Genomic DNA, 132,954 nt, shown 5'->3' with positions numbered 1-132,954 from the left:
TGAAAGGAGAAGCGTGCGTATGCGTGTGCTTTGCTTTAACCACTTTAACCACAATCAGCTGCTCGCTGATTGTATTAACGGAACGGTACGAACCCAAATTCTCTCATCCAGAGATATTTCTCGTAGTCAGGGCCCTTAGGGATATTTTGGTTCAAATTCTTCCAAAAGCATCAAATTTGGCGCAGATGTTGCCCATGCCATACTCTTTCGATTTTTGACGGGCGCCAAGGGCGGTATGATCCGGGGACCATACCGGTCCATCCCGTCATGTCACCTGACCTATGACGTCATAATTAGGATATGCATCCAATCACATGGCGTACTATAAGTGGTCAAAGTTCAAAATGAATCGATTGAAAAATGAAGGCAGGGATCCATTTTAAAGGTTTTCATAAAATCCAATATGGCCGCCAGGTCACATGACCTATGACGTCATATTTATGACATGTATACATGAACCCGGATCATGATCGCACAAAAATTAAACACAAGGATATGGCATACAGTTCATAAAACATCAAAATCCGTACCTTTGTAATTCGACTGATGAACTGCATATGCCTGAAAATTAGGAAATAGACATGTAAATATTTCCTCTAATTGTCAAAAATAAGGTCAGAGTTCGATTACCCAACCCAGAAACATAAAATGGTGAACCTCGCGTAAATCTTGACAAAAAAACTCAAAAACCGACATGTTTGACTCAAAAATGACCTTTAAGATGACCTTGAGGATTGACCTTGACCTCGAATCATCAAAATAACATCATAATTGGATTCCTCGACCTCAAACACCTGAAAAGTGGTATCATACATGATTCCAACCCTTTTGGTTATTTAACTGATTTTCCTCTAATCCGGGTGGCGGCCATTTAGTATTTCGCCAATATGGGGCCCCCGGGGGGTGGGGGGAGGGGGGGCGCCCGTCAAAAATCGAAAGAGTATGGCATGGGCAACATCTGGGCCAAATTTGGTGCTTTTGGAAGAATTTGAACCAAACGGCCCCAAAATATCCCTAAGGGCCCTGACTATCGTATGTTCTCTATTTGCATTAAAGAACAGAACAATTGTGATTAAACATTTTGAAATTTCCACTTTCGTTTAAATGTTGAAAATGTTGTTTAAAAGACGATTTGAATCACAGATTTTTGCACTTGCAATTGCAGGTTAAAAGTGCCCGCTGAGCACGGTGTGGTTAATGGTGAAATATTATGTACAGTCCAGCAAGAATTGTTGCCAGACGTGCAATAATTACATGGGCCTATATATAAATAAAAAACACAGTGGAGCTTCGGTCAACCCATGTGTGTACGTATATACGTCTATTAATTACATACCGTACAAATGTGAGTACCGTGGTACTGTACTTCTACCAACCTTTTAATTACGTGGTATTGGATCGTGAGTACCGTGAGACAATTTATTTTATTTTTTTTATTTTATTTTTTACTCTGTCTGGTAGTCAAACAAAATTGATAATCATTCCAAACAGGAAACGTACTGTTTTAAGGAGGCCATGAAGGACACAAACAGCCACGAAGAATTCATGCAACTTGTTTAATATGGTGTGAAAGATGCTGCGTCAACAGCGGTGAACTTCCGATGTATTTTTCTACAACTTCTAAAATCTTTATTTTATTTCAATTGAACAGAAATCACCTCATTCGCACTTTCAAACCCCTTCCGTTTAACAGTAATGTACTGAGAAAAAATCTTACATCATCCCGACCAATCAAATTTGCTCCTCGCAAACCCCACCCATGTCCTTTTTTCTCTGAAGACTGTGTTCTGTGAACTCTGGTAAAAAGTTTTTATTACTTGTTGCAATAGCGATGAAGGGAGGGCTAATTTGCCATGTATGTTTTTCCTAATGAGGCTCTCCATTTATTCTGCACTTCATAAATTACTCTGTACTAGTGAGGTACCCTTGCTACGCATGAGTGGGAGGCCAGAAGCAAACGGACAATGCAGAAACGGCGAATGCCAAAGCATGAAACCAATAAATTCCACATTCCTGTAGCACCTTCAGTCGCACGTCAGACATGGACAGCAGGTTCGTGAAGGACTTCCATGAAAAACGTTTGTTCCATACCCAGTCAATGGCGATTCCAATCATGAATTGATACTTTAACAAAATACTGTTTTAAATGACGGTTGTATTGGGATATTGTCAAACCAGCTCATGGCCGTAATTTGTCCGCTTCCGCATTCGTGGCAGGTTCATAATTCTCATAAAAATCTAAACAGTATCTTGAGAATTTCAATAAAAGCCACATCACTGTTCATATCAGTAAATATTATTCCATCGTGTTTGGAAAAACTGGAAAATTGGAAAACTTGGAAAATTGGAAAAACAATATAGCCTATTTTACTCCAGGGGGTCCCAGGATTACCCACCCAAAATATTGTTGTGATCGGTTCAGCCATTTTTGCGGTACCTGGGAACAGATGGACAGATGGACATTTGGTGAATTATAGTAAGACAAGTGAGGTACCCATGTTACGCACGGGTGGGAGGCCAGAAGCAAACAGACAATGCAGAAATGGCGAATGCTAAAGCATGAAACCAATAAATTCCACATTCCTGTAGCACCTTCAGTCGCACGTCAGACATGGACAGCAAGTTCGTGAAGGACTTCCATGAAAAACGTACCCATTGGCAAACAAACTGGTACGTTTGTTCCATACCCAGTCGATGGCGAAGCTGCATATGGCGATCCGTGAATTCACATTTAGAAAGTAGAAACCGTAACGGCATTTCGTCATTCACTTGAACTCGATATCTCTTTTTTCATTCCAAACAGCATGACTCCAATCACAAATGAAATAACATTAATATTAAAAATAAACTTTTAACAACATTCGTGACATAAACAAATATTTAAATCCTGATGTGAAGTTCCGTATGGTTGGGTGAATACAATTACGAATTCAAAATCGTAATTGTATTCACTCAATTCCAATCATCAATTGATACTTTAACAAAATGATTAACACAATTAACGTTTAACGATTTAACATTACGATTGAATGACGGTTGTATTTGGATATTATCAAACCCGCGCATTGCCGTCATCTGTCCACTTCCGCATTCGCGGCAGTTTCATAATTGTCATCAAAATCTAAACAGTATTTGTAGAATTTCAATAAAAGCCACATCACTGCTCATATCGGTAAATATTATTCCATCGTGTTTGGAAAAACTGGAAAAATTGGAAAAACAATATAGTGAAGCACGCGGTACTACGCGCTTGACTTGCTACCAAGGAGGAAGCGGACAACACGGTGAGTTTATAGTTCTTTATTCCAAAGAGGTCACTGTAGCACTGGCGCGCTCCGGGCTGCGCGCCCGGTGTATATCCTGAGGCCACGCCTACCCCTCGGGCGTGGCCGCCGCCCACTTTGTGCGCGGAACGATGTCACCACGCCAGTGGGCTTTCGTGTCCGCCACACGCGCCCCCCCAGAATTCCCGCGCACCTGGAGGGCCAGTTTGCGGGGCAAACGGATGACCCGGCCGAAGCGCCCTCTGGCAGCGTCCGGGGTGCAGGGATGCCAGGTGGGATGCCCCCGGCTGTACCCGGGATGGGTGCCGGACCGGGGGGCGGGGTGCCTGCGGGGCTGGGCGGTGCCGAGGGTCCGCCCGCAGGGGGGCGGCCCCGACGCGGGGGCCGAGCCACCGGCGGTGGGTGGTCCACGTCGAGGTGGGCCGGCTTGAGGCGGTCTATGGAGACCCGGTCAGGAGTGCCGCCGATGTCCAGGGTGAAATGTTTCACCCCGGTCTCCAGCACGCAGAAAGGCCCGTCGTACGGGGGGCCGCAGTGGTGTCCGGTGGGCGTCGTGCCGGACGAAGACGTACTCCACCCAGGAGCTCCGGGGCGACGTGTGTAGGAGGGTGCCCGTGGTGCGCCGTCGGCACCGGGGCGAACCTCCGGGCGGTCTCCTGCAGCGCAGAACGCTCCTGCGCCGCGGACCAAGGTGCAGTGGGGTCGGGGAGGAACTCGCCCGGCACCCGCAGCGGTTGTCCAAAGACAAACTCCGCCGCGGATGCGCGCAGGTCCTCCTTGGGCGCCGTCCGGAGGCCCAGCAGGACCCAGGGGAGCCTGTCGACCCAGCCGCCGTCGCGGAGGGCGGCCCGGAGCGCGGCCTTCAACGAGCGGTGGAATCGCTCGCACAGGCCGTTGGCCTGGGGGTGGTAGGCCGTGGTTCTGTGTAGCTGGACCCTGAGCCCCCGCGTGACCGCGGCCCAGAGCTCCGAGGTTAACTGGGGGCCGCGGTCGTACGAGATGTCCGAGGGGGCGCCGAACCGGGCGACCCAGGTGGCGATGAACACCTGCGCGACGTCTGCCGCCGCCGTCGTCGCCGCCAAAGGCACGGCCTCCGGCCACCGGGTGGTGCGGTCCACCATGGTGAGGACATGGGTGAAACCCCGCGAGGGGGCAGAGGTCCCACCAGGTCCACGTGAACGTGGTCGAACCAACGTTCCGGCACCGTAAACGGGGCCAAGGGGGCCTGGGTGTGTCGGTGCACCTTTGTGCGCTGGCACGCGAGGAACGTCCTGGCCCAGCCGCGGACGGCCTTCCGGAGGCCATGCCAGACAAACTTGTCGGCGACCAACCGCTGGCAGGCCCTCGTGCCCGGGTGGGACAGGCCGTGGATGGCGTCAAAAACCTGGCACTGCCAGCCTGCGGGCACGATGGGGCAAGGCCGCCCGAGGGAGACGTCGCAAACGAGGGCCGTGCCCGCGCCGTCGAAGGGCACCTCGGTGACGCGGAGGCCCGTGACGGCGGTCCGCAGGGCCTGGACCCTGGGGTCGGCGGCCTGGTCCGCTGCCATCCGGGCATAGTCGATGCCAAGGTGGACTGCGTGGGCGACGGCCCGGGAAAGGCAATCGGCCACCGGGTTGTCCTTTCCCGCGACGTGCCGGATGTCCGTCGTGTACTCGGACACGGCCGCGAGGTGACGCTGTTGCTGGGCCGACCACGGCTCGGCGACCTTGCCCATCGCGAAAACCAGCGGCTTGTGGTCGACGAAGGCCGTGAACGCACGGCCCTCGAGCAGATGGCGGAAGTGCCTGACCGCCAGGTGAAGCCCAAGCAACTCGCGGTCGAAGGTGCTGTAACGGCGTTCGGGCGGGCGAAGCTGCCGGCTGAAGAACGCCAGCGGTTGCCAAGCTCCATGCACCCATTGCTCGTACACCGCGCCCACCGCGTAGTCCGAAGCGTCGGAGGTGAGGGCGATCGGTGCATCGAGCGCCGGGTGCGCGAGCATGGTGGCGTTGGCCAAGGCGAGCTTCGCGCCCGAGAACGCCGCGTCCATCTGCTCGGTCCAGGTAACGTCACCTTTGCCCGGCTTCCCTCGAAGGGCCTCGTGTAAGGGGCGCAGGAGCTGGGCGATGCGGGGCAGGAACCGATGGTAAAAGTTTACCATGCCCAGGAACTCCTGGAGCCCCTTGATCGTGCGGGGGCGCGGAAACCCCTTCACCGCCTCCACCATGGCCGGTAGGGGGACGGCCCCGTGCCTGGTGACGCGGTGCCCCAAAAAGTCGATTTCAGCAACACCGAACCGGCACTTGGCGGGGTTCACGATCAGGCCGTGCTGGCCCAGATGTTCGAAGAGCGTGCGGAGATGGTGTAGGTGCTCTTCGCGGGACGCGCTGGCGACGAGGATGTCGTCCAGGTAGACGTACAAAAAATCCAAGTCGCGCAAGACGCTGTCCATGAGGCGCTGGAACGCCTGAGCCGCATTTTTCAAACCGAAGGGCATCCGAAGAAATTCGAAAAGCCTGAATGGCGTGATGACAGCCGTCTTCGGGATGTCCTCCGGCCTGACAGGGACCTGATGGTAGCCGCGTACGAGGTCCACCTTTGAAAAGAAGGACATATTCGCCAAGCGGGCGGAAAAGTCCTGAATGTGGGGGACGGGGTAGCGGTCGGGGGTGGTGGCGTCGTTTAGGCGCCGGTAGTCCCCGCACGGTCGCCATCCCCCGCCGGGCTTGGGCACGATGTGGAGCGGGGACGCCCACGCGCTCTCGGAGCGCCGCACGATGCCGAGCCGCTCCAGCGTAGCGAACTCCGCTTTAGCTACGGCGAGCTTCGTCGGCTCGAGGCGGCGTGCCCGGGCGTAGACCGGTGGCCCGGCGGTGGGGATGTGGTGTTCCACCCCGTGCTTGACGGTCCCCGCCGAGAAGGTCGGCCGCGTGAGGGCCGGAAAACCCGCGAGGAGGCGGGCGAATTCGTCCGCTGCCGGAAGCGTACAGATGAACCTGGCCGGAACGGAACCGCTCAGCAAGCCGCTCGATGAGCCGCTCTGTGAGCTGCTCAACGAGCCGGGCAGCGCACACGCGAGCGAGCTGAACGTCTCAGCCTGGACAAGCCTTCTGCGCTTTACATCGACCAGTAATCCATTAGCACATAAGAAGTCCGCGCCGAGCAGTGCCATAGGCACGTCGGCCGTAACGAACGACCAAAGGAAAACCTGACCTCCGAACCGCAGGGAGAGACAGCGTTTTCCGTACGTGCGTATAAACGTACCATTGGCCGCAAGCAGCGCGGGGCCCCGGCCCGCGGTGTGCTTGACGGACGTACCGGCAGGAACGACACTCACCTGCGCTCCCGTATCGCACAGGTAACGGCGCTCGGACAAGGTGTCCGTTATGTACAGCAGGCTGTTGGAATTGCCGACGCTCACCGTCGCCACCGAGCGCCGGCTCGCCCGTTTCCTGACCTGCCGAATGAGCACGGCGGGCGACACTGCCAAGCCTCGTGGCCGAACTTGGTGTGGAAGGAACACCAGGCGGGCAGCTGCGGCGTCGGAGGCCGCGGTTTTCTTCGCGGCGGCGGCGGTGGTGGTGGTGGTGGTGGTGGGTGGGGCGTGGCGGCGGACACGAGGTGCGGTGCATCGGAGAAAGTTTCGGGAGCCTCGGGAGTGGCAACCGCGCCAAGACTCGCATGCGTGTCCAAAACCGCGTAGTATTTGTCGGCCTCAGCAGCGAGCGCACAGGGTTCCGTTAACGCGGAACCAGCCAAAGCGAGGCGGACTTGTGCTGGCAGCTGGCGTCAAAACAACGCCCGGAATAGAGCGTTCGGGGTTTCGTCGCCCATGAGCGCCAGCATATGGTCCATACGGACCGACGGTCGCTTGTCCCCGATCTCGGGGAGGTCCAAGAGGCGATCGGCTCGTGCGTCCACCGTAAGGCCGAACGTGGCGAGGAGGAGACGCTTGACCGCCTCGTACTTGCCGTCGGCAGGTGGATTCCTTAGGACCGATACGACGCGGGTGGCCGTGCCGGGCCCGAGGGCGGAGACCACGTGGCAGTACATCGTCTCGTCCACCGTGATGCCTCGAAGTCGGAACTGGGCTTCCGCCTGCAGGAACCAAACTTCGGCTTGTGATTCCCAGAATACGGGGAGCTTGATGGAGACTGCGTTGGTAGCCATTATTGCGGCAGTTTTGGGGAGTCAGCAACGGCTGACTCGAATGTCGGAGGTCACCAATGAAGCACGCGGTACTACGGGCGTGACTTGCTACCAAGGAGGAAGCGGACAACGCGGTGAGTTTATCGTTCTTTATTCCAAAGAGGTCACTGTAGCACTGGCGCGCTCCGGGCTGCGCGCCCGGTGTATATCCTGAGGCCACGCCTACCCCTCGGGCGTGGCCGCCGCCCACTTGGTGCGCGGAATGATGTCACCACACCAGTGGGCTTTCGTGTCCGCCACAATAGCCTATTTTACTCCCAGGGGTCCCAAGAATACCCACCCAAAATATGGTTGCGATCGGTTGAGCCGTTTTTGTGGTACCTTCGAACGGACAGACGGACAGACGGACAACAACATGCATTTTAAGGCCATTTTCCCTGCTAGAGCGGGGGTTAGCCTTGCGGTCCCCATGATGATCTTCTCCATTTTGCCCTATTTTCTGCATCTCTCCTTGTTAACCCCCTTGCCCGCATTTCTTCTTCCACCATCTTTAGCCAAGTCTTTCTCGGTCTTCCCCGTCCTCTACTTCCTTCTACATTCATTTCCATCACTCTTCTCAACCAGTCACTTTCATCCTTCAACACATGACCAAACCATCTCAACCTGTTTCTCTTCACAGCATCCATCACAGGCTCTATTCCCATCATCTTTCGCAATTCATCATTTGTCTTCCTCTCTCTCAACGATAGCCTTGCGGTCCCCATGACGATCTTCTCCATTTTGCCCTATTTTCTGCATCTCTCCTTGTTAACCCCCTTGCCCGCATTTCTTCTTCCACCATCTTTAGCCAAGTCTTTCTCGGTCTTCCCCGTCCTCTACTTCCTTCTACATTCATTTCCATCACTCTTCTCAACCAGTCACTTTCATCCTTCAACACATGACCAAACCATCTCAACCTGTTTCTCTTCACAGCATCCATCACAGGCTCTATTCCCATCATCTTTCGCAATTCATCATTTGTCTTCCTCTCTCTCAACGATACTCCACACATCGACCGAACCATTCGCATTTCCACCCTTTCCAGCCTTCATTACCCATGGCTCGCTCCCATAAATCATAACACTTCTCACACATGCAGCATACACCTTTCCCTTCAGCTTCAACGACACTCCCCTCCTCATCAGCACGCCACTCAGTTCCCGAAACTTCTTCCATGCACATCTCACTCTAGCAACCGTTGCGGAGTCTGATCCACCTTCTCCATTCAGCATGTCTCCGAGGTAGCAAAATGTTTTCACACCTTCCGGCTTCACTCCGTCTCCAAGATCCAACTCAACATTTCCTCCATCTGCAGCTCCCTCTGTGCACACCTTACATTTGAATGTAGCTGCCACACTGGTTAATGACCCTCTCAGACCACTACATTTTTGGTGAACCCACTCAGCGCACATTGTACATTGAATGGAGTTCACTCCGACACCCTTCCTGCACACAGACACAGCACATGGCCACTTCCCAGTTCTTTCCACCTCACCACATGCTTTACCACTTGCCATCACCTTCGTCTTTCCGATATTCCCCTTCAGACCTTTTGTCTTCACATGTTCCTTCTACTTGTTCATCTTCTCCTTAAGTCCATCCGTACTTTCCGCAATCAACACCAGATCATCTGCATACAACAACTCCCACAGTAAACCCTCCTTTACGTTCTGAGCCAGCACCTCCATCACGGCTACAAATAGTAGTGGACTTAGTTCCGACCCCTGATGCACTCCCACCTTCACCTCAAACTCACCACTGTTCCCGTCCTTCGTCCTTACAGCTGTGCGCGCTCTTTTGTACATTGCCATCACTACTCTGATCAACCATTCCTCCACTCCTAACTTCCTCAATGCCCACTTCCTGAATGCCCAATGGACAGATGGACATTTGGTGAATTATAGTAAGATGAGAGTGTAGTGATTAAATCACAAAAGTTGCGATAGATGATGCAAGTCTGCCCTTGTGAGGAATTTTTGTCGGATCGAGGCAATACCAAAATACCCGTGTATGGTGTAGATTGTGTGATTCGTTTTCCGCAACAATATTTGTGTGCAGAGACTGAACATCTGAGACGCTCCGTCTCGAACTGTTCCGATAGCACTTGGTCTGCAGACATAAATAACGAAGTGGAGAACATCCCCCCTCAAACTGATGACATTCCTGAAACCTTGTGTGATGCTTTCCTCATGCGGAACTTCGATACGCTTACTGATGCAGTATCTGGAGGTTTGTTGGCATTCGTTCTACCTTTCTGCTTTGGATTGCTTCTCTTGCCCATAATGGCTGTGTACCTAAGTAACCCTCTGCTCGTTCATCTCGCCATTGCTGTCCTCCACTGCAGAAAACTTCAATCAAAGTCTTCAAGAGTTGCAGCCCAATGCGAATGTCTTGCTGAACCCTCGTCTTAGCATCTCCGCACGCTTTCTTGGGAAGGCGAGGTGAGGTTTCTTTGTGCTACCGTATACCTTTTTGTACAGGGTGGCTTATTAAATGATTATTTACTTTCTTTCCAGGCTAATAAACAACGATCGTTTGCACCATATATTGCATTGGACTGTATATTGAGAGAATCTTGGGGACAAATCGGTCGGTGCATTTTTGGACATGGTGGCTAAAAATCATATTTGTTAAAAGGATCTTTTTGGTTCATTTGGATTTGGATTTTGATTTGGATCTATCTGGAAAGGATCTATCCCAACCCCCTCCCCCCCCCTTCCCATGCCTCCTCCCCCCCAAGCCCTCTCCCTCCCACAGATCTCCCGATGTCCCTGCTGTCCATCTTGTCTCCCGCTCCCTTTTTAATGTTTTTTGTGTCAGTTTGTCTTTTTGTGATCAATGTTAGCTCTTGCACGAGCCTCGATCTTGTATACAAAAAAAAAAAAAAAAAAAGCGTGTTTTTTTTTTTTTTTTTTTTGTTTGTATACAAGATCGAGGCTCGTGAAAGAGCGAACATTAATCACACAGAAAGACAAACAGACACATAAAACAAATAACATCGGGAGCGGTAGACAAGATGGGGAGAGATGGGGAAGGACACAAACAACATTTGAGAGCAGGGAGAATCGAGAGATCTGAGAGAGGGCGAGGGCTTTGGGGGGGGGGGCATGGGAAGGGGGGGGTGGGAGAGGTATAAAACATATTGACACTGCCAGGACTTCTGGGAAAGAAGTTGGAATTTCAAACAAGGTGGATCTGGGGTGGATTAGTGGGGGTAGAAAAGATCAAGGTTTTGGATGGGGGAAGATAAGAGATGGTGGTGAACAGCTGTTTTAAAGACCTGGAGGGAGGAGTGTGATTGAAGTGAGTGTGGGAGTTTGTTCCAGAGGCGGGAGAAAAGAGGAATGAAAGAGTGAAGGTGAGCAGAGAGCCGAGATTTCGGCAGTTTAACCATCAGAGGGTGGCTGGCAGATCTTGTGTGACCTGTAGGAATATTTGGGGGACAGAGCACAGAGAGAGCTGGGGGAGCAAGGCCAGAGAGGAGTCGGTAGAAGACAGAAAGACCACCTACCTGCCTGTGGTGAGTGAGTGAAAGGCCCTCAGAGATAGCTTCATCGCGGGAGATTCCAATGATTCTGAAAGCTTTGGATTCAACAGCGTGAAGCCGAGCCAGGTGTGAGGCAGGAGCACCGGCTGGTGCTCCTGCCTCACACCGGCTGGCACCGGCTGGAGCATAGGGGAGAACAGTATTCCATTGAGCTGCGGATGAAAGCCTTGTATGTGGTGAGGAGCTCAGGTGTGCCTAGGAAGGACTTCGCACGATGGAGGATGCCCAGTCGGCGACTGGCTTTGGAGGCCAGCTTGGAAATGTGGTTTTCCCAAGAAAGATCATGGCAGATAGTGAGACCCAAAAGCTTGAGCGACAGAACTTCTTGGAGAGCATTGTTGAGAAAGTAGATGGGAGGGTTGTCCAGTCGATCTTTTCGGAGAGACATAGTAAGAGTGTGAGATTTGTCAGGATTGAAAGACATGTTCCATTTGTTTGACCAGTCTGTGATTTTGTCCAGGTCTTCAGAGAGTGAGGAGGCTGCAGACTGCCGATCTGAGGGAAGAGGAATGGAGCGGCAGAGAGTGGAGTCATCAGCAAAGAGATAGAGAGGATTTTCCAGAGAGTCAGAGAGATCATTGATAAAGACCAGAAAAAGCACAGGGCCCAGCACACTGCCTTGGGGAACTCCAGCCTGAACAGGAAGGGGAGATGAGAGAAATCCATTCAGGGCCACACGTTGACTACGACCAGAGAGGAAGTCCGCAAGCCATGCATGGAGATTTCCATGGATACCAAAGGAGGAGAGTTTGGTGAGCAGAGCTGGGTGCCAGACCGTATCGAAGGCACGTGATATGTCAAGGGAGACAGCTCTGATTTCCTGTTTGGCATTGAGGACCTCCATCCATTGTTGAGACAGCAGAAGCAGCATGTCCAGAGTAGAGTGACCTGGTCTGAAACCAAATTGATGATCAGAGATCAAGCCATTGGAGAAGAGGAAAGATTTCATATCTGAAGCAATGATGGATTCCATGACTTTGCTGATCATTGGGAGCAGGCTGATTGGTCTGTAGTTGCAAGGATCTGTTTTTGCACCTTTTTTGTGTAAAGCGGTAATGTTTGCTGATTTCCAGGATGCTGGCAGATGACCTTGAGCAAAAGATAGGGTGAAAAGAACAGAGAGAGGGTGAGATAGAGCGGCAGAGCAGGATTTTAGGACCCGTGGGCTGATGCCGTCTGGTCCAGTTGCAGAATCAGAGTCGAGGTTTGACAAAGGTTCTTGCCATGCTTCTAAACATTTTTAAAATTCCTTTCCTGGAATAAGGGCTTAGACTTAGTACATGGATGGGGTCGACTTTCATGGTCACCTTGTCCTTCACTGTGCTCCACGAGTTATCCTCTTTCTTTGTCCATGTTAACTTTTCAAGATTGCCGAGTTTACAAAACACCAAGGTGGAATGGAAATGCCCTCATTGTGATTTATTCGCCTTGATTGCTTTATGCAGGGACATTGGGTCGAGTCTTTGTACAACAACATGCATTTTAAAGGCCATTTTCCCTGCTAGAGCGGGGGTTAGCCTTGTACTTTGTACTTGTTAGCCTTGTACTTGTACTTTGTGTGTAAATGTAAAAGTGAAAATATAAATGTTAACAATCAACTCAGAATCATGAAAAACCCTTATTTGACCCCTCATAAGTTACTTAAGGGCCGGTCTTTGAGCCCTTAAGTGCTCGCAATCTTAACTAATCATCTTAATTAATTAATCTTAATTAATCTTAATCTTAATCTTAATTAATCTTAATGTAATTAATCTTAATTAAGTGCTTGTCTTAACTCGGGGGTCGAGTCTTTGTACAAAGGCCACAAACCGTGCGCAGTAGAATTGTTGCAGCGTGGTGATTTTTTTTCCTCCCTTGGTTTGAGGAAGTGCGTGACAAATACAACAGAATATTGTTCATATTTGATCAATACTTGTTGAAACTTTTCAATTGCAATTATGAATGTACCATTAGTTATTCATTCAACCACCCTGGAGGTGTTATTTATTTATTTATTTAGTTATTTTTTTCAAACATAGTCAAGGCTCGAAGAGCTAGTACTGGTAAACTGAACAGATCAGGATGCAACAGGTCAAAAGGAACAGCAGAGGGCGGAGGGGTGGGGGGGGGGGGGTGGGGGGTAATCGCCAACAAAAGAGCCGGAGGCCAAGATGGAGGGAGACTTGGACAAACAATGTGTGTGGGGAGGAATGGGGGCAGGAGAAGATGCATCGGATGGACAAGGTGGATACAGAAGGAAACTTTTAGGAGAGAAAAGTGGAAATTTGGAAGCAGGAATGATTGGGGAGAGGGTAGGGTCGGGATTAACGGGGGTAGACATTATCATGATTTTGGATTGGAGACGATCTGAGATGGTGGTGAACAGCTGTATTGAAGACTTTGAGGGAAGAATGAGATTGAAGAGGATGTGGAAGGTGGTTGCACAGGTGGGAAAGAAAAGAGGAATAAATGAGTGGAGGTGAGCAGTCATCCTGGATTTAAGTCGTTTCACCAGAAGGTAGATGGGAGATTAGTCCTGAAGACAGATGGCTGTTTGCAGTCCTTGCTAGTTGAACTGCCAGACTTAGTTGAATCTGCTTTAGAGTGAACTATCAGACTCGCCAGCATTGAGGCAGCTCTCAGAGAATAGCCCGAGAGATTTTGACTTTCACCAGCACGTGATCAGATGAACCAATTGGAACACAGAAAGAGCACGAGATATTTGCAGAGAAATTGGTCTTCACGAAGCCCAGAATTCAGGATTTGCCTTTGGGAAACATTCAGGTTGGAAAGTTCACTGATTAAGTCAGTCCAATGGAGTCACAGAAGTTCTTTGCTGAAGTGTCATGGCTGGTGAGAGGGACCAACACCCAGCCAAGTTGGAACCGCCTTTCGAGGTCATTTTTTCCACACAGAGCAGGGGTTGGCCTTTTTGGGCACCATGGTCCCCTTTTTGAAGCAATGTTTTACGGCTGGATGCCCTTCCTGCCGCCAACCCTATCAGTCGCCTCTTTGCGACACAGGGAATTACCAGTGAACTGGTACTCAATTTGCTGACCTCAGAAGGATGACAGGCTGAGTCAACCCCCCATGGTGTTCAGCGATTGACCGGGATTTGAACCCAGGATCCTCGGATCCCAAGCTGGCACCCTAACCGCTAAGCCAACACCAGGCAACACTCAGCCACGTTGCATGGTGACAAATGAAATCGCCACATATGAGAGAGTTGGGATGAACAGTTAAAAGCTGGGATGAACAAACCTTCCCCCTCACCCTATTTGGTCGGAGTGGGGTGAAGGGGAAGGTTTGGGTGTGCATATGGGGGGGGGGGGGGGGGGGGGTGTGGAGGAAGGTTTTAGAGGGTGGGGTGAGAGGGAAGCATTGAGAGGGTAGGGTGAGGAGGAAGCAGAAAGGGGGACGTGAAGCTCCCCGGCACAATAGGAGATTTTCCTTCCCGACAAAATTAGTGAGTTTTCAAATTTGAGAAATGCCAAGATGCAACTTTTGATAAATAACAACAATGAACCTTCCGACTTTGGTTTTGTGCAAAAATAAGTCATGTGACCAATAATGTTGTCTAATAGACCAGCCTTGTGATTGGTGTTCCCTGTGACATTATACATTGTATGAATGCACTCAGTTTTAATCTAATTGTGTTTATCTCACCAATAATTGGTTCCAGATTTGCCTCTAAAATGTTGTTGGGAAGTGCTGGCCCTCACTGATTAAAAAGCTTGCATTATGTAAGACCCAGAACAAATGTGCAATCCACACTGTGCTTCAGAGCGGCTCGACGTCTGCCTTCCTTGATGGTCAACCAGCAAATTTTGCCCAACTCTTGTGGTCCAGCAATCCGGAAAACCAAGGTTCTGCAGGACCGGTCTTGCAGCAGGAAGAGTTTGATACTGGTGAGCTTGGAAGTTGTTTGATGTTTAACAAGCTGTACAAATGTAAAGTGATCAGAAATGCCACTGCTGAAAACGTTCCTATAACATAAATTAATATGGAAGGTGTGGAGGAAACATGGTGGGGAGGGGAGTGTGGGATGGAGAGGTGGGTGCACGTTTGAGAGAGAGGGCGAGGGGAAGAGGGCAGGAAGAGGGGGAACCACACGAGGTGGGAGATATTGCCGTGTTCAGGGGGCTTGAAAAATCCCACACCTGACTCCAAGTGTCGTGTTCAGGAGTGATTAACACCGCCTCTAAATGGATGGACCGAACAGGACTTAACTCCCTCAAAGTTTGTTCAATTTATAGCGATATATGCTCACGTGGACCTGAGGAGAATCACGAGAACCTTAAAGCTTTTAAAACCAAACAGGTTTATTTCCCAAACATCAAAATAAATGGAGAAGATCGATTTCAACAATAACTATATACAATGAGGTAAAATAAATCTAAAGCAATTGAAGGTGCCTCACACTGGACACAAGCACACTACTTGCTCCTCCCTCATCTCCCTGGGCAACACTCTGTCCCCCCCCCACCCCCCCCCCCCTTTTCCTTCTCAGAACTCCATGATGACTCGCATGTCACAAGCTCTTCACACTTTTCCTCAGAACTGCCGCAGTCCTATTGCGACTTTTATCAGTTTCTCCTTTGGCTCCCTTGACAACCCTCCACCCCTTGAGGCGTTGGGCTCCACCCTCTAAGGAGATGATCACAGCTCCGCCCCGCTCTCTCGTTGCCTGACAGTCCCATAGCTATCTGCCCAAGAACCTATCTGCCTAAGTTCTGCTCTAAGGACTCTGTCACTCGGTGCACCTGGTAGATGTTTACAGGGAGGTTTGTACGCACATTTACTTCTCTTTACCCCTCGCTATCTATTACAAAGCACCACCCTCTGCATGGTGCACATTCAAACAAACAATCCTTAAGCTGACGTGTCCCTACTTCTTACATTGAGATTGGCTTCCTGCTCACACATGGACCATACTACTCTATGCAGTTACAGGTGTGGCCAAAAACATTGGCACCCTTGCACTTTTTTCAAATAACTCACAATTTTCTCTAAAAATAAGTTGAAATTGACAAAAGTATTTGGTCTCCACAATTCTTTATTTCACTGTTAATATTACAGAACCTTTGTTTTTGATTCAGAACTTAATATATCCTTTTAAATCAGAAAATAAAAAGAAATGGCATGGACAAAATTATTGACACCCTCGACTTAATATTTGGTAGCACAGCCTTTGGACAAAATAACTGCAGTCAAGCGCTTCCTATAGCCACGAATGAGCTTCCTCCACCTCTCTACTGGAAGTTTGGCCCACTCTTCTTGTGCAAGTTGAAACTGTCGTACCTTGTGTCTGAAGGTCAACTTGAATCTGTTTGGCATTTGATCGAGGTGCTTTCTCCACCATTCGAACAATCCTTCGCTGCAATCTTCGATCAAGTTTTCTCTTGCGGCCACGTTCAGGGAGGTTGTCTACAGTGCCATGGGCCTTAACCTTCCTGATAACATTGCGTACGGTGAACACAGGAACATCAAGTTCTCTGGAGATGGACTTGTAACCTTGAGATTGTCCATGCTTGGCTACAACTTCTCTGACCTCATCAGACAATTCTCTGGTTTTCTTTCTTTTCTCCATGCGCATTGCAGTACACACAGTGACACAAAACAGCAGCATGACTCCTTTTCACCATTCAAACTGGTTGAATGAGTGATTTTTATATTGCAAGCACCTGCAACTCACCACAGGAGTTCAATTCCAAGGTAAAGGAGAATCACCTGCTTGAAATGTAATTATTTCTAACAACTTCTAAAAGGTGCCAATAATATTGTTCGGGCCATTTTAGAATTTCTGTGTGGAATAAGCTAAGATTTCGTAGTTTTTTTCAGCTTTTTTTGTTTTGTTCCACTGCAAACCAAAGAAATACATTTGTGGATACCAAAATATATTTTTAATTGCAACAATTTTCTGTAAGAAATGGTGCATTATTTAAAAATAGGGCAAGGGTGCCAATACTTTTGGCCATGACTATATATCTGTTCTAAGGTAATCCCTAACTCACCTATAAATGTAACTACGTTTTGCTTTCAAATTTTTTTCTTCATAGTAACTGTATCATAATAGTTGGCATTGATAATGGCAACTATTTCAGTTGATGATGTCCAATGATAATGCATTTGTTGGCAATTTCTATTACTGCCTGCAGACAAACAATCTTGTACAAGCGAAGCAAAGAAAGACAGAGCCGAACACCTTTCTCCCATTCGGTCAACACAATGGTTTTGAAGGTCAGACTGAAACTAGCAAGTTGAAGTCTCGGTCACTTATTCTTCGAAAGTCTTCATCAGTGGGGGATATTCCATCAAAGGGTAAGTATAAAACATTTATTAGCACAACACTTCCTGTGCACTATGACTTTACTCCCCTCAATCCCCCTCTTTTTAATTTTTCTAAAGCTATTGTCTTGCACAGGCACTTCAACCTCAGGTGTGCAACTTGCAAAGTGCTTTTCCTTGAGTCCTCCACTTTACCAGCCTACCATCAAGCCATCCCAACACTCATTTCCTGCTTGGGGGAGTAGCAGTGTTACTGGTGCTGGAAAAACACTTGAAGTGAGGAGCGAAAAAGGACTCGACTCTTCCACACACTGCCTTTCCCAGGCAGACTTGATACCCAGTTCTACCACTGATATCACGACGACAGTGCTGTTGCCAGAAAAGCATTTCATCGTTTCGCCTTCGCCCCGTGCGACGGTGCTGAAATTCTCTCGTAGGAGACACTCCTCCCCGATGCCATGTTGGATTGCCTCCTCAGAATTTTCAGTTGAAGAAGGAAACAGCAAAGACTTGGACAGTTGGCTCATTCCCAACTGTTCCCCTCAGGATGGACATTTGGAAAAAGAATGTACTGCAGAACTTTCTGTGGAAACGGACACTACTGAGAGTGAGTTTGGGAGGTCCTCCGTTGGGAGCGAAGTGATGGAGCCATGCCACAATGGCTCAAATGAATTGGTTGTTCAGATGGTTGGTCCTCAGGTTGAAAGAGAAGGGGAAACATTTTCCTCTAACCCTGTGTCCAACTCTTCTATACAGTGGGTTAGTGCAGTCGAGGATTTAGAGGTTGGCAACTCTCATGTTGGTGCTCAGGCCAGACCCACGTGTGAAGAGGCAAAGGAGCAGAGCACTGAAGTGAGACGATCCCCTGTTGAGGTCGTGGAAGTGCACATTCATGCTGTTCCTAAGAATGTGGACAAGTCCAAGTGCCAGGAAGTTGCTGCTGACTTGCAACGGGCTTTTGAACAAGCCATCTCCACATACCTGCAGGTGTGTTTTTACTGTTCGATTTATTTAAGTTTTGGGATCGTTCGTACACCAACAAAGTAAGATCGAAGAAAACAGTTGGAAAGTGATTAAATAAGGGTTGGGAGATAAAATGGATAGAATAAGCAGCTCAACATGGACGTCAGGTCACAGAGGCAGGGGTAGGAATTTTCTGTCTGGGAGCTGGAAATGTGTCCTGGAAAACTTTCCAGAATGGGACGAGGACAAAAAATAAAATTGAGGGCCTCTGATTCGGCTTGAGGTTTTAAAATCTGAACTTGCAGTTTCAGGTCTCGACACCTGATGTGTCTTAAGTGCAGTGTAGACTTCACCATGATGTAGTACTCGCATGCCAGAAACAGGTTGGATGAAAATGAAAGATTGTGGTGGGGTGCAGGAAGGTGAATAGCTTGTGTAGTTTATTGGTTTCACTGGCGGTTTATTCGGTTGTCACGTCCACGTTGCTGATCAACATCTGGACGAGGCAGCCAAATAATCTGGGTTTTTCAACATGCGAGTCGAGATACTTGGAAGAATGTCATCCTCCAAATGTTTTCGAACACTCGTCGGTGCTGAAATAAAGGACCAGGTGCCACGGGGAATTTATATCATGTACGATAGGAAACTTGCTAACCCTGGTTGTACTGGTCATGTGCTTGTACTACAGGTGGTAATGGTACAAGGTGAATCCTGCACTGCATTGCAGGAGGTCTTTTCTACCATCGAAGAAAAGCTAAGAGGCCTCTCCCACGTGTCGTCTAAACAACAATGCCACGATTCACTTCCTGATGGGCTATTGCAGGGCTTGCTCGAGCAGTACTCGGATAAACTCCTGCTGCTCGTGTCGACAAAGCTCAAAGCATCGGCACCTAATTGAAGTACCGTTCATCCATTCTGAACTTTCACCTCCTCATCCTTTCTCGAGCACCTGCTTTCCGTTTCTGATGTATATTTTGCACACCAACTACCCGCACACTTGCATCTATTCAAACTGTTTGACATCTGTGGTCTTGTGTTCTTATTGTATTTCTTTGTTTAGTTATTTTAAATTGTTGAAATAAAGTGTTTTTACTTTTCCAAAACAAACAAAAAAAATCCCCAGTGAATTTTGTTTTTGTTCGAGCTCTGTTATGGTAGAGAACGATTATTTTGACTCAAGGCGAAGCTCTCTTCCCATTCACACAAGTCTCATTACAGTATTATGGTTTCGATTTCTTGGGATGTTTGCATTTGTAGGTAGAATTGTTCCTATTATTGGGTTGTAACCTGCAACTGCTGTTCGGCACATGAGGCCAAAATTTTTAAAAGGAAATTTACATTTAAATGGTGTTACGTGCTCCTCCCAAAACCCCGGTCACGGTGTACCTCCGAGCCCCGAAAGGAGTCACGGCAGAAAGGTGTGTTATTCTGTCAAAGATCAATGGTGAAACCACACCAATTGTTACCAACAAACAAGTATTGTATTAAGGTCACACAAGAATAACACAAAAACAATAGTAATCAATTGTACAACCAATATATCATTCCTATGATGGTGCCATCAGTTTCGTACAATATAACTCACTGTGCTCCAAGTGAGTGAAAAGAACATTCCCAATGTCTCTGTCCCTGCTTCAAGCCAAAGTCGATCCACGCTCCAGTGATCGTCAGAACGATGTCGTATCGAGACCAGAATCCCGTTCGGTTGACAGTCACACTGCCAAAGATGGGCAAAGGTGGCCTCAAGAGGCGACTGGGAAATCGCACCTTCGGGTATGGACGTTCAACGGCTCCCAAATGGCGAACCGCAAATTCCCACTCAAAATCCACATTACACACACAAACCAGGTTAACGTCTGGATGCGGTGAAATGGTTGAAGCGAGGTGAAGAGCTTGAGCGACGCGAAATCGGGCGCGAGGCAAAATGGCCAACGGGGCCCGTACTCGAGGCGTAACGGCACTCCAATGATTCTCTTCGGAATCTACCACAAAACCTGACACGCAGGTTTATCTGTCACAGCGATAACAACTCTGTCACAGGAATCCCTTTCCCAGGAAACCCAAAGTTCACTCGTCACCCCCGTTCACCAGCGTTTGCTCAAGACCTCGAAGCAGCTTGGCTTCTCCGCCACCTCACTTGCTCCGCCTTTTTTTTTTTTTTTTGTGTATACAGAGTCGAGGCTCGTGAACGAGCTAACATTTATCAAACAAACAAATCAAACAAACAAGCAAACAAAGTATATAAAAAGGGGAGCGGTCGACAAGATGGGGAGAGAAGGGGAGGAAGCACACAAACAACATTTGAGAGCAGGGACATCGGGAGATGTGTGGGAGGGAGAGGGCCTGGGGGGAGGCAGGATAGGTATAAAACGCAAGGACACCAAGGACCTCCAGGAAAGAAGACAAAAGTCACCTCAAAATAGTGGATTTGGGGTGAAATTAGTGGGGGTAGAAAAGATCAAGGTTTTGGATTGGGGAAGATAAGAGATGGTGGTGAACAGCCGTTTTAAAGACCTGGAGGGAGGAGTGGGATTGAAGAGAGTGAGGGAGTTTGTTCCAGAGGCGGGAGAAAAGAGGAATGAAGGAGTGAAGGTGAGCAGAGAGTCTTGATTTTGGCAGTTTAACCATAAGAGGGTTGCAGGCAGATCTTGTGCGACCTGCAGGAATATTTGGGGGACAGAGCCCAGAGAGAGCTGGGGGAGCAAGGCCGGAGAGGAGTCGGTAGAAGACGGAAAGACCACCAACCTGCCTGCGGTGAGTAAGTGAAAGGCCCTCGGAGATAGCGTCATCGCGGGAGATTCCAATGATTCTGAACGCTTTGGTTTCAACAGCGTGAAGACGAGCTAGGTGTGAGGCAGGAGCACCAGCCCAGAGGGGAGAGCAGTATTCCATTGAGCTGCGGATGAAAGCCTTGTATGTGGTGAGGAGCTCAGGTGTGCCAAGGAAGGACCGCACGACGGAGGATGCCCAGTCGGCGACTGGCTTTGGAGGCCAGCTTGGAAATGTGGTTTTCCCAGGAAAGATCATGGCAGATAGTGAGACCCAAAAGCTTGAGTGACAGAACTTCTTGGAGAGGATTATTCAGAAAGTAGATGGGAGGGTTGTCCAGTCGATCTTTTCGGAGAGACATCGTAAGAGTGTGAGATTTGTCAGGATTGAAAGACATGTTCCACTTGTTTGCCCAGTCAGTGATTTTGTCCAGGTCTGCAGAGAGTGAGGAGGCTGCAGACTGTCGATCTGAGGGATGAGGAATGGAGCGGCAGAGAGTGGAGTCATCAGCCAAGAGATAGAGAGGATTTTCAAGAGAGTTAGAGAGATCATTGATGAAGACCAGAATAAGCACAGGGCCCAGAACACTGCCTTGGGGAACTCCAGCCTGAACAGGAAGAGGAGATGAGAGAAACCCATTCAGGGCCACACGTTGACTACGACGAGAGAGGAAGTCCGCCAGCCATGCGTGGAGATTTCCATGGATACCAAAGGAGGAGAGTTTGGTGAGCAGAGCGGGGTGCCATACCGTATCGAAGGCACGTGATATGTCGAGGGGGACAGCTCTAATTTCCTGTTTGGCATTGAGGACCTCCATCCATTGTTGTGACAGCAGAAGCAGCATGTCCAGAGTAGAGTGACCTGGTCTGAAACCAAATTGATGAACAGAGATCAAGCCATTGGAGAAGAGGAAAGATTTCATATCCGAAGCAATGATGGATTCCATGACTTTGCTGATAATTGGGAGAAGGCTGATTGGTCTGTAGTTGCTAGGATCTGTTTTTGCACCTTTTTTGTGCAAAGCGGTGATGTTGGCTGATTTCCAAGCAGATGGCAGTTGACCTTGAGCAAAAGAGAGGGTGAAAAGAACAGAGAGGGAGTGAAAGAGCGGAAGAACAGGATTTTAGGACCCGTGGGCTGATGCCGTCAGGTCCAGTTGCAGAATCAGAGTCGAGGGTTGACAGAAACTTTTCCACCTTGTCAGGAGGAAAGGACACGGAGTCCAGGAGCAGCTGGGTACGACTGGGTACGGTGGGTACAGAGAGGGATGGGTTTGGGACACAAGATTTAGAGGCAAACACAGAGTTGAGGCATTCAGCTTTTTCATGTGCAGAGTCAGCTGTGTAGCCGTTTGAGGTAAGGGAGGGGATGGAGGGGGAACAAACACCAGAAACAGATTTGACCAGACGCCACCAGGATTTGGAAGAGGGAGACAGATAAGAGAGTTCGGTCTTGAGAACGGAGAGATATTGTTTCCTGGCTTTCCTGAGGGTGGACACACACTTGTTTCGGGCTTTGTGAAAGGAAATGAGATTTCCTTCCGTTGGATTTGCTTTCCAGGAGACGAAGGCAAGTTGTTTCTGGGCAACAGCCTCACCACAAGATTCCGTGTACCATGGACGGGAGGAAGGGTATGACAACTGAAGACGAGATGGGATAAATCTGTGCATGAGTGAGAGCAATTTACTTTGGGAGAATTCCCAGGATGAGTTGATGTCAGAGGTGGTAGAGATGGGAGACCAGTCCAGATGATTGATGGCTGCTTGAAGACCGTGCCAGTTGGCCTGAGTGAAATGCCAGACTCGTCGACGCTGAGCAGGCTCCCTGAGAATGGTCAGAGATGTCCACTTTAACAAGCACATGATCAGATCAGCCGATTGGAGCAGAAGAAGAGCAGCAGACATTTTCAGGGAAGTTAGTCATAACGTCCAGAAGAGAAGATGCTCCATTGACTGAGATCCGGGTCGGGAAATTGACAGATTGTGTCAGTCCCAGTGAGTCGCAGAAGTCCTTTGCTGAGGAGCCATGGCTGGTGAGAGACGTACCCACACCCAGCCAACTGACATGGTGACAATTGAAATCACCACATATGAGGAAGAGAGTTCGGATGAGTAGACAGAAGTTGGTCCATATTATCAGACAGCGAGATGTAGATGGAGTCATCACTGTTTGGTGGACGGTACAACACATATGAACAAGAGGTGGGAGCGAAGTGAAGCCGTAGCCAGAGGTATTCCTGGGGGTGAGGTGGATAGAGTGCAGTGCAGGGCGAGTGAGGAAGAGTTTTTGATAAAGATAGCAACCCCACCTCCAGGACGAGGCTCAGGTCTATCATACCGGAGGAGGGAGTAACCCGGGAGAGATACTAAGGAATCGGAGACATCATGAAGGAGGAAAGTTTCTGTTAAGCAGATCACGTCTGGTTTGTCAGAAGCAACCTGTATGAAGAGATCAGTTGAGTTTGAACGAAGGCCCCGGATGTTTGAGGTCCATACCGTTAATGAAGAGGAAGGGGGAGCATCGGATACAGAACAGGGGGGAGGAGGGGTAGGGTAAGATGTGGAAGAGGTAGGGAGAGCTGTTGAAGGTGTCAGAGATTTCAGAATAACTCAGAGAAAGGGAAGGATGGGGCGGACAAAAGGTTTGATGGTGATTGGGTGAGGCACAATGAGGTGTTATTTGAGGAGGGGGAAGAGCGAGCCAGAAGGTTGGGGGAGATGGAGGTGAGAGTTGGAAGGGGGAAGAAGCAGGGAGGACGCTTTGAGGAGGGGGAGCGAGAGGGGGGAAATTGAGAAGAAATGAGTGGGGAGATTTGAAGGGGAGGGGCGAGGTGGGAGTTTAGGAGGGAAGGGACAAGGGGAGGGATTTGAAAGGGATGGGATATGGGGGAGATTTGGATGGGAGGGGTGAGGGGGGAGTCTAGGAGGGGAGGGGCGAGGGGGAGTCTTGGAGGGGAAGGGTGTGGGGGGAGTTTAGGAGAGAAGGGGCAAGGGGGGAGATTTGAAAGGGATGGGTGATGGGGAAGATTTGGATGGGAGGGGTTATGGGGAAGATTTGGAGGGGAGGGGTGAGATTGGATTTTTTTAGAATGTACGATGAATGGGAAACGAACATTTATTGCAAAATGAGTTTCTTGTGACCTTCGAGTCAAAAATACGTTTAAGGACGCTGGAGGGAGGATGGAGTGCAGGAGAGTTTAGGGAATGTAGAAAAGAGGCACTGAAAGAGATGGAATTTTTTTGGGGGATGAATAGATTTGGTGAGCAAGTCGAAAGCAGCCTTTTAAAGAAGAAGAAGAAAAAGGTGTTATAATATACGACAGAATACAGAATTTGAGTTGAATGTGTAAACATTTTAAGGTTAATAACAGTGAACAGTAATAACAGTAATAACTTATTACAGTAACAGTAATAACAGTGAACGTCGTTCGAAGAACGAATAAACGAATGAGAACAAAGAACAGAGAAGGAAATGTTTTTTTTGTTTGTTTTTTTTTGGAGTTGATTTTAAGCTATGGGGTGAAAAGACTGGGAAAAGCAGAGAACGAAAGTTATTGGAGCACAAATGACGGACCGTTGAGAGGAAAACAAAGCCTCAAGGTTGGACACTGTACAAGGCCTCAAAACAAAAGACACGACACTAATTAACACGATTTTCTATACAGGTATGAAAGATTTGCACCGAAAATCTTCCTCGTGACACAATATACATACACACACCATAAAATAAATAGTTATAACGAAAATACAAATGGGAACAATTACTTAACTTCGATTTCGATGGAGAGCGTAGACAGCTGCACTTCCTCTTCCTCTTCCTCTTCGTCCGGTTCCCTCGATCCGGCTTCCGGTTTCTTTTATAACATGAATTTTTTACCTTTTGCAATGAGTTATCTCCATTTCATTTAAACGATAACAATAATAGTACATTGAACCAAAAATGTTTACAGTGGATGAGAACCACAACAACGGAAGTGACGAATCCGTAACAATGGGAATTTAATTTGGTACAGCCTTGGAGGGAATTGGTTTCCTGGGCTGCGGAATTCTGACCAGGAGAGGTCATTGGGGTCGGCCTCATGTAAAATTTGCCCCTTTCAAAATTGGTTTATGCCAGCCAGCTGGGGAGCTGTGCTGGCGAGATTTGGATGTGGGGTCCGACCATCATGGGTGTCGCGGTACGGCCTGGGCCCCACGGGGGGTCTGATGGAGTGTGGCATCCCTTGACCATCGGGGTGCCGCCCGAGCAAGTGTCTCGGGCTGGCAGGGTCACCGGACCCTGGTGGGGGGTTAAGACCTGGGGTCCGAGGTGGTTTCTCGCAGGTACCTGATATGGTGTATCATGAGGACCACTAGGGGGAGGTGTTGCGGACCACGCTTCGGTGCGGCACCTTGACGGCCAACAAGGGCCTGATGTGGTGACCGCCCGGGCATATGGCCTGACAGCCTCTTCCTGAGATTCTGGGACAGTCAGCATGTCATGACCTGTCATGCTGTGCTGGTCTATGGACGCGGGTCGAACCGCATCGACAGGGATGGATTTTAGCCTATTGGTCAACCATTTGAGCATCTGTGGAACATGATGGTAAGAGCAAGGTCTTCCACAGATGTTCCGCTATGATTTGTGGACTCCCGGCTTGGGAAGAGAGCCATGGGATGAATCGGGAAATTGGAACGAGTCGAGCACACGGAGCCATGCTCGGCTGGCAAGTGTATGGTGAAGCGCCCTCCTTTGGTGAAAGTAGTGAATTGCGGAAAAATTGGCATGAGTAATCTGAGGGTTAGATGCAAAATTGAGGGAGAATTTTGTGAATATGTGGTGGGTCTTTTTTTGTGAATATGTAGGGTCTTTTTTTTTTTTTTTCAAGATCAAGGCTCGTGAAAGAGCTAACACTAATCACACAAAGAGTCAAACCGACACATAAAACATATAATTTGGGGAGAGAGGGGGAAGGACACAAACACAACATTTGAGAGCAGGGACATCGAGAGATCTGTGGGAGGTGGAGTGCTTGAGGGGAGGTGGGAGAGGTATAAAACATATGAACACTGCAAGGACTTTCAGGAAAGAAGTTGGAATTTCAAAAAGGTGGACCTGGGGTGAATTAGCGGGGGTAGAAAAGATCAATGTATATTTTGTATATCAATGGTGGCCGTGACACCATTAGTGATCCAGGTATGTTAGACCAAAGTGTTGGAGGCTGGGACAAAAATGGATAGAGTAGCAGGACACAGCCTTCAACTGGCTGCGGGGGTGATGGCGCCAATATTTGTAGACTGGGTTGTAGGGCTGGAGTTGGGCAGTCTGGGGGGGGGGGGGGGTCAACGTGGTGTTATGGGTGGCCGAGGTGTGTAGCCACGGCTTCTGAGATCGAGTCTCCCTGGAGGAGCATGGCTGTCAACTGTACCTTGGGCATGGTCATATGTGGGTGGGCACTGGGGGCTGCATGTGGATGGATTGGGGGATGTGAGAGGTGCAGGGGACGTGATGTTGATGCCACGCACTGCGACCGTGCCCCCCACGTCTGAGGCCTTGGGAATGGCAGAGTTGGCAGCAGGTGCTCACCACATTGGCCAGCTGGGGCTAGTGGAGCCGTGGTTTTCGCAGGGGGCCGAAGAATAGATGGTGGGTCGCACCCTTATGGACCATGTTGGCGGTTCAGCTGCCCAACTTACCCGATAGCCCTTGCACGGTAGAGGGGCGGAGCTGTTGTAGCCAAATGTTGTAGTGTATTAAAGGTCACCGTAGGAGGTGGATCCACATGCTTTCCAGTACAGCGGATAAAAGGAAATGTGGGGAAATTGATTGGTCCCATGGGAATTTGGGAATTCAGTAGGGTGGATGGCACTTTTGGACCCGACAAACCTGCAGCAACCTGCACATAAAGGTAAGGTGAGGCCTTGATGTTTATTATCCCAGGGTTCAGTACTTGCTTAGAAATTGGGACATGAGTAATTTGGTATGGGGGGTGGGTGAGAGTGATGACATGGTCGGTGAAGGGGATGTAGTGTGGGCCACAAAGTGTCTTGTGGGTGTCGTTTGTTTATGTGCAGAGGTTTTGTGTGGTCGTGAGAATGGAACTGGAATTATGGTTGAAGAGTGAATGTGAATATGGGGAATTCACATGCAAGCAGGCCATGGCAGTATCTTTCGATTGAAATATGTGGTTGAGAATTGAATTGGCAGCGGGAGGGGGGTGGGGGAGGGGGATGTTTGTGGGTGGGGAAGGTGTGTGTATCCGCAGGTTGGAGGAGCTTTGGAGGAGCGGTGACTGCGGGTGAGGTAATTTGCTCCTGGCAGCCAGTGGTGTCTGGAAATTGGAAACCCGTTGGCCGGGGGCTCTGGAGGGCGCCTTGAGTTATGGAGACCCCTGGCGACCCGGAGGCTATGTGTATACGATGTATCTGCTGTATATAGTATCTGCTGCCCACCCCTTGCCAATGTGGCAGCTGATGTCATATAGTAAGGGCATTTTATGAGATATTTCACAAATCTGTTAACTAAATTGTTACCAAAAAATTTCTTCACCAATATGTTTGTAAAGGTGTGTAATAACATGTGTTCAAATGTTGAAGTTCAACTCCCGTGGGAAACCCAGAAAAAAAGCTGTTGAATTCGGGTACCGAAAAATTATTTTCGAGAATTTTTTTTTTTTTTAATCGGCCCTTAAGTAACTTATGAGGGGTCAAATAAGGGTTTTTCATGATTCTGAGTTGATTGTTAACATTTATATTTTCACTTTTACATTTACACACAAAGTAGCTCACTGAGGGTGAGCACCCAGCATTTGTGGCCAGAAAAACTGTTTCTCATTCTTCCTCTGCTCAGTCCACCTTGTGACTTGGCTGCCTTCATTAATGTCTGCTCAATGCAAATGTCACACCATGTGCCGGACCACTCATGACTTGAGTAACGGACAACGTGGTTCCCGTGGGCAGTGAGACGTTCTAAGGTGTCTTTGTAAGCAGGCAAAGTTTCTAGTTCCTTCATGAGTTGACAGTACAGCCGTGCGCCCTTGGCATACTGATGATGGCCTGCAGCGGCAAAGATGTGAAGCATCTTGGTAACAATGCAGGACAGATGCCCATTGTGGTCTGCAAGTCGCTCGGTTCTGATAAAGACCTTGATCACATCTACCATGTGGTGGTACTCCACCCAGAGTGCAGGTGTTCTTCCTCCTTTTGCGAGTCGTTTGAAGGTTTCTTCAAACCTTTGCTCAAACACTGGCACTACTGGGTCTGAGTGTCTGGCTCCCATCTTCCCATCAGCCACCTTCTCCATGAAGGTCTTCATGTCACCACGCTCCTCCTCAGTGAAGGCAAGTTTCATGATGTGTTGATAGATGGCTGCATCGATGAGGAGGTGAACACGGATTGCCTTGTCAAAACATCCTCCATCCATGATGTGGTTGGCTGTCGTACTTCCAGGATAGATCAACTGGATCACATCTAGTAGTCCAGAATCTTCCATGATGTTACCCATTGATCCAAGATAAGACTTCAGCAGGTGAAAACCACCCAACCTTGGAATGACGGGTAGATTTGCCTGCTTTATTATATTCACAGCCTTCAGCCAAATCGGAACATCAAAGGTCACTATAGCGACCCCAGCGCGCCGTATGCACTCTTTCAGAGTGGTGAAGATGGTGTTGAGGTCATTAGGGTCTCCTTCAATAACTGGGAGGAACTCGATCTGTGTGCTCTGCTTTGCATCATTAGCATGGATTCTCTTCATCCAGCCATTCCAGTTGGAGTGTGGGAACTCAGGATCGTTGGCTTTGATCACCCACCCCGCTGCCCAGAGTGTGTCACCTGGATTGAGGAGTGGCTGATCATGAGCCAGGGAGGAGGAAAGCTCAGCGAGGGGGAGAAACATGATCGCGTTCGTTCCTATCTGTTTCCTGTTCGTAAATGGAATAATCTTTACTTCAGTTCCTCTCAGGATCTTAGCTTTGTCGAGTGCCTTCAACTTCACCCGGGGGAAAGCTGCTGTTGTCTGTGGATCTGGCAAAGGTGGTGCCGGAGAGGTGACTTCGATCCAACCCATTGAGTGAAAGGGAGTGTTTCCGTGAATAGAGACAATGTTTAAATCTATATTGTCTCCAACAAACTGAGTGACTGCATTGTTTGTTTCCCCAACCTCCATAAAGACCACCTGATCATTACTTGACAATTCACTTTCACTGGCTGGCACTTTGGCTGTCATCACTGATTGATCCTCAAGCGCAGCATCAACCGCAACCTCATCATTGATCTGTTCATCGGTTTCCTCCACAATGGTGTCAAGAGTGCCAGAAGTATCTGGAACATCATCTCCACTCCTACTATTAAGGAAGCAGTATTTGTAGTTTTGTGTCTCCGTGTAAGATTCAGTGTATCCCAGCCGGTGGAACTTGTTGAGCATCCATTTTGACCCAAATCTATGATCAAGTTGTATGGCAAGCCCCATTTGGTGTGGCAATACTCCAGACCGAGGTCGACAGGCCTTAATAAAATTCTGCCCCCAAACGGCAACTCTTTCGTCTGTCTTGACAATCGGTCTCAAGAACATCTGAAGGCTTGCAGGAACAAGTGTCAGCTGACTATCGATGTCAGTCATACTGTGTGTGGTGGGGTATGACTTTGGACCTAAATCAATCAAGGCAATATCATTGGTTATGAACTTGAGTGCCGTCTTTATGATCTGAGTCTTCTCATCTCCATGGTCAAGATTAGCATGATGCACTCGCAGAATATTGTCGGTGCCATCTTTGAGACAGAGTACATCTGCCCTTCTTTCCTGTGTTGTGAAATACAAGGTGTCTTCGTATTTCTCTAGAAGTTTTATCTTTAGCCAATGCTTTGAATAAGAAAGGCTCTTCTCTGGTGACTGATCAAACTCCTGCAGCTTTTCATGGACTTGGTCCATGTTCATTACCCCATGCTCTAATTCTGAGTCTAACCATTCACAGAATTCAATAAAAACTGCCTCTCGCTCCTCATCAATACTCCTCTGTCCTCTCTTCCTTTTTCCTTCCTCATCAGTCTTGGACAAACTGTCACCTCTCGCAAACATAAGTTTGCATCGCAAATGGTACAGTGTTTCTTCTGCTACCAAGTCGTTGATCCCTTCCAGGCGTCCAGTGACTTCAGTGCCCCAGTCATCCCCGCGACTCCGTGCTGTCTTCAGCAAGCTTGCCTTCAGTGTATCTGCAGTCAAATTATCTGGCACTCTGTATTTCTTTCTAGCTTGTGCTGGATTATTTTTGTAGAGCTGGGCTGGTTGGTTGCAAAGAATGCATACATCCTTATACAGGAGGTCAACTGACTGTGATCTTCTAGAACTGCAGCCAGTTGATGAACTGAACTCACAAGTAGTGCATCTTCTCTTCAACTTTGATGACTCTTTCTCTGCCTTTGATGCTTGAGCTGACTTCTTGGTGGTTGCAACAAAGTTGTTGTACGGATCATTTTTACACTTCCAGGAAAGAATTTGGAATTTCAAAAAAAAGAAAAAAAAAGTGTATCTGGGGCGACTTAGCGGGGGTAGAAAAGATCAAGGTTTTGGATGGGGGAAGATAAGAGATGGTGGTGAACAGCTGTTTTAAAGACCTGGAGGGAGGAGTGGGTTTGAAGGGAGTGGGGGAGTTTGTTCCAGAGGCGGGAGAAAAGGGGAATGAAAGAGTGAAGGTGAGCAGAGAGCCTAGATCTTGGCAGTTTAACCATAAGAGGGTTGCAGGCAGATCTTGGGCGACCTGTAGGAATATTTGGGGGACAGAGCACAGAGAGAGCTGGGGGTGCAAGGCCAGAGAGGAGTCGGTAGAAGACAGAAAGACCACCAACCTGCCTGCGGTGAGTGAGTGAAAGGCCCTCGGAGTTAACTTCATCGCAGGAGATTCCAATGATTCTGAAAGCTTTGGTTTCAACAGCGTGAAGCCGAGCTAGGTGTGAGGCAGGAGCACCGGCCCAGAGGGGGTAACAGTATTCCATTGAGCTACGGATGAAAGCCTTGTATGTGGCGAGGAGCTCAGGTGTGCCAAGGAAGGACTTCGCACGACGGAGGATGCCCAGTCGGCGACTGGCTTTGGAGGCCAGCTTGGAAATGTGGTTTTCCCAAGAAAGATCATGGCAGATAGTTTTTCCAAGATGGCGGCCGAACCACGTGACCTATGACGTCATCATTATCATTAAAACAATCTACAGGTGGAGTTGCACCTATGGTGAAAATTTCATGTCGATCGGACCAACGGTTGCAGAGAAAATCATATTTATTCTGTGCGGACAAACAGACAAAAGACAAACAAACGGACTCAAATGCAATACCCTCTGCTCTGGCGAGGGTAATAAAGAAACTTCAGGGTTATAAATAGCTCAGAATACCAATTTGATATGTTAGTTTAGTTTTATCACCTGTCTAAGTATAGAATTGAGAATTAATGGTGTTTTGTTTGACAAAATAATAAATAAATGATACACACCAAACAGGTGTGATGTGACTATAGGGTCACCACAGGCTTTTCAATGGCTGCCATTACCAAGATGACCACCATGGACTCCTGTTTTTACTCAGTATCCAATGTATGGATTGTACCTTTAGCAATACAAGCATGTGCTAATTTGGCACACAGTTCAGTCATGTCTGCAGATGTTTTTGTGGCCACAAAGATATGGCAGATTTGTCCTAAAAAATGGCAGCCCTTTAACAAAAATCATGTTCTTGTGTTCTTGTTGTGGTTGTTAGTTGTCAGCACAAAGTCCAAGGCACTTGCAAAAATCGGTGCATTGGAGTGCTGCATTTCGGCATTTGCACTGCCCGCTGCAACCCCTCTTCTTCTTGCAACCACAGCGCAAAAGTTCTCGACAAGCTTGTGTGGCTTGTGGAAGAGATGTCCATGTCCAGAGATGCCCATGTCCAGAGATGTCCATGTCCAGAGATGTCCATGTCCAGAGATGTCCATGTCCAGAAGAGATGTCCAGAGTCACTTAGTTTGAAAACTGGTGCAACAAGATTGTCCATGCGGGCTTCCTCAATACAGGACACGAGTCCTGCAAATGCGATGCCATGGTTAATCCTGTCTGCATCGGATCCCTCAGATGTTTTAATATCTCGTGCTTTATTGTACAGAGAAACTAGGCATTGGACGTGATACTTTGCCTCTTGTGCAATAAGGTCTCCAGCACTAAGTTTTGCAAGTAAGGGTTTGTTCTGCAGTTTGAGGGCACACTGCCGGACACGGACGTCAAGCTGAAAGGTTGATGCCCTGCGCAAGATATACCGAGCCCCAGATGCAGGCTCGTCACAGAAAAAAACATGTTTCAGTGGAAAGAGGTGCTTCTTGTGTGCTTTGGTGGGTGAACTTTCTGAGAACATCTGCATCGTCTTCAGCGGGGTTTTTTCGCTTCTCTGCCCGCTGAAGTTTTGTTTTGTTAAACTTCAGTCTGCAGGAATCATGCCACTTTGCTTTGCAATATCGGAATGTTGCCTCAACACCCTCATCTAGCCATGATAGGTTAATTGTTTTTGGCAAGCAACCAATCTTGTTAAATGCCACAACATTTTCAGCGAGCGTCTTAGACCCTTCCCCGTCTGTACGCCTTGAGTCGGCCGGACAACAAAGAACCTCTGCTTTGTCTTCTTGGCAGAGAGCACATTTGTTCCACTCTATTTTCTGACATGGTGTATCAGCTGTCCCTGGCTCTAGAGGGTCCATAAGCTTGTATGCCTTGGCCATTGTAAGTCAGACCAAGAAATGATAATGCAAAAGGTATTATTAACAACAGACTACCCAGAATGGTAGAGATGAACCATGTCCATGAAAAACAAGCATTCTGAGTATTGCGCTGCAATACATGTCCCCTCCCGGCAGTCTGTCGTCCGGAAAACTGTTAGGGGAAATTACCAAGGGTTATTTATCCACAGGTTCTGAATCGTTCCCAATCGCTAATTACCTCAGGACGGGCTCACCTGTGATTCGCACTCGGGACTTCGATTTACACACCTTGCAAACAGGTCAGCAGAAGCACGAGAAAATAAGTTGTTGATAAAGAACCTTTTGAGTCGCTAAATATCAGTAATTTATTACATTTTCCGGTTCACGATCAATGATCGATGTGTATATATATGTTGCTCGGCTTGGTTCCGCCCCTCCGGAAAGTGACGTTCTTGAGACGAGGCTGAGGACGCGCGGTGCGGCTTGAGGAGAACTCTAGAATAAACAAGTGATATCCATTTTAAAAATATATTTTTTCATTTAATTAACGATATCTGCCAAACCACGTGCCCTATCGCAAATTCCAAAAGGACATTTTAGTAGATTGACATGCTGAACAGATCTGTGAAGTTTCCCCTCGATTGGATCAAAAATGAGGGAGCGGCTCGGTTTTAAAGGTTCATGCTTAAAAACGTCATAACTCTGAAACCATGTGATGCATGACGTCATGCTCGCTGACTTTTTTGTTCGTCATGGGTATGCAATTCTGCCTGCAAAGTTTGGCCTCGATCTGTTCAGCCGTTGCAGAGAAAAAGGGGTTTTCATGTTTTCACGAAAAACAATATGGCGGCCGAACCACGTGACCTGTGACGCCATAATTACCATTGAAATATTATACAGACCGAGTCCCTCCTATGGTGAAAATTTGATCTAAATCGGTCCTATTATTGCAGAGAAATTGGTTTTTAAAGGAAATTAAAACTTAAAATGGCACTGAGTTAAGGATCATCAGAATTATCAGAATTCCCAAAGTTCAAAGTGCCATAACTTTGTTAAAAATGATCGAAACGTCGTGAAGTTCGAACTTGATCTGTAACTTATCATGAGGAAACGATGTGCCAAGTTTGAAATCATTAGCATTAAGAGTTTAGAAAAAAAGTCCGGAAAACTGTTCTTTGCGTGACGGACTGACGGACTGACGGACGGCGTGCAAACCTATAGTCCCCTCCGGTGTACACCGGTAGGGGACTAATAATATTAACCAATAATTTTACAGCAACATACGTGCCAAAATTGGGCGCCATTTTTATTGGACACATCTGTGATGACTCTTATAGTCAGAATATTTAAATGTGTACCAAATACCATGATTGTATGATTTAAACAGTTTATGCAAATTAATATATCATATACCATAATATACCATAAAAATGGCGGCCATTTAAAAAACATTGTTGTCACAGCACAAATATATGATAACCCGATCGTTAGGGGTCTTTAATTATGTGCCAAATGTTAAGCTTGTATGACCACAACAGTTTATACACAGTAATGTACCAAATATATGTAAAACAAGCATTCTGAGTTATGCGCTGCAATCCATGTCCCCTACCGGCAGTCGGTCGTCCGGAAAACTGTTGGGGAAATTACCAAAGTTCAAAGTGCCATAACTTTGTCAAAAATGATCGAAACGTCGTGAAGTTCGAACTTGATCTGTAACTTATCATGAGGAAACCATGTACCAAGTTTGAAATCATTCGCATTAAGAGTTTAGAAAAAAAGTCCGGAAAACTGTTCTTTGCGTGACGGACTGACAGACAGACGGACAGACTGACAGACGGAGGGACGGAGTGCAAACCTATAGTCCCCTCCGGTGTATACCGGTAGGGTACTAATAACAAGCACTGGAGGCCATTTTGAAAAATGGCCGCCATTGTTGTCACAGGACAAATCTGCGATGGCCCTAAAGCCAAATATCTTCCTTAGGGCATACTCTAACTGTGTGCCAACTCTCGTGCTTGTATCATTGAAGTCACAATTCTCTCAAATATTTCACCTATCTGCTGTTCTATGGTGCTTGTGTACATCATGATTTTCAATTACTTGCAGGGCTGCTGCATACGGAGATGGGGTCGTAACTCCTCCAACCACGGGTTTTCGTCTGTAGGCCAGATGTTTTCCTTCATCTGTGATGGTGGTATTATCGGTCTATAGACATTTCCTCCCACAGCCACATCACCAGTGGTTTAGGAGCCCCAGCCCACCCTATCACCATCAGTCTCCACTAAATGTATACGGATGCGTCTAACCTTCTCTCTATCGTGGGTCCACTAAAGAGGTACTTTCCTCAGGGATTGATCCTCATCCCGAATATTAAGTGATTTTTTTTCTCCATCTTTTCAATGATGGGATGGAAGCCTGGTGTTGGCTTAACAGTTAAGGTGGCTGGCTTGAGATCTTAGGGTCCTGAGTTTGAGCCCCTATCGTTGAAATAACACTCGGTGGTTTTGACTCAGCCTGTCATCTTTCCGAGGTAGGCAAAACGAGTACCACTTGTTGGTGACAGGAGCACTGCATCAGCGGCACAGCTGCACCTCCAGCAAATGATGCGGAAAAGCAGACCACTGGGTGCCCATGAACCAGCACCACCAATGATGGGATTACCGTGGCTCACAAGACACTTTGCATTTGTAGCACTTGCAGAAACACTTGCCCTTATTTTGTCCTCACCTTTTCTTTATGTATCTTATGGTTGACTCATTGATCCCATACTGGCTAGCAACAGAAGGCAAACTCTCACCTCTCGATAAAAATCGATACAATTTATCGGTAAGAGACATCACTTTTGTCTGCCTCTTTTCACTTGGCTTACTACCACTTAATTTTCAATATATGACATAGTTACAAGGCACACAAAAACGACATACAGTAATTAGTTATGTAGTCACGAGAGCGGCACGGCATAACCTTGCAGGACACTGGGCACAGCCAAACTGTTGTTGTTGAGGGGGAGAGAGAGAAAATGGCATGCATATTCTTCTGTGGTGCACCAGCCCTCTTCCAGACTTGCTATATAGGATCAGCATGACCCACGATTAGTGTATAGGGGTGTTTTTATCTTTGCTGGTCATCTTGGGCAAGAGGGTGGACACCAATTCTCTATGTAAATGTGTATTGTGTAGCGCCGCTCCTGGTGGGAGAGGGTATTACAAGTCCCTATCCTTTACAGTACCCCTACCCATGCTTTCCAATGCAATGAGGTGTTTTGAATTATAAGCAGTAGGCATGTGTTTGCTTCATGCACGTAACCTGGGTTTCTTTTATTTTAGGGAGCTGTCAGTTGCCTATACACCGCCCAAATAAAGATATGTCAGAAGAACGCATTGCCTGCTTAGAACAAGGTTATCCGTAGGTCGGGAACTCTGCTAGTTTGATAAAAACTGCATGGAATCCAACTTGTGTTGTATTGTAGTTATACATGTTTTCATCTTTCAAAGCCAAAAAAAGAATTCCACAAATTCCTGGATCTACAGATATAATTCCAGGAGCGGCACAACACGATACACATTTACAGTCATGGCCAAAAATATTGCCACCCTTGCACTTTTTTCAAATAACACAATTTTCTCCAACAATAAGTTTAAATTGACAAAAGTATTTGGTCTCCACAATTATTTATTTCACTGTTAATATTACAGAACCTTTGTTTTTGATTCAGAACTTAATATATCCTTTTAAATCAGAAAATAAAAATAAATGGCATTGACAAAATTATTGACACCCTCGACTTAATATTTGGTAGCACAGCCTTTGGACAAAATAACTGCAGTCAAGCGCTTCCTATAGCCATGAATGAGCTTCCTACACCTCTCTACTGGCAGTTTGCCCACTCTTCTTGTGCAAACTGCTCCAGTTCTCCCAGATTTGAAGGGTGCCTTCTCCCAACTGCTGTTTGCAGATCTCCCCACATGTGTTCAATGGGATTTAGATCTGGATTCATTGCTGGCCACTTCAGAACAGTCCAGCGTTTTGTCTTGAACCATTCCTGGGTGCTTTTTGAAGTGTGTTTGGCATCATTATCCTGCTAATCTCCTGATGCCATACACATATTCAATGCACCCAGTGCCAGAGGCAGCACAGCAACCCCAAAACATCACTGCACCTCCTCCATGTTTGATTGTAGAGAAGGTGTTCTTTTCTTTGAAGGCTTCGTTTTGTTTTCTGTAAACATAGAGATGATGTACTTTCCCAAAAAGCTCTAATTTGTTCTCATCTGTCCACAGGACATTCTCCCAGAAGGATTTTGGCTCGTTTAGATGTGTTTTGGAAAACTCCAGTTGGGCTTTCTTATGTCTCTCTCTCAGCAGTGGGGTCCTCCTGGGTCTCTTACCATAGAACCCCCTTTCATTGAGTCGGCGATGGATGGTGAGAGTTGAAACTGTCGTACCTTGTGTCTGAAGGTCAGCTTGAATCTGTTTGGCAGTTGATCGAGGTGCTTTCTCCACCATTCAAACAATCCTTTGCTGCAATCTTCGATCAGGTTTCCTCTTGCGGCCACGTCCATGGAGGTTGGCTACAGTGCCATGGGCCTTAAACTTCCTGATAACATTGTGTACGGCGGACACAGGAACATCAAGGTCTCTGACGATGGACTTGTAGCCTTGAGATTGTCCATGGTTGGCTACAATCTTGTCTGACCTCCTCAGACAATTCTCTGGTTTTCTTTCTTTTCTCCATGCTCATTGTGGTACACACGGTGACACAAAACAGCAGAATGACTCCTTTTCTATATTGAAACTGGTTGAATGAGTGATTTTTATATTGCAGGCACCTGCAATTCATCACAGGTGAGTTCAATTCCAAAGTAAAGGAGAATCACCTGCTTGAAATATAATTATTTCTAACTTCTAAAAGGTGCCAATAATGTCCGGGCCATTTTGGGATTTATGTGTGGAATAAGCTAAGATTTAGTTATCTTTTCCACTTTTTTTGTTTTGTTCCACTGCAAACCAAAGAAATACATATGTGGATACCAATTTTTTTTGTAACTTCAACAATGTCCTGGAAGAAATGGTGCATTATTTGAAAAAAGTGCAAGATGCCAATATTTTTGGCCACGACTGTACATCTGGAATTTGCGTGCAACCTCCTGCCCAAGGCTACCGACAGATAAAAACAGCCATATACACCAAGATTGATATCAATTCCTGGATCTACATCCACCCTGGTGATGTCCCCCATGTCTGTACCGTACATCTTGTAGCAATGAATATTTCTATTAGACCAAGTCCTCAAACTTCTTAATTAGGCCTCTTTTTGCATATCGGCGCTTTATACTGTTTTCCCCCTTCCCCCACCCAATAACGATAACTCGTTCTTATTACCCCCTTATTTACACATGCCATGGATACCAGGTAGCAAGGACCTTCCAAGTTCACCATCAGACCAATGTGTGGCTGCTTCACGAAGGAGAACGTAACTTATTTCCCCTTCATGCCAAGAGACATTAAATGAGTGTAAAGTCGAGTGCTGCAGAAAATGAAGTAGTTGGTGCTCGAGGAGTGAGAGCAACACAGTTGGAGTTGTGCTCAGTATCAGATCTGGTAGTTCGGAGAAGATGTGGTGTGCCATGAACACCCTTGTTGTGGAGCCCGCTGCTCGCTGCTCTCAGTTGTCGTTCAGATGCATATCTGGTGGAGGACGGGTGCTGGAGGCAGTCATTGGAGTTGCCTCAAGGTTGACAGTGTGGGCACCCTGGGTCACTGTCCAAAGATACCAGTTAGTGAAGCACGACCAGAGGCTGCAGATGCGGTCACCAGGAATGTCAGTCCAGTGATTCACTTCCTGCAGTGGATGTTGAACAACCCTAGCACGTGACAATACAATGCGTAATCTTTGGACCAATTGTTTTCCATTATCCATGAGTGCTTGTTGGATTCCACAATAACGCTTTTCTCCTTGGAAAGGATTCAACTTGCATTTAACAGAAGGTGAAGTTTTTGGGATTGCCCAACAGGATGGTGCAGAGGTAGAGTATTTTTTACCTTTGACCTGCTACTGTATCTGAGTTTTTTTTCTCGACACGAATATGCAATGTTGGATTGATGCCTTCCCAGGCAGGGCATAAAGACTGGCACTGCCATGCCAGTCTTTTACAAAAAGTAGGCGAGTTATCGCCGGCATGCATGAAGTCCCTACTCTCCTCAGCTTCAATTGATTATGAGGCCTGACCAGCTGGTTTGTGAAAGACTTGATAAATTTAACTCCTCCCACCAAGCCTACTATGATTTGATTTCATGTACCTTATCCTTTACAGAACGTTGACACTGCTGGAGGAGTTTCTTGGCAAGGGTTATACAAGGTGGTTTGCCATTGCCTTGCCAGCGGTGTTTTTCCATGCTCTATCCTGTTAAAGGCTGAGTGCCAAGCAAGGAAGCAGCTTGTACACATCTTTTAGCAAGCAGGACCAAGGACATTGTCAAAGACCATCTTTCAAAAGGGTTTAAACTAGTTGCCGGCTCTGCCAGTGAAAAGCTGTATTTCATCAGGGTCAGGATTTGGTCCAAACTTTTAAATATGTGGAACAGGAACTTCATGCAGGTAGTTAGGAACAGGTAATTCATATTCAAATAAATTTGCCATTCAAACTCCTGGATCTCACTATCAGCCATGAATGATCCTTCTTGGACAAGTTTCATTTCAAAGTCGATCTCCAAAGTCAGCCGTCTACTGGGCATCCTCCATTGTACAAAGTCCTTTCTTGACACACCTGAACTCCTATCCACCTACAAGGCCTTCATCTGTAGCTTGATGGAGTACTGCTGCTCCCCTCCCACACATCTTGCTAAACTTGACACCATGGAAAAGCAAGACTTTCAAGATCATTGGAATCTCTCACGATGAAGCCAAGTCTACAAACCTATCACTTCGCCATCACAGACGGGTCGGTGGTCTCTGCCTTCTATCGCTTCCTTTCTGGCCTTACATCCTCTTTCCGTGCTTTGTTCCCCACCCCCCAGGTTTATGCAGGGGCTCACACGATCCACCATCCACCCCCTTCTGGCGAAACTACCTAAATCCAGGATCACTGCTCACCGCCACTCATTTGTTCCTCTTTTTCCCAGCTGTGGAACCAACTTCCACATCCTCCCTATTCAATCTCATTCTTCCCTACTGGTCTTCAAGACAGCTGTTCACCACCACATCAGGTCATCCCCAATTCAAAAAAAAAACCATGATCTTTTCTACCCTCATTCCAAATGTCCAGTTTCCCTCCTGAGCATTTCCTTCTGTATCCATATTATCCACTCTATGCATCCTCTCCTGCCCCCATTCCTCCCCACACCCATTGTTTGTCCAGGGCTCTCTCCATCTTGGCCTTCAACTCTGCTGTTGGTGTTTCCCCCATCTCTCTACTGTTCCTTTTGTCCTGTTGTGTCCTGATCTGTTGTGTACTAGTTCTATATTTTCCACGAGCCTCGATTATGTAGACAAAAGAGCAAAATAAACTCCATCTGTGTCAGAATACAACAACAAACAACATGCATTTTAAGGTCATTTTCCCTGCTAGAGCGGGGGTTAGCCTTGCAGTCCCCATGACAATCTTCTCCATTTTGCCCTATTTTCTGCATCTCACCTTGTTAACCCACTTGCCCGCATTTCTTCTTCCACCATCTTTAGCCAAGTCTTTCTCGGTCTTCCCCGTCCTTTACTTCCTTCTACATTCATTTCCATCACTCTTCTCAACCAGTCACTTTCATCCTTCCTCAACACATGACCAAACCATCTCAACCTGTTCCTCTTTACAGCATCAATCACAGGCTCTATTCCCATCATCTTTCGCAATTCATCATTTGTCTTCCTCTCTCTCAACGACACTCCGCACATCCACCGAACCATTCGCATTTCCACCCTTTCCAGCCTTCATTGCTGCTCTACATTCATGACCCATGTCTCGCACCCATAAATTATAACACTTCTCACACATGCAGCATACACCTTTCCCTTCAGCTTCAACGACACTCCCCTCATCATCAGCACGCCACTCAGTTCCCGAAACTTCTTCCATGCACATCTCACTCAAGCAACCGTTGCCGAGTCTGATCCACCTTCTCCATTCAGCATGTCTCTGAGGTAGCAAAATGTTTTCACACCTTCCAGCTTCACGCCGTCTCCAAGATCCAACTCAACATTTCCTCCATCTGCAGCTCCCTCTGTGCACACCTTACATTTGAATGTAGCTGCCACACTGGATGTGGTTAATGACCCTCTCAGACCACTACATTTTTGATGAACCCACTCAGCGCAGCATTGTACATTGAATGGAGTTCACTCCGACACCCTTCCTGCACACAGCACATGGCCACTTCGCAGTTCTTTCCACCTCAACACATGCTTTACCACTTGCCATCACCTTCGTCTTTCCTATATTCACCTTCAGACCTTTTGTCTCCATACATTCCTTCCACTTGTTCATCTTTTCCTTCAGTCCATCCATACTTTCCGCAATCAACACCAGATCATCTGCATACAACTCCCACGGTAAACCCTCCTTTACGGTCTGAGCCAGCACCTCCATCACAGCTACAAATAGTAGTGGACTTAGTACCGACCCCTGATGCACTCCCACCTTCACCTCAAACTCACCACTGTTCCCGTCCTTCGTCCTTACAGCTGTGCGCGCTCTTTTGTACATTGCCATCACAACTCTGATCAACCATTCCTCCACTTCTAACTTCCTCAATGCCCATGTCAATACTTCGCGTGGAACCCTATCGAATGCTTTCTCCAGATGAACAAACCCAAGAAACAACTTCTTCCTCTTCTCCATGTACTTCTCCTGCAACTGCCTCACAATAAAGAGCACATCTGTCGTTCCTCTTCCTGGCATAAATCCAAACTGCCTTTCGTCGATCTTCACCTTCTTCCTTATCCTCCTCTCCATCACCCTTTCCAATACCTTCATTCCATGCTCCAATAACTTTATCGCTCGGTGCGAGCCACACTCCAGAGGGTCACCTTTCCCCTTGTATAGAGGGACGAGGGTACTCAGTTCCCAATTCAATGGAATGCGACCTTCTTTCACAACCAGATTACAGATCTCTGCCATGCTCTTCACACCCCAACTTCCTGCTGCCTTCAACATATCTCACACAACTCCCGTCGGCCCTCCCACTTTTCTACTCTTCATTGCTTTTATCGCTTCCTCAACTTCCTTCTCAGTTATCTTCTCTGCCGGTCCTAAAACTGGGTTACTCTCTATGTTGCCACCCCATTCATTATCTGTATTCAACAGCATTTCCCTATATCTTTTCCATCTTCCTTTAATTCCATCTGGGTCCACAACGATTTGTCCCACTTCATCCTTCAAGCAACTCACCCCCATCACATCACACCTCTCTTTCGCTATCTGCTTTGCAATCCTGAATACCGCTCTCTGACCCTCTTCCGAATCCAAGCGTTCTCCGAACATTTTCCTACATGTCTCCTGCGCCTTTGCTACCTCTTTCTTTGCAGCCTTATAACTTTCATGCTCTGCTTTTTCTGCTCCCGTACCCTTCGCCTTCTGACACTCCTTGAACTTCTTCCTCTTCTTGTCAATCCTCTTTCCAACTTCATCATCCCACCACCATGTTTCCGAGTGCCTCGGTGGTCCTTTTGTCCATCCACATACCTCACCAACGGCTCCCAACAGACTATCTTTCATTGACATCCAACCACGTTCAAGCTCAACCACATCATCCTCTACCTGACTCAGCCTCTCTTTTAATGCCTCCCTTACTGACACCTCTTTCAACCTCCACACCTTCATTCTCGGTTGGTACTTCACCCGCCGAGCTCTCCTCGCACCTTTCACCCTTATGTCGCAGACAACCAAGTGGTGCTGTGAAACAGCCTCCTCCCCCGGGATCACCTTTGCGCCCCCTATCTCGCCTACGCACCATCAGGTAGTCAACAGTTGTCGTCGACCCACCTGACGTGTATGTAACAAGCTTATTATCTAGTTAGGCAGCTTAGCAATTTTTGGGGGAACGACTTTACAAAAGTACCATTTTTTTATTTTAGTGGTTCATTGGACCATAAAAAAACAAAAACAAAAAAACAACACGTTTAGAGGCCATTTTCCCCCGCAAGGCGGGGGTTGGCCTTTTTCGGGGACCGTGGTTGTTGTTGTTTTTTTGGTCCCCTTTTTGAAGCAATGTTTTACGGCCGGATGCCCTTCCTGCCGCCAACCCTTTTTGTCGCCTTTTTACGACAAACAGGGAATTACCAGTGAACTGGTACTCAATTTGCCGACCTCGGAAGGATGACAGGCTGAGTCAACCCCCCTGGCGTTAATTCAGCGATCGACCGGGATTCGAACCCAGGATCCTAAGCTGGCACCCGAGCGCGCTAGCCCAACACCAGGGATGGTTCATTGGACCATATGCAATAGAATTAGGACCGGAGGCAAGACATATACAGTGTTTGACTTTTGCGCAAATACGACTCGCACAGCATAATATCGAGCAATACATTTATGCAAATAAATCATCAGCTATTGGAGGTAGACTAAAATCGTAAATACATAAATTGCTGGACAAATTACCTTGAACAACATGTCTGTTCTAAAGCTATATTTGTCATTACAACCTTGTCGTTGCGTACATGTTAGATATATGAGAGGTGCGCGAGTCACAAGTACAACACATTTGTATAAACACTCGGTATTATATTACTAATTATTATTACATGGAAGCGTAAGATTAATTATGCAGGCATGCATAAGTTTTACAAATAACACTGCATGTAATGAAATAAAAGTTAGCCTCCTTGTTGAAAATATATACATAATTGGTTTTTGTCCTTGGTTTTTGTCCAATAAAAAGGTGAAGAACACTGTATATTTCTTGCCTCCGGTCCTAAATCTATTGTATATGGTCTAATGGACCACCAAAATAAAAATGGCGCTTTTGTCAAGCCGTTCCCCATTTTCGATAAATATGCTGCTAAGCTGCCTGACTAATCCCCTTTCTGGAACTGAGTATTACAACTCAACAAATCAGCTCCATCAGCAAACTCCAAAATCCTTTCATCTTCTCCATTTCTCACACCATATCTGTAACCCCCATGAACTCCCTCAAAACCGTCCATACTCCTTCCCACATGTCCATTTAGGTCTCCTCCTACCACAACAACTTCCTCATCTTTCACGCTTTCCATCAGCTTCTCGATTGCACACCAGAACTTGTCCTTCTCTTCATCGCTCCGACCAACCTGCGGAGCATATCCTGAGATGATGTTCACCAAGAGCTTTCCAATCATCATTTTCACCATCATCAACCTATCACTCACTCTAGTCACACTCACCACACAGTCTACAAACTCCTCAGAAAACAGGACACCAACACCATTCACACCCTCCAGGCACCCTTGCCACACAAACTTGTATTTCTGTCCCTGCCTACCCTTCACCATTCTCACACCACTTCCCTTCCATCTCGTCTCTTGCACACAACATATGTCCACTCTTCTTCTGATCAATACTTCCACCACTTCTCCTGATCTCCCTGTCATTGTCCCTACATTCCATGTCCCAAACCTCAGAAACCTATCTCCACTTCGGGTTGTACCCTGCCCATATGTAGTTGTAATTGTCATGGTTCTCTTTTTGAGGCAATGTTCTTATGGCCGGATGCCCTGCCTGACGCCAACACTCTTAGTCGCCTCTTACGACACGCAGGGATACGGTGTACCTATTCTAACCAGGGTACACACCGTACTTGTGTCAGAATGTCAGAATAGCAAGAACATAAAGGTTTACAGGCATATTTAAGCTTTTAATACAAATCGCAAAAAAACTTTCATACCTTCAGTGTTTGATCCAAAGTTCACAAGCAATTCAATGTTTAAAAAGAAAACTGCTTCCCCGCCCACCATCCTCCCCCGCCCCTCCCCATTAAGACACCTTCAGGGAGGTAAATCCCATTGAAGTTCTGAACCTTAGCATGGTACCACATCTAAATGCAATTAATCATGAAAGGCTCTAAAACAGCAGATCACGAGTATGGAAACTCAATTATTCACACACGGGTTTCCATCACAAACAAGCTGCTTGCTACAAGCTCGTCTTCCAGAAACATGCATTAGACCTGAGCCATAGTTGTTCTGTGAATTTGTCAAAGGTAAAGCTTCACACCATGACCCCCAACTACAATGATGACATCACAGGTCCTTGCTGCTAATAGCACAATGCACGCGCACACACACATACAATGTATGACACATCATTCAAATAATCCGGTTAGTCACGACAAACTGCAATGTGCAACTCAGACCAGGTAACCAGTAAAGACTCGGGTTTGTAGTGAGCTGGTTTAAATAAAGAAAACGACCCAATGCTGTTTGTAAGAATGGTGTTTAAATTATGAACCCTCGGCCTGACCATGAAGCAATGGCAAAATTAAAAATGTGAAGGAAAGCTTGAAGAAGAAGAGGATTCACAGGTGAAGTCAAAATATCAGCAAATTGAGTGTCATGGAAGTTCCTGTTCTTGATTTTTTTTTAGCAACTCCAACCTCATGTTTTTCTTAAATGCCCATCTTCCGCTGAATGTGCAGCAAAGTAATTATTCCAATGAAAGGCCGATGGAACTAGCTGTCCGTTTTATAAAAGCAAGCGGAATCGAGCGGCGAGGGAAACATGGTCCGAAGGGCAATGAATGTTTGGAAGACCTCCGATGTCACGAATGTCGCTTTCGTTGGGCAGCGAGAGTCTCGCCAGAAGCTGTAGACGGCCGTCCTGCACACTACGTTTGATAGACTCTGAAGGGAGGCAAATTTCAAAACAAAGATAAATCAGGGAATGAATATCGAAAAAGAGCAAAATGCCTTGCAACCCTCAACCAAGGCAATTCATCAGTGTGAATCGCCAGCGATTCCCATCCGCATTGCTATTAGCCCGAATCGCCTCGATTAAAGGATTCACCCAAGGATACTTTAAATTGCCCAAAGAGCGAGTGCATGAAAATGGCCCATTATGTTACGGAAGCCACTGATGTCGCTTGCGTTCGCAATCGTCGACGAGGGATTCCTGCACATTTGACACCCACCCACTCAAGTTGAGGGGAGGTTTCCACTCCAACCCCAAAAAGCAAGTTTCGTACATTATTAAATGTTACTTTCAACACCGGAATTTGAAAAGCACAAAATGACGTCGATCACGTGTTTGACGTTCATTCAGAGAACGCCTGGGATTCACAGTGGTGTCGATTTGTTTCCCTGGTGGACATTTGGCAAATGTGTTAAATAACCCACAAATAATCACCCGCGATTCACAGACAGATTTTGACTTTAATATACGGCCGAGTGTAAGGATGCAAGCTATCACAAGTAGAATGAACTCGTCATTAGGCTCGTCCTTCGGACGGACATTCTCACCACGGTGCAGGTCAACAGAATAGAAGATGTAGTCAACCGTCTGACCCTGGCCAGAATTGAAGATGGTGGCCTCCAGTTTACCAGTTCTTGAGTTGACGTGTGAATAGACCGAGGTGAGATGAAAAGGATGACTGATGGTGTCAGGTTGCCTGTTCCAGAAATTAGGAAACAATGATTGTCAATTTATTATTAAAGTAATGCAATCAAAAGTGTCAGATTGTAATTGTCCACGCACAAGTCACATCCACAGCTGCAATTGCACAATGTTTATCATTTATCCAAGTAAACCATAGCTGGCCTGTTTTACATCAACACCTAATCACCTAGCTCAGAATGACAGGATATATTGCAATATCAAACGCGTCAATCGGCTGTGACTTATTCGCGGGCATGCGTCCTAACCAATCGTGTCTCGAGTGCTTCAACTGAGGAGCCTGAACCCGTCAGATCATGAACTGAAACCAAATTTGAAAGGCTGCCCTGGTGCAATGCCTGGAAACATGATGCAACTCAATGCATACTGTCTGGCTGTGGATGTAAAGCTGGGTGTCCTGTCTGCACACAGTTTTATTCCCAAAGCATAGGCCAGCACATACTGGTACCTTGGCTAACTAAATCCTAGTCACAACTCTGCACATGCTGCTCCTCATTCAGCAATGGCCATAGGCCTCAAAACACCTTGCACCTCAAAACAGTCTGACATCCCACTATGCTTGCCAAAACCACTGCCTGTGGTATACAAGGCCATATTCAACCTGCGGCTATCATTGGAATTATTTCCTATCCTCGCCCAGTGGATCTGGATCTGGTCAGCCTGGTGTTGGCTTAGCGGTTAGGGTGCCGGCTTGGGATCCTAAGATCCTGGGTTCGAATCCCGGTCGATCGCTGAATTAACACCAGGGGGGTTGACTCAGCCTGTCATCCTTCCGAGGTCAGCAAATTGAGTACCAGTTCACTGGTAATTCCCTGTGTGTCGCAAAAGGCGACCAACAGGGTTGGCGGCAGGAAGGGCATCCGGCCATAAAACATTGCTTCAAAAAGGGGACCAAGGTGCCTGAAAAAGACCAACCCCTGCTCTGTGGGGAAAAGTGGCCTCTAAAGGTGGTTCTTTTTTTCTTTTCCTCCCCCAGTGGATCTGGAGTGCCCAAAAGCAGCTTCTTGTTCCTCAACATAAACAAAATGGCCTTGGAAACTGCTCTTCCTTTTGCAGATGGTCCGTTCATTGCACTATACATTACCCAATCCTGAAATCGACAGTCGGACACCAGCTGGGTCATTCTCTGTCGATCTGGAATCAAATAGATTATGGTACGACAAATGTTCTCATCTTTCAATCCTACAAAATCTCAGTTTTACCCGATTACTTTGGAAGGATCGTCAAACAAAACCCATCTGTCTATTTTCACTGTCAGCCATTTGAAGACGTTCAATCTCTTAAGTTTAGGCCTCAACATCAGCCATGACATCTTGTGGGCTAACAAACAAAACTGGCCTCCAAAGCCAGGCACAGACTGGACATCTAAAGCTCAACATTATTAGCATCTCCCATTTGAAACAGAAACATAAGGCCTGTTATTCTCGCATCACATACGGTTTATTGTCCTCTTTTATGTTCATTTTTACCACCTCTCCTCTGGTGTAGATCCTTCTGCTCTCAGCCCTCAATCCCATGCGAGCTCTTCCAGGATCAATCTCTATGCTCCAGTCCATTCTGTTTATGTCGACTCATCTTGATATCGAATTCATCAGTTAACATGTGAAATTGACTATTACTTTTCTTTTGAGCACAAAGCTCCATACGTGAGAAGGCCTTCGTCTTCATGACACGACTTTATAATTGAGGTTTCATTAAACAGATGCATCCCATCACTCTCGGTGGTCATTTTGATTGGACAAAGAGCTGTACGCACAAAGATGCCACTCACTCACTCTCTAAACGAGGAAGGTCCACCTTCAAACTCCATGGTTTTACAGGAAAACCATTCACCCTCATCTGATGAAGGCAAGATGGCATGGGGTAAAGTGAAAACAAACAAACATGAAAATCATTCTGAATACCATGAAGGAAACGTGATCACCAAATGAGAATAATTTAACATTGTCGAACAAGTTACGGATATTACCACATGTCAAGCCACGTTACATGTTCGGTGCTGAATGAGAATGCCATTACGCCATAAAGATGATCGATAGTTATTTTATTATTACATTCTTAAAACAAAGGTTACGTGAACATGTACACATGGATACGAACAAACATAAATTCTCCCCTGATACAGTAGCCCCTGGAACGTAAGGAAGGTTCGGTGGACGTTGTACGCAAGATCTCTGCCGTCGCAGGGCCAAAAGTGTTCTCCTATTATATTGCCGCCAGACTGGGGGTTTGATGGAGAGCGGGAGAGAGCGTAAACAAAATGTACAAGGAAATAATGTTTAGTTGAGGCATTAGGGTGGTTAGAGTTTAAAGTCTTCATAACTAGCTTGCTCAAAACAAATATATGACAAATGGCAAGATTCAATAATACCATATGGCAGCCATGTTCCTTCAGGAGACAAGCCACGGACGCCCTTTTCCACAGAAATACTTCCGTTATCCAGTTCAGGTGTAATAGGAATAGTGTTCATTTCCACAGCCATACCATCTACTTCAATCCAACAGGCAGGGGAAACCATACGATCACAGCTAGTAGCTAACCCCATTTTTTTTTTTTTTTTTTTGTATACAGAATCGAGGCACGTGAAAGAGCTAACATTTATCACAAAAAAAAAATCAAACAGACAAACAAAATATATAAAAAGAGGGAGCGGTAGACAAGATGGGGAGAGAAGGGGAAGCACACAAACACAACATTTGAGAGCAGGGACATCGGGAGATGTGTGGGAGGGAGGGGGCTTGGGGGGAGGAGGTGTTGGAAGAGGGAGGGGGGTGGGAGAAGTATAAAACACAAGGACTTCCAGGAAAGAAGTTGGTATTTCAAAAAAGTGGATTTGGGGTGAAATTAGCGGGGGTAGAAAAGATCAAGGTTTTGGATGGGGGAAGATAAGAGATGGTGGTGAACAGCTGTTTTAAAGACCTGGAGGGAGGAATGGGATTTGAGGGAGTGAGGGAGACAGAAACTTTTCCACCTTGTCAGGAGGAAAGGACAGAGTCCAGGAGCAGCTGGGTACGACTGGGTATGGTGGGTACAGAGAGGGATGGGTTTGGGACACAAGATTTAGAGGCAAACACAGAGTTGAGGCATCCAGCTTTTTCAAGTGCGGAGTCAGCTGTGTAGCCGTTTGAGGTAAAGGAGGGGATGGAGGGGGAACAAACACCAGAAACAGATTTCACCAGACACCACCAGGATTTGGAAGAGGGAGACAGATAAGAGAGTTCGGTCTTGAGAACGGAGAGATATTGTTTCCTGGCTCTCCTGAGGGTGGACACACACTTGTTTCGGGCTTTGTGAAAGGAAATGAGATTTACTTCAGTTGGATTTGCTTTCCAGGAGACGAAGGCAAGTTGTTTCTGGGCAACAGCCGCACCACAAGATTCCGTGTACCATGGACGGGAGGAAGGGTATGACAACTGAAGACGAGATGGGATAAATCTGTGCATGAGAGAGCAATTTACTTTGGAAGAATTCCCAGGATGAGTTGATGTCAGAGGTGGTCGAGATGGGAGACCAGTCCAGATGATTGATGGCTGCTTGAAGACCGTGCCAGTTGGCCTGAGTCAAATGCCAAACTCGCCAACGCTGAGGAGGCTCTCTGAGAATGGTCAGAGAGATGTCCACTTTAACACGCACATGATCAGATGAGCCGATTGGAGCAGAAGAGCAGCAGACATTTTCAAGTAAGTTAGTCATAACCAAGTCTGGAAGAGAAGATGCTCTGTTGACTGAGATCCGGGTCGGGAAATTGACAGATTGCGTCAGTCCCAGTGAGTCGCAGAAGTCCTTTTCTGAGGAGCCATGGCTGGTGAGAGACGTACCCACACCCAGCCAACTGGCATGGTGACAATTGAAATCACCACATATGAGGAAGAGAGAGTTGGGATGAGTAGATAGAAGTTGGTCCGTATTATCAGACAGCGAGATGTAGATGGAGTCATCACTGTTTGGTGAACGGTACAACACACATATGAACAAAAGGTGGGAGCGAAGGGGAAGCCGTAGCCAGAGGTATTCCTGGGGGTGAGGTGGAGAGAGGGCAGTGCAGGGCGAGTGAGGAAGAGAGTTTTTGATAAAGATAGCAACCCCACCTCCAGGACGAGGCTCAGGTCTATCATACCGGAGGAGGGAGTAACCCGGGAGAGATACTAAGGAATCAGAGACATCATGAAGGAGTAAAGTTTCTGTTAAGCAGATCAGGTTTGGTTTGTCAGAAGCAACCTGTATGGAGAGATCAGTCAAGTTTGAGCGAAGGCCCCGGATTTTTTTTTTTTTTTTGTTGTATACAGAGTCGAGGCTCGTGAAAGAGCTAACATTTATCAAAGAACAAATCAAACAAACAAGCAAACAAAGTATATAAAAGGGGAGCGGTAGACAAGATGGGGAGAGAAGGGGAGGAAGCACACAAACACAACATTTGAGAGCAGGGACATCGGGAGATGTGTGGGAGGGAGAGGGCCTGGCTGGAGGCAGGATAGGTATAAAACGCAAGGACACCAAGGACCTCCAGGAAAGAAGACAAAAGTCACCTAAAAAAAGTGGATTTGGGGTGAAATTAGCGGGGGTAGAAAAGATCAAGGTTTTGGATTGGGGAAGATAAGAGATGGTGGTGAATAGCCGTTTTAAAGACCTGGAGGGAGGAGTGGGATTGAAGAGAGTGAGGGAGTTTGTTCCAGAGGCGGGAGAAAAGAGGAATGAAGGAGTGAAGGTGAGCAGAGTCTTGATTTTGGCAGTTTAACCATAAGAGGGTTGCAGGCAGATCTTGTGCGACCTGTCGGAATATTTGGGGGACAGAGCCCAGAGAGAGCTGGGGGAGCAAGGCCGGAGAGGAGTCGGTGGAAGATGGAAAGACCACCAACCTGCCTGCGGTGAGTAAGTGAAAGGCTCTCGGAGATAGCATAGGGGGGAACAGTATTCCATTGAGCTGCGGATGAAAGCCTTGTATGTGGTGAGGAGCTCAGGTGTGCCAAGGAAGGACTTCGCACGACGGAGGATGCCCAGTCGGCGACTGGCTTTGGAGGCCAGCTTGGAAATGTGGTTTTCCCAGGAAAGATCATGGCAGATAGTGAGACCCAAAAGCTTGAGTGACAGAACTTCTTGGAGAGGATTATTCAGAAAGTAGATGGGAGGGTTGTCCAGTCGGTCTTTTCGGAGAGACATCGTAAGAGTGTGAGATTTGTCAGGATCGAAAGACATGTTCCACTTGTTTGCCCAGTCTGTGATTTTGTCCAGGTCTGCAGAGAGTGAGGAGGCTGCAGACTGCCGATCTGAGGGATGAGGAATGGAGCGGCAAAGAGTGGAGTCATCAGCAAAGAGATAGAGAGGATTTTCAAGAGAGTCAGAGAGATCATTGATGAAGACCAGAAAAAGCAGGGGGCCCAGAACACTGCCTTGGGGAACTCCAGCCTGAACAGGAAGAGGAGATGAGAGAAACCCATTCAGGGCCACACGTTGACTACGACTAGAGAGGAAGTCCGCCAGCCATGCGTGGAGATTTCCATGGATACCAAAGGAGGAGAGTTTGGTGAGCAGAGCGGGGTGCCAGACCGTATCGAAGGCACGTGATATGTCGAGGGAGACAGCTCTAATTTCCTGTTTGGCATTGAGGACCTCCATCCATTGTTGAGACAGCAGAAGCAGCATGTCCAGAGTAGAGTGAGCTGGTCTGAAACCAAATTGATGATCAGAGATCAGGACGAGGGGTCGGAGAAAGGGAAGGATGGGGCGGACAAAAGGTTTGATGGTGATTGGTTGAGGCACAGTGAGGTGTTCTTTGAGGAGGGGGAAGAGCGAGGCAGAAGGTTGGGGGAGATGGAGGTGAGAGTTGGAACCCATTTGTGTTCTTTGTCCCACAATCCTTTTATGCTCATCCATTGCTGGTTTTGCACCTCCATTGTAGCCTGACTGCTCCAAGTGGCAGCAATTGGGTCCGATGCCGAGGTGTGGTGGAAGCAAAGGGGAAGGCAGCAGGTGCCACCTTAACGGGCTGATCTTATTCTGCCCTGAAACCTAGCGGAAAAGAGGGAAAAGCCAAAATAAATAACGGAGGCAAACAAATCCTGCAATTATATATACAAATGAACAGCAAGCTGACCTTGCTTGAGAACAGGCCATTGCAATGAAGCAGCGAGTCTTGCACAAAGCGGTAGAGTGGAGAGAATGGCAGACTGTTGAAGTCTCCACAAAGTATAAGAGGCAGATGGTTCGTGGAGCGCAAGTTGGATGCTTGGCTGCCCAAAAACTGCTGGATTTCAGCAAACAGTAGAGCTAGTTGGGCCAGCTTGATGTCCCCACGCCATGGGTTGTACAGGAGGTGGGTGTTGGTGACACAAAAAGGCTCCACACTGCAAAACAGTCATTTTTATTGGTTATTATTGGATTAATGTACCTTGTGTGTATTCAACAGATTTCTCAAATACAATACATTCATGGGTTCAAAGTGGCCATGGCCCCATTCATTCATTCACTCACCTACTTGCTGTAGGCTGACGATGCAAATTCAAAGATCAGAAAGACAATAGCTCAGTAATGCCTCCACAGGCGTTTTTCACCTCAAATGTCAGATACTCTCACTCACAGGCTAAGACCTACAGATAATTTTCAATTGGACGAGGCGCATGGAGACAGACAAACCTGGGATCTCCGAGAGGCCGCAGAAGAACCACAAGGCCTACATTATCCTTGCTCAACACATTCACACAGGGCCGGAAGAATTCCACCTCACGTGAGGCCACCAGCTCCATGCGTTTGGTCTTGTAGCAGATGGCGCACCCATCAGGTCGATCCCCCGTCCGTCGCTTGTACACACAGCCATATCCTAGCAACACGGATATTCCGATTTACATTTAAAATGTTTCCATGGTGATAACAAAATGGCTTTTTCCCGAAAGTACCGGTAATTGAACCTGAAAGCAGCTCTGCCCGATTGCCATGTTACATCTTCGAACACGGTATCTGATGTTAATAGCAAAGACATGATAAGAGCTCAAGACCATTGGCTGCTTGATCAACACAGGACTCTAATCTCAGCAACACACATTTCAATTCAGTGCACCTCCTTTTAACGTACCCCTTTCCTGTAGAAAGAGTTTCAGGTCCTCTTCAAAATGATCTTCTTGTACCTCTTGAAGGCACAAGATCTGAAAAAAAAAAGAGAATCTATTTTTGGGATGTTACTTTCTTGTTATTTCTTTCGTATGCAGCATGTGGCTGCCGGTTGTATCACTGCTGGGAGAGCGGCTATGCCGCTGATGCAGTGCCTCCCTCCCCTCCCCCCAATTCCCAGTCAGTCGGTACTCATTTTTCCGACCTCGGAAGGATGACAGGCTGAGTCAACTCGCCTGGTTTTATTTAATGGTACAACAGGGGCTCAAAACTCAAGACCTTAAGATCTTAAGACAGCCACCTTAACCGTTAAGCCAACACCAGGTTTGGGATGTTACTGATAAAACTACAAAACAAAGCTCCGGTGTAACCCAGAAGTAGAGCATCCGTGTTGGATACTAATATCAGTATTTAACTTGGCATGCTGGATTGTTCGCTGGATGCCAAAAAAATGGAATAGTTGCATCAAATCCTGACTTTGAGAAAAAGGAGGGATTATTGGTTGTGCCGGCCTTGACAAGTGGGTCCTGCAACCTGGCAGGTTTAAGTGCCATCACTTTTGGATTATCTGGCAAATTTGGAATGCCCCGTTTATGGTTACGCATCAGGACATTTTGGTGCAGCCCAACTCCCCCCTCGGCATCCCCCATCGTGAGGGCAAGCTTGGATTTTCTGAATCCTATGGTGAGACAGTTGCTCTGAAGCAACTTGCCTTCTCTTCCTGGAAAGCTAATCCAACCGAAGGCAATCTCAGTGGATTCCAAAAAGTCCACAACAAGTGTGCCCACTCTCAGGAGAGCCAGAAAACAACATCTGTGCAATCTCAAGAATGAACTTTCAAACATGTCTCCCTCCTCTATCCCTCAGATCAGATCAAGGCAAATTAGCACCTCCATAAAGGTTATTAATCAGTTTAATTTACTCTTTGTGCATTTAATATATCTATTTAACGCATTACTCAACATGAATCATTCATAGTCTTCAGGTGATGTTTGCCCTCTTTATTCATTCACCTACTTGCTGTAGGTTGACAATGTAACATCACACAATCATGAACACCTGTACAATGGCTCGATAATACAGCAATGTCTCCACGATCAAGACTCCCACCTCTCCATATCTACCCTATCTACCCTAGACTCCATATCCAACCCTAGTTACCATTAATACGCCCAATAGGTTTTTGATAACACAGCAATTCCCCTGACACGAGATTGGTTTCCAGAAGCTTAGAACGCCAATAATTAATACTGCTGACTTCATCTCAAATAAATGCGTGACCTCAGACACATCAGTGATGTACTCACAACCATGCCACCACAGTCCACACAAACACTCACATCTGCATCGAAGTAAGAGAACTCTTGAAGCAGTGATTTTAGTCGATCTTTCCAGCATAAAGCCTCAGGGAGACAATGTGCGTACAGGAAGTCATTTTCCTCCAGCAGACGCTGTGCCAGGATATTGTAACAGAGGAGGCTGAACTCAAAACCTCTGGAAACCCCTAAAAACAAATACCATTAGCATTTTCACAATGAGGTGTGGTATTTCAGTATCAAATTGCTGCATACTTGTCTTCATCTAACGCATCAGGTATGAGGGCACGTTGAAAAGTAATGCCTCCTATTCTTTTTCTCCAAAACAGGTAACGATATTCCAATGAAACAAAGACAGATACAGATCAATCTATATTCTACCATGGTGCGTATTTATTTCTCAACAGAATCACCACTGCGGTCTGCACCTATCTGCCAATGTTCAATAGTTTAGTGACGCTTGGGTTGTCCGTCCGGCTCGTCCGTGCATCCGTGATAGATTTTCGTTACCATGACAACTTAAGAACGGCTGAAGGGATCTAAGTTAAAGTTGGTACAAGTATTTATAATTATGCAAAGATTAACTGATTAGAATTTGGGGTCAAGTGGTCAAAAACATCATCGTCAGAGGAAAGTTGTTCTCCACAACGGTTTCTTTAAGGTTGGGGAAGAAATGAAAATCTGATGGAGCCAAGTCGAGGCTGTAAGGTGGTAAAACCAAGCGACCAATTGCTTCAGTCATTCATGCCCAACTCTCATCTCCAGTCACAATATTGAGCAGGAACTGCTCATATTCACATTTATCAACTCAATAACTGCACACTGCTTTACCGCACTGACGTCGTGCTGCACTCTGTCACCTTGACTAATGTAGCGGTGAGACATCCAGTGTCAGAATCACAAAACTTTGCACCCATTGGAGGGAAGAACTAATATGCGGACTGCACTTTGTTTCATTCAAATAGTCCGGCCTACTCGTGAAGGGCTGAGCTAGTTGGGATGTTGCTTCTGCCTCCATTTTTGATCACAAGTGCTTCATTTTCGTTCCTTTTATCCCAGGTATTACGACTGATCCCTCAGTTTAATCATTTTTCCTCCTCGCTCGAAAAAAAAACAAAACAATAATAATACAAAAACAAAAACTTCCAAACTCAAATTTTTTTTTTTTTAAAAGAACATCAGAAAAAAAAAAACCAACTCTATCTCCCATGCACAATTACTCCTTTATTACCCATCCCTTATCTTTTTCAACATCCCCAAACTGAATAAAACGTTTCTTGCATTAAAAGCTCTTTTTTTTTTCAAATGTATTTTAAAATGCATCACTTTCCTTACTACTCTGTCAGGAACTACCCATTCATTATTCTTCTTCATCATCAAAATCTATTCCTTTGCTTTTTCACAAGGCTTATTTCCCAAAAACGCTTCAATCCCACAGAAAAAAAAAATCCATCCTCCTCTTGTACCTATAGCCCCATTTTCCTCAATGCCTTCGAACAAAAACATTTTTACCACACAACCCATGAACTGTCACCAAAAATCCAGTTTGGGAATCCTGAGGGATCCATTTTGCAGAGTTTGTGTGCACACGACAAAAAATTCCCCTTCACACTCATTCATGGTGTCAAACCCCTCTATGCCAGTAACCTCAACCCACCCCCATCTGCTTCCCCTCGTCCCTCCTCCTCTTAGCACCCCTGCCCTCCCCCTCCCGCCCTGTCCCCTTCCGGCTTTCCCCCCACCACTCCACCTCTTGATTTTCCCACCGTCCCTCTACCTCCCGGCTCCACACATGTCCCACACCTCTCTCCCCAGCTTCGCCAAAGCCACACACTCTTCCACCTTCACCCCACTGTGGAAGAATCCATTCAGCGCCCAACAATTGGGTGGGAGATGTTATTACCTCATAACTTTAAAGACATTGATGTAAAAGCTTAGAATTCTTGGCGCCGCCGACTCGTCCACCATTGAGAGATGGAATGAATTAATATTCAACCGTGTGCAAATTCCATTGTACATCTCTGGCCACAATCTGCATTAAGACAATACTTATCTTCCTTCAAGCTTGACTCACTTAGTAGGATGTGGGCAATCTCTCATCTCGCCCGGGCGAACCATTGTTTAACTCTGCCCGGGTTGATCGAGTCATATGCAAAATGACAAGTATGCCGATTACATTACCCGTGCATAATTTTGTCCCTCCCACCTCTTCGAGCCCATCAGTGAATATAACACCCCTCGCCAGAGCATGGGATTTAGAACGGATCATAATGTAGATGACACTGTGTTTTGGTTCTCTCGTGTACACGAAATAAATTATGCTTTGAATGTCTTTCGAGTTGAAAAGTCTCTTTCTTCGACACCACGTCGTCCCAGCATTCTCACACCTGTCTCCTTGCTCTTTTCTACATTCCTGCACCCTACCAGCTCCTCTTCCTCCCCGTCCCTAACTACGTGGACCTAAAACATCTGAGGCCTTTGCTCTATCTTGACAGATCTCTCACTCCAGGCAGCTGCCGATAAACCGGACGTATGTTTAACGGAATGCTTCCTCCCACAGAACGTCCCTGACTCCTTAGTGGCTCTTCCTGGTTATTTTCTCCTCCACTTTGATTTACCTGAATCCCATGTTGGTCCATCTGTCACTATCTGTGTACTGCTCTTACACCTCTCAAACCTCAGGGGAGTACTTCTGGCCACAACTTCCCCTCCACTCCCTCCTCTTACTTGAATATGTCTCTTTCTCTTTCTCTTCTCTCTCTGATGACATGAATCAACTTTTAACCACTCAGCCAAACTCTCTCTTCCTCATATGTAGTGACTTCAATTGTCACCATGCAATTTGGGTACATGTTGTTACATCTCCCACAAGCCAGGGCACGTCTGCAAAGAACTTGTATGACTCCATTGGGACTGACTCGATCTGCAAACTTTCCACCTGGATTTCTGTCAATGGCAAATCCTCCCTTCTGGATTTGGTGATGACCAACTTCCCCATCAATGTATTTTACTCTTCCTCTGCTCCAAATGGTTCATTCGATCATGTGCGTGTGAAGGTTATCTCTCTAGCCATTCTCAGAGAACAGCCTCGGCGCTGGCAAGTCTGGAAGCTCACCCGGGAAATTCTTCCACAAAAACCTGCTCTCTTATAAAGAGATTCATCCCATCTCATCTTAAGTTATCATACCCTACTTCCCACCAATGTTACAATGAATCCTGTGAGGCAGTTGCTCTAAAACATGTATGAGCAACCCAAAGGCCAATGCCCATGTGAGGCCATTTCGCAAAAATGTGTGGCCAACTCGAGGAATCATCGATAGTGTGTATTTCAGTTGGATTAAAATTTTTTACTGCATTGTACACCCTTTAATGAAACTTTTAATGTTCATAAAGGCAAAGTAAATTCGAGAAAAATTTATGACCGTGTTTTTCAGTACTATATAATATATATGTTTACATTTTAGTATGATATATTTTTATATTTTTAGTATATAGTTTTTATGCCTCTGCCCGCAAAGGTGGCTGAAGGCATTATGTTTTCAGGTTGTCCGTCTGTCCGTACAGGCTAAACCTCGTTTTTCTCTCAACTTAGTCTCTGATTGAGACGAAACTTTCAGGGTAGGAGTGACACCCATGCAGAATGTTTTTAAAATAATTGTGACGTCATAGGTCACATGGTATGGCAGCCATCTTGGATTAAACACAATGAATGAAAAAATATTTCTCGGAAACCACTGAATGGAAAAATTTGAAACTTGGCACATTGTCAAGTACTTCCAATGGGGAACAAAAGCATGATAATGATGACATCATCGGTGATGGAGGCCCTCAATGTCAGACACGAGATCAAGGCCGTCTCTCTGGACAGGTCTTGAGCTTTCGATACAGTCTGGCATTCCGCTTTGCTCTCCAAACTGTCTGCCACAGGAATCCAAGGCTAACTCCACTCTTGGGTTACTGACGTCTTCCACTCTCGTAGCCAATGTGTGGTTCTCAATCCTATCCCTGCCAAGGCTGGAGTACCCCAAGGCAGTGTTCTAGACCCCATTCTCTTCCTAATCTTCATCAATGATCCCTCTGGAAAATCACCTTTATATTGTATTTGCTGACAACTCCACCATCTGCAATGACATCTTCCATCCTTCAGATAGACCTGCAGCAGCCTCTTTCTTCTCTTCAAACCTTGACAAAATAACAATCTGGTCAAACACTTGGAATGTTTTTCAATCCTGATAAATCTTACACTCACTAACTCTCTCTCTCTCTAACTAAGAAAGGACCGTACGGCAAACCCTCCCATTTACTTTCTCAACAACCCTCTCAAAGAAACTTAGTCTCTCAAACTCTTGGGCCTCACTATCAGCCATGATCTCATGTAGCAAACTACATTTCAAATTCGGCTTCCAAAGCCAGCCGCCGACTGGGCATCCTCCGTCATACAAAGTCCTTCCTTGGCACACCCGAACTCCTATCCACCTACAAGACTTTCATCCGCAGCTTGATGGAGTACTACTCTTCCATCTGGGCTGGTAGCCCTGCCTCACACCTTGCTCAGCATGACGCCATGGAAACCAAGGCCTTCAGGGTCATTGGAATATCCCATGATTAAGCTGAGTCTATGGATCTAGCTATATATTTGCCATTCCATAGAGGCTGGTAATCACTCTGTCTTCTATCGCCTCCTTTCTGTTCTTGCACTCTCCATGTCCCTCTAACCCCACGTATCTGCGGGGCACTCATGGTCGACCAGCAACCCCTCCTAGTGAACTCCCAAAATTCAGAATCACTACTCACCTCTACTCATTCATTCCCTTTTTCCCCACCTGTGGAACCAACTTCCACATCCTCCCTCTTCAATCTCATTCTTCCCTCCATGTCTTCGAGACAGCTGTTCACCACCAACTCAGATCATTCTCCATGCAAAACCATGATCTTTTCTGCACCGTTAACTCCTACTACTTCCCCCACTCAAATCTTTGCTTCTGTGTCCATCCTATCCACAACCTGCATTCTCAACTACCACTCAACCTTGCCCCCGCATCCCTTATTGTCTGTCTCCATTTATTTTCTCCCTCTGGCCTGCTGTGAGCATTTCCCCCTCTATTTCTGCTGTTTATTTTGTCCTGTTGCATCCTGATCCATTCTGTGTTCTAGCTCATTCAAGAGCCACGAGGATACAAAAAAAATCTTTACCTGTTGTGGAGAAAAGGAATGGGAGGCATTCTTTTTCAACTCGCCCTCGTATTAGCAGCAATAAGATTTGGAGAATACAACAAATGAGTCTCTGTTATTACCTCTGCCACTGAAGGAGGCTATGTATTCACCCGTCTGTCAATTTGCCTGTCTGTGAGCACGGTATCTCAAAAAGTTATTGACCGATTCGGCCAAAACTTGGTGGACAGGTCGGGTGTGTAACAAGGACGAATTGATTCGATTTTGGTGAAGATCTGAATCTGGATATGAGAATTTGTGATTCTTCACCATTGAGAGATATAGCCAAAAATGGTATATATCACGATATTTAAAAATGTTGTAGAGGAATACGGGCGAAACTTGGTGGATGAGGTGACAAGAACAAGCCGATTAGATTTTGGTTCAGGTCCGGATGCAGATCTGGCCTATCATTGGGTTACAAAACAAACTGTTCAGCCTGGCGGAGGTATGTGGTCTACCGAGTGCTGTTTTAGTTAACACTCTTAGTTCAATACTCTAAATGGATACTCTCATCAACTGATGTATTTTAACAGCAATCACCATTGGTCAGCCATTTAATGCATTTAATGCAGGGGAAAAAATTATCAAGAAGTTGAATATATGAACCAAAGAGGAAGAGTGGCTTTTTTCATCAAAACAAAACAAGCCTCACCATTAGGGTGGTCCACAGATACAGTCACATGAAAAAGTAAGTACACCCCATTTAAAGTTATGACTTTTTCAACATATTTCAACATACAGCTGTTTGATCTTCATTTCAACAATATTGATAGATAAAGGTGATATAATATAACAAATATCATGAAACATTTACATTTTGTAGTCCATTGTAGAATTTAAATAAACATAAATTTCGCATGTGGAAAAAGTAAGTACACCCCTACATTTATCACTACTTCAAATACCTAAAATTAGAATCAGGTGCACCAGCTCAGGTGCAAATGATTAGAACATCGTTAGAGAGGATCTTGGAAGAACCTGTCTTATTTAAACCTCAGACATTTAGTTTGGTTTGCTCTTTGTTGTTGAAGTGTGCGGCGTCACCATGCCGAGATCAAAAGAGCTCTCTGAGGCCTTCAGAAAGAAGGTTATAGATGCCGACGAGTCTGCGAAGGGATTTAAAAAGATCTCCAAACAATTTGAAATCAATCATTCGACTGTCCGGAAGATCATCTACAAGTGGAGAAGATTCCAAACAACTGCCAACTTGTTCAGGCCAGCCCACCCCAGCAAGTTCAGCCCGAGAGCAGACCGCAAGATGCTGAAAGAAGTCTCGAAGAACCCCAGAATGTCATCACGGGACCTACAGGTAGCTCTTGCCACTGTTGATGTCAAAGTGCACGAGACTTCCATGAGAAAGAGGCTGCACAAATTTGATCTACATGGGAGGTGTGCCAGGAGGAAACCTTTGCTGTCCAGAAAGAACATCAGGGCAAGACTAAAGTTTGCCAATGAACACCTAGGCAAAGACCAGCACTTCTGGAACAATGTGCTCTGGACAGATGAGTCAAAGGTAGAGCTATTTGGCCACAGTACCAGAAGACATGTTTGGGAAAAACCAAAGACAGCATTTGACCACAAGAACCTGATATCAACTGGAAAGCATGGTGGTGGAAATATTGTGGTTTGGGGCAGCTTTGCTGCATCAGGGCCTGGGCAGCTCACCATCATAGAATCCACTATGAATTCTTCATTGTACCAGAGGGTGCTTGAGGATAATGTGAGGCCATCTGTCGAAAAGTAGAAGCTCAACCGAAGGTGAACCTTGCAACATGACAATGACCCTAAATATACCAGTAAATCCACCAAGGAATGGCTGAAAAGAAAGAAATGGAGGGTTCTGGAATGGCCAAGTCAAAGCCCGGATTTAAATCCCATCGAGATGTTGTGGGGGGATTTGAAACGAGCTGTGCATGCAAGAAACCCCTCAAACATCGCACAGCTGAAAGAATTCTGCATGGAGGAGTGGGCAAAAAATTCTCCCAGTCGATGTCAGAGACTGGTAGACAGTTATAAGAAACGCCAACTTGAGGTTGTTTCCGCCAAAGGGGGCAATACCACCTGTGAGAGCCAAGGGTGTACTTACTTTTTCCACATGCGAAATTTGCATTTATGTTTATTCAAATTATACAATGGACTACAAAATGTAAATGTTTCATGATATTTGTTATATTATATCACCTTTATCTATCAATATTGTTGAAATGAAGATCAAATAGCTGTATGTTGAAATATGTTGAAAAAGTCAAAACTGTACATGGGGTGTACTTACTTTTTCACTTTTTTTCTTTTCACTTTTCACTTTTCAAAGTACACTGGAACCCCGCTATAACGAACACCAGTATTACGAACTTCCGGATAAAACGAACGAACTTCCTGTCCCCCGCATATTTAATGAGATTCTATTGTTTAACGTAAGGCAAATCAATATGGCTACACCGTCCCGTAAACGCAAGATCTTGTCAGTTGAAGACAAGCTCCGTATCATTGATCGTCTCAGTCTTGGTGAGAAAGCAGCAAACCTTTCCAGAGAATACGGCATTCCAATAGCAGCATATCAACGTTCAAAGGAAAGGAAAAGGAGTTGCGGGAATTTGTCCACAAATGCAGTCAACAAGATGGTTTGAAGCGGAGGAAATGTGGCAGGCGAATGACGGCGATCTCGATCAGGCAGTCTATCTATGGTTCGAACAACAACGAGCTGCCAACATACCGATTTCCGGCCCTATGGTTATGGAGAAAGCTATAGCATCATCAAAAGAAATGCATGGTGAGGACAGAAAATTCACCGGGTCCACTGGATGGCTCTATCGGTGGAAAAATCGTCATGGTATACGCGCACTCAAGATTTCCGGGGAAGACAAGTCATGTGATGATGCAGCGGCTGCCGAGTGCATATGAATAGGTGTGATAGTATGGTGATTCGTACGTTATTCAGTATTACGAACACTTCAAAATAACGAACTTTTTTATGTCTCCCGAGCAGTTCGTTATATCGGGGTTACAGTGTACTTACTTTTTCACGTGACTGCATATGTAATATTTAATACTATTAAAAATCATCCATGCTCCACAAGGCTGTCCTTGTTCCTATGTTTATAAAGATCATATGAACCAAATATGAGGTCAATTGGAACTTATTTCGAGGTTCTTCAAAAAATAACATTTTAAATTCATCCTGTTTTTTCAGATGGCAGAAACTCGCAGCTCTTCCACAGTTTGGTTGCTGGGCAAGTCTGAAAAGGAAATAATATGTGGGGGACTACCAACCAAAGGACACACATTGCAGAAAATGGTGTACCATCACATACAAGAAAACCATACAGTTCGTGAAAGTGCCAAACTTAGTGTACAAGCTGTGTGTGCATACTGGGAGAAAGCACGAATTCCAGTGCAGAGAGTAGATTCCTGTGAGCGCCAACTTTTGAAGTTGAATGATGCCTACAAACTGCTGAAGAAAAATAGAACCAAGACATTCGAAAACTACAGAGTGAAGGAGCAGATGTTCAAAGATGATCTTCAATCCCTCTTCGATATCTCACCAAATGATGCGCTTGAGAAAATGACGAATGAAGAAGACAAAGCATTCCTTATCATGCAGCGTGAGGATCCCTCAAGTTAACGTATGGGATCTGTGGACAACACTCTGGCAGTGAAGGAGAACAGAAAGCGTATCAGGCTTGAGAATGAAGATAAAAGAAAGAAGAAACATGCTGCGGAGACTCGAACAGCAATGCAATCTGTTCCATCAACATCGGCTGTGGTTGATGATGATGATGAGTCTGAGATTGAAAGCTCCGATTCAGGGGACAATGAATTCAAACTCCAAAGTCCATCTTCTGCCAAACAGGCGAAAAAGGCTCCCATCAAGGTGATCACTCCAGCAATAGTGGCAACTCTGGGCAGAGTAAATCTCTCAGATCGGCGTGCCATGTTTGTGGCCAGTGCTTTTGCACAATCTCTTGGTCATGCCATTGAAGACAAGTGCAAGCCAACAATAATAAATAATTTGAGTAATTGAAAATAGATAATTATCTATGAATTGATGTATGATGCTAAAAATTCTATATCTTATTATTCATTAAAATTTGTCAACATTTTGAGCAACCTCTAAATATTGTCCAATCAATCTCAAATTTTCACCACAAACTACCTTCTTCAATAGGAATAGGGGCAGGCTTGTGGAGAAATGAAAATCCAATCTTCAAATTTTTGGACCACCCTACTCACCATGTTGATCCAAACCATCCTCACTTGTGATCGTAGCAGACGCCCTGTGCCTCCATGAAAGATCCTCCCAAGTGCGCCATAGGGGGGCTTGGAGGGAGGAATTAAAAGGGAGATGCCATAGAGAACTAGCGACAGATTAACATATTCATAGAACAGCACGATGGAACACTTATTAAATTTTGAACATCAATATTTAATATAACCTTAATCAATGTGGTGGAAAACGTTTGACCAAAGTGTCCAAGAAAAACGAACACAGAAACTGGTCAGAAAGGTACATCAGTGGTTAAAATATGAAATGTTGTGGTCAAAGAGTTCAAGCTTACAACTTTACAGGACAACTTTACAGGTTTCGTAAAACATCACAGGAAACACCTGTCAGGACTGTGCCAAGATACACCAATGCTTCATCAATATAGCTCTAATAATCTAGTAAGCAGGACTATTACCGTAACATACTGTTGCGAATATGGAATTTGGCCTCCATATCCGCTTGTAAATATTCCCCTATTTTCTCCAATACTCCCCAACTTTCCCCAATCCCCCATTCCCTAGTCCCATTGCATGTAAATAACAATCAGTAGAGCCGACCTTCCCCTTATTCCCCCATTAAATGTCGTGCCCAGGTCCACCGCACCACACGTAGACAACTTTCGGACATCTTCCTAGTTATTCTTATTCTATGTCAGTTAAGGCCTCGTTTCCATTAATTATGACTCTTCGTTGCACCAGAATGTGATTATATGGCATCAGTAGTGAGTTTAGGACCTTTCCCATACCTCCTCCCATCTTCTTCCCCAAACAACAACAATAACAACAACTACAACAACAATTACAACTACAACTACGACTACAACAACAGAGGGGCGGGGAGTGTGCGTCCTCACACCGGCTCGGTTACCCGCCATGACCATACGCTCCACGGCGTTACCCCGAAGGGGCTGGCTGTCAGCTCCTCGTCAGGGGCGGAGCCAGTAACCCCCCCACGCACCCAATGAGAAGCAACGTGCCGATTCCACGAGGCGGAGCTAACGAGCCGAGGGCGTGTCACTCCCCGCCGGATATACGCGGCCCCGCGCCGGATGTGACGTGAGATGCGCCCCCAGCCTGGAGAGAGAAGTCGCCACCCCTCGAGCGCTGCAATACCTCCACCGCATCTCTTAAACTGGACCGTACGTGATCCTGCCCTGAGCCCAGGTGCACCTGGAGCGATCGCTACCCGCTTTCCTTTCCATCAAACCCCGTGTGAGTGAGCCTTGTCCCGTTTATCTGTCGTCTGTTGGGGTTAATATAAGTGTGTTTAAGTGCCCACCTTCCTATGTTTCCCTCTTGTCCCTGTAATCTAAACCTTCCGCATTATTGTAATAACAACCTTTGAGAACCGTATCCCTGGTGTCGTGTCGTATTAATTCCAGCCGTGTGTCTTCTTTTTCCTTCATTGGTCTAGCATAGCGCGATTAGTCAACGTTCGGGCACAATCGGGTAACTTGTGCAGACGTGGTCATACCATAAAACCGCTCGGTAAATAACATCCAAGCCACGTCGGTAACAATTGGTGTCGAGGAGTGGAATTCGAACCCGGGACTAAATTAGTTAGGCCCAAATTTTGGGAGGGAAAATCGAGCCGGAGCGCGTACGGCGCTCGACCGAATCGATTCGGAGCGCGTTTCCCGCGCGAAATTATAACGGCGAAATTTGAATTTGTTTTACGAAAATAAAAAAAATAAAAACCGAATTTTGAAAGTCGCGCTATGGCGGATCAAGACAGCTGGGGTCCGGTAAAGGAGAGTGAGGTAGGGTCGATCCAGGACCAAAATGAGGGACAGGAGGAGAGCGAAGCAGTGAGGGCGGCAAGTTCGCAAAATAGCGCCGTCACGCACGAAGAAGCGGGCGCGCAAAATGGCGCCTCGCTGATCACCGCGCCAGCGACCGTGGCAGCGCCCCCGATGGATTGGGGCCTTTTTTTCATACAAATGAAGGCCCTTATGGCCCAGAATAGCGAGAAAATGAGGGAGGAAACGAGGGCTAATAATGAGCGATTGGGTGAGCGATTGGAGGACCAAATGGGGGTAATGGGGAACCGGATGGATGCTCAGGGTGAGCGATTGGAGGGCCAAATGAGGGGTACCGGTGAGGGATTAGAAAAGAAATTTGAGGGGTTAGACAACGGGATAAAAGAAGTAAAGAATGGGTTAACAGGGGTAGAAAACAGAATGGCCGCTCAAGAGAATCAGATAGAGGGAGTGAAACATGGGTTAATGGGGGTAGAGAACAGAATGGCTGCCCAGGAGAATCAGATAGAGGGAGTGAAAAATGGGTTAGAGGGGTTAGAAAACAGTATGGAAGGCAAATTGAGGGACATGAGGGACCAAGCGGAAAGGGAAGTTAACCAAATGGGGCAGCAGATAGAGGGGGTCAGAATGGGGGTAGAAACCAAACTGGATGCTCACAGGGAGGAAATGGAGCAGATGAGGGTGGCATCTGGGCAGGAGATGCAAGTGATGGGAGAGCAGATCAGAAGAGGAGTGAGTGAGGAGGTCGGAGGAGTGCGCGAGGAGGTGAGGCACTGTGAGGAGCACATGGAGAAGGAGGTGAGAAAGGGGACTGTAAAGTTACAAGGGGGCATAGAGGTCCTGACGCAGGAGGTGGAACAGCTGACGGAGGGACAAAAAGGACTAACGGAGCAGGTTCAAAGGAACACTGCGGTATTAGGAGGTTTAAAGGCGACACAGAAAGAACTAAAAGATGACTTGGTAGCGACGAAGAGGGAATGTCAGATGGTACGTGAGGGACTGACAACGAGGTTGGACGAGGTGATAGAGGTAATGGAGACGAAGGACCGGCAGGTGAGGACGCACATGGAAACGGTCAAGGTAGCCTTAGAGGATGAGCTTGAGGAGACGTACCGGGGAATAAAAGAGGTGAGGCACAAATTAGAAGAAGTGGAAGAAGGGGTGAGCGAAATTAAGAAGCGACGGAGAGGGGATAACAAAGATAAAAGAGGAGATAAAAGAATTGGTCCAGAGTCTGTGTTTGGATCGTGATGATGTGCTCATTAACCGGATGAGGGATTCGCAGGTGATGGAGGAGAAGCGAAGAGGAAGAGGACCCGGTGTAAGTGGTGACCAATATGGTCGTGCGTATGATGCGCCAGGGGATTTAATAAGCTTGGGGGTCGAGATAGACCCGGGTGTTCGTGAGAGGCCGTTGGTGAAGTGTGCGACAGGTCTGGTGTGCGAAAAAGGAGGTGTGCGAGAAAATCCGACTCTGGGGTGTGTGAGGAAAAAGTGCGTGCCAAGCAGTGAGGGTGTTGGCGAGAGTGAGTCGGTCGTAGCGCGTGTGCGAGGGAGCACATGGAAGCGCGGTGTGGTGAGTGTTACAGAGGGTGTAACGCAAGAGTGTGCGCGAGAAAGGTGTGTGACGGACAGGTGCATGAGGAAAGAGTGCGCTGTCAGAAGTAAGGAAGAGTGTCCACCTGTGGTGAGTGTTACAGAGGGTGTAACGGGAGAGTGTGCGCGAGAAAGGTGTGTGACGGACAGGTGCATGAGGAAAGAGTGCGCTGTCAGAAGTAAGGAAGAGTGTCCACCTGTGGTGAGTGTTACAGAGGGTGTAACGGGAGAGTGTGCGCGAGAAAGGTGTGTGACGGACAGGTGCATGGGGAAAGAGTGCGCTGTCAAAGGCAAGGAAGAATGCACACCTGTGGTGAGTGTTACAGAGGGTGTAACGGGAGAGTGTGCGCGAGAAAGGTGTGTGACGGACAGGTGCATGAGGAAAGAGTGCGCTGTCAAGAGTAAGGGTGAGTGCGTTGTCACGAGTGGAGGTGAGAGTAGTGAGAGTGACAAGGAGAGTGAGCTGGTTGTGACAGGTGAGCGAGGATGTACACCTGGGATGGAAGGATGTACACCTGGAATGGTAGAGCGTGAGTGGGAATGCACGCTGGAGTTGGTGGTGAGGCACGTGGTTGGGTGTGCGAATGAGAGCACACCTGTGATTGTCACAGAGGAGGTGACCGAGGAAGGGGCGCGAAGAGGTGTATTGGTGAGGTGTGCGAGCAACGAATGTGTGCCAAAGTGTTCGGTGGTCAGGTGTGTGACCAAGTCGGTGAGCGGAATGAGTGTACCGAGGTGTGAAAGAAAAGGTACGAGGAGAATGGGAACGGCTGCATGTATGAGCAAGAAAGAGGTAGTGTATGCATGTAGGCCTGCAGGTGAAGCGTCGACGGTAACCGGGTTAAAGGTTAGGTCGACTTTTAGCCGAAGCGGGCCCTCGGTGCGTGCCGGGTTTCGCGTGCCGCGAGAACCAGCGGGGATCCGAGCCACGGCGGGTTCGAAAGGACCGCCGTGCGCGATCCGTGCTGGGCCTCGCTTTGAACGTCCGTGCTCCACTAGGCGGAGCGGGCGGCCCGATAGAAAGAGTCGTCATGGCGACCACTTTTTGTTGAGGAATTCCGGCAGGTCGAGATCGGGACATTGGATGGTTCCGTGCCGAGAAGGTGCGTGGGATCTCGGGCCGGGTAAACCTCCTTCCCTGCACCGAGTGCCGGACGTATCCAGCCGCTGGCACAAAACAACCAGCATCCATTGCTTGGCTTTACGAAGCCGGGCTTTGGACAGGGATTGGCGCACCGAGAGGTATTAGTGAGTCGACTGGGTGATGAGGTTAGTGTTTTGGACCCAAAATTAGAGAAAAACAAAATTTGATGATTGGCAAGGGATTGGCAGTAGTGATTGGCAGATGATGGGCAGTGATTGGCAAATTTTTAATTTGTTGAAATTTGATGTGCAAAATTGGTAGTGAGAGACCCCCGATGTGGTGGGATGGCAAATCCACCATCCCTCACAGGTGGGGGCAAAGGAGCACTAGATTATGGGGTGTATGGCAGTGAAAACTAGCCCGGGTGGGTTAGGTTATATTGTAGGGATCTAGAAGAGATTGACATTAGGTGACGTTAAGGTTAGTTAGTGACTGATACCTGTAGTGGGGACGCAGGTAGATTAGTGTGGATGATAATGACGAGGGAGCGCAATAGTTTAAAGGGACGACTGGGAAGCGCAAGTTTCAGAAGGGAGTAGTTAGCTGAGATGATGCCGTGTTTGTGAGAATTGAACAGGTGTGATTGCACAGGTGTGCAACTGGACAGGTGTGTGGAGCAGTGTATGAGTAGTGAGTGTGTGGATCAGCGCGAATGCGCTTGGGGAGAGAAGGGTGCAGGCGGCACCAAGAATGAGAGCACAGGTGTGCAAGTACAGGTGTGTGGAGAGAGTTGGAGTAAGTGGTACGGAGTGGTGTGCATGGTGCGAAGGTGTGAATGGGGGAAGAGTGGACCCCCATCACGGATACCCGGGGCGGGTAGTGTAAGTGTTAGGTAGAGGGTACAGGTAAATTGTGGTTGGATATTGGCATTTGTGGTGCGGTTGCAGAATGGTGTTGTGAATGGGTGCATTAGTGTTGTGGAAATGGCTGGGCGTGTAGCCTGTTAGTGTGTGTAGTTGGTTGGGCACTCCACCACTGTGAGGATGTCGGCCAGGTGAGGCCGCAGGTGGGCTCTGGGAGCCGGTAGTTGTGAGTGGGTGCCTGAGGATCCCGGGTGTGGATCGGGCAGCCCAGTGCCAGAGAGGGCACGGAGTGGGGAGAGAGCCAGAGGGCCTTCCCCTGGTAGTTAGGTTAGGGTAAGGAGCAGGTAAGCTCGGAGGCAACCGCAGTGGTGGAGGTGTGCAGGTGGGTAGACCCACTGGGAGAGGTACACGCCACAGCCCAGAAATTGTGCGAGGGCACCGGGAGATGAATCGGGGGAGTGAGACCCCAAATTGAAAAGCACCACAGTTTGGCCAATGGGAATTGGTTTTTAGAACCCATAGTGTAAGAGGGCCAATGGTTTGGCCGGAGAAAGACCCCGGGTAGTGTAAAGTTGTTAAAGTCATTTAGGAAATAGTTAGGATTGAAGAACCTGTCGCACCATACGCAGCCACTTACCTGTGGTGATGATGATGACTCCACACCTGTGTTTTCTTTGTTTGTGTTGCAGAAATGAGAATCGCTGTTGGATTTGTGAGACGCATCACGACGTGGATGAGACATTGGGGTGATTCCATCTCTCCCTCCCTAGGAGGGACTGATGATGAATTGGTGATGGCAAATTTTGATGAGAGTTGAAAATGGCAAATTTGATTGGTTAGGAGGGAGAGAAGACGAATTTGGTATATGGGAGGAACGGGGAAGACAGTAGGGATGTTTGTTGATTTGTAAAGTAGATGTTTATGGGTAGTGTTGTGTTGTGTGGATACAGTAAGGGGTAAGGGAGGGGCCATGTAGGTTACCTGGTGGGGGGGGGGGCGTACGATAGGAACGTACCTGTCTCACCTGGTTCCCATGTGCCCCCAGTGTGCATCACCTTACATTGCGTGCACTTTTGCGCCCTTACCACCTTACTCACTTGTTTCTTCTTTTGTCTCCCACCTCCGAGGATCTGGCTTTGGGGTAGAGAGAGAGGAGAGAGAGGTGCTGGCTGCGCAGTTGTGGGCCTGCACTTTCGCTGTTTGCTGCCGGGATCGATACACCATATGGACCGCAATGTTTGTGGCCACCCACAATGGACCGCAGTTCGTTTGCGGCCAAGCACCACCCGGGGATGGACCTATGGGTCAACGTGGCACCTATGCCATACAGGTGAACCACTAATAGTTAACACCACCAAGTGCACCACAAGAAGAGCAAGAGACACCTGCAGGGTTAGGGGTTGTCAAATTTATTTTTATACCAATGAACAATGGTGACTGCACCGATTGGTGGTGGGGTGGTGCTGTTGATGCTCGGGAAGGGTGCTCTGCACGTTATTAAAGGCCGTCGGCCACAGAGCACTCGTGGGTTGGTGTATCGATGTTGGCAAGCGCGCTCTCTCTCTATGCATAACATCTGCATGTGTCCCTCCAAAAACAGGTCCTGGATCGTAGTGTAAATAGCAGCGTAGTCTTGTAAATAATGCTCCCTACCGGCTGTATGTTTAGTTTGAGAATTCTTTCCGGATTCGGTTATCCTGTGGGTGTGTTTCTGTGAGGAGAAGGGTGCAACGTCGCAGGGGGACATATTTACTCATTTGTGAATATCTGTAAAACTGTCGCACTCAGGGTAGAGTTAATAGTAGAGGGAACTACATTGCGTGCCACACTAAAGTAGGTAAAAATTTATCGGGTCGGGACGCCCCGAGGGTAGAGAAGGGTGCAATGTTGCGAATATGGAATTTGGCCTCCATATCCGCTTGTAAATATTCCCCTATTTTCTCCAATACTCCCCAACTTTCCCCAATCCCCCATTCCCTAGTCCCATTGCATGTAAATAACAATCAGTAGAGCCGACCTTCCCCTTATTCCCCCATTAAATGTCGTGCCCAGGTCCACCGCACCACACGTAGACAACTTTCGGACATCTTCCTAGTTATTCTTATTCTATGTCAGTTAAGGCCTCGTTTCCATTAATTATGACTCTTCGTTGCACCAGAATGTGATTATATGGCATCAGTAGTGAGTTTAGGACCTTTCCCATACCTCCTCCCATCTTCTTCCCCAAACAACAACAATAACAACAACTACAACAACAATTACAACTACAACTACGACTACAACAACAGAGGGGCGGGGAGTGTGCGTCCTCACACCGGCTCGGTTACCCGCCATGACCATACGCTCCACGGCGTTACCCCAAAGGGGCTGGCTGTCAGCTCCTCGTCAGGGGCGGAGCCAGTAACCCCCCCACGCACCCAATGAGAAGCAACGTGCCGATTCCACGAGGCGGAGCTAACGAGCCGAGGGCGTGTCACTCCCCGCCGGATATACGCGGCCCCGCGCCGGATGTGACGTGAGATGCGCCCCCAGCCTGGAGAGAGAAGTCGCCACCCCTCGAGCGCTGCAATACCTCCACCGCATCTCTTAAACTGGACCGTACGTGATCCTGCCCTGAGCCCAGGTGCACCTGGAGCGATCGCTACCCGCTTTCCTTTCCATCAAACCCCGTGTGAGTGAGCCTTGTCCCGTTTATCTGTCGTCTGTTGGGGTTAATATAAGTGTGTTTAAGTGCCCACCTTCCTATGTTTCCCTCTTGTCCCTGTAATCTAAACCTTCCGCATTATTGTAATAACAACCTTTGAGAACCGTATCCCTGGTGTCGTGTCGTATTAATTCCAGCCGTGTGTCTTCTTTTTCCTTCATTGGTCTAGCATAGCGCGATTAGTCAACGTTCGGGCACAATCGGGTAACTTGTGCAGACGTGGTCATACCATAAAACCGCTCGGTAAATAACATCCAAGCCACGTCTGTAACAATACATAATACTTACTAACTCACCTTGATGGAAGTTGGGTTCTTCCCAATTAATGTCTAAGTTCTGTCTCACATTTTGTTCTCTTGCACCTGTTATCTTTGCATTCACCATTCCTAGTGGACCGGGGCCCTCATCGCTTTGGGTCAGAGATTCAAAGTCAAAGTCACTGGACCTATTACAGGCCTCACTTCCAACATTCTCACGTTCGTTCATCCTCCCGGATGATCTGGTGGCAGTTCCGCAGGCAGAAAGACGTGACCTTATTGCTGAGAATGTAGTGTTGAGGAAGGGTCGTGGACATCACAGCACCTTTCGGATGTCACCCTATAGGTTGTGCCAGTGGTTCGAAGGAAGAAGCATCTGTAATAGGATAAAGCTTGGTCAAAAATGCACGTTGGAACAAATGCTAACCAAAACATGCCATGTTCAGGACTTGCATCTGGGGAATAATAATACTGTAGTACAAATAAATGTGTGTGGTGTGTTATCGTATAATGAAAACTATCGTCATCGTAGCAAAGGTTGTGGGCCACAGGTTATACGCTTCCTGAGGCCACCTCTGCTCTTTGTTTGTTCCAGAATTGGTGGTGTTGTTATCCCACGTACATGAAGTGAAAAGCGGGGTTAAGCAATTGGTTCATGTCCGCCCGTCTGTCTGTCTGTCTGTCTGTCCACAAACATCCGTTTGTAATAGAGGAACAACTTAATTTCAATTGAATGCTATATTTTGAACACAAATCAGAAAACGAGCGTGTAGTTTAGCAGTACTTTGGATCTGAATTCGTCCCGACGCGTAGAGAGGAGTGAGATATTCTTTTTTTACTGTCTGCCAGGGCGTGGGCAGTCAAACAGAATTGAAAATCATTCCAAACAGGAAACTCAATGTTTTTCTCCCGTCATAAAGGTCACAAACAACAGGCACGAAGAACTATCGACACTGACACCGTCAACAGAACTACATTTCCGGAAATTTTTTAAATCATTATTTTATTTCAATTTAAGTATATTTTTGAGCACTGTGCGGGGTAACGTGTTCTATGAACTCTAGTTTAACCCGCTTTTGTTACTTGGATGTGCCTTTTTATGTCAAAATTGATAATGCCATCCACATCAACATAATACCAAGGGTAAATATATAAAACTAGACAGCCCATTGCTTGCAGCTAACGCCAGCAAACCTACTCCCTTTAAGCTATCTATTCAGTGACCCTTCACACATTCCCCTCGACTCCTTCACACGTTTCCCTCAAAGCCTTCATCCACTCACACTTATTCTCAACTGACACGCATACAACTTACATGAAGCAAAGACATGCCTACTGCTCAGAGATATATAGCTCAGATAATTACCTCCACCGCCAAAGGTGGGTGGATGTTATGTTTTCACTCCTGTCTGTCTGTTTGTTTGTTTGTCTGTCTGTCTGTTTGTCTGCCTGTGAACAAGATATCTCAAAAAGTTGTGGACGGACTTGGACAAAATCACACACACTCTCTCTTAATTAATTGGACAGTATGATTGCTCCTAAACTTTAATATAATTTAAAGGATTGCTATAGATTGCTCCCTCTTTTTAAATATCTTGTTTGTCTGGTTGATTTGTTTGTGAAATAAATGTTAGCTCTTTCACGAGCCTCGATTCAGTATACAAAAAAAAAAAAAATTATTATGTTAATTTCACAACATCCCATGTTCAACTTTATTTAAATTGTAAACCTCAAAACATAGTTCCTTTACCTAAAGTAAGAACCTTAACCTGTAAGCTATTGACTGGTTTCTCGACTGCATGGATCATCAGCTGGGCATCGTCCTTCCTCGAGGTGTTCATCCTTTTAGCAGGACCTCCCCAAACGGCGGGTCCACAACCTTGGTCATGGATCCACATCAATCGATTACCAACATCAGTAGATCCACAACCTCAGTTGCCTCCAGGCAGTCGGTCAACCTATCAATGCAACATCACGAACCAAACTTTACTTGTTGGAGGATTTAATGTATTTTCACATAGTTACAACTCCCATCACACATTCCATTATATATAACGCCATGGAAATATAAATATTAATGTATATGACAATACATTAAATCATGCACATGTTACCTTAAACTTAAATAGAACATGTCCACCAACCAGCATGCCCACGCACTTACCTCTGGATCAAACTATTATTCAAACAGTCACTTATAATGTTTTTTTTTAAACAGGCTGCATTGTCCCCGAGCAACCACTGAAACCAGTTTAAAATATACACATACATGTATATATATTTTTGATAATGTATTAATAGAGCAAATATATAAGAAACAGTACAGTGGATTTTCCACCAAAAGATAAGGACAAATCAGATAATGAAAATGAAACACACACACACACACACACACACACACACAGCAAGACCTGGAAGGGCTGCGTTCCCCCTTCTGAAATCCGCATTTGGAAATAACAACCAGCGGCGCACGCGCGCATGCGCACACACACACAAACACAAACACACACAGAGGTGGATACATCAAGACCTGGGAGGGCTGCGTTCCACCTTCTGAAACCCGCATTTGGAAATAACAACCAGCGGCGCACGCACGCGCACACACACACACACACACACACACACACACACACACACACACACACACACACACACACACACACACACACACACACACACACACACACACACACGTCCTTGAATTATAGTAAGGATTATAAAGGCCTGGTGTTGGCTTCACAGTTAGGGTGGCTGGCTTAACATCTCAGGGTCTTCAATTTGAGCCCCCGTCGTGCCATTAAATAACATCAGGTGGGTTAACTCAGCCTGTTATCTTTCTGAGGTTGGCAAAATGAGTGCCAGCTTGATGGAAACAGGGGGCACTGCTTCAGCGCTGTGCTCCCAGCAATGATGCAAGCTGCATACGACATAATAAAAAATTACATTATAACTTGTAATAGCCAGTACCACCAGGAATAGCGCAGCACGATACTCGCACTATTCAGCCTTCCCAATTCGGAATAATTACGTTTCTAAAAAAATTTCTAAATTCGTTTCTAAATTCTAAATAAAAATTCGTTTTCTAAAAAAAACTTTTTTTTCTAAAAAAAAAAAATCTTCATTTATTATACAAATTGCTCATCCTTTATTTGGGCGGTGTATTGGCCAGACCGCTATCTCAATCGCTCCTGTAAATAAAAAATAACCTAGCTCACGCACATGAAGCAAAAACATGCCTACTGCTTATCTTCATATATAATACTGTTGCGGTTTTGAGTTTTGTATAATAAAGGTTAAATTTCCCCCTCATAGTTAGTCACACAAACAACACGTAGCCTCGCGATAGTTCAGATATTTCTTAGTATTTGTGAGCTTAGTCCTTTTCCTGTGTTAGTTTTGCGTTGAGTAGAGTAAGGAGAATAGGTCCTTTCATCGCTTCCATTGTCCTATGCCGCCTCCATCGCCTTACGTCTTTGTGCTGCCTTTGGCTTTTTGGCACGAATTAACACGAGGCAGGCCTGGAGGGTCGAGTCGGCTGCCGAATGAGGGCGGCGAAGAAGCTGACGGTAAGCGCGAGCCGCCAATCAGGGCCCACAGGGTGTGGCTGCAGCACCGTGTCACAGGGCGTGGTTGGAACGTTCGAGAAGGCTCAGGGCGTGGCAAATATAACCTGTCACGCAAAGCCCCCAGGAGGACTCGCGAGTTGAAGGAGCGCGGTGAGCAATTGAGGTACGAGGACTGAGTTGGCATTGAGGGAGAAGTCGAAGGAGCGCGGTCAGCAGTAGAGGACTTTGAAAGTTACGGGATCGGCGAAAGACGCGCATGAACCAGGATACGCGCTCGTATGAAAGTGATGCTCGGTTGAGCTTGAAGCCGAGCCGCTATCGTGCATTGGGTTACGCGAGTGATAGCGCGCTGGTTGCTAAACGCGCTGTGGAACCGCCAGCCGCGCCGAGAGACGCGTACATTCCTTCCCGCCTTCCTGCCTCATCATCTGCCTTTGTTCGGGAAACACGCTACGGGGATCCTTCCACCGCCTGCTTGCCATCATCGCGGGACGTGCTGTGACCGAGGAGAGCCGGACGGGGCCGTTCCTGGACGACTAAGTCGGCGCGTTTGGCCTGAACATCATCCCGCCTGCAATTCCCTGTGTGAATGTGACCGGGCCCGTGTCTGGGTTTGTAATAACACTGCTTAAGTTCTGCTCTGTATCTCTGCTTTCTACCGGCTTGTACATACGTGTAAATAATAATTAAGCCTGTGTTCTTCTTTTGATTCTACTGTTTTTGTGATTTCCATCATTGACTAAGCGTGGTACGAGTAAAACCGCTATAATCGGGGTCCAATATTAACGGTGACTGCACGGACCACGTGGTACGCAATCCGCTCGGTGTACTCAAATTACACGTGGCTCATGCGAGGCTTGCTTCCCCGCTTCCGTGGCGGCGCAGGGATTTAGGTACGAGCGAGACTTGGTCCCGAAACCCTACCTTGCGTTTGCCCGGAAGAGGCGTTTCAAGTCTCTCGGTTCCGCCAAGCCCAGAAAGAACAAGGGGCTTAATCCCCCCTTGGTAAGGGTAAGAAGGGTGGCGGAGAACCGTAACAATACATTGTTGTTATAATTCGGATAATTACCTGCACCACCGAAGGTGGCTGGAAATTGTGTTTTCAATTCTGTCTGTCTGTCTGTGAACAGGATATCTCAGAGTTGTGGATGGATTCGGATTAAATTTGGTGGGCAGGTTGGGTGTGTGACAAGGAAGAATTGATTAAAGTTTGGTGAAGATCAAGATCTGGATCCCGATCTGAAAATTTCTTATGTGATTCTTCACCATTGAGAGATGGGACCAAGAACGGGACATAGCACAATATCTCAAAAAGTTATGGACGGATTTGGACGAAACTTGGTGGACAGGTTGATTGTGTGATAAGGAAGAATTGATTTGATTTTAGTAAAGATCTGAATGCAGATCCGGATCAGATAATTAAAAAAATATTGAAGTGATTCTTCACCATTGAGAGATGGGGCCAAATACGATATATAGTGTTTTTCAAAACATTGTAGATGGATTGTGACAAAACTAGGTGGATCAGTTGGTTAGGCAACAAGAACAAGCGATTCGATTTTGGTTCAGGTCCAAACCCAGATCCGGCCCATCAGTGGAATACAAAATGTAAACTGTTCACCCTGGCGGTGGTGAGTAGTGTAATAATGTTGCTTCTGGGACACCTCCGTTTAACATGGGAAATCCCTATCTAATGTCATTTACCCCCTTGTCTTTTTCAAAAATCATAAACACCTCTATTTCTCCCACCCTCATCTTTATGAACCTTTTGTCTGTAGTACCTATCCTTAATGTTGTTCATTAGACCACTCAAACACTACAAATATTTGTTTTCTCTTATAGACCTATCATCCTTCTTCTACATATCATCTGGCAGATTAATCTTTGACCCACTCAAACATTGACCCATTCACTTCCATATTAATTCTTTCCCTCCCTCATTGCCCCTAAACACCTATATTTCTCTCACCCTGTTCTTTACGAACCTTCTAACCTTTTGACATGTTATCCTTATTCATTAGACCACTTAAACACCTGTGATCCTTCTGACCTTATGAACCTTTTAACCTTTTACTCTTAATATCATCTGGTGAATATAACCCACTCAAACAACGACCCTACAAATATTTGTTTATGCGTGGGAAATAATTTAATTCTCTTGCCACTCTCTTCACCATCTAATATATTAACAAAAAATATGTTTGAGTTTGGTTCTTTATTAAGATATTTTAACTGAGCTAAGATAAAATGGTAAACCTCCCTCAATGTTCTTGTTTGAGCGCCTCCAGTGCCACACACTTTTTGGTAGGCTCTGCCCACTTTTTGTTAAGCTCCGTCCACTTTTTGGTAATCCACGCCCACTTTTTGTTAAGCCACGCCCACCTTTCTACTAAGCCCCGCCCACTTTTTGTTAAGCCACGCCCACTTTTTAATAGGTCCCGCCCACTTTTTGCTATGTCCCGCCCCCTTTGCTAAGCCCCGCCCACTTTTGCTAAGTCCCACCCACTTTATAAACTCTTCAGCATTGTATCATTTCCAGGTAAAACATTACATCATTTTCAGGGAATTTCCATCACATCATTTCCAGTTAAGACACGCCCAGGGAATTTCCACAGGAAATGACACACCCAGCCCTTCTTATAAAAGGCACCGACCACACAGGCTTTTTCAAACACGCTTTCTGCTTCACTTGAGAATGGACTCCTATGCCGAAATGGAATGGGATAACTTTGCTATTCCTTGGAGTCCTACTACCTGTGTAGAACTCAACCTTCAGATTGATGAACTGGACTCGAACCTCTTATCAATGGAGGTAAGTTTGTTTATTTATTTATTTATTTATTTAATTTTTTTTTTTTTTTTTTTTTTTTTAGATGAGACTCATGTAAGAGTTAACAAAGTTTATTTTAATATTCATAGAGCTTGATTTATACAAATAAAAATATTGTATTAAATTAATACATTGTTATTTTCTTTCACAGGAAATTGTATCTGAGATACGAAATGAAAATTCTGCTTTTAACACAACTTGGGATGAAGTTATTTTTTTGTTTGAAGACATTTTGAACAACCAAGACCCCCAGAACGAGTTCTACCTTGATGACCCAGCCAAAGAGTTATACCTTGGAGATCCACAAAATCCTGAAAAAGAGTTTTACCATGATGATACTTGTTGTGAGTTATCAAAACAAAACCCACTGAACAAGTTCTACCTTGATGAGCCAGAATACAAGTCATACATTGGAGACCCACAAATTTCTGAAAATTGGGAAAGGGGAGTTCTCCCTGATGGTCCGCAGTTATACTATGTGAGACACATCATAGAAACCCTAAAAAATTGGGCAAGGAGAGTTCTCCCTGATGGTCCGCAGTTATACTATGTGAGACACATCATAGAAACCCTAAAAAATTGGGCATGGAGAGTTCTCCCTGATGGTCCGCAGTTATACTATGTGAGACACATCATAGAAACCCTAAAAAATTGGGCAAGGAGAGTTCTCCCTGATGGTCCGCAGTTATACTATGTGAGACACATCATAGAAACCCTAAAAAATTGGGAAAGGGGAGTTCTCCCTGATGGTCCGCAGTTATACTATGTGAGACACATCATAGAAACCCTAAAAAATTGGGCAAGGAGAGTTCTCCCTGATGGTCCGCAGTTATACTATGTGAGACACATCATAGAAACCCTAAAAAATTGGGCAAGGAGAGTTCTCCCTGATGGTCCGCAGTTATACTATGTGAGACACATCATAGAAACCCTAAAAAATTGGGAAAGGGGAGTTCTCCCTGATGGTCCGCAGTTATACTATGTGAGACACATCATAGAAACCCTAAAAAATTGGGAAAGGGAAGTTTTCCCTGATGGTCCGCAGTTATACTATGTGAGACTTATCACGGAAACCCCCAATATTTCTGAAAATTGTGGTTCTACCTTGGGGACTTGGAAAGATGGTTATATTTTTGGAGACTCGGAATGGGGGTTTTGTTTTGATGACTCGGAATGTGATACCTATCTTGGAGGCTCAACAGGAATGTGGTTATACCTTGGGAACTTGGAAAGTTGGTTTTATTTTGGAGACTCTACCTGTGGGGTCCATCTTGGAGACTCTTTGGATTCTAAAGCAATGAACAATGTTCTTTGTTTAATGACGCTTGATTTAAGCAATATCAAGAAAGTTCGAGGAAGAAAATGCTGGAAAATTCTTTCTTCCCATTTCTACTTCTTCAAACTTGAAAGCCTTGAAAGACAGAATTGGAAGAAGAGGAAAAAAAAAAAATGAAATACATATTTTTAAAAAAGAATAAAAAAAAGATTATGTTAGGGTTTGGGTGGGATTTTGAATGTGAGGGTTAGGGTTGGGGTTGGGTTAGGGATGGGATTGGGTTAGGGTTGGGATTTTGAATGTGAGGGTTAGGGATGGGTTGGGTTAGGGATGGGGTTGGGTTAGGGATGGGGTTGGGTTAGGGATGGGGTTGGGTTAGGGTTGGGATTTTGAATGTGAGGGTTAGGGTTGGGGTTGGGTTAGGGATGGGGTTGGGTTAGGGATGGGGTTGGGTTAGGGATGGGGTTGGGTTAGGGATGGGGTTGGGTTAGGGATGGGGTTGGGTTAGGGTTGGGATTTTGAATGTGAGGGTTAGGGTTAGGGTTGGGGTTGGGTTAGGGATGGGGTTGGGTTAGGGATGGGGTTGGGTTAGGGATGGGGTTGGGTTAGGGATGGGGTTGGGTTAGGGATGGGGTTGGGTTAGGGATGGGGTTGGGTTAGGGATGGGTTTGGGTTAGGGATGGGGTTGGGTTAGGGTTGGGGTTGGGTTAGGGTTTGTATATTATTATGACTCACTCACACATACACACACACACAAAAGTTAAGCCCCAACTAAAAAGTTGTGGGATTCTGTGTTTGGGGTTCACAGATTTAAAAACGTATCCTCATTATACACACACAAAAGTTAAGCCCCAACTAAAAAGTTGTGGGATTCTGTGTTTGGGGTTCACAGATTTAAAAACGTATCCCCATTATACACACACAAAAGTTAAGCCCCAACTAAAAAGTTGTGGGATTCTGTGTTTGGGGTTCACAGATTTAAAAACGTATCCCCATTATACACACACAAAAGTTAAGCCCCAACTAAAAAGTTGTGGGATTCTGTGTTTGGGGTTCACAGATTTAAAAACGTATCCCCATTATACACACACAAAAGTTAAGCCCCAACTAAAAAGTTGTGGGATTCTGTGTTTGGGGTTCACAGATATAAAAACGTATCCCCATTACATTTTATTTATTTATTTATTATTTTCAAGGGTATTATCTGCTTACTTGTGTTTTTTGTAATTCTTGTGAGTAAAATGAACCCAAGATTTCTTCTTCATTTAAATCATATAATTTGTAGGTCCAAGGGACTGTATCCATTACATCAATGATTTTAAATAATTCACGAGTCCATTTTTGTGTATAACCTTTCTCAAAATGGCTTTTCCATTTGTATATCCTTACCATATCACCAACTTTGAACTTGGGCTTTCTCAAATTAATCTCCTTTTCATATTCTAATTTTGTAAATGTTTCTGATGGTTTTGATTTTGTTGATGAATGAACTGCATTGTTGTAATCATCTACAATATCCTGAATTAAATACACCCATTTTTGAGAACCGAGTTGTGTGAATTTTTTATATAGTCTCTCTTTCAAAGTACGATTAAAACGCTCAATAACAACTGCTTTTCCTTCATTAAAGGTGCTGTATAATTTAATACCCTTCCCCTTAAGAAATTTCATGAATATTTTGTTATAGAACTCTGTTCCCTCATCAGTCCATAACTTCTTTGGTTTCCTTTTATCCCGATCAAATATTAGCTTAAAGGCTAACATTAAAGTATCACCCCTTTTATTTTTTAAAGGGACAACCCAGGCAAATCTACTCCTCAAATCAATAACGGTTAAAGCATACCTGTATCCCCTGTCATTATTCAATTCAATTAAATCAGCGGACCATATGTGGTCGGTGTATTTAGAATAAACCTTCCTTCTTTTAAACTTTGTGATTATAGGTTTGTGTAATTCTTCAGCCAAAAGCTCCTCAGTCTTGATGACATCATTAGAGCCTAATAGTTTTTTGAGGAATAACCAAGACCAAGTTTCAATTTAGCATTTATCAAATTTCTCACAATAAACCTATCAACTTTCTCTCTCAACGTTGGATTTTGTATCAAAGACAAATTATACAACATTTCGCTGTCGGCTTTATGTTTTTCAGTCAACGTAGTGGTTTTCCCATAAGCAATATCATGCTTCATACACACTTCGTCAACCCTATTTGTAGGTTTAGACCAAGGTTTAGGATTGTCAGCCTCATCTAATCTTTTATCCAAGTTTGTTCCTGGACCACAGAAAGAATACCCTGGAAGGTGTAATTCCCCTGGAATTCCAGTTGTTGTAAATTTACTTCCTGACAGAAACTTTTGTATGTCTCCTCCTCTTTTAGGAGAGATGAATTGGCACTTTTTAGAGCCACATACTTGACATATTCCTTTTTGATAAACTCTATTATTTTTAGCTTTAACATAAGAGATATTTTTAGATTTAGTTTTCTTTTTACTTTTGAGACAATAACTCATATTTATTTATCAGAAAAATTCCGACAGAGTATCAAAACCTTTTTGGTTTTCAACATATACATTTCAATCTTTATTTTTAAAACATAAAGAATCCTAAGGAATGCCTTCACTCTCTCCTCCATTTATTTACAAATAAAAACTAACTAAAGTCAATGACACCAACATCATCAATCACATAATCTTTTCCTTCTTCTTCTTCTTCTTCTTCACCACTTTCTCGTTTAAATCTCCTCCCTGAAATTGAAGACATTGACGTTCTTATTTTTGAAACCATTATCTTCATAAGAGTTGTTAATTCTTTAATTTCCTCTTCGGTGCGTTGAGATTGATTTATTTGCTTTAATACACTCAATCTTTTATGAATCTCAGTGATTTCCATCTTTTTATATTTTTCCTCCCTCTCTCTTTGCTCCCTCTCCTCCTCCTCCATTTTCTCCCTCTCCTCCTTCTCCTTTTTCTCCCTTTTCTCCCTTTCCTCCTTCTCCCTTTTCTCCCTTTCCTCCTTCTCCTTTTTCTCCCTCTCCTCCTTCTCCTCCTTTTTCTCCCTCTCCTCCTTCTCCTCCCTCTCCCTTTCCTCCTTCTCCTTTTTCTCTCTTTCCTCCTTCTCTTCTTCAACTCCTTCCTCATCCCTTGCTACCCTTGAGTTTGAACCCCAAAGAATATTATACATATACTCATCTGGATTTTGAGATATTCTTGTATCTATAATTATTTTTCTCATAATAGGATACCAATAAGATTTGTTGACGATTTCTAAAAGAGTTTTATATTTCATAACTTTGAGAAGTTCATTTTTATTTAATATTTTAAACAAGTCTCTATTTGTGGGTTTAACAATATCAGTATAAGGCCAGTTTTTTATGACAAAATTCCCATGTATATGCTCCAAATCATAAGGTATGTAATACCGAGCACCATTTTCTTGTAGGTATCCTTGAATACAAAAATTATAATTCTCTTGTAGTCTTCTTCCTGCCATTTATGTATCAGAAATATATGTGAGATTAATATTATGACAGGTAATACCACCCCATCTTCCCACTACCAAATCGGTTTGTATTCCTCGGCTTTCTATCCTTATCTCATTACCTTCCTTCTTTGTCATGCGAACCATCGCTATACTATCATATATTTTTATTTTCTTAAAATCACGTATTTGTTGTTTACTAATTGTACTTCCACATAAATCCTTATCTTCACCAAGTGGATAATATTCTTCTTTACGAGACTGATTTAAATCATGTAGGTCTTCTATGTTTATTGAAAAAGACCAATTATACCCTAAATCAGGCATATCATACCCCCATTTATTAATTCGCATATTAACTAAATGTCCTTCTTTATAAAATTTAATTGTAAGCAGGTAGTTAAATTCAATGAGGAAAGGTGTATGGTCAGTATAACCAGGTGTTGTGGTTGTAAATTTTACTTGTTTCACAAAACGTGCTGTTTTCTTTAAAGATATATATTGTGATAAATCACTGAATCTAATCAAGTCATTCGCATCTGTAGGGTTTGGATAATTGATTAATTTATAAGTATTCTTCATATTAATATTTTTACTTACACTATATTTTTGTCGTTCAGCCTGTGCCTTTGTATAATAATTTGATAAATCAATATCCTGAGAGGATTTTCCAAAGATAGAACCATCTTTTCCAACATAGGTCATTTATATTAGATAAAAAATGATATCATAAAAATTTTCATTATTGTTGAGTTGAAATAATACATATAAACATAATTGGCCACAACATTTAGAATTAATTTCTTGAACTTGGAATGTTTGATAAACACCATTCTGTAAGAATTGTATTACTTCAACAGGTGGTGGCATACCATAACTATCAAAATAATATTTATCCTGACTATTATGAATACAAACCCAATGAGAACCATTCTGTGTGTCTAAATTCATAATAATATTCTTTGTATTCTTATTTATATGTGTTAATTCATCTCTCATACAAATAACCACATTATCAATTTTTAGTGTTTTACAATACTTAGCTAGTTCTATATTTGACGTTGTATTCTTTCCAAATTGTTTAAACCATTTATCCATTTATTTATGAGAAAGATACAATCCATTACCCCGTTTAGTTAGTTTAACACCCGCTTGAGCGATAGAGGAAAACATATCTCCAACCAACAATCTAGCTTTATCAGGTAGACTTTCAAGTTTTTGAGCAAAATCTACAATTACACCACTTCCACTAATTTGTTTCTCCAACTCCTTGTTATGTCTTTCCAATTCTTTTTGAGCTTTTAGTTGTGCCTTCCTTTCGTTAGCAGTTTTTACCGCTGCTGAAATACCACCAGTCAATGCTCCCGTCGCACTTAAACCAGCAAATAAAGGAATTAGAAACGGGAGAAATCCTCCTCTTGACTCGTCTATTGAATATTTCTTTAACATAGGTTTCGTCATTTTAATTTTAAGTGATCCAACATCATTTAGTGTTTTTACTTGTGTGTGTGTGAGTAAAACATCAATTCTTACAGCTCCTTTTCTTTGAATTGTATTAACATTAATAATACAAGGCTTTTGATTTTGAATACAAGATGTTAATTTATTAAGATTGATTTGATTAACATATACCCCAACCATTTATTTATGAGAAAAAACCTATGTGATATTAATCATAACACCATTATCTGTATTAATCTGTAATTCTGTTTCCTCCAAAAGCAAACAATATGCATTAACCTCTTCACTCTCCCCTCTTTCAATGTATAGAGAAGTATCCACTCGATTAGACTTTATAGTTTCCTTTTGAGAACTCAGGTCAATTGCGTAGATTGTATAAAGTTTTTGAAACGCAACCATATCCAAAATAGGATCATTATTACCATTACTTTCACACACCTTTTGGTAGGACTTGTAGGCTTCCGCATAATCATTTTTTTCCCAATCAATTTCCAATCTATCTCGCGGATAAAATGTGCCATCAAGAGAAACCCGAAGTTGTTTCACCTTTGCATTATCACTCAGGGCATTATTCTTATTAGTACCGTCCTCTCCATCTGGTTTTTTAAAAATGAGCCAGAGGTATCGTGGCTTTCCTTGAAGAACACCTAAATTCCAAGTGTAGGTAGTGTGTTCCAGTTTAACGTGTTGACATCTTCTTTTAAGGTATGATACATTTAGCGGTTTCTTTGAGTTAAGTCTTCTATTTAACATCTCTTCCGTTTTAAGATTAGGAGTATATTCACTGATATACCAACACAAATCATTAATAACAAATTTATTATTTTCTCCAAAAGCATTTTCATCCCCAAAAAGCAATCTATTTACATTATCATTCCTTTGTAGTTGAAATCTAATTTTAAGCCCATACAAAACTTTATCATAATCACAAAATCCAAATATACCTTTCAGAGGTACTGCTACGGTAAAACTATTCTCAGCTTTTGCGTCATCATTATACATTGACTTCCTTTGACTATAACCAGGGTCTGCGTTTGTACCCGTTGACATATCAGGAATAAAACCCTCAACAGCTCCCTTACCCATTCTATCACTAAACGAATATAGTGTAAATTTCATCATTTCAGATGTAGCAGAGACATAATCAACCGCTTCAACCTCTTGTGTTCCAATATACAGGCGGACACTGTCAAACATTTTCCAGAAGAAATCATTTACGAGTGTAGCATTAGTATTATTCGCAGCCTTAGTGAATTTAAATTTACACAGCAAGAAACTATCAGCTATATTCAAGTAAGTTTGTTGATTATTTATTTCAAAACTTTTTGTTCCGTTTGAATTCCAGTCTGTTCCTGTTATAGCATTTACCTTAAAATAGTCTTCCTTTTTAGTGGAGTTTGAAATGATAATCGTATCATCCAAATCATAGATACTATCAATCGCTTCCATACTTGTATTTATATAGCATTAAAATTGTTGAAACCCTGACCCAAGTATTTTAATGATTTTTTGTCGTTCTTGTGAAGATAGTTGAGTTTTACCTTTTTTTATTTCTTTGATTGCTTGTAATTTATGAGACTCCTTTTGAGCATCTTTTATACTCTTTATAGCACCCGCAACGGAGCCCACGGCAGAAGCAGTTGAACCAATTAGGTCTTTATGTTTAAGGATGGTTGAACCAATACCCATTAGAGTATCAATTATCCCATCTCCTTTATTTCGAAATTGATGACCTACACCTCGTTGTCTCTTAGGTTTATAGTATCCTCTACCCACATACCTTGTATAGTCTGGTGAAAGGAACATGCCCTCCCCTGTAATTATTTTATATTTTCCCAACTCGTGTTTTCTCACAATAACCATTATTTATTTATTGAAAAACTTCACGTAGGTGAATTCTGATGGATATAATTTCATCATTAAAGGATATCATACGATTATCTTGGTCGGTTATCCTAAAATTTACTCTGTATATGGTTTTTCCTGACACAGGTAAATAGACAAGATTTTTTGGTTCCATATTAAATTTATAACCAATCGGGGTTGAGTATGCACTGAATGAAAATATTGTATTTGTTCTTATTCCATCGTTATAAGCACCATCAATCAAATCACAATGAATTAATACTGAATTTATACCGGAGGATATTTGGATAACATTATCACTGTAAAACGTCCCGTTATTTTCAATCTTTTTTGAAGAGAAACCCAATAGCTCTCTAAACGAATTTTCAATCGTGAAATCAACTTTATAATTATTTTTAAGTTTAATAGTTGATTTTGAAGTGTGTTTTTGAATATCTATTACAATATTTTTTGGTTCATCACCTTTTTCTTTCATAAGGCGAGAGACTTCTGAAGATATTTGAGAAATCTCGTAAGCTCCAGGTGAAACGGTTATAGTTTTATATCCACTTCCTGGATTATAACTAAACTTGTTGTTTTTCTCTGTGATATTAAAAAGGGTATTGTAAGTTTCCATTGACAACAAAGATGCCTCATATGAGGTAAGGGGGTCAAGTTGTAGTGGGTAAGGGAATGAAGCTGTGTAATCGCTCGTTGTGAAATTAAAACTAAGAATTGTGCTTCTCATCTTATTTAATATCTAATAAAATATCTTTGTATTGACATTTATTAATTATTTTCATGTTCATCAACTGATCTAAAATGGCTGAGGATTCATTAAAACAATTGTTGTTTCCAGCCTTCTTACTACCTAACAACAATAATAGCCTATTAACTAATTGTGATGGGTCATTTGGAAGAAAACTAACACCCGAACCAAGCTTACTTAAAGCATCAATAATATGTTTCTCCTTCTCATTCTTCTTACTTTTACCAGCAACAGAAACTCCATAATCAAGTGCATTTAGCAACTCAATATATACCCTATCTTCCTCTCTTTCCATATCAAGTGGTTCCTCAAAATATTTTGAACCGCTGAATCCGGGGTTTGTTAGAAGAAACATTAATCTTGGAGTTAATTTAACATTTGGTTGAGTAGAACTCAAGAACATCAATTCATCATTAAATATCAATACCTTTTCTTCCACAAGATGAAACACTGCTGGTTCTTCTGTTGGAATGAGACCTGCTCTGGTTTTTGAACCCGCCGAATATTCATTGTTTTGAAGAGCTTCCACAACATAATTAGGGGGTTGATTTACCTCCTCAAGTTTCCGAAATAATCCCTCGTCATCATATTCTAATTCACCAAGTTCTTGTTTTGTTATCTGACTAAAATCTTTGAGCATTTGAAGTTTTTTCGGAGTAAATTCTACCGTGGGTACTGTAGGTGAGTGTTGAGTTTTCAAAAGTGGTTTAAAGAATTTCTCTTGTTTTCTTTCAAAGGCTTCTTCACCAGTTAGTTTCTGTCTCCGTTTCTTCTTTATCTCTTCCTGTTGTTTAACAACTTTTGAAACTAATTGTTGATGTTCCTTAAACTTTCTTTCTCTTTCTTCAGTATTCATTTTCTGTATTTATTTATTGAAAAATATCATTTAGTATCTCATCTTGTTTCACAACAATATATTTATATTTTCCAATCGTGTGTTTCATATAATTTTCAAATTCTTTTTTACTACATAACGTAGAGCAATTATCTCTCCAAAAATTATTTACATCTATTGAATTTAACTTAAATAAAATAAAAGTATTGGCATTGTTTCTTATTGAGCGTCGAGGGAGTTGAAAATATGATTGACTAAGATATATACAATTACAAGAAGAATGTCTCCCTCTTGTATAGTAGCTATCCATTACTGTTTGGTTTCTCTCATTAACACAATCATCAAAGATGACGAGGTTCTTTTTTGATTTATCTAAATCTTGAGGTGAAGGTATATCATCCGTATTATCACTGAGAATACAAGTTATGGGTTTCGATTTTGATTTCTGTGTATCACAAAATAATTGTATTATATCTTCAATATTATAATCATTCAGTTTGTTTTGAAGTTTAAATAAACCGATAATGTCTTCCTTTTTAAGACCTGCATTAAAACCCTGTGAGAGTAGTTGATACTCGGGTTGAAAACTTGACTTTGTAAAAATTATTAAATTATCATAATCTAAAAAATTAGGACCAAGGAGCATCTTTAAAAGTAAACAGGTTTTCCCACATCCGCTTGAACCAACTATTAGACATCTCAATGAATTTGGAATGTTTTTATGGTTATTAAATTTTATCTTATTTTCCCAAACGGGTAAAAAATCATTCATTTATATATTTGGAAAACAAGTCATCCAACTTTTTTTGAGCTATTTTAGAAACTCTATATTTTATCCTGAGTTCTGGTTTAATTTCAAAATAATTCATTATTTTATTTATGTAGTATCTTGTATTAACATTTCCATTAAAATTATTTTGAATAATAAATATCATTAAACCCTTATACATTTCCTCAATACAAAGAGTCTCTTTCCTTGTAAGAAATGGTGTATTATCACCATAATGCTTAACATTCATCTCTCTTATTAATCTTGTAAAGTAATTCATTTTTGGTTCTAATTTAAAAGAGTTATATGTTTTTTTATATTTCTTATTATCATTAATTAGAATATAATCACAGAATAAACATTGTTTATATGAATCCTCATCATTAAGCCCCACTCTATCACAAGCCGGACAATTCTCTAATTTATCATATGGAGAGTCTGGAAATTCTAAATATCCTTCAGAACTTATCATATTTATGTGGTAAATTTTTACTTAAACTAAACGCAAGTTTATTCATTAATAAATACAATGTTTCAAAGCACAAAAGACAAATTTCAATCAATCTCTACTTCGGTGGAAGATATAGAAAAATATGTCAAAGATGTTAAATTGAACAAAGATAAATATGGAAATTTTTGGGTAAAACCAGTTATGGAAAATAACATGAGCCCCTCTATTTCATTTAAAGGAAGAGCTCTAACTATACCTGGAAAGACATCCATTAAAGTAAATCTAACAAAAGTTTCTCCTCTACTCCTGGCAATTTATTCAAAGCTTGAAAAAGTGATTGACCACGATACTTTGAAAAAGAATGATAAGACCATTAATAATTCTAGAGGAGACATTTGTATTTTCTTTAATAATCCAAAGGGTGTAGATCTAAGTAAAATGAATGATGTTAATATTTCTGGTGAAATGTCATTTCGTTCTATGATAGTTAGAGATTATTTAAAGATAACTTTTGATATAAAAATTGAAGAGATTGAATCTGTTTATGAAAGAAAGTATATAGATATTTATGGGAATATTTTTCTTGCTAATTAAATATGAGTCAATACAGCAGTGAAGATTTTACTATTTCATTGAACTCGGACGATAGTGATGATAGTATTTCATTGAACTTGGCTGATGGTGATGATAGTATTTCTTTGAACACAGATGATAGTTATGATACTAATAGTTTGTGCTCAAATGATAGTTATGAGAGTAGCTTTATTGATGACTCTGAGTATGATTCTGAGTATTCATGTGATAGTTATGACTTAGATGATTCTGAGTGAAAAAGTGTTTTAGTTTAAGCACAGTGATATATATAAAACGGAGCTGTAAAGCTCAAAAGTGTTTTATTTTAAGCACAGTGATATATATAAAACACCACGTTTTCTCACGCTATAAATATGGTTTATTGTGATACTTGCGAGAAGGAAGTAAAATATTATAAACAACATATTATCACCGCAAAACATACATACAACATTTTAAACAAACTTTCCCCTCTTCCACCTGAAACAAAACACTGTTCTACATGTAATAAAAATATCCTCAAGAAAGGCTTCAAAATACATCTTAAAACAAATCTACATTTATCAAATTTTATCACAACTAAAAACTCTGATGGAGCATTCAAAGGACATATTAAAATAAGAGTCTTTAACTTCAAACCTCCTGAACCAGAGTCTATAGTTGATGCTGTAGAAATAGTTAAACCTGCTGTTCAAACGTTGATTGAAAAAACACTAAAGGAAATGAAACCACTTAAATTTTATATGGGAGTAAAATTAGAAATGACAAAGGATGAAGGAGTTATAGATGCACCATACATGAGAACTGAGCCACACTTTATATCTTCATATCAAGATTTTAAAACATCAGGAGTCTATGATGAACTTATTAAACAAGAGCAAGATGTGGATAATTCAATCGTAGGAAGTGGATTCAATATAGGAAAAATTATTTACATAGACATTCATATTCTTAAATCAGATCCTCTAAAAGCTTCTTCTTACATTGATTTACCCAGTGTTATCAAAAATAGAAAAGCAGTTATCAATATCAAAAATAAAGACAATAAATGTTTTCTCTGGTCTATTTTAGCACACTTACATCCTCCACATTTTCATGATGAAAGAGTATCTCATTATAAAAAATATGAGAATACATTAAATACGAAAGATCTAAAGTTTCCGATGACTTTAAATGATATTCCTAAATTTGAAAAGATGAATAATTTATCAGTTAATGTTTATGGTCTAACAGAAACAAACAACATTCAGGTTTTAAAGCTTTCTGACAATTGTAAACAAACTCATATTAATCTTCTATATTTTAATTCAGACGAAAATTCACATTATACATACATCAAAGATATTGCTAAATTAATAAAACCACAAGTCTGTAAGAGAACAAATAAAATATATATTTGTTTGCGTTGTCTTAACTTCTTCAATTCACAAGAAAGATTAGATAAACATTCAAATTATTGTGGCGAACATAAATCAACGGTAATCAATATGCCTAAAGAAGGCTCAAAGATCACATTCAAAGATGAAAATAAAAAGATCAAACATCCATTTGTTATATATGCTGATTTTGAAAGTATTTTAGAAAAAATTGATACTGCTTCTCAAGATCCAAAAGAATCATACACAAATAAATATCAAAAACATACTCCTTGTGGTTTTTGTTATTATATCAAATCATCCGTTGGTGATAAATATAACAAGTTAGAGATGTATAGAGGCTCAAATACCCCAGAGGAGTTTGTGAAACGACTAGAAAAAGACTGTGTTCGATTAACCAAGATAATGAGAGAAACCAATAAACCAATGTCCTTAACAAGTAAAGAAAAAAGGGAATTTATAAAAAACAATGTCTGTCATATTTGTGAGGAGAAAATTGGTAAAGGTCTAAAGGTTAGAGACCATTGTCATCTCACTGGTAAATATAGAGGTCCGGCTCATCAAAGTTGTAATATTAATTATCAACTCCCCTCTTTCATTCCTGTCTTTCTTCATAACAACGCTCATTATGATACACATCTATTTATCAAGGAACTCTCAAAGACTTCTGGAAGTATCTCAGCAATTCCAAACACGGATCAGAAATACATTTCATTCACAAAAACAATTCACACATCTCCTATTACTCATATCAGATTTCTTGATACATTTAAATTCATGGCAAGTCCATTGGTTAACTTGGTTCAAAATCTAAAAGAGTTTCCATGTCTTTCAGAGTATTTTTTAGATAAAGATTTTCTAACACAAAAGGGAATTTACCCCTATGACTATATGGACTCATTTGAGAGATTCAATGAAACACAACTTCCTTCAAAAGAAAATTTCTATAACAAATTAAATAATAGTCATATATCTGATAAAGATTATGTACACGCACAAAATGTTTGGGAAAAATATAACATCAAGAATCTTGGCGAGTATCACGATTTGTATCTCAAAACTGATGTGCTTTTATTGGCCGATGTATTTGAAGCCTTTAGATCTGTTTGTCGCACTGGATATGGATTGGATCCTGCTCACTACTACACAGCACCTGGATTGGCCTGGAGTGCGATGTTGAAAATGACAAAACAAGATTTGGATTTGATAACCGATGTTGATATGCTTTTGATGATTGAAAAGGCAAAAAGAGGTGGAATTTCACAAGTCTGCTCGAGTAGATACGCAAAAGCAAATAACAAATATCTTCCAAATTATGATCCAACGAAAGAGAGTTCTTACTTGATGTACTATGACGCGAACAACCTGTATGGCTGGGCAATGTCTCAGGCTCTTCCTTATGGAAAACTTAGATGGGTAAAGGAAAAAGACTACAAAAACGTTTTACAAGATGTATGTATCTCTACACAAAAAGAATTGGATGAAGAAAAAGTTGGTTATTATTTTGAAATTGATTTAAAATATCCAGAGGAACTCCATAACCTACACAAAGATCTCCCATTTGCTTGTGAGAAAGCAAGTCCAAAGAAAGAATGGTTGAGTGATTATCAACGATCGTTTGATATAGGTGAATCAACAGAAAAATTACTTACTACATTATATAACAAGAAAAATTATGTTCTACACCAAAGAAATTTGCGACAATATTTATCAAAAGGTCTAAGAGTAGAGAAGATCCATAGGGTTCTAAAGTTCAATCAAAGTCATTGGTTAAAGGGGTACATTGATTTTAATACACAAAGAAGAACAGAGTCAAAAACAGATTTTGAGAAAGACTTTTATAAATTGATGAATAATGCGGTCTTTGGTAAGACTATGGAGAATGTGAGGAAAAGACAAAATATCAGACTATCAACATCTTGGGAACAAGCATCAAAATTAATTAATAGACCGAGTTTTACTCGAGCTGAGGTCTTTACTGAGAACTTTTGTGCGATCCATTTGATTAAAGAGAGTATTGAAATGAACAAACCTATTTATATTGGAACAACAATTCTTGATTTATCAAAGTCATTAATGTATGATTACTTTTATAATAACTTGAGGAAGAAATATCAAAATGATGTTAATCTACTTTATATGGATACAGATAGTTTTATTTTGAAAATTAATACCAACGATGTTTATTCAGACATGAAAAGAGACATTAATATCTATGACACGAGTAATTACAGTCCAGAGAGTGAGTTGTTCTCTTCTAAAAATAAAAAGGTGATTGGAAAGTTCAAGGATGAATTAGGAGGAAATGTTATGAGTGAATTTGTGGGATTGAGGTCAAAGGCTTATGCTTATAAATACATTGTGAATAACGTTGAAAAGACTGATAAGAAGTTAAAAGGTGTAAAGAAAAATGTTATTAAAGAAACAATAAACTTTAAGGATTATTATAACTGTTTAACAACAAAGAAAGAAGAGTTTAGAAAGATTAATGGAATAAGAAGTTATAAACATCAATTATATTCAGAAGAGATAAATAAGAAAGCATTGGGGGCTTTTGATGATAAGAGGTTTATTTTAGAAAATGGAATTGATAGTCTCCCTTATGGTTATATAAGTATATAAGTGATAAGATATATATATAAGTGATAAGATATATATAAGTGATAAGATATACATAAGTGATAAGATATATATAAGTGATAAGATATATATAAGTGATAAGTTAAAAAGGGGGGGGGTTGGGGATTTTAACGGGCTACCGCCGCCTTTTTTACTATTATATAAATGATAGAACCAAGTATCAACCAGACTAAAGAGTGGAGGTGTAATCAACCTTGGTATATAAATGGAAAACATAATGAATGTGAAAAATATCAAATAGGTATAATTGAAAAGGCAACTGGTAAAAAAGTTCACAAAACAAATAAGAGAATTAATTTAAATACCGGTGAATTGGGTAAAAAAGATGGAAATATTTTTGAGTGGACGGAAAACTTTGATGGTTGTCAGGAAAATATATACTTTAATTTAAAAATGGTATGTGGCACTGGAGGCGCTCAAGCAAGAACATTGAGGGAGGTTTACCATTTTATCTTAGCTCAGTTAAAATATCTTAATAAAGAACCAAACTCAAACATATTTTTTGTTAATATATTAGATGGTGAAGAGAGTTGTAGGAGAATTAAATTATTTCCCACGCATAAACAAATATTTGTAGGGTCGTTGTTTGAGTGGGTTATATTCACCAGATGATATTAAGAGTAAAAGGTTAAAAGGTCCATGAGGTCAGAAGGATCACAGGTGTTTAAGTGGTCTAATGAATAAGGATAACATGTCAAAAGGTTAGAAGGTTCGTAAAGAACAGGGTGAGAGAAATATAGGTGTTTAGGGGCAATGAGGGAGGGAAAGAATTAATATGGAAGTGAATGGGTCAATGTTTGAGTGGGTCAAAGATTAATCTGCCAGATGATATGTAGAAGAAGGATGATAGGTCTATAAGAGAAAACAAATATTTGTAGTGTTTGAGTGGTCTAATGAACAACATTAAGGATAGGTACTACAGACAAAAGGTTCATAAAGATGAGGGTGGGAGAAATAGAGGTGTTTATGATTTTTGAAAAAGACAAGGGGGTAAATGACATTAGATAGGGATTTCCCATGTTAAACGGAGGTGTCCCAGAAGCAACATTATTACACTACTGTGGTGTGCGCTCTAACGAGTGCCGTTCTAGTTCAAATTGTGAACATGAGACTTCTGAAGACTTCTTCAGTTTACCATGAGTGTTCAGTTGCCAAGGGAGCTGATCCTTAATAGTTTCAAATGGAGTGCTTACTTGAGTGCTCTACAAGAAACTTGATAACTGAACACACTCCTGAAAACCAACATGGCAGAAGCATTATTTTTCTTTCTGACAATTGTGGGTGGAGTCAACCAGCTTTCCAGTCAATAGGTTTGAAGGCTTCATACATACGCAACTTCATTCCGAGTTATTCCGATAACTTGACTACTCCACACAAGATATCATAACACAGCATAAACAATTTTTTATTGCGACAATTTTCACTCTACTCTGGACATGCTGCTTCTGCTGTCTCAACAATGGATGGAGGTCCTCAATGTCAAACAGGAAATCAGAGCTGTCTCCCTTGACATATCACGTGCCTTCGATACGGCCTGGCACCCCGCTCTTCTCACCAAACTCTCCTCCTATAGTATCCATGGAAATCTCCAAGCATGGCTTGCGGACTTCCTCTCTGGTCGTAGTCAACGTGTGGCCCTGGATGGATTTCTCTCATCTCCCCCTTCCTGTTCAGGCTGGAGCTCCCTAAGGTAGTGTTCTGGGCCCTGTGCTTTTTCTAGTCTTCATCAATGATCTCTCCGACTCTCTGGAAAATCCTGTCTATCTCTTTGCTGATGACTCTACTCTCTGCCGCTCCATTCCTCATCCCTCAGATCGGCAGTCTGCAGCCTTCTCATTCTCTGCAGACCTGGACAAAATCACAGACTGGTCAAACAAGTGGAACATGTCTTTCAATCCCGACAAATCTCACACTCTTACTATGTCTCTCCGAAAAGACTGACTGGACAACCCACCCATCAATTTCTGAACAATCCTCTCCAAGAAGTTCTGTCACTCAAGCTTTTGGGTCTCACTATCTGCCATGATGTTTCCTGGGAAAACCACATTTTCAAGGTGGCCTCCAAAGCCAGTCGCCGACTGGGCATCCGCCATCGTGCAGTCCTTCCTTGGCACACCTGAGCTCCTCACCTCATACAAGGCTTTCATCCACAGCTCAATGGAATACTGCTCTCCCCTTTGGGCTGGTGCTCCTGCCTCACACCTAGCTCGGCTTCACGTTGCTGAAACCAAAGCTTTCAGAATCATTGGAATCTCCCGCAATGAAGCTGATTGTGAGGGCCTTTCACTCACTCACCGCAGGCAGGTAGGTGGTCTTTCTGTCGTCTACCGACTCCTATCTGGCCTAGCTCCCCCAGCTCTATCTGTGCTCTGTCCCCCAAATATTCCTGCAGGTCGCACAAGATCTGCCAGCAACCCTCTTCTGGTGAAATTGCCAAAATCAAGACTCTCTGCTCACCTTCACTCCTTCATTCCCCTTTTCTCCCGCCTCTGGAACAAACTCCCTCACTCTCTTCAATCCCACTCCTTCCTCCAGGTCTTTAAAACAGCTGTTCACCACCATCTCTTATCCTCCCCCATCCAAAACCTTGATCTTTTCTACCCCCACTAATTCACCGCAGATACACTTTTTTTAAATTCCAACTTCTTTCCTGGAAGTCCTTGCAGTGTCCATATGTTTTATACCTCTCCCACCTCCCCCCAAGCCCTCTCCCTCCCAGAGTTCTCTCGATGTCCCTGTTCTCAAATGTTGTGTTTGTGTCCTCCCCCCTCTCTCCCCATCTTGTCTCCCGCTCCCTTTATTGTACGTTTTGTGTGTCCGTTTTTTTTATTTTGTGATTAATGTTAGCTCTTAGAAGAGCCTCGATCTTGTATACAAAAACAAACCAAAAAAAAAAAGACAAGATAAAGTTGTTCCCCCACCACTTCACCACCCTCCCACAGGGAATGGGTGCTTTTAATAATAATAATAATAATAATAATAATAATCTCAGAGGGTTTTGGTGAATCAGCAATTGTGGCTTTCTATTTTTTCAGCACAACCATACAAAGTTACATTAACTTATTTACATTAACTAATACTACAATTAAAATCCAGAACAGATCCTCAGATCATTCAAGGAGCTTTGGACAGTCTTGCTGAAAACTGCACTTTATAAACCACACAATCAATATTTTTCTGCAACAACACGATATCACAGCACCACATCTGTATTCCATAGAGAGGTTACAACACTCAGAAGTAAACACACTTGCAAACATGGCAGGGCCAACACGAACCAAAACCCTACTAGCCTCGGGGGAATTACAACCACTATATCTACTGCTACAACCCAATGATCCCGCATTGTCGTGGGGTCGGCCCAGCTGGCCAGGCCAGAGTGTCGGAGATAACTCGCCTGCTCTACATTTACACGACAACCTGCTCAATATCGTCCTTCCAGAGTCAAACTGCAGGATGAACAGACCTGTTGGACTCCTCTATAACTAAGATGAGTTTCAATGACTTTCCACAACCGTCAACCCTTATATGGTTCTTCTGCGTATTTCTCATGAGATTCTCATCATACACTCATCACATCTCAAGCAAGGAATCATCGAAGTTGAGCCCATAGGAAGCAGTCGTTCATAGAGGGAAAGCGGGTATGACACTTACACCGTCTATATGCATCAAACTGGCAGGACGGCCTGCTCGATTACAACAACACCACAAACCTGCGGCACATACTGTTCACATAAAGCAACCAAAAGGGTTGGGCCTAAGGTTGGATCGAACCTTCTGCTCGTCGTACAATTACAAAACGAGTCGTTTGAGGTAATCAGAATGGATCCATACCGGATCGCAGGTCACGCACATGTATACTAGGATGATCAGTGATTATGGGGAAGATATCACAAGATCCAAATTACACGCGCACGCACAACCGAGTACACACTTGGGTCACGACCTTTCCTTCCGGATAAACGTCGATCTCTCAACCCCGATCCAGATCGACAGCACACGGAAAACTCGCGGCCTCCTCACTCGGCCTCTGGAGTGACGTGTTCAAACAATACACATGATGTCCACGAGGGGCCACCCAAGCAAGACAACAAACCACATAGGGTATCTTATTATCCATCCTTGGTGTAAATCCGTTCTTTTTATTTTTACTACCACGAGCACATTACCCAGCACTTTACCCATATGGATGGAGGGGCGATTGCATTACCACTTACACATACACATCTCGTTTTTTTCATTTTCTGTACCTCTCAATTCTAACACACACATACACACACACCAACTATATAAAGAAGAAAGTTTGTTTGTGTGATTGTTTATGCATTTAGACCCTGCCTAAATGCCTCAACGAAAGTGCAAATTTGCTGCGAAAGACAATATTCCGTGTTTTCAAAATGGTCAAGAAGAATGGGAAGCCGAGTGCTTGGTATGTAGAGCTGGTACGTACGTCTTTGTGGCAAATAAAGGTGCTGTTGATTGATTTACAATCTCATGTGGACTCTGACAAGCACAATAAATAGCACCGCAAAGCGGGCGTAACCCCTCATCCCATGCATGGTGAAAGGAAGCATTGATGATAATTTGTTATTTGAAGCGAAGTTGTATACCGAGTAGGAACTGCAAGTAATGAAATTTTTGCCCATGAACCCATTTTGCACCCATGAACCTTCCTCTACTCAACCCTGGCCTCTGATGGGCATCCTCCGTCGTGCAGTCCTTCCTTGGCACACCTGAGCTCCTCACCTCATACAAGGCTTTCATCCACAGCTCAATGGAATACTGCTCTCCCCTTCGGGCTGGTGCTCCTGCCTCACACCTAGCTCGTCTTCACGCTGTTGAAACCAAAGCGTTCAGAATCATTGGCATCTCCCGCGATGAAGCTGATTGTGAGGGCCTTTCACTCACTCACCGCAGGCAGGTAGGTGGTCTTTCTGTCTTCTACCGACTCCTATCTGGCCTAGCTCCCCCAGCTCTCTCTGTGCTCTGTCCCCCAAATATTCCTGCAGGTCGCACAAGATCTGCCTGCAACCCTCTTCTGGTGAAATTGCCAAAATCAACACTCTCTGCTCACCTTCACTCCTTCATTCCCCTTTTCTCCCACCTCTGGAACAAACTCCCTCACTCTCTTCAATCCCACTCTTTCCTCCAGGTCTTTAAAACAGCTGTTCACCATCATCTCTTATCTTACCCCATCCAAAACCTTGATCTTTTCTACCCCCGTTAATTCACCCCAGATTCACTTTTTTGAAATACCGACTCCTTTCCTGGAAGTCCTAGCAGTGTCCATGTGTTTTTTTTACCTCTCTCACTCCCCCCCCCAACCCCAACACACACTGCAAAAATGGATTTAATCGGACAAGTCGTTCTGCTCAAAATTGACGGAAACCAATTTCAAGATGGCTGCCGTGGCGGCCATATTGAAAATCGCAGCGCGCCCATTTTCGAAAGGCACCTTCCTCGACTCAACCCCAACACACACTGCAAACATGGATTTAATCGGACAAGCCGTTCTGCTCGAAATTGACGGAAACCAATTTGGCTGCCGTGGCGGCCATATTGAAAATCGCAGCGCGGCCATTTTTGAAAAGAACCTTCCTCGACTCAACCCCAACACACACTGCAAAAATTGATTTAATCGGACAAGCCGTTCTGCTTGAAATTTACGGAAACCAAAAGTTGACGGACGCCAATACCCCTTAGCCCATTGGGCTGAGGGGTGATAAAGCAGTTCTGAGGAGAGAGCTCTTCGTCCTCGTCAGCAAAATTGAAGGAATGGTGAATGGAAAGGACTCACTACATGTAGAGGTAACATTGAAATAAATATGAATCATTATAACATTGATTTTTGAGGCCGTAATACTTGTTCTTTTTTATAGATACCGTACTCAATGTAGATGACATGTAATAGATCTCACACACACACACACACACACACACACACACACACACACACACACACACACACACACACACACACACACACACACACACACACACACACACACACACACACACACACACACACACACACACACACACACACACACACACACACACACACACACACACACACACCACCCTAACTTGACAAGGAAGCAAGGCACACAGATTGAGTCTCACCCCAGCAATTGCTGCACAACCTGTTAGCAACAAGTGTGGCCAGCCACGCTGACACATTGTCTCTGCCCTGATCCTCGACAATTAGGAGTTTTGCAGTCAGGACCATTAAATTTGACTAAGGAAGCACACTAACCCTATGACATGACACTGACGTCATGCACATAAATTATACCACACGTGTATACTAGGATGTATATATATATATATTGTTACGGACACGACTTAGATGTTGCTTGACCGAGCGGAATGGGCGCCGTGTTCGCACAAGTTACCCGATTACACTCGAACGTTGGCCGAATCGCGCTATGCTAAATCAATGAAGGAAAGGACACAACGGCTGGGATTAAGGCAACGACACAAGGGGTACAGTTCTCAAGACCTCCAGAGGAGGATATAATATTGGTTATGCAGAACGGTTAGATTACACGGCAAGAGGTAAAGCACAGCAAGATGGGCACTTAGACACAGTCTTATCTTATTCCCGACAGACCACAGACAAACGGGACAAGACTGACTTTCACGGGGATTGATGGCAGGGGAGGGCAGGCAGTCGATAGCTCAAGGTGCACCTTGGCTCAGGGGCAGAATCGACCCGGTCCGGTCCAGAGAGGCGGGGAGGTATTTCTCAGCGCTAGGAGGTGGCGTCCTTTCTTCTTCGTAGCTGAGGCGCATCTGACGTCACCTCCGTCTTCCTGCGCATGTCCAGCGGGGAGTGACACGCCCTCTGCTCGTTAGCTCCGCCCCAGATGGAATCGGTCCGCCGCTCCTATTGGGTGCGGGGGGGTTACCGGGCTCCGCCCTTGACGAGGAGCTGACAGCGAGCCCCTGCATGGTAACCCCGTCGGAACACATGTTCAATGGCGGCTAACCAAGCCGGAGTGAGGACGCGCACTCCCCGCGCCGCCGGCGCTGTTGTTGTTGTTGGTGTTGTGGTTCCATGAGGAAGAGATGCGGGGAGGTATTGGGAGGTCCTAAACTTACTAATGGTGCCATACAATCACATTCTGGTGCAACGAAGAGTCAGAATTAATGGAAACGAGTCCTTAACTGACATAGACTAAGAATAACTAGCAAGATGTCCTATAGTTGTCTACGTGAGATGCGGTGGACCTGGGCACGACATTTAATGGGGGAAAAAGGGGAAGGTCGGGGCTACAGAGTGTTGTTTACAGAAAATGGGACTAGGGAATGGGGGATTGGGGATAGTTGGGAAGTATTGGGGAAATAGGGGAATATTTACAAGCGGATATGGATGGAGGCCAAATCCCATATCCGCAACATTGCACCCTTCTCTACCTCGGGGCGTCCCGACCCGATAAATTTTTACCTACTTTAGTGTGGCACTCAGATGTAGTTCCCTCTACTATTAACTCAACCCTGAGTGCGACAGTTTTACAGATGTTCACAAATGAGTAAATATGTCCCCCTGCGACGTTGCACCCTTCTCCTCACAGAAACACACCCACAGGATAACCGAATCTCGGAAAGAATCCTCAAACTAAACATACAGCCGGTAGGGAGCATTATTTACACAAGACTACACTGATATTTACACTACGATCCAGGACCTGTTTTTGGAGGAACACATGCAGATGTTATGCATAGAGAGAGAGCACGCATGCCAGCATCGATACACCAACCCACGAGTGCCCTGTGGCCTTAAGGCCTTTAATAATGTGCAGAGCACCCCATCCCAGCACCAAACAGCACCACCCCATCATGTACAGTCAGCACCATCCGGTGCACCAATAAAGTGTTCAACGTCACCGGTGGTGTCGCAGCCGGCCGATGTTCTGCCACTGGTCTTGCCTTCCTGAAGTGCTTGGCCTTCTAGCTTCCTTAGAAAATAAAGAAAGGCGCCAACCGCGTCCATTTCTGTATTGTGGCCGTCAGGGGGCCAACTAAAAGTGGTTCACCTGTATGGCATAGGTGCCACGTTGACCCATAGGTCCATCAACGGGTGGTGCTTGGCCGCAAAAGACTGCGGTCCATGGTGGGCGGCCACAAAAATTGCGGTCCATATGGTGTATCGATCCAGGCAGCAAGCAGCGAAAGTACAGGCCCACAACTGCGGAGCCAGCACCTCTCTCTCCTCTCTCTCTGCCCCAAAGCCAGATCCTCGGAGGTGGGAGACAAAAGAAGAAGACAAGTGAGTTAGGTGGTAAGGGCGCAAAAGTGCACGCAATACAAGGTGATGCACACTGGGGGCACATGGGAACCAGGTGAGACAGGTACGTTCCTACCGTACGCCCCCCCCCCACCAGGTAACCGACATTGCCCCTCCCTTACCCCTTACTGTATCCACAAAACACAACACTACCCATAAACATCTACTTTACAAATCCACAACGTCCCTACTGTCTTCCCCGTTCCTCCCATAAACCAAATTCGTCTTCTCTCCCTCCTAACCAATCAAATTTGCCATTTCCAACTCTCATCAAAATTTGCCATCTCCAACTCAACATCAAAATTTGCCATCACCAATTCATCATCAGTCCCTCCTAGGGAGGGAGAGATGGAATCACCCCAATGTCTCATCCACGTCGTGATGCGTCTCACAAATCCACACAGCAATTCTCATTTCCTGCACACAGAACAAAGAAAACACAGGTGTGGAGTCATCATCATCACCTCAGGTAAGTGGCTGCGTATGGTGCGACAGGTTCATCAATCCTAACTATTTCCTAAATGACTAACAACTTTACATTACCCGGGGTCTTTCTCCTGCCAAACCATCGGCCCTCTTACACTATGGGTTCTAAAAACCAATTCCCATTGACCAATCTGTGGTGCCTCTCAATTTGGGGTCTCACTCCCCCGATTCATCTCCCGGTGCCTTCGCACAATTTCTGGGCTGTGACGTGTACCTCTCCCAGCAGGTCTACCCACCTGCACACCTCCACCACTGTAGTTGCCACCCGAGCTTACCTGCTCCTCACCCTAACCTAACTAACGGGGGAAGGCCCTCTCGCACTCTCACCCCCTCAGTGCCCTCTCTGGCACGGGCTGCCCGATCTACACCCGGGATCCTCAGGCACCCACTGACACTAACGGCTCCCAGAGCCCACCTGCGGCCTCACCTGGCCGACATCCTCACAGTGGTGGAGTGCCCAAACCAACTACACACACTAACAGGCTACACGCCCAGCCATTTCCACAACACCAATGCACCCATCCACAATACCATTCTGCAACCGCACCACAAATGCCAATATCCAACCACAATTTACCTATACCCTCTACCTAACACTTACACTACCCGCCCCGGGTACTCGTGAAAGGGGTCCACTCTTCCCCCATCCACACCTTCGCACCATGCACACCACTCCGTACCACTTACTCCAACTCTCTCCACACCACTCATTCCAATACTCCATGTACTCCACACACCTGTACTTGCACACCTGTGCTCTCACACCTGGTGCCACCTGCACCCTTCTCTCCCCAAGCGCATTCGCGCTGATCCACAACACTCACTACTCCACACACTGCTCCACTCACCTGTCCAGTTCTCACACAGCATCATCTCATCTAACTACTCCCCTCTGAAACTTGCGCTTCCCAGTCGTCCCTTTAAACTATTGCGCTCCCTCGTCATTATCATCCACACTAAACTACCTGCGTCCCCACTACAGGTATCAGTCACTAACTAACCTTAACGTTACCTAATGTCATCTTCGCTAGATCCCTATCAATATAACCTAACCCACCCGGGCTAGTTTTCACTGCCATACACCCCATAAGCTATTGCGCATTTGCCCCCCTTGTTTGTGAGGGATGACAGAGTTGCCATCCCACCACATCGGGCATCTCCCACTACCAATTTTGCACATCAGACCTGTCGCACACTTCACCAACGGCCTTTCACGAACACCCGGATCCAAACCAATCCCCAAGCCGACTGAAGCTTTCCTCACATCATATACATTGCCACTCACCTCCGTACCTCGTCTCCGCACCTCCTTTGCCACCTGCAAACTCTTTATTTGGTTAGTGAGCATCACATTATGAGTTGAGCACCGACCTTGTACCAATTCCATTACCTCCTCCTGGATTTCTCTCTTAGTTTCTGTCCGTCTCTTCTTAATTTCACTCACCTCTTCTTCCACTTCCTTTAATTTTTGTTTAACCTCTTTTATTTCCCGGTGCGTCTCCTCCAGTTCGTCCTCTAAGGCTACCGTGACCGTCTCTATGTGCATCCTCACCTGCCGGTCCTTCGTCTCCATTATCTCTGTCACCTCGTCCACCCTCATTGTCAGTCCCTCACGTACCATCTGACATTCCCTCTTCGTCGCTATCAAGTCGTTTTTTATGTCGTTTTGTGTCGCTTTTAACCCTCCTAATACCGCAGTGTTCCTTTGAACCTGCTCCGTTAGTCCTTTTTGTCCCTCCGTCAGCTGTTCCACCTCCTGCGTCAGGTCCTCTATGCCCCCTTGTAACTTTACAGTCCCCTTTCTCACCTCCTTCTCCATGCGCTCCTTACAGTGCCTCACCTCCTCGCGCACTCCTCCGACCTCCTCACTCACCCCTCTTCTGATCTCTTCTCCCATCACTTGCATCTCCTGCCCAGATGCCACCCTCATCTGCTCCATTTCCTCCCTGTGAGCATCCAGTTTAGTTTCTACCCCCATTCTGACCCCCTCTATCTGCTGCCCCATTTGTTTAACTTCCCTTTCCGCTTGGTCCCTCATGTCCCTCAATTTGCCTTCCATACTGTTTTCTAACCCCTCTAACCCCTTTTGCATCCCTTCCATTTGATTCTCTTGAGCGGCCATTCTGTTTTCTACCCCCATTAACCCATTCTTTACCTCTTTTATCCCATTGTCTAACCCCTCACCGGTACCCCTCGCTTCGTCCCTCATTACCCCCATTTGGCTTCCCATTACCCCCAATTGCTCACTCTGAGCCCTCGCTTCGTCCCTCATTGCCCCCCTCATTCTGTTTTCCATTTCTTCATTATTCTTGTCCATAAGGGCCTTCATTTGTATAAAAAAATGGTTCAAATCCATCGGTGGCGCTACTACGGTCGCGGGCGCGGTCGCCGTGGCCATGTGCGAGGCGCCATTTTGCGCGCCCGTAACCTCGTGCGCGACGACGCTATTTTGCGAACCTGCCACCCTCACTGCTTCGCTCTCCTCTTGTCCCTCGATTTGGTCCTGGATCGACCCTGCCTCACTCTCCTCTACCGGAACCCAGCCGTCTTGATCTGCCATAGCGCGACTTTCAAAATTCGGGTTTTTATTTTTGTAAAACACAATCAAATTTCGCCGTTATAATTTCGAGCGCGTGAAACGCGCTCCGGGACCGATCTCACTCCTCGACATCAATTGTTACTCTAATAGTACAATTGGTGTTCCAAAATTTGGGCCTAACAAATTTAGTCCCAGGTCCGAATCCAACTCCTGACAACCAATTGTTACGGACACGACTTAGATGTTGCTTGACCGAGCGGAATGGCCGCCGTGTTCGCACAAGTTACCCGATTACACTCGAACGTTGGCCGAATCGCACTATGCTAAATCAATGAAGGAAAGGACACAACGGCTGGGATTAAGGCAATGACACAAGGGGTACAGTTCTCAAGACCTCCGGAGGAGGATATAATATTGGTTATGCAGAACGGTTAGATTACACGGCAAGAGGTAAAGCACAGCAAGATGGGCACTTAGACACAGTCTTATCTTATTCCCGACAGACCACAGACAAACGGGACAAGACTGACTTACACGGGGATTGATGGCAGGGGAGGGCAGGCAGTCGATAGCTCAAGGTGCACCTTGGCTCAGGGGCAGAATCGACCCGGTCCGGTCCAGAGAGGCGGGGAGGTATTTCTCAGCGCTAGGAGGTGGCGTCCTTTCTTCTTCGTAGCTGAGGCGCATCTGACGTCACCTCCGTCTTCCTGCGCATGTCCAGCGGGGAGTGACACGCCCTCTGCTCATTAGCTCCGCCCCAGATGGAATCGGTCCGCCGCTCCTATTGGGTGCGGGGGGGTTACCGGGCTCCGCCCTTGACGAGGAGCTGACAGCGAGCCCCTGTGTGGTAACCCCGTCGGAACACATGTTCAATGGCGGCTAACCAAGCCGGAGTGAGGACGTGCACTCCCCGCGCCGCCGCCGCCGCCGCCGCTGTTGTTGTTGTTGGTGTTGTGGTTCCATGAGGAAGAGATGCGGGGAGGTATTGGGAGGTCCTAAACTTACTAATGGTGCCATACAATCACATTCTGGTGCAACGAAGAGTCAGAATTAATGGAAACGAGTCCTTAACTGACATAGACTAAGAATAACTAGCAAGATGTCCTATAGTTGTCTACGTGAGATGCGGTGGACCTGGGCACGCCATTTAATGGGGGAAAAAGGGGAAGGTCGGGGCTACAGAGTGTTGTTTACAGAAAATGGGACTAGGGAATGGGGGATTGGGGATAGTTGGGAAGTATTGGGGAAATAGGGGAATATTTACAAGCGGATATGGATGGAGGCCAAATCCCATATCCGCAACAATATATATATATATATATGTTGTTGGTAGATCCTGTATCACATTAATACAGGATGAGTTGGAGCATGAGTTGGTAGATACTGATGCAGATACACCTTCCCCAAACACACTTTTTATATATACATACACACAGAGACGGAGCTTAGCTCTGCAACAGTTAAGAAAAACAAAACCAAAACCTGTTAGTTTCTTGTTCGGGGAGTATAGTAGCATTTTATATCGTACGTGTCAGCTTTCGCCTTTAAGAAAAAAAAGGATGCACTGTATGCGTATGTGTATATATATCTATATATATATATATACGTATATATATATATATATGCACCAGCAGAGTTTGGGGAGGGAGGGGGGGGGCAGGGGGGCAATGTCCCCACCTTAATTTTTTTTCAGTAGTTGACAATTAAGATAAAAACATCCCGTATTTAGACGTGAGTAACAATAATGAACGCGAACTGTACTTGTGATTTCAAATACACTGCAACTACACTAACAAATGGTAATTTTGGAAGTCAGACCTACCCATTATTACCCAAGCTACCCATTATTAATATTAAGCCCTTGCCCCCCCAAATAGAGAAGTTAAACTACACCTATGTGTATATATGTGTATATACAGTGCATTCAGAAAGTATTCAGACCCCTTCACTTTTTTCACATTTTGTAATGTTGCAGCCTTATGCTGAAATCGTTTAAATCCATTTTTTCCCTCATCAATCGACACTCAATACCCCATAATGACAAAGAGAAAACAGGATTTTAGAAAGTTTTGCAGATTTATTAAAATGAAAAAACTGAAATATCACATTGACATAAGTATTCATACCCTTTGCTATGACACTTGAAATTTAGCTCAGGTGCCTGCCCTTTCTCTTGATCATCTTTGAGATGTTTCTACACCTTGATTGGAGTCCACCTGTGGTAAATTCAATTGATTGGACATGATTTGGAAAGGCACACACCTGTCTATATAAGGTCTCACAGCTGACAATGCATATCAGAGCAAAAACCAAGCCATGAGGTCAGAGGAACTGTCTGCAGAGCTCAGAGACAGGATTGTGTCGAGGCACAGATCTGGGGAAGCCGACAAAAAAAATCTCTGCTGCATTGAAGGTTCCCAAGAGCACAGTGGCCTCCATAATTCTTAAATGGAAGAAGTTTGGAACAACCAGGACTCTTCCTAGAGCTGGGCACCCGGCCAAACTGAGCAATCGGGGGAGAAGGTCTTGGTAAGAGAGGTGACCAAGAACCCGATGGTCACTCTGGCTGAGCTCCAGAGATCCTGTGTGGAGATGGGAGAAACTTCCAGAAGGACAACCATCACTGCAGCACCCCACCGATCTGGGCTTTATGGCAGAGTGGGCAGACGGAAGCCTCTCCTCAGTGAAAGACACATGAAAGCCCGCTTGGAGTTTGCAAAAAATCACCTTATGGACTCTCAGACTGTGAGAAACAAGATTCTGTGGGCTTTCATTCTGTGATTCTGTGAGCCAAACAGTTCAATCTTGGTTTCATCAGACCACAGAATCTTGTTCAATTGGACATGTGGTTGCTGAAAAAAAACGAGGTTTAGCCCCGACGGACGAACAGACAACCCGAAAACATAATGCTTCCGGGCACCTTCGGGGGCGGAGACATAAAAAGCATTACAAGTTTACTCGAAACGAACGAAGAAGCGGAGAAAACTAAATAACATCACATGGACGTCACCACATGAAGGTTATCTCCACATAGTTTCCGGTGTCGGCTCGTGCGTGAGGAAAATGCAAACGGATTTTTATCTCCGGTTATCCTTGCTGTCTTTATTGGTTTCAAATCCATAAAAGATATCAGTAAATGAAAATTGCTTTTCCTTTTATTTTGCCTAATAGTAATAGACCCACAATGCAATTCGTTTCCAGCCAAAGATGGCGGCCTGAAATGTTCTCCTCAGGTCTTAAAATACATAGTACATTGTCGAAAAACGGTGGTTAAAGACTACAATGATCTGACCTTTTCTAGTGTTATACTTTCATTATCACTCGTTTTTGGTGACTCAAACGGTTAGTCATATTAAAACTTGATGTGATGGTGGATCTGGCCATGACGTCACGGCAGACACACATGCCTGAATCTTCAATATCATTAACGATGACGTACGGGCCTAGCCGCTTCGTGTCTTCAACGTCCGCATTGAATTCATTAATCTTGCCGAATTCCGCCATGAATCACCCAGAAAATTCATATACTTGCCGATTTATCCTCGTCAACAACTGAAATGTATCATACAAGGGCTCGCCCGAAGAAGGCAAAACGATTCATTATACCTCAGCACATGAACTGCGGGCAGGCCGCCATCTTAGTTCTCTTCCCCGGAACTCCGCCCCCTCGCGACCGGGGGCAACTGACAGTTACCGTAAAGCTACAGAAATCATATCAAATTCAAAATTAATTTTCTATACATCTGATTTAAATAAAATCTTCACAACACATATGACTCAATCGCTCCCGGGGAAAATAAAAACAGGCAGTGTATAAGCACAAGTCTCGATGGACTGCGTGACCAGTATTGGTGAAATTTCACCCAATTCGGTGAAATCGGTCTGAGTCTGGTGATCTGGTGGAAGAAATCGAAATTGGTCGAAATCTGGTGAGATATCAACAATACTCCCCGCCACGAGTGGGTGGGGCATGTTAAGTAGTTAAGAACCAACAGGAAGCCAGTTCGGAGCACCGCCGATGGGGCCGCAGTCAGCCACATCACCAGCACAACACCATGACAGGCAACCATCATGCAAGGCAAGCAATAGCCACGCCCAGGAGGACCTTTGATTGACAAGGGGGAGGGCTTACAAGAAGCGGGCCACACTGATTGGCCACCGACAATCGAGGTGCGACCAATGACACCTCGGCCAATCGGTGCGGAGGGCGAAAAAGACCGTCGTGTGTGTGTTGGAGGGAAGGGCCGGTGGCGGTGACGTCAGACAGACCACGGCGAGACAACACTTGGCGCATCAGGGAAGACAGTGTTTAGTGTTACAGTTGGACGCCGTCCAAAGAGCTCGTAGACGCAGTGCGCTCCGGAGAGTCCCATTCCCGCGACACCACCCGACTGGAAAATGCTGCAGAGCAGAACTCCACCATCACTTTCTATGACGTAGTTGATGATGAGTAATGATGGGGCCGTTTTGCGAACTTTACACAACTTTTTTCGTTAAAAAAGTTTGTTTGACAGTTCATTTGGCAATAAAGTTTGTATGGCAAACAATATTTACAAGTTTGTTATCATTTAGCAGTCGATATCCAATGAAAACTTGGCATTTGGTGAAATGTACTTCAATTTGGTGAAATGTAGGCACCCGATTGGTGAAATTCGAAAAACCCGAGTGGCAACACTGTCGATGGAAGCCTAAAGGCCAATTATCTGGTTTTATCTTCTGGGATTAATTATTTTTTATCCAAACATCGCCCTCGACCTTCATATAGATTAAAGAGGCCACCATGCAAAGTTTGGTACCTCACTCACACCTCATTTCTCACAACAAACGTGCCTCCATTCATTCCTCAATGGTCAGGCCCAGGAGGAAAAGAAGGAAGGCGCGAAACTATCGTCTGCCAATTCGAATATAAATAGAACGTTACTCGGTAAAGCGCATACCTCCGCCAGGCTGAACAGTTTATGTTTTGTATCCCACTGCAGGAGAGGTTCCAGGGGGGTGGGGGGGGGGGTTCACTGGGTATACGAACCCATCCCCTGCCCCCCCCCCCCGCCCGCCTTTGCACCTGCAACCTGCCCTTGCATCTGCACCCCTCCCCCCCGTCCGCCTTTGCACCTGCAACCTGCCCTTGCACCTGCACCTCCCCGCCCCGCCTTTGCACCTGCAACCCGTCTTTGCACCTTCCCCCCTCGCCCCTCCCCGCCCTTGCACCTGCACCCCCCCGCCCCGCCTTTGCACCTGCAACCCGCCCTTGCACCTGTACCCTCCCCCCCCCCGCCTTTGCACCTCCACCCCCCCCCCGCCTTTACAACTGCACCCACCCCCGAACCGCCTTTGCACCTGCAACCCGCCTTTGCACCTGTACCCTCCCCCCCCCGCCTTTGCACCTCCACCCCCCCCCCGCCTTTACACCTGTCCTCCCCCCGAACCACCTTTGCATCTGCAACCCGCCTTTGCACCTGTACCCTCCCCTCACCCCCCGCCTTTGCACCTCCACCCCCCCCGCCCTTGCACCTGCACCCCCCCGCCTTTGAACCTGCACCCCCTCGCCTTTGCACCTACAACCCGCCCTTGCACCCTGCACCCCCCCCCCCCCCGCCTTTGCACCTGCACCTGCCTTTTTTCCCCTTTTTTTTTACCTCTGTCATCTGGAATGGACAGAAGCTGTTTTCACCTCTGTCAGTTTGTTTTCGTGCAGTATGTTTCAAAAAGTTATTGACGGATTTAGATGAAATCTGGTGGGCATGTTGAGTGTGTGACATGTACGAATTGATTTGAATTTTGTGAAAATCCAAATCCGGATCCGGATACGAGAATTATTAATTTTTAAAAAGTGATTCTTCACCATGGAGCAATTGGTCTAAAAAGGACATATAGAATGATATTTCAAAAAGTTGTGGACGTTTTATAACTAAACTTGGTGGACGAGTTGGTTCGGCGACAATAAGAAGCCGATTAGATTTTGGTTCTGATCCGAATCCAGATCCGGTTTATCAGTGGGATACAAAACAAACTGTTCTACCTGGCGGAGGTATACGCTCTACCGAGTGCCCTTCTAGTCTCTCACATGATCATCGTGTCACATGATCATCGAGATCTCATTGGACAATAGACAATCGTGCGCATCTTTTTCTTTCACGCAGTAATTAGTCCGTGCCACGTTACTTTTCTCCTCTAGCTCTGTATTAATTCCTGATACTCAGTGTCCAGATTTGGCTCCTAAGCGAAAGGCAACATTTTCTGGATCGTCTTCTTCTGGACAGCAAAGCGCAGTACAATCCTGAACTACTTCATCAGGTAACTCCAACCTTCAGTTGCTACATCATCCATTGTTATGACGATCTGTTGATCCATAATGACGACTTTAGGTTTAGTACTCGGATTCTTTTCATCACATTTTGTGCATACCCGTTCAATATTTTTGTTGATCTGTATCGTAATTTTCTTTACGGCGTAGCCCATAGGGTCAAGCCGTCTAGAACAGTGTTTGTCCTTCTGTATGTATGTCCCCTCAAACGTATACCAATCAGAGCTGAGGATCTGATCACATGACAGGCATTGACAGGGTGATGTGATTACATCTGATGCCATTACGGCGGTGCGGCGGCTGACCCGCACACCGCCATTTTGATTCCAATTTCGTTCAGGCCAAACATATCGTCGAACCTGTCATGTATCACAATCGCCATGCTCTACCTTTACATTTTTCATTCAGTGTAAAAACACAAACAAACCAATTGTTAAAATGACCATGAAATATCAAAAGCATAGATGTTACGGATCTTCCAACAACACAGTACGTATAGGCCTTAGCTTAGGATTCATGTTTTCATGCCTCACCATCAGGCCACTTCAGACAAATTAGCCCAGGTTTCTTCATACAATAGTATTGTTTTCATGATAATAATAATAATAGTAAAGCGCGGCGTTACGCGCGCTGCTTGCGAGCAAGGAGGAAGCGGACAAGCGGTAACTTATAAGCGTCTTTATTTCAGGAGCTCACTGTAACACTGGCGCGCTCCGGGCTGCGCGCCCGGTGTATATCATGAGGCCACGCCTACCCCTCGGGCGTGGCCACCGCCCACTTGGTGCGCGGAATGATGTCACCACGCCAGTGGGCTTTTGTGTCTGCCACACGTGCCCCCCCAGAATTCCCGCGCACCTGGAGGGCCAGTTTGCGGGGCAGACGAATGACCCGGCCGAAGCGCCCCCTGGCGATCGGCGGCGTCCGGGGTGCAGGGATGCCAGGTGGGATGCCCCTGGCTGCCCCTGGGATGGGTGCAGGACCGGGGGGCGGCGGGGCTGGGCGGTGCCGGGGGTCCGCCCGCAGGGGGGCGGCCCCAACGTGGGGGTCGGGCCACTGGCGGTGGATGGTCCACGTCGAGGTGGGCCGGCTTGAGGCGGTCTACCGAAACGCGGTCAGGAGTACCGCCGATGTCCAGGGTGAAGTGCTTCGCCCCGGTCTCCAGCACGCGGAAAGGCCCGTCGTACGGGGGCCGCAGTGGTGTCCGGTGGGCATCGTGGCGGACAAAGACGTACTCCGCCGTGCGAAGCTCCGGGGCGACGTGCGTCGGTGGGTGCCCGTGGCATGCCGTTGGCACGGGGGCGAACCACTGGGCGGTCTCTTGCAGAGCGGAGCGCTGCTGTGCCGTGGACCATGGTGCCATGGAGTCGGGGAGGAACTCGCCCGGCACCCGCAGCGGTTGCCCGAAGACCAACTCCGCCGCGGATGCGCGCAGGTCCTCCTTGGACGCCGTCCGGAGGCCCAGCAGGACCCAGGGGAGCCTGTCGACCCAGCCGCCGTCGCGGAGGGTGGCCCGGAGCGTGGCCTTCAATGAGCGGTGAAATCGCTCACACAGGCCATTAGCCTGGGGGTGGTAGGCCGTGGTTCGGTGCAGCCGGACCCCAAGCCCCTGCGCGACCGCCCCCCAGAGCTCCGAGGTGAACTGGGGGCCGCGGTCGGACGAGATGTCTGAGGGGGCGCCGAACCGGGCGACCCAGGTGGCGATGAAAGCCTGCACGACATCGGCCGCCGTTGTCGACGCCAAGGGCACGGCCTCCGGCCACCGGGTGGTACGGTCCACCATGGTGAGGACGTAGGTGAAACCCTGCGAGGGGGGCAGAGGTCCCACCAGGTCCACGTGGACGTGGTCAAACCGGCGTTCCGGCACCGTGCACGGGGCCAACGGGGCCTGGGTGTGCCGGTGCACCTTGGCGCGCTGGCACGCGAGGCACGTCCTGGCCCAGCCGCGGACGGCCTTCCGGAGGCCATGCCAGACGAACTTGTCGGCGATCAGCCTTTGGGAGGCCCTCGCGCCCGGGTGGGACAGGCCGTGGATGGCGTCAAACACCTGGCGCTGCCAGCCCGCGGGCACGATGGGGCGAGGACGCCCGAGGGAGACGTCGCACAAGAGGGCCGCGCCCGCGCCGTCGAACGCCACCTCGGTGACGCGGAGGCCCGTGACGGCGGTCCGCAAGGCCTGGACGTCGGGGTCAGCGGCCTGGTCCGCTGCCATCCGGGCATAGTCGATGCCGAGGTGGACTGCGTGGGCGACGGCCCGGGAAAGGCAATCCGCCACCGGGTTGTCCTTCCCCGCGACGTGCTGGATGTCCGTCGTGTACTCGGACACGGCCGAGAGGTGACGCTGCTGCCGGGCCGACCACGGCTCGGTGACCTTGCCCATCGCGAAGATCAGCGGCTTGTGGTCGACGAAGGCAGTGAACGCACGGCCCTCGAGCAGATGGCGGAAGTGCCTGACCGCCAAGTGAAGCCCGAGCAGCTCGCGGTCGAAGGTACTGTAACGGCGTTCGGGCGGGCGAAGCTGCCGGCTAAAGAACGCCAGCGGTTGCCAAGCTCCACGCACCCATTGCTCGTGCACCGCGCCCACCGCGTAGTCCGAGGCATCGGTGGTGAGGGCGATCGGTGCATCGGGCGCCGGGTGCGCGAGCATGGTGGCGTTAGCCAAGGCGAGCTTCGCGCCCGTGAACGCCGTGTCCATCTGCTCGGTCCAGGTAACGTCGCCTTTGCCCGGCTTACCTCGGAGAGCTTCGTGCAGGGGGCGCAGGAGCTCGGCAATACGGGGCAGGAACCGATGGTAAAAGTTCACCATGCCCAGGAACTCCTGCAGCCCTCTGATCGTGCGGGGGCGCGGAAACCCCTTCACCGCCTCCACCTTGGCCGGCAGGGGGACGGCTCCGTGGCTGGTGACACGGTGCCCCAGAAAATCGATTATGGTGGCGCCGAACCGGCACTTTGCGGGGTTCACAATCAGGCCATGCTGGCCCAGGCGTTCGAAGAGCGTGCGGAGGTGGCGTAGGTGCTCTTCGCGGGACGCGCTGGCGACGAGGATATCGTCCAGGTAGACGTAGACAAAATCCAAGTCACGCAGGACGCTGTCCATCAGTCGCTGGAACGCCTGAGCCGCATTCTTCAGACCGAAGGGCATGCGCAGGAACTCGAAGAGTCCGAATGGCGTGATGACCGCCGTCTTCGGGACGTCCTCCGGCCTGACGGGGACCTGATGGTAGCCGCGTATGAGGTCCACCTTCGAGAAGAAGGACATGCCCGCCAAACGGGCGGAAAATTCCTGAATGTGGGGGACGGGGTAGCGGTCGGGAGTCGTGGCGTCATTGAGACGGCGATAGTCCCTGCACGGTCGCCATCCCCCGCCGGGCTTCGGCACGAGGTGCAGCTGCGACGCCCAAGCGCTCTCTGAGCGCCGAAAGATGCCGAGTCGCTCCAGGGTAGCGAACACCGCTTTTGCCACCGCCAGCTTCGTCGGCTCGAGGCGGCGTGCCCGGGCGTAGACCGGTGGCCCGACGGTGGGGATGTGATGGGCCACCCCGTGCTTGACGGCCCCCGCCGAGAAGGTGGGCCGCGTGAGGGCCGGGAAGCCGGCGAGGAGGCAGGTGAATGCGTCCGCTGCCGGAAGCGTACAGACCAACGTGGCCGGAACCGAACCGTTCGGCAAGCCGCTTGGCAAGCCGCTCGTTGAGCTGGGCAACGCACAAGCGAGCGAGCTGAACGTCTCGGCCTGGACAAGACGTCTGCGCTTGACGTCGACCAGGAGCCCATTAGCGCACAGGAAGTCCGTGCCAAGCAGTGCCATGGGCACGTCGGCGGTGACGAACGTCCATCGGAAAACCTGCCCTCCGAACCGCAGAGAGAGGCAGCGTTTTCCGTACGTACGGATGGGCGTCCCGTTCGTGGCAAGCAGCACGGGGCCCCCACCCGCGGCGTGCTTGTCTGACGTGCCGGCGGGAACGACACTCACCTGCGCTCCCGTGTCGCACAGGTAACGGCGCCCGGAGAAGGTGTCCGTTATGAACAGCAGGCTGCTCGAACGGCCGGCGCTCATCGCCACTATTGAGCGCCGGCCCAGGCGTTTCCCGACCTGTTGAAGGAGCATGGCGGATGACACTGCCGAGCTTCGTGGCCGAACTTGGCGTGGAACCAGCACCAGGTGGTGGAGCTGGAGGAGCGCGGCTGGCTCCGCCAGGCCGGTGGAGTTGGCGGGTTTCCCCGCGGTGGCGGTTTTAGCCGCGGCGGTGGGCGGGGCGTGGCGGCGGTCACGAGGTGCGTATCAGCATGCTGCGTATGCTGTATAAGCTGATGCTGTGGATCAGCAGCATCAGCAGCAGCATCAGCAGCATCAGCCACGAGGGCCGTGACGGCCACGCCGACTCTCGCCCGCGTGTCCGAAGCGGCGAAGTACTTGTCCGCCTCGGCCGCCAATGCTCGGGGTTCCGTTAGCCCGGTCCCGGCCAACGCGAGGCGAACCTGCGCTGGAAGTTGGCGATGGAAAAGCGCCCGGAATAGAGAACCGGGGGCTTCGTCGCCCAACAGTGACAGCATATGGTCCATTCGGACCGACGGGCGCGTGTCACCGAGCTCGGGGAGATCCAGGAGGCGGTCGGCCCGTGCGTCGTCCGTGAGGCCGAACGTGGCTAGGAGTAGCCGCTTGAGTGCCTCGTACTTGTGGCCGTCCGGTGGGTGGCGAAGGACGGACACAACTCGAGCGGCCGTGCCGGGCCCGAGGGAGGCGACGACGTGGCAATAGCGCGTGTCATCGCCGGTGAGGCGCCAAAGCTGAAATTGGGCTTCGGCCTGGACGAACCAGACTTCGGCCTGAGCCTCCCAAAATTCGGGAAGTTTGATGAAGTTGGCCATGGCAATGGCCTCGCGTCTGGAAGGATCGCTCCGGCAGATCCAACGTCAAGGGGGTCACCAGTAAAGCCCATTAGGAAGCCCACGCGTTACGCGCGCTGCTTGCGAGCAAGGAGGAAGCGGACAAGCGGTAACTTATAAGCGTCTTTATTTCAGGAGCTCACTGTAACACTGGCGCGCTCCGGGCTGCGCGCCCGGTGTATATCATGAGGCCACGCCTACCCCTCGGGCGTGGCCACCGCCCACTTGGTGCGCGGAATGATGTCACCACGCCAGTGGGCTTTTGTGTCCGCCACAATAGCGTTAATACTAATAATATAGTAAATATAATCATAAGACTGCAATCCCTTTGTCGAAGTTTCTAGATTGAAGCGGTGTATGGTTCATGAATCAATGATAAGCGGTGTACAGTACTAATAACCAAGGAAGTAAGGAATTAGCCTCGGTTTTCTGATAGTACTCGTAATATCATTTTGGTTATAATGATAACGTAACGTTCATATCATAGTAAATCGAATCATTGTAGCGACCCATGGGTCCCCCAAAGCTCGAGACCAGCAACATAATCTCCTTGCCCCAGCCGGTGACGTAACCGGCGGACAAACCGCGGCGCCGAGGTTATAATTGCTTGCACCTGTCGGTCACATGACCACCAAAGCGTGCCTCGCCTGAGAGGCGTGGCTTTGGTTCTGACGTATGCTTTTTGGCTTGGATTATATGTATGCGAACCCGATAAACGGGCTTTCAGAGTTCCCGAGTTGATTATACATTAAACATCTTCTCGGACAAGTTTGTGTCTTGTCCGTCACTTCGTCCGTCTCAAGCAGGAGCACTGCTCCTTCACTGGTGACCCCGAGTTTACGACATGCGATGGACACAGCAGTGTCCGTCAAATTGCCCACTTTCTGGGAAGCACATGCCGCCGTCTGGTTCGCTCAGGCGGACTCCCAGTTCGCCCTGCGTGGCATTACGGAGGACACCACTAAATACCATTACGTGGTCGCCGCGCTCGGCTCCTTGACCGCCGCCAGCTGCCTGAGCCTCCTCCAGAGCCCGCCCGCTGACGGCAAGTACGACGCCATCAAGGCACTTCTTCTGGGCACTTTCGCCCTCTCCCCGGCTGAACGCGCACGACGCCTGCTCGACCTTCCTGAGCTCGGTGATACGCGCCCGTCCGAACGTATGGACTACATGCTCGTGTTGCTCGGCGAGCACCCCTCGGATTTCCTTTTCCGAGAGCTTTTTCTCCGCCAGCTCCCGGCCCAGGTACGGGTCGCCCTGGCAAGCACGACCATCGCGAACCCCCGTGACCTCGCCAGGGAGGCCAACAAGATCTATTCGGCAAGCCCGCTCGTCGGAGAGGCGAGCCAGCTTGTCGGGGTGGCTGCCGGGAGCCCGCCCGCCGCCCAGTCGGCGCCCGCGGCACAGTTTTCCACCCACCCGCCCGACGCCCGCGACGCAGCTTCCTTCCCGGAGGCCGCTGGGCCGGCGCGACTGGCAGCGGCGACGCCGCGTCGCCCGGTCCCGACGCGTCACCCGGAGCCCCCGCCAGACCCGGCCTGGTGTTATTTCCACGCCAGGTTCGGGCGGCGGGCCCTATCATGTCGACCCACGTGCACGTTCGGCAAGTCGGGAAACGGTCGGGCCGGCGCTCACTACCAGCCATGAGCGCCGGCCGTTCCGGAAGCCTGCTATTCATCGCGGACCAAGCGTCGGGGCGGCGTTTTCTCTGCGACACCGGCGCTCGGCTGAGCGTCATTCCCGCTTCGGCGGAGGACAGGCGGGCCGCCATTTGAGGCCCCTCCTTAATCGCGGCCAACGGCTCTGCCATCCGCACCTTCGGCCCACGCACCGTCGCCCTCCGCTTCGGCAGCCAGCTCTTTCGCTGGGAGTTCGTGACGGCGGATGTCCCCATGGCTTTGCTCGGTGCCGATTTCCTTTGCGCCCATGGGCTGCTGGTCGACGTTAAACGCCGGCGTCTCGTCAACGCCGAAACTTTCGGCTCGCTGGCGTGCACCTTGAGCCGTTCCGCACCCACCGAGTTTTCCTGCTTCCTCCCGTTGGCAGACGACTTCGCGCGTCTCCTCGCGGAGTTCCCGGCCCTCACGCGACCGACGTTTTCGGCCGTCGCGGTGCGTCACGGCATCGAGCATCATATTCCCACTACAGGCCCGCCGGTGTACGCCCGAGCTCGCCGTCTCGACCCAGCCAAACTCGCTGTCGCCAAGGCCGAGTTCGCCATGATGGAGCGCCTCGGCATCGTGCGGCGCTCTGACAGCGCCTGGGCCTCGCTGCTACACATCATCCCGAAGCCGGGGGGCGGATGGCGGCCATGCGACGACTACCGCCACCTCAATGATGCCACTACCCCCGACAGGTACCCCGTCCTGCACATCCAGGATTTTTCCGCCCGGTTGGCGGGGCGGACCATTTTTTCAAAAGTGGACCTGATTCGGGGGTACCACCAGGTGCCCGTCCGCCCGGCCGACATCCCGAAGACGGCCGTTATTACACCCTTCGGCCTCTTCGAATTCCTCCGGATGCCCTTCGGCATCAAAAACGCGGCACAGGCGTTCCAGCGCCTGATGGACGGCGTGCTGCGCGACTTGCCGTTCCTCTTTACCTACCTGGACGACATCCTCGTCGCCAGCACATCCAAAGCCGAGCACCTCCTCCACCTCCGGACGCTGTTCGGCCGCCTCAGCAAGCACGGCTTGATCGTCAACCCGGCCAAATGTCACTTTGGTGCGGCGACGATCGACTTTTTGGGCCACCGCATCACCCGGAACGGCGCCGTGCCGCTACCGGCCAAAGTCGAGGCCATCACCGCTTTCCCGCGCCCCCGCTCCGTCAAGGCGCTGCAGGAGTTCCTCGGGATGGTGAACTTTTATCACCGCTTCGTGCCCCGAGCTGCGCAACTCATGCGGCCCTTGTACACCGCCCTCCGCGGCCAGCCGGCGAAGTGCAACGTCGTATGGTCCACGGACATGGACGCTGCTTTCACCGGCGCGAAACGGGCCCTCGCCAACGCCACGCTGCTGGCCCACCCGGTACCCCATGCTCCCATCGCCCTCACCACGGACGCCTCCGACTATGCCGTGGGCGCGGTTCATGAACAATGGGTAAACGGGGCCTGGCAGCCGCTCGCGTTCTTCAGCCGGCAACTCCTGCCCAACGAGTTGAAGTACAGCACTTTCGACCGCGAGCTCCTCGGGCTGTACCTGGCCGTCCGCCATTTTCGCCACCTCCTGGAGGGCCGCCCGTTCACGGCCTTTGTCGACCACAAGCCATTGATTTTCGCCATGGCCAAGGTCACGGAGCCGTGGTCAGCCCGCCAGCAGCGCCACCTCTCCGCCGTGTCGGAATACACCACGGACATCCGGCACATCGCCGGAAAGGACAATGCCGTGGCCGACTGCCTTTCTCGAGCCGGCGCCAACGCCGTCCACCTCGGCGTCGATTTCGCCCTGATGGCAACGGACCAGGCCACCGCAGGCGCTCCGGGTGGCGGTCACGGCCCTCCGCTTGGCTGACGTCCCCTTTGCGGACACGGTCCTGCTTTGTGACGTCTCCCAAGGCCGACCTCGCCCCGTTGTGCCGGTCACCTGGCGGCGGCGCATTTTTGCTTCGCTCCACGGCCTCTCTCACCCGGGCCGGAAGGCGTCCCAGAGGCTGGTGTCGGCACGTTTCGTCTGGCACGGGTTGCGACGGGACGTCCGCGACTGGGCCAACGCCTGCACACCCTGCCAGCGGGCCAAGGTCCACCGTCACACCCAGGCTCTGCTGGCTCCTTTCACCGTGCCCGAGCGACATTTCGACCACGTCCACGTGGACCTGGTGGGTCCCCTACCCCCATCGCAGGGGTTCACCCACCTGCTTACCATGGTGGACAGGACCACCAGGTGGCCGGAGGCTGTGCCCCTCGCCTCCACCACCACCGCCGACGTGGCCCAGGCGTTCATCGCCACCTGGGTCGCGCGTTTCGGCGCACCGGCGGATATCTCGTCGGACCGCGGCCCACAGTTCACATCTGAACTGTGGGGCGCGGTCGCCCGCACGTTGGGCGTTACCCTGCACCGCACCACGGCCTACCACCCCCAGGCCAACGGGTTGTGCGAGCGGTTCCACCGCTCCATGAAGGCCGCACTCATGGCCGGCCTCCAGGATGACGGCTGGGCCGACCGGCTCCCGTGGGTCCTTTTGGGCCTCCGCACGGCTCCAAAGGAGGACCTCCATGCATCCACCGCCGAGCTGGTGTACGGCCAGGCCCTCCGCGTCCCGGGCGAGTTCGTGCCCGACGCCACCAGCCCCTTGTCCGCCGCGCGCCAGCGCACGGACTTCCAGGAGGCCGCCCAACGTTTCGCCCCGGTGCCCACGTCCCGCCACGGCGGCCCCCAATCCTACATCCCCCCAGCACTCCGCACGGCGGAGTACGTCTTTGTGCGCCACGACGTGCACCGGGGGCCGCTCCGGCCACCATACGACGGACCCTTCCGGGTCCTACGACGGGACAACAAGTCATCAAGACAACAAGGATCATCAGAATTATCAGAATTCCCAAAGTTCAAAGTGCCGTAACTTTGTCAAAAATGATCGAAATGTCGTGAAGTTCGAACTTGATCTGTAACTTATCATGAGGAAACCATGTGCCAAGTTTGAAATTATTAGCATTAAGCGTTTAGAAAAAAAGTCCGGAAAGCTGTTCTTTGTGTGACGGACTGACAGACTGACGGAGTGACAGACTGACGGAGTGACAGACTGACGGAGTGACAGACTGACAGACTGACGGACTGACAGAGGGACGGCGTGCAAACCTATAGTCCTCCCCGGTGTACACCGGTAGGGGAGTAACAAGCATTCTGAGTATTGCGCTGCAATACATGTCCCCTACCGGCAGTCTGTCGTCCGGAAAAATGTTGTAGAAATTACCAAAGTTCAAAGTGCCATAACTTTGTCAAAAATGATCGAAACGTCGTGAAGTTCGAACTTGATCTGTAACTTATCATGAGGAAACCATGTACCAAGTTTGAAATCATTCGCATTAAGAGTTTAGAAAAAAAGTCCGGAAAGCTGTTCTTTGCATGACGGACTGACAGACGGAGGGACGGAGTGCAAACCTATAGTCCCCTCCGGTGTACACCGGTAGGGGACTAATAAGAACATATCCTGAGATGTAGACCTTCCCTGACTTTGACCTTATGCTTACTTAACATAATGTAATGTGACTTAGCTCACTGTCACTGGTATGTATTACTACAGAATGGGAAGGATAGTAGGAGTGCTTATGCTTGGGTTACCGCCCGAGGCCCAGGCACCCTTAATTCGTACCTGGGTGGAGAGGGGAGGTTGCTGAAGGTGACAGGAGAGAGAAACAAGCAAATAAATAATTCTCACTCATTGTAATTTTCACCTTGACCCAAGCCCTACAACCCATCTGCATGGAGAAATATGTAAATTAACCTTATTTTATTGGTAACATGGAGATCGAGGCAAAGCTTAACAGGAAGACTTGGCATGCGTATTCCCCCCCCCCCCTCCCCCTCCCCTCTAGGCTGGTGCTCCTGCCTCACACCTAGCTCGTCTTCACGCTGTTGAAACCAAAGCATTCAGAATCATTGGAATCTCCCGCGATGAAGCTAACTCCAAGGGCCTCTCACTCACTCACCGCAGGCAGGTTGGTGGTCTTTCCATCTTCTACCGACTCCTCTCTGGCCTTGCCCCCCCCAGCTCTCTCTGGGCTCTGTCCCGCAAATATTCCTACAGGTCGCAAAGATCTGCCTCCAACCCTCTTATGGTCAAACTGCCAAAATCAAGACTCTCTGCTCACCTTCACTCCTTCATTCCTCTTTTCTCCCACCTCTGGAACAAACTCCCTCACTCTCTTCAATCCCACTCCACCCTCCATGTCTTTAAAACAGCTGTTCACCACCAGCTCTTATCTTCCCCCATCCAAAACCTTGATCTTTTCTATCCCCGCTAATTTCACCCCAATTCCACTTTTTTGAAATACCAACTTCTGTCCTGGAAGTCCTTGGTGTCCTTGTGCTTTATACTTCTCCCTCCACCCCCCCCCCCCTTCCCACGCCTCCTACCCCCAAGCCCTCTCCCTTCCACACATCTCCCTGCTCTCAAATGTTGTGTTTGTGTGCTTCCCCTTCTCTCCCCATCTTGTTTTCCGCTCCCTCTTTTTATATATTTTGTTTGTCTGGTTGATTTGTTTGTGAAGTAAATGTTAGCTCTTTCACGAGCCTCGATTCAGTATACAAAAAAAAAAAAAAAAAAAAAAAAAAGACAGGAGGGGAGCGTGAATTAGGAAAGGGGTACTGTATAAGCAAGAAATTGCATAAACTTTGTGGTTTTCCTCTAACGCTGGAGGGTTCCTCCAACTTCCTCTTGTTTCTCGACCACTTCTACATTCTTGCTGCTTATGTGAAATTGTGATGCTGGAGATGTTTACTTCATGAATATTTCTTCACTTGCTTGTTCACATGGATTCAATAAGCCTTTTGAATGTCATTTTTACCTTGGTCGATCATCATGCTTGTTTAGTGTGTTTACCTGAAATTTAATTCCACCTGTGACTGAAATGAACCAACTGTTCTGTTTAGAGAACCTTACAAAGAGGCGGCGTACTCGTCCGATGCTAATACTAATAGGAGGAAAGGCACTGCCCATGTTGTGAGGAATATATGTATACAGTCACGTGAAAAAGTAAGTACACCCCATGTAAAGTTTTGACTTTTTCAACATATTTCTACATACAGCTATTTGATCTTCCTTTCAACAATATTGAAAAAGGTGATATAATATAACAAATATCATGAAACATTGACATTTTGTATTCCATTGTATAATTTAAATAAACATAAATGCAAATTTTGCATGTGGAAAAAGTAAGTACACCCCTACATTCATCACAACTTCAAATACCTAAAATTAGAATCAGGTGCACCAGCTCAGGTGCAAATGATTAGAACATCGTCAGAGAGGATCTTGGACGAACCTGTCATATTTAAACCTCAGACATTTAGTTTGGTTTGCTCTTTGTTGTTTGAGTGTGCGGCATCACCATGCCGAGATAAAAAGAGCTCTCTGAGGCCTTCAGAAAGAAGGTTATAGATGCTTACAAGTCTTGGAAGGGATTTAAAAAGATCTCCAAACAATTTGAAATCAATCATTCGACTGTCCGGAAGATCATCTACAAGTGGAGAAGATACCAAACAACTGAAAACTTGTTCAGGCCAGGCCGCCTCAGCAAGTTCAGCCCGAGAGCAGACCGCAAGATGCTGAAAGAAGTCTCGAAGAACCCCAGAATGTCATCACGGGACCTACAGGTAGCTCTTGCCACTGTTGATGTCAAAGTGCATGAGTCTACCATAAGAAAGAGGCTGCACAAATTAGATCTACATGGGAGATGTGCCAGGAGGAAACCTTTGCTGTCCCAGAAAGACCATCAGGGCAAGACTAAAGTTTGCCATTGAACACCTAGGCAAAGACCAGCACTTCTGGAACAATGCGCTCTGGACAGATGAGTCAAAGGTAGAGCTATTTGGCCACGGCACCAGAAGACATGTTTGGTGAAAACCAAAGACAGCCTTTGACCACAATAACCTGATACCAACTGTAAAGCATGGTGGTGGAAATATTATGGTTTGGGGCAGCTTTGCTGCATCAGGGCCTGGGCAGCTCACCATCATAGTATCCACTTTGCATTCTTCATTGTACCAGAGGTGCTTGAGGATAATGTGAGGCCATCTGTCAGAGAAGTTGAAGCTCAACCGAAGGTGGACCTTGCAACATCACAATGACCCTAAACATACCAGTGAATCCACCAAGGAATGGCTGAAAAGAAAGAAATGGAGGGTTCTGGAATGGCCAAGTCAAAGCCCGGATCTAAATCCCATCGAGAGGTTGTGGGGGGGATTTGAATCGAGCTTTGCATGCAAGAAACCCCTCAAACATCGCACAGCTGAAAGAATTCTGCATGGAGGAGTGGGCAAAAATTTCTCCCAGTCGATATCAGAGACTGGTAGACAGTTATAAGAAACGCCTACTTGAGGTTGTTTCTGCCAAAGGGGCAATACCACCTATTAGAGCCAAGGCTGTACTTACTTTTTCCACATGCGAAATTTGCATTTATGTTTATTTAAATTATGCAATGGACTACAAAATGTAAATGTTTCATGATATTTGTTGTATTATGTCACCTTTATCTATCAATATTGTTGAAATGAAGATCAAATAGCTGTATGTTGAAATATGTTGAAAAAGTCAAAACTTTACATGGGGTGTCTTTACTTTTTCACGTGACTGTATATTGTCGCGGATTCGGGTGGTCGGCGCTCCCCTTACTAAGGGGGGGGGGGGGTTAATCCCCTTGTCTTTTAAGCTGCCCGTCCCCCAATCCTGGAAATTATAACGCTCCTTTCCGGTCGAGATTGGCCAGGGTGATTGGTCAATGGAGTCCCAAATACCTGAGTGCCAATCCGACCGCAAGGCAGGGAGATAACTCCCGCTCGGACCGCGGACAAGATGGAAATTGCCGAGCGGTTTAGCAATCCGAAGCCCGAGCCATTAACAAAAGACTAACCCGATCCTGAGCGGTTTCCCAAATCATGCCACAGGTACTCATTCCAGACCATCCATTCCATCCGACCATTCTCACTTGCCACCATGCAAGTCAATCACTCAATGCACAATCACACCCGTTCTCAATACTCTGCTCATGCACTTTCTACACACACACATCATTCTCACGAGCATTGCCTCATTTCATCAAGCTCACCACAAATAACTTCCATACCAATTCCTCATTTCATCACTCTCACTACAAACACACTGCATCATCTAACTACCTGGTTTCCCCTCCAACTTAGTGCTTCCCTGTCATCCCTTATACTATGCACATCCCTCGTCATTATAATCCAACTACCCTACACTACGTCCCTACTGCTCGTACAATGTCGCTACTTAAATCTTGTGTTACCTATTGTCATTTTCTAGATTCCCTATCAATTTAACCTAACCCTTCCGGGCTAGTTTGTTCAGCCATACCCCATAAACTAAAGCTCATGTGCCCAAATGAATGGTACAACTACCATTCCTATCACTACCACTACCAAATGTCCAGTAAACTTGAGCCTCTCGGGGTGGAAATGCCTTTTCATAGCTCGACTTCGAAAAGCCTGCTATCCGTGCGGATGGTGAGTCTACTGTGGGTTGGGTCCGTCCGGCATCGATTCTGGGGAGGAGGCATACTCGGTCCGAGATTCCACGGCCCATCCCGGCGCGGAGCCTTGCGGTCTCCGGCCCGATGACCCAACTTCACCTGGTCGGAACACCGCCCCCGCAAGGGGGCGCAGGTCCGACCTGGCCTTTCTCCCCCGGAATCGCGCCGATCGCCTGAACGACGCGGCCCCGACCATACAGGGCGGAGCCCGGCCCGAATCGTGCACGGCGCTCCTGGCAGAAGCGACGCGGCTACGATCCCGGCCGGCCCTTGCAGCACACAAAGAGCATCACGCCCCAAGCGCTCGCGTCGGCTATACGTCGGCCTAACCGCTGCCCCGGTTAACATCGATGCCTTACTCGCAAACTCACATCTACACTCGTTCCTTCTCTCACTCATACATCTCGGCGCTCCAACGCCTCTCATACAACCCATACATTCCCTGCACTCTATCACCGCACTCTATGTTACACACTACTCCTCGGTTGCACACCTCTCCCCCGTTACGTACTCCGTAACACTCATGGGTGTGCACTCTCATGCACACCCGCCCAGTGCACACCTACCCATGGGTGTGCAATCCCTTGTCACACACCCAATCACGCGCTCCACAACCAACAGGTGTGCATCCTCGCACACGCTCCACAACCAACTCACTCTCTGTATCACTCATCGTTCCACTTCCACACTCCCACTCCGATGTGCATTCACTCTCGCTCTCGGTATCAGTATCACACTCTCGCTCCGGCGCACTCTTCTTCCTCACACGCGCGCCATTTCCATTCACACAGCGCACCACGGACCTTCCACAACCACCCGGGTTACGCTGGGATCCCAAGCGCGCGAAAAACCTTTTCGCGCCAAACACTCTCCTGCAAAATCTTTTTGCACCATATACAGCCCGGCTCACCTTTGGGATCCTCCTCTCCACACGCACCCGCAGTGCTTTTCTAAGTCTGCGGTCTCTCCAATTTCCACTATTTGTTCGGTTTTAATTTCTGTTTCCATTTGAATTAATTATTTGTCTTTTTCCGCCGGTGCATATGAATTTGCCCTGTCCAATTCGGCGGCCATCGGGTTTTTCACACCCCGAGTCACAATTTCTATCCCGGTCCACCCGGCTGTGCCTTGCTCCACTTCACTCAACCCACGCTCCTCAAGCCGCATTACCTCGTCGCGTACAATTGTGACCTCCTCACTCAACCTGCGGATAACCTCCCTCTCAACATCCCTGGCTTCATACCTGGCTTTCCCCCTCGCTAGTCCCTCATTTACTTCCCGGGCTTGGCTTCCCAATTCCCCAATTTGACTTCCCATATCATTTCTTAATTCACCAATTTGACCTCCCAATTGCTCACCTGAGCCCTCATCTCTTCCTTTTGGGTGTCTAATTTATTTTCCAATCGCTCACCCATTTCATCCATTTTATACTCCGCCTTGATCATATAGGCTCTCATTTGCATCATAAATAATTGCAAGTCCCCTAGCCCCGTGGGCTCGGCACTCGCTGCCACGTGTGAGGCGCCGCCATTTTGTGTGCCTGCAACCCCCTCTACCACACCTTCATTATTCTCCTCCTCCAACTCTCCCACTTCTTCCCTGGGGTCCTGGGTCGACCCTAACTCCTCCTCTATCTCCTCATTTTCCCCCACCGGCATTCGATCGCCTTGGGTATCCATGGCACGACTATAATTTGGATTTTAATAAAAATTTTGACCGCTCGTAATTTTTTTGACCAAATTTTTTTTCAGATATAATAAATTTGGTTTGGGTCCAATCCCACTCCTGACACCAATTGTCGTGGATTTGGGGGGTCGGCGCTCCCCTTACCAAGGGGGGGTTAATCACCTTGTCTTTTAAGCTGGCCGTCCCCCAATCCCTGAAATTATAACGCTCCTTTCTGGTCGAGATTGGCCAGGATGATTGGTCAAAGGAGTCCCAAATACCTGAGTGCCAATCCGACTGCAAAGCAGGGAGATAACTCCCGCTCGGACTGCGGACAAGATGGAAATTGCCGAGCGGTTTAGCAATCCGAAGCCCGAGCCATTAACAAAAGACTAACCTGATCCTGAGCGGTTTCCCAAATCGTGCCACAGGTACTCAATGGAGAGAAAGGACGAAGACGATCGAATGGAGAGGAAACCAAAAGGTAAGGAAGAACAAATATGATTTATTACAACAACCAAAGTAGAGGAAACGAAAGGGAAATAATATACAAGAAGAAGAAGAAGCAGACACAGGGCAACCTTAACTATACAGTCTTACTTAACCCAGGACAAACAGACTGACTTACACGGGAGATGGTAATGGGTAGGGGAGGAAGGTCCAGGCAGATGGTAGGGCGTTGAGGTCCGGCTCCGGTCTACTCGATTCCGGCTCCGGGTCCGCGGCGAAGAACGGTCGGCAGCTTCACGTGGCGTTGGTGCATGACCGGACCTTTTCATATGCGAGGGCTGGACTCCTGCGTACGTAATATGTGCGCCTGCTGCCTCTCTCTCTCTCAATGTTCATACGCGCCTTTCAAACGAGATCATCAATCACCAGTTGCGCTCCGCGCAGTCCGTACCACGCGAGCTCTCCCCGCGCAGTCCGTTCACAATGACCTCCCCTCGCGCAGTCCGTGAAAGGGCTTGGCGCGTGCGCGTATATAGTGCCCCTTTGAAATCAAGCCGCGTATTCTCACACTCCGCCCACCGGTTAGCTCACCTCAGCCCTGGTTGGTCAGCCGACAGGGCCACACCTCGTTCTGGGCGCTCCGCCCCCTTCTTCTCCGGCTTGATCGCGTGCGTAATGGCGGCCGGGTGAGGCAGCGAACACTGCTGGCAAGGCGCGTACCACAATTTGGAGAGAGTCAAGCCGCAAAATGAATGGAACCGAAAAGGACCTATCTTATTTAATTAATGCAACGCAGATGCAACTATTGGGAACACAGCCTTATCTGAAACACATATTAAGGAAATAACTAAAGTCCTATGGTGTCCTACATGTTGCTTGTGGACTAACTATGGGTGCGACCTTATTAAATGAAGAGAATTATTTACACGAATTATTTACAAGTATTTACAATTGAGGGGTTCTAAAACCGCATACACCTGAGTGTCACATTAAGTTAAAGTTTTGTCGGCACGGGTCGTGCCTGAAGGAAAGGAGGGTGCAGTGTTGCGGTTTTAGAACCCCTCACTTGTAAATACTTGTAAATAATACTTGTAAATAATTCTTGTAAATAATTCTCTTCATTTAATAAGGTCGCACCCATAGTTAGTCCACAAGCAACACGTAGGACACCATAGGAGTTATTTCCTTAATATGTGTTTCAGATAAGGCTGTGTTCCCAATAGTTGAATCTGCGTTGTATTAATTAAATAAGATAGGTCCTTTTCAATTCCATTCATTTTGCGGCTTGACTCTCTCCAAATTCTATTACGCGCCTTTTGTTAGCAGCGTTCGCTGCCTCGCTGAGCTTCCGCCCATGCGCCGCCATTACGCACACGGTCAAGCTTGGAGAAGAAGGGGGCGGAGCGCCCAGAACGAGGCGTGGCCCTGTTAGGGGCGGAGCCGGTGAGCCCTCACTCACCAACCAGGGCTGAGGTGAGCTCACCGGTGGGCGGAGTGCGAGAATACGCGGCTTGATTTCAAAGCGCCCCATATAAGCGCAAGCGCGGCGCCTTTACAGAGAGGAGAAGAGAGAGAAGTGCTGACAGAGAAGTGCTGAGAGGAGGAGGTGCTAAGAGAGAGAAGAGAGAGAGGGCATGCAGAAGAGAGAGACGTGGGGGTGCTCGCATTGCTGCAATAGGCTGAGGCCCTCTAGACCCCTATTGTTGCCGGTTGTTGAGCTCGTTTGTACCAGATGCGCGAGGAATCACTAAGCGGCGCTGAATACCTGAGAAGCTGAGTAAGGAGGTCACGAGCAGAGAACTGCGCATACGGACTTGCGAAAGGCTACCCCCCCCGCCATATGTAAGGTCCGATCGCGCGCCAGCGACACGCAAGCTGCCTCCCATTCTTCAGCCTGGACCGGAGCCGGACCTCAACGCCCTACCATCTGCCTGGACCTTCCTCCCCGACCATTTGCCTGGACCCTTCTCCTCCTACCACTACCCTCCCATGTAAGTCTGTTTGTTCATCCTGGGGTTAAGTAAGACTGTATAGGTAAGGTTGCCCTGTGTCCTGCTTCTTCTTCTTCTTGTATATTCTTTCCCTTTCGTTTCCTCTTTGGGTTCTTGTACATAATTAATAAATCATATTTGTTCTTCCTTACCTTTTGGTTTCCTCTCCATTCGATCGTCTTCGTCCTTTCTCTCCATTGAGTACCTGTGGCACGATTTCGGAACCGCTCAGGATCGGGTTAGTCTTTTGTTAATGGCTCGGGCTTCGGATTGCTAAACCGCTCGGCAATTTCCATCTTGTCTGCGGTCCGAGCGGGAGTTATCTCCCTGCTTTGCGGTCGGATTGGCACTCAGGTATTTGGGACTCCATTGACCAATCACCCTGGCCAATCTCGACCGGAAAGGAGCGTTATAATTTCCAGGATTGGGGGACGGCCAGCTTAAAAGACAAGGGGATTAACTCCCCCCCCCCCCCCTTTGATAAGGGGAGCGCCGACACTCCTTCATTCCTCTTTTCTCCCGCCTCTGGAACAAACTCCCTCACTCTCTTCAATCCCACTCCACCCTCCAAGTCTTTAAAACAGCTGTTCACCACCATCTCTTATCTTCCCCCATCCAAAACCTTGATCTTTTCTACCCCCGCTAATTTCACCCCAATGCCACTTTTTGAAATACCAACTTTTGTCCTGGAAGTCCTTGGTGTCCTTGTGCTTTATACTTCTCCCTCCCCCCCCCCCCCCCTTCCCACGCCTCCTCCCCCTGGGCCCTCTCCCTTCCACACATCTCCCTGCTCTCGGATGTTGTGTGTGTGTGCTTCCCCTTTTCTCCCCATCTTGTCTTCCGCTCCCTCTTTTTGTGTATTTTGTTTGTCTGGTCGATTTGTTTGTGAAGTTAATGTTAGCTCTTTCACGAGCCTCGATTCAGTATACAAAAAACAAAAAACAAAAAAAAAAAAACAGTGTGTGTGTGTGTGTGTGTGTGTGTGTGTGTGTGTGTGTGTGTGTGTGTGTGTGTAATGTTACCGATAGACTCCTAAACGGAGAGGCTCACGTGCTTGATATTTGGCATGGACATGGCCAGTGAGCCTGGGAAGAACATGGCCGACCTAAAAAAAATTATTTCATAATATTTTTGTACCATATTTTTACCTCAGCGCATTTCAGCGAGCAATATTATACACAGAATCTGAGCCGGCGGCAGAGCAGCACGCTGATTCGCTCAGAGCGATCACGTGATGTTCCAACCTTGCCGCCATAAAGTCACAGTTACGCGTTCGCACGTAATTCAGAGCGAAAAGCGATTGCGTTTTTTCACATTTCAGTGAGGAACATTGCCATTCACACCACATAGGTCTTTTTTTCTTTCATCTTTAGATCCATATTTTTTGCCATAACGTAGCGCATTATGGCTCGCTCGAGCTCGAGTTAGCCAATCACCTGGGAGCATGAGGCCACGTTGGCCACGCCCACGACACGACGCAGAGTTGCAATCTTGACGAAGACTGACTGTGATAAAGGCAATGGCACCGAAGAAAAGAAATTTGTCGCGTTCAACCTCCCGAGCAAGGAAAATCGCTGATCGGAGACTCCATGAAACCGATGAAGATACTTTTCACCATCGACAAGCCAATCAAGAACGTGTCTCTAGATTCAGACAGCAAGAGACAGAAGATGAGAGAACGGCACGTCTAAACGCCAATCAACAACGTCTGGCGAGGGCCAGACAGCGAGAGACAGAAGATGAGACAAACTGTATTTCAAACAAACTGTATTTCCCATCAACACGGCCATGTATTCCTATTAACGTTATGTAAAGTACATAAATTGTGTGGATTACATCATTTGTGGATGTGATCAATTGCCAGTAACCATCTATATCCCTCCCCTCCCCTTCCCTCCTCCCACTCCCTCCCTTTCCCCCCTACCCCTCCCTTTCCCCCCTACCCCTTCCCCCTTCCCCCTCCCCTTCCCCCTCCCCTCCCTCCCTCTCCCCTCCCCCCTCTTCTCCCCTCCCTCCCCCCTCTCCTCCCCCCGTTCCCCTCCCCTCCCCTACCCCCCTCCCCTCCCTCCCCCTCCCTTTCCCCCCTACCCCTTCCCCTTCCCCCCTACCCCTTCCATTTCCCCCCTACCCCTCCCCCTTCCCCCTCCCTCTCCCCCTCCTCCTCCGCCCTCCACTTCCCCCTCCCACCCCCCCTCTTCTCCCCTCCCCCCTCTTCTCCCCTCCTCCCCGTTCCGTTCTCCTCCCCTTCCCTCCTCCCCTCCCTCCCCCTCCCCTTCCTCCTTCCCCCTCTCCTCCCCTCCCCTTCCCCCTCTATTTCGTGGTGGTGAGGTGTTTTTATTACGTGTTTTATGGCTGTGAGGTGTTTTCAATTTCGTGGTGGTGAGGTGTTTTCAATTTCGTGGTGGTGAGGTGTTTTTAATTTCGTGGCTGTGAGGTGTTTTTATTACGTGTTTTATGGCTGTGAGGTGTTTTCAATTTCGTGATTGTGAGGTGTTTTCAATTTCGTGGTGGTGAAGTGTTTTCAATTTCGTGGCTGTGATGTGTTTTTATTACGTGTTTTATGGCTGTGAGGTGTTTTCAATTTCGTGGTGGTGAGGTGTTTTCAATTTCGTGGTGGTGAGGTGTTTTCAATTTCGTGACTGTGAGGTGTTTTCTATTTCGTGGTGGTGAGGTGTTTTTAATTTCGTGGCTGTGAGGTGTTTTTATTACGTGTTTTATGGCTGTGAGGTGTTTTCAATTTCGTGATTGTGAGGTGTTTTCAATTTCGTGGTGGTGAAGTGTTTTCAATTTCGTGGCTGTGATGTGTTTTTATTACGTGTTTTATGGCTGTGAGGTGTTTTCAATTTCGTGGT

At 46.6% G+C, this 132,954-nt stretch overlaps 2 protein-coding genes across 11 annotated transcripts in view; one reads left to right on the top strand and one right to left on the bottom strand.

The window, feature by feature from the left end:
* Positions 1–19,330, top strand: part of LOC137436644 (mitogen-activated protein kinase-binding protein 1-like) — a 92,711-nt gene extending 73,381 nt beyond the window's left edge. For 2 of the 3 annotated variants that reach the window (XM_068130608.2, XM_068130607.2), the window contains exons 25-30: positions 9,513–9,683; positions 9,799–9,895; positions 14,765–14,888; positions 17,139–17,301; positions 17,405–18,255; positions 18,920–19,330. In XM_068130608.2, the coding sequence (XP_067986709.2) occupies positions 9,513–9,683; positions 9,799–9,895; positions 14,765–14,888; positions 17,139–17,301; positions 17,405–18,255; positions 18,920–19,129 (1,616 nt within the window). In that variant the 3' untranslated portion in view covers positions 19,130–19,330. The remainder of the gene's footprint in view (positions 1–9,512; positions 9,684–9,798; positions 9,896–14,764; positions 14,889–17,138; positions 17,302–17,404; positions 18,256–18,919) is intronic. The other variant, XM_068130609.2, reaches the window with a different exon arrangement.
* A 25,157-nt stretch (positions 19,331–44,487) lies between these two features.
* Positions 44,488–98,347, bottom strand: LOC137436649 (protein angel homolog 2). Of its 8 annotated transcripts, none has more exons than XM_068130619.2 (13): positions 98,223–98,325; positions 72,460–72,796; positions 64,124–64,210; positions 54,704–54,867; positions 53,329–53,398; positions 52,893–53,076; positions 52,354–52,603; positions 52,148–52,268; positions 48,633–48,752; positions 48,383–48,482; positions 48,037–48,105; positions 46,108–46,256; positions 44,488–45,492 (listed from the first exon to the last, which is right to left on the bottom strand). In XM_068130619.2, the coding sequence occupies exons 2-13, from the start codon at positions 72,647–72,649 to the stop codon at positions 45,335–45,337; spliced, it is 1,662 nt and encodes a 553-aa protein (XP_067986720.2). In that variant the 5' UTR covers positions 72,650–72,796; positions 98,223–98,325; the 3' UTR covers positions 44,488–45,334. The 8 variants fall into 8 exon arrangements, with proteins under 8 accessions (XP_067986720.2, XP_067986725.2, XP_067986721.2 ...); XM_068130624.2 differs by having other exon boundaries at positions 48,633–48,749; XM_068130620.2 differs by lacking the exon at positions 98,223–98,325 and adding an exon at positions 74,171–74,378.
* Between the last annotated feature and the right edge of the window lie 34,607 nt (positions 98,348–132,954).

This window comes from Myxine glutinosa, chromosome 11 (assembly GCF_964187855.1).
Source record: "Myxine glutinosa chromosome 11, kmMyxGlut1.1, whole genome shotgun sequence".
Taxonomy (NCBI): Eukaryota; Metazoa; Chordata; class Myxini; order Myxiniformes; family Myxinidae; genus Myxine; species Myxine glutinosa.
Note: the sequence above shows the minus strand (reverse complement) of the source record. Positions and strands in the feature narration are given on the sequence as shown.

Bases quoted from the DNA above. Each gene is read 5' to 3' on its own strand.
- LOC137436649 (XM_068130619.2), bottom strand. From the start codon at position 72,649: ATGAACGAACGTGAGAATGTTGGAAGTGAGGCCTGTAATAGGTCCAGT. The intron at 53,399-54,703 runs GTGAGTGTTTGT...TTTTTTTTTCAG, and splicing joins TCTCTTACTTCGATGCAGAT to ATCTTGTGCCTTCAAGAGGT. The intron at 45,493-46,107 runs GTGAGAATGTCC...GCCTCCCTTCAG, and splicing joins TTCTGTTGACCTGCACCGTG to AGTCTATCAAACGTAGTGTG.